The 143,759-nt window shown below is 43.1% G+C and overlaps 2 protein-coding genes across 2 annotated transcripts; one reads left to right on the top strand and one right to left on the bottom strand.

Annotated features, from left to right (window-relative positions):
• Positions 1 to 18,438: 18,438 nt before the first annotated feature.
• On the top strand, positions 18,439 to 30,045 carry LOC126236274 (39S ribosomal protein L12, mitochondrial). The gene is made up of 4 exons (XM_049945433.1): positions 18,439 to 18,620; positions 26,002 to 26,248; positions 26,340 to 26,471; positions 29,819 to 30,045. The coding sequence occupies exons 1-4, from the start codon at positions 18,559 to 18,561 to the stop codon at positions 29,933 to 29,935; spliced, it is 558 nt and encodes a 185-aa protein (XP_049801390.1). The 5' UTR covers positions 18,439 to 18,558; the 3' UTR covers positions 29,936 to 30,045.
• A 25,027-nt stretch (positions 30,046 to 55,072) lies between these two features.
• On the bottom strand, positions 55,073 to 142,567 carry LOC126236273 (26S proteasome non-ATPase regulatory subunit 10-like). Its single transcript, XM_049945432.1, has 5 exons — positions 142,461 to 142,567; positions 142,278 to 142,376; positions 95,180 to 95,326; positions 55,550 to 55,722; positions 55,073 to 55,465 (listed from the first exon to the last, which is right to left on the bottom strand). The coding sequence occupies exons 1-5, from the start codon at positions 142,560 to 142,562 to the stop codon at positions 55,312 to 55,314; spliced, it is 675 nt and encodes a 224-aa protein (XP_049801389.1). The 5' UTR covers positions 142,563 to 142,567; the 3' UTR covers positions 55,073 to 55,311.
• Positions 142,568 to 143,759: the final 1,192 nt, after the last annotated feature.

Below are 143,759 nucleotides of genomic sequence, written 5' to 3'. Positions count from 1 at the left end.
TGTCGGAAATGGGCTCCTTCCCTCTTCTGCCTCCATTCCGGGTCCGTGCACCTATGCCTCCCTGGTGTTTGCCCCGTCCGTCCGTCCGTCTGGACCCAAGGATTCGGTTCCGCCTGTGGCCCTCTGTCGCCGTTTTCTTGCGCTCCTCGCCTCATTTCCGGGCTGTGAGACTGTCTACACTGATGGTTCCCTGGTTGATGGTAACACTGCCTTCGCTTTTGCTCACGATGCCCATGTTGAACAGCGCTCCTTGCCGGCTGGCTGCAGTATTTTTACTGCAGAGCTGGTGGCCATATTGCGCGCTCTTGAGCATATGCGTTCCTGCTCAGGTACGTCCATCGTCATCTGTAGTGACTCCCTGAGCAGCCTCCAGGCCATCGACCGCTGCTATCCCTCTTCTCCTCTGGTGTCCTCTATTCGGGAGTCTGTTTCCACCATTACCCGCTCTGGAAGTTCAGTGGTCTTTGTTTGGACGCCAGGTCACGTTGGCATCCCGGGGAACGAACGTGTCGACAGGCTGGCCAAAGGGGCGATCGACGCCCCAGCTTTGGAGATCGGCCTCCCAGCTCGAGATCAGCACTTGGTGTTGCGCCGTAAGGTGCTTGGGATGTGGGCTGCTGAGTGGCGTGGCCTCACATCCCCGAATAAACTGCGGGCTGTTAAGGAGAGGACCGATGTGTGGCGCTCCTCCCTGCGGGCTTCTCGCAGGGACTCTGTAATCCTGTGTCGGCTCCGTATCGGCCATACCTACCTGATGCACGGCCATCTTTTGCGTCAGGAGGATCCCCCCCTGTGTCGGTGTGGGTCCCAGCTGACGGTCGCCCACATTTTATTGGAGTGTCCCCGACTGCGCACCCTCCAGCAGTCTTTTAATCTCCCGGGCACTTTGCCTTTGGTTTTATCCGACGATGCCTCCATGGCTGATGACGTTTTAAATTTTATCTGTGGTAGTCCTTTTTATGGTTCTATTTAGGGAGGTCCTGCACCTTTCCCTTTCTGTGTCTCTTGTCCTCGTGTCTCTCATATTTGGTTGCAGCTTTTAGTGTGTCGTCAGATGGTTGACTTTTTCCCTTTTTTGTTTGTTCTCGTGATCAGTCAACCAGTTTCCGGCCATCTTCTTTTCTTCTGTGTCTTTCTGTCTGGTGTTTGTCTGTACCCTTCTTGTCTGTAGTGTTCGTTGCTGCATTTGTGTTCTTTTAGTGCCTGGGGGGGAGTCTCCTTCCCCTTGGGGTTTTACCTGCTTCGTGACTATGTCTCGCCTGTTTTTTTTTTTGGAATGGGGGACTGATGACCTTAGCTGTTTAGTCCCCCTTAAACATCCCAACAACCACCACCACCATGTCCACAACACAGAAAAGAATAACGCCAAGAACAGGCTGTACAAGTGCAGCAAGCCAACTGGTCAGTGCTTGTTGCCGTTCACACTACTCGCGCATCTCCCCACACATCTCTTTGATGTACCAACAATAGCTGGAGCCAGACAAGCCAATGTTCGGGCGGCTCACAAGCCTGTTTGTCGGCGAGCCCTTAGAGCCTACCTTCATCCACATTACTTGTAAGACTCGCAAGTCTCACAAGTACACGAGTAGTGTGGACGCACCTTAAGTCTACAACTGCTAGAAACGTAGGTTTGCCTTTCCTTAATATGTCTTTTAAGATAAGTCATAGGGTCAGTATTGCCTTACGTGTTCCAACATTTCTATGGAATCCAAACTGATCTTCCCCGAGGTCTGCTTCTACCAGTTTTTCCATTCGTCTGCAAAGAATTCGAGTTAGTGTTTTGCAGCCATGACTTATTAAACTGATAGTTTGGTAAATTTCACATCTGTCAAAACCTGCTCTCTTTGGGATTGGAATTATTATATTCTTCTTGAAGTCTGAGGGTATTTCGCCTGTCTCATACATCTTGCTCACCAGATGGTAGAGTTTTGTCAGGGCTGGCTCTCCCAAGTCTATCAGTAGCTCTAATTGAATGTTGTCTACTCCAAGGGCCTTGTTTCGACTTAGGTCTTTCAGTGCTCTGTCAAACTCTTCATGCAGTATCGTATCTCCCATTTCATCTTAATCTAGATCCTCTTCCATTTCCATAATATTTTTCTCAAGTAAATCGCCCTTGTATAGACCCTCTGTCTACTCCTTCCACCTTTCTGCTTTCCCTTCTTTGCTTAGAACTGGGTTTCCATCTGAGCTTTTGATATTCATACAAATGGTTCTCTTTTCTTCAAATGTCTTTTTAATTTTCCTGCAGGCAACATCTATCTTCACTCTCATTTTTGAGACATCTGTATTCCTTTTTGCTTGCTTCATTTACTGTAGTTTTATATTTTCTCCCTTCATCAATTAAATTCAATATATCTTCTGTTTCCCAAGGTTTCCTACTAGCCCTTGTCTTTTTACCTACTTGATCCTCTGCTGCCTTCACTATTTCATCTCTCAAAGCTACCCATTCTTCTTCTACTGTATTTCTTTTCCCCATTCTTGTCAATCGTTCCCTAATGCTCTCCCAGAAACTCTCTACAATCTCTGGTTCTGTCACTTTATGCAGGTCCCACCACCTTAAATTTCTACCTTTTTGTTTCTTCCGTTTTAATCTACAGTTCATAACCAATAGATTGTGGTCAGAGTCCACATATGCCCCTGGAAATGTCTTACAATTTAAACGTTCTTTCTAAATCTCTGTCTTACCATTATATAATCTTTCTGAAACCTGTCAGTATCTCCAGGGTTCTTCCATGTATACAACCTTCTTTCATGATTCTTGAACCAAGTCTTAGCTATGATTAAGTTATACTGTGTGCAAAATTCTACCAGGCAGCTTCTTCTTTCATTTCTTACCCTCATTCCATATTCACCTACAACGTTACCTTTTCTTCCTTTTCCTACTATGGAAATAGTCACCCATGGCTATTAAATTTTCGTCTCCCTTCACTATCTGAATAATTTCTTTTATCTTATCACACATTTCATCAATCTATTAATTATCTGCGGAGCTAGTTGGCATATAAACGTGTACTGCTGTGGTACATGTGGGCTTCGTGTCTATCTTGGCCACAATAATGCATTCACAATGCTGTTTATAGTAGCTTACCCACACTCCTATTGTCCGCAACTCGTGGTCGTGCAGTAGCGTTCTCGCTTCCCGCGCCGGGCTTCCCGGGTTCGATTCCCGGCGGGGTCAGGGATTTTCTCCGCCTCGTGATGACTGGGTGTTGTGTGATGTCCTTAGGTTAGTTAGGTTTAACTAGTTCTAAGTTCTAGGGGACTGATGACCATAGATGTTAAGTCCCATAGTGCTCTGAGCCATTTGACCCATGTGAAGACTCCTATTTTTTTATTCATTATTAAACCTACTCCTGCATTACCCCTATTTGATTTTGTATTTATAACCCTGTATTCACCTGACCAGAAGTCTTGTTCCTCCTACCACCAAACTTCTCTAATTCCCACTATATCTACCTTTGACCTATCCATTTCCCTTTTTAAATTTTCTAGCCTACCCGCCCGATTAAGGGTTCTGACATTTCAGGCTCCGATCTGTAGAATGCCATCATACTGAATAATGTCATGGTTTACAAAAGTGTATGGATATAGGCTGGCAACCCACAACATGCTATTTTTTTTTCATTTTAGCATTAACACAGTCTGAGACATTGTTATTAATGTAATACAACTGTGTTCTGATTTGACTTTTCTGTCTGATTAGACGACGAAGGATGAAATAAATATTTTAGTACGTAATGATTTGTAAGTGTGTGCTGAGGCAGGAACGTTAGAGGACAGCCTTATACACTGCTGCAAGTGAAACAAACAGCAATAACATTCGTATTCTTCCTTGTCATAAAGACTTCTCTGTTTCTTTCCAAAGATGTGGCGATACACGGGTGTGTGGTCAGACACGAACATAAAGGACAACTTAAATTGCTGCAAGTGAAACAATGAGTAATAACATTAATATTCTTCCTTATCACAAATACTGCGCACTTGTGCAACCACAAACACATTCCCGTTAAGAGTTCTCGCTACAGCTGTGAGATTCTCCTCTCACTAACAGGGCTATAGGTTGGTTGTACAATCTCGGGATAAATCCAGGGCTAGCTAACCAAGGAATAGGCTAACCATAGGTCAACTTGGAGTGCACATTGTATGTCACCATTTTATACCTCGGTTAGTTAAGGGGAGTTCGAATGCCCTATCCCAACAATATTAAATTTAGTGAGTTGGCTTCCCTGTATTTCAGGAACCACTGTAGCCATTGACATTAAACTTTCACAGGACGTTAAATTGTATGTTCAGAGTCTACTGAACTACAATAATTGCATTTCAGCTACTTTTTTCGAAAATACAATTCTTTAATTACATGGTTAAAATTTTGTGTACTTTTTTATACGTTATCCTAAATAATTTTAATTATACATAACATTGTGCTCTTCTTTTAGTTCAGTAAACTCAGGATATGTATGTAAATACTCCCTGAAAATTGGAATGCTCTACTCGAAGTGATTTCTGAGATTTAGGGAAAAATGCAGCAGAAACTGCAAATTTTCAGGAACGGCTTCTACAGTTTCAAAGACTGTAACTCAATATATGCTTAATTTTTTATTTTTATTCACTCAGAAGCACCCTGCACCATACTGCATATCATCCTCTCCATCTTTTTCCAAGTTTTTTCTTTCGGACACCTTAGTGACCAACTGTGCTGCATCCTCTACTTTATCAATGCGAACCTTGTCCATCTGTGCAAGTTCTGTAATGCTGTTTGCTCCAGGAGTAATTCCCACATGCTGTAGCACTTTCACCCTACCAATGTTGCCATCAAATGGTTCAAATGGCTCTGAACACTGTGGGACTTAACACCTGAGGTCATCAGTCCCCTAGAACTACTTAAACCTAACTAACCTATGGACATCACACACATCCATGCCCGAGGCAGGATTCGAACCTACGACCGTAGCCGTCACATGGTACCAGACTGAAGTGCCAAGAACTGCTCGGCCACATCAGCCAGCCAATGTTGCCATCATTAAAAGAAATAACAGCATCACTGACACCCCAATTTAGTGTCTTAATTCCAACAAAAAAATTTTTAGTGAGTCCATATAAGATTATTGAACTCTTCTTCAGTAATTCAGGATTTGCCAGGTCCCTGTAAATATGTTTTGTGATGTCCATGGCTGCTGCTGGGATGGAATGTTTATGGCTGTCTGAGTACTGGACATTGAGTAATTGCACCAAGAATTAGGTCCATTAGGGCCAACATGGTATACTGGTTTTTCATAATTGACAGTCTGTGGAAGAAGGTAGGCCATACTGCCTGCTTTATTTTCAACAAATCCTCAGTATTATTTCTAATGGCTATCGCATAATACTGCTGTAGTTCATCAATCATTGTGTCTGTCAGCCTGCCTCTTATGGTTTTACCATGAGAAAGTTTCTTGTCTCTCAAACTTTGTTTCAACTTCCTCAACCTGGTGCCCATCCTCTTCTGGACTCGACCAACACATTCCAGTTTTGTGATAATCTTCTCACCGTACGTCTGAGTGGCTACTACACTTTTACATGCTTTCGAGGCTCCATCACCTAAAAACTTAGTGTAACACACTCTCTTTTCGTTCAAAGATCGACTAAAAATTTCAGTAGTTGCAGAGGCTTCCATACCACCACTTGTTCCTTCATAATTTCTGTCACGGTATTCCTGTTTTACACATATAACAATGTTTGGTTAAAGTCTGGAAATCTTATATTTCCAGTATTCACACTGATCACCATAGCAGCAGAATTCTTAGAACTGTAGCTACACTTCTGCGAAGTGCCATCAAAAGCTGCTGGTATGTCAGTCATCCTTCATTGACTCGCATGCAACAGATTCCACAGCAGCTCCAATAAATCCTGATAGTTGTTGATTTTACAAGATGGGCGTGGCATATTCATCATGGCACACATTGTTTCTGCTGCAGTGTGTCCTTTGCCAACAGCTCTCAATCCATAGAAGGACCTAACATGTAATTCTAAATAATTATATTTACACTTATTAGAATTCCAAAATGAATGAGTATATTTACAACTGGCACAAGTAATGAGAAGTTTCCTGGCTAGTCCATTTGATACCTCACTGTCTTCATACACTCCTGGAAATTGAAATAAGAACACCGTGAATTCATTGTCCCAGGAAGGGGAAACTTTATTGACACATTCCTGGGGTCAGATACATCACATGATCACACTGACAGAACCACAGGCACATAGACACAGGCAACAGAGCATGCACAATGTCGGCACTAGTACAGTGTATATCCACCTTTCGCAGCAACGCAGGCTGCTATTCTCCCATGGAGACGATCGTAGAGATTCTGGATGTAGTCCTGTGGAACGGCTTGCCATGCCATTTCCACCTGGCGCCTCAGTTGGACCAGCGTTCATGCTGGACGTGCAGACCGCGTGAGACGACGCTTCATCCAGTCCCAAACATGCTCAATGGGGGACAGATCTGGAGATCTTGCTGGCCAGGGTAGTTGACTTACACCTTCTAGAGCACGTTGGGTGGCACGGGATACATGCGGACGTGCATTGTCCTGTTGGAACAGCAAGTTCCCTTGCCGGTCTAGGAATGGTAGAACAATGGATTCGATGACGGTTTGGATGTACCGTGCACTATTCAGTGTCCCCTCGACGATCACCAGTGGTGTACGGCCAGTGTAGGAGATCGCTCCCCACACCATGATGCCGGGTGTTGGCCCTGTGTGCCTCGGTCGTATGCAGTCCTGATTGTGGCGCTCACCTGCACGGCGCCAAACACGCATACGACCATCATTGGCACCAAGGCAGAAGCGACTCTCATCGCTGAAGACGACACGTCTCCATTCGTCCCTCCATTCACACCTGTCGCGACACCACTGGAGGCGGGCTGTACGATGTTGGGGCGTGAGCGGAAGACGGCCTAACGGTGTGCGGGACCGTAGCCCAGCTTCATGGAGACGGTTGCGAATGGTCCTCGCCGATACCTCAGAAGCAACAGTGTCCCTAATTTGCTGGGAAGTGGCGGTGCGGTCCCCTACGGCACTGCGTAGGATCCTACGGTCTTGGCGTGCATCCGTGCATCGCTGCGTTCCGGTCCCAGGTCGACGGGCACGTGCACCTTCCGCCGACCACTGGCGACAACATCGATGTACTGTGGAGACCTCACGCCCCACGTGTTGAGCAATTCGGCGGTACATCCACCCGGCCTCCCGCATGCCCACTATACGCCCTCGCTCAAAGTCCGTCAACTGCACATACGGTTCACGTCCACGCTGTCGCGGCATGCTACCAGTGTTAAAGACTGCGATGGAGCTCCGTATGCCACGGCAAACTGGCTGACACTGACGGCGGCGGTGCACAAATGCTGCGCAGCTAGCGCCATTCGACGGCCAACACCGCGGTTCCTGGTGTGTCCGCTGTGCCGTGCGTGTGATCATTGCTTGTACAGCCCTCTCGCAGTGTCCGGAGCAAGTATGGTGGGTCTGACACACCAGTGTCAATGTGTTCTTTTTTCCATTTCCAGGAGTGTATAAACTAACTGACCATCCACATATTTTACAACACACACATTCACCTAACACCCTTGTGTTTTGAGAAAACCGTGTATCACAACGTTTTATTTTAATCTTCTAAGCACTAATGGGTGTTTCTCTCTACATACTGATGAATTGGGTCAATTCTAGCATCCGATTCCACACATCGGCTTTGACCAATGACGTAATGTGTGATGTTATTTTGTTTATGCTGGATATTGTAGTTATGAATGTTAAATGATTTCTCTGGGTATCTTCATTACGTGTATGTATGAAAAATCTGATATAGTGATATCATAATTTGTTTTCGTTATCTTTTGTTGATGAAAGTATTCGTGATTTATAAGATTCTGATTTCTTACACAATTGCTTTTCATTATGGATAAGTCACTTGTCTGAATCGGTAACTGGAACTGACCTCCTATATAGGTCAATTCTGGTTACTGATTCCAACTATTCGATGGTTCATTAATTAGATCGTTTTTGCAGGACGTGTGTTAGGTATAATGCCATTTCTGCACCCGTAGTCTGCAGTTCGTGGTCTAGTGGCTAGCATTGCTACCTCTTGATCATGGCATCCGGGGTTCGATTCCCGTCTGGGCTGGGGATTTTCTCTGCCCGGGGACTGGGTGTTTATGTTGTCCACATCATAACATAATCATCGTCATCATTCGTGACAGTGGCTAGACTGGACTGTGAAAAACATTGGACTGAAAAATTGGGGCTTTGTATGAGCGCTGATGACTGAGAAATTGAGCGCACCACAAACCAAACATCATTATCGATTCCAATATTTGTTACCTTTTTTGGATTTTCGTTACTACTATTTCTTAGGATTTGTGGTGTTGGTTTCCCCATATATCTTTTTAGTTATTCGTATTTGTTACCATTCGCTTTATTTTTCCATTGTTCTGCCGTAATTTAGTTTCTCCCAGCCAAAATCTCACCCTTCCTGCGCTTCTCCCCTTTAAATGAATAATTATTATTGAAATTAACGCAATTCTATAATAGTAAGATTTCAGAATTCTTGTTCTTATTTATATCGGTTATCTTCTAATTGTTAAGATGTAATTCGTGCGTAAATAATAATCGCGTTGAATGCGACTGTAATTTTTTCGCATGCTGCATTCATTTGTTTACGAGTACGATCCATTTATTTCCTCAATTGCCTCTATGGAGCATCTTTGCCTTAGATATGACATCATTGGTCAAAGCCAACGTGTGGAATCGGACACTAGGATTTATCCGACGAGTTTTCCTGTATTTCATTGTTCGTAACTTCAGACGCCACACGTTGAACACAATGGTCCCTGTATCGGAAAACCCATTACCATGAAACCCACTTTTCTTTTGAGAGATTTACCAATACAAACAAGTAATTTAACCTTTAGAACACAGCAGTCCACAGAGTTCTATATAAAAAAAATACCGATTTTATTAGATCTTAGAGTAATGCACGTAAAAATTTTAACATTTTTAACCAGTTTAGATTATATTACAAAAAAATAAAATGCTTCCCATGTGAGTTTATACGTGATATATATGTCGTTTTATTCGGAAAAGTGCAAATTTTATAATGAGATAAAAATTCAAAAATGTGAAAAAAAATTCCGTTCTAACTCCCCTTAATCCAGGTTCACACAGGCAACAAAAGAGTTGACAAAAGCCAGTGGTATACTGCAGCTGCATTGCAGCTGCGTGTGTGAACTCCCAGTTTTTAGTGGCGCAACTTAACAGGAACAACTTCTGTCACGCCACGAAAAGTTCAGCTTGGACGTCCTTTGTTGCACCACTTTCGTGTCACCACTGTGTGGCGTTCGCTGGGTTATTCAGTGGTTTGGTATTTAACTAATTTGTAAATGGAAATGATAATCTTATTTTATTACATTGAGTAATTACTAAATAATTTTTCTCCCAGCTAAAGATTTGATCAAGTTGCTAAAGAACCCCAAGTAAACGTCGTGTTAAAGTGTTGTCTGTAAGTTGTGTAAGTGTCACTAAATCACAGTTCATACAACAGATTCTATACAACTATGGATTATGATGGAAACAGTTATCTTCAGCAAAATGATCATTAAAACCACAGAATATCAGCCGCGCACAACACTGACGTATGTCACCTGAAACAATATTCTTCGCAACTTGTGCGTAATTAATTTCGGCTCCATACATCAGCTAGAAAAGTTTGTTATAACGATCGTGCTACGAGCACTGTTTTTACAGAACCAATCTGATTCGAATTATTTTCATTAAAATGAGTTCGGGACCACCGGTGCACATTTATTTTTACACATTTGTATTACGTTCAGCATTTATGTCTGCAGAGTTGCGTAATTAGAATTTGCCACTGTGATAATTATTAAGATGGCGGCAGACAATTGATAGAGACTGTCTATTGTTGGAGCAAATAAGTATTTTAAATGCTTATTGAACTTTACAGAAACTCTACTTTCGTATTGTGCACTATTTGTGCACTATTTGATTTGTTTCTAAGGAAAACACAGACAAACACACAATCCAAATCGCTATTATCAATGGCTGCGCTCATTGCAGCGGAAAGAAATAATTAACACAGATAATGCTTACTGAGAGAGGAATTAGAGTTACAAATAATTAATCACTCATATTTATAACAATAATGAACTCTATTTTCAAGTAATAATTAACAAATAATTACAATTTCTTAACAGGCCTCAGTTTGATATGCGTCTTGCGTGCTGAACCTACAAAAGCCAACCAACAAAGGAAAAAACAAAGGAAGACAAACGCAGATCATAAAAGGAATTTACAATTATCATTGTCTTTGTATGATACACATCGATATGTCTAATTACATCATAGAATATTATATTAATAACTAATATTTATAAGTTTTCACTGTTTTTTTCATACATTGAATACATAATGTTTATAACTGTTAGAGGCATAATTTCCTCCCGTCGCACTGTAGCCAAAAAATTATCACGTGGATGTTACAACTGCTCCCTTGCGGCAGTATAGCGAAGCATGAGCATTCCGTCGCAGTTATCCTGTGGTAATTGCTGCTGTACTCCATTCGATTTCGGTGTGATATAATTTTATTTCTAAAAAAAGTGAAAACAATGATCGGCAGGTACCTTCTGCAGCTTCTAGAACCACAAGAACAGCAATCTACGTTTGATTTTACGCAGCAGTGTGTGTCTGTCCCGTGTGCACAATACCATTACAAATTAGTTATTCGAAATGCCTGTATCAACGAACAGAATAAGATTCTAAGATCTTGGAAGAGTATAGTATCTGTAGATGATATTTACATGCCAGCTGTTGGTTAGTTTTTCATTGCAGTGTTCATGCGACAGTTGAACCAACAAATTCTCTCAGTATAGCAAAGGTGGAGGCGATGACGGAAGAATACGAAGCGGCGGCGATTAATAAGCAGTGGCGCGCTGTTACTAGTACACAACTTCTAAAACTCAAGGAGCAGCTAGACGGGCTGCAAAGGCAGATGGAGGCGTTGAGAGCTACCGGTTTGGAGGGCCTGCCGACACGTAAGGACAGTGGAGATGCCGGGAAGGAGCAGTTGTGTTGGTATCATTGACGACTCGGGGAGCGAGGCTCAAAATGCATTCTACCATGCAGTCACGTTCGCCGTGTAAATAACATGGAGACTGTACGTACAGATGTTTCTTTATTAGCAGTATCTCGGCGACTTTATGTTCGGGATGTGACGGCTTCATGTTATTATTTGATAGACACGGGGTCTGATGTCAGTACGTGGCCAAAGGGGAAATGTACTTCCCTCAGTGACAAGACATCGTTTTACCTCAAGGCTGCAAATAAACAGCGCATAATGGCGTATGGCAGTTGTGTCAAAGAAATGAATTTAGGACCTAGTACTATTTGTCATTGGACTTTTGTCATTGCAGATGTGGCAGAGTGCATATTAGGAGCAGATTTTCTATATGCATTCAATATTGTGGTGGACATTCGGCTATCGCATCTTAGAAGGGGCAAAGAGGTGGTGCATGGTCATGTAGGATTAATCACAGAGAAGCTACATGGTTCTGTTGGAGTGACAGAAATATGCCGACTTAGAGAACCGTCAGCGCAGCCGATAGCCATGGTGGCCCATAATGCAGTTCACCACATAAACATCGTGCACGGGCCTCTGGTCTCCCACAGACTGAGAAGGTTGGCCCCAGACAGATTTGCAGACACAAAAGCTGAGTTAAAAGAGATATTAGAAATGGGAGTGATACGAATATCTGATAGTGCATGGGCCTCGTCTTTACATTTAGTGCGGAAGAAAGACGGAAGTCTGAGACCTTGTGGTGATTATAGGTTGTTGAATGCCCGTACGATACCTGATCCGTATCCGGTTCCCAACATTCGCGACTTTACAAATAAATTGGCTGGGTCTGAATGTTTCAGTGTAGTCTACTGTAAAAAAGCATACCACCAAATACCGGTGGCTGACAGTGACATACTGAAGATAGCAGTTACTACAACTTTCGGTCTTTTCCAGTTTTTTCGCATGCCATTTGGTTTAAAAAACGCTGCACAGACATGGAAACATTTCATCGATTAGGTGCTGCGAGGGCTAGATTTCACTTTCGCCTATTTAGATGATATACTGGTGTTCTCAGCGACAGCAGCCCTCCACGAAGAGCACCACCGGACAGTTTTCGAGAGGCTATGTACTTATGGTGTAGTAGTGAATGACACCAAATGCAGTTTGCGTAAAGATCGGGTGACTTACCTGGGTCACACAGTTTCATCAGCTAGTATCCATCCTTTGGAGGACAAGGTCGAGTTTATACAGCAGATGCCTCGCCCGTTAGATTTGCAACAGTTGCGAAGGTTCCTAGGTGTTTTAATTTTTACCGCAGACATCTGCCAGGAGCTGCGGCTTTACAAGCGCCACTCACGGAGGCATTGGCGGGCACGAACACCGGAAAAAATCAGACATCAAGCATGCAGCGCGCGTTCGAGCGGATCAAGGGAAGCCTAAAGCAAGCAGTTTTACTAGCTCACCCAGAGAAGGATGCGAAGCTAGCTTTTGTTGTTGACGCAAGTCAGGGGCGATTGGGACAGCATTGCATCAGTGGACTGCTGGTCACTGCCAGCCTTTAGGATTCTTCTCGAAGAAACTCCCAGACCCACAGCGGAATTGGAGTGCGTATGACAGAGAGCTGCTGGCTGCTTACGAAGCCATAAGGTATTTCCGGCCTTATGTGGAAGCCAGACCATTTACACTGTTTACAGATTACAAACCGCTCATTTACGCATTCTGTAAGCGAATGGATACTTTGTCACCTAAACAATTCAGGCAACTGGAATATATAAGCCAGTTCACTACTGATTTACAACATATTAACGGGGCAGAGAATATGGTGGCAGATTACTTCTCATGGGTTGCGGCAATAAAGTATTCAGTGAACTATGCTACAATGGCGAGAGAGCAGAAGGATGATGCACAACTGCAAGTTTTTCGGCTGAGCATGCCCACCGGGTTGAAGTTAAGAAAACTGTATCCGGAAGGTGAGACAATACAGTTATGGTGTGATATCTCACAGGGACAGCCTAGACCTTTTGTGCCGGAGAGTTTGCGCCAGGAAGTATTCGAGGGGATACATGGTTTGGCTCATCTGGGACCCTGAGTGAGTGTAAAATTAATGATGGAGCGTTTCGTGTGGCCAGAAATTAAGAGAGACTGTCGGAAGTCGGCGCAGACGTGTCTGGATTGTCAGCGATGTAAAGTGGGATGCCAAGTGAAGAAGCCAATGGGTAAAGTTGATGGGCCAATTGGTCGTTTCGAACATGTGCATCTGGATATTGTTGGACCGTTGCCAATGTCCAAAGGCTATCTGTATCTGTTGACGGCAATTGACAGATTTACGAGATGGGCAGAAGAAATTCCAATTTCAGACATATCAGCAGAGACAGTCAGTAGGGCGTTCTTGACGACGTGGATAACACGGTTCGGATGTCTGTTACATGTCAAAACGGACCGAGGACGTCTGTTCTAATTCTCCTTGTTCCTGAAGCTGGCAAACATGTGCGGGTTCTGCCGTCACCGTACCACAAGTTATCATCCGGAAAGTAACGGCGTGGTAGAGCAGTGGCACCGAACACTTAAGGCCGCGTTAATATGCCATGGCGAGAATTGGTCAGCAGCATTGCCACTAGTGTTACTAGGCTTAAGCAATGTTTTCAAACCTGACCTCGGATCATCTACAGCGGAATTAGTATACAAGGAAACCTTAAGCCTAACCGGAGAGTTTTTTCAGAAGAGTACAGGCGAGACAGATCTACTGTACTTGTTAATGAGAGTAAGGGCTCAACTGGCCGCGCTTAGGTCACAACCAGTGACACGGCAAGGCGTTAGGCCGTCGCACGTACATCGATAATTGAGCAAATGCTCACATGCAACGTTGCGAACCGACGCAGTCAGAACTCCATTGCAGCCGCAATATACAGGGCCTTATAAAGTACTATACCGTACGGACCAGGCCATGACTATCATAGTTCGTGATAAGAGTGTTACTGTGTCAATAGACCGGATGAAGCCGGCTCACTTACTGCTAGAAGATGTAAGACAAAAAGAGGGGGCGGGCCTGCAGCAACATGAGGGGCCCCTGCAGGGTGCAACGGATGGTAGGACAGCGAGCCGGATGAAGCCGCAAGAAGATACGACGATGGATGAAGTACAGCCGGAAATTCGCACAAGAGCCGGGCGAAGGGTCCGGTACAAGTTTCCGCACATTCCTGGAGCGCCGCTCTTCAGGGAGGGGACTGTGTGGCAGCACACAGACGAATAGTTGCGTGTGCACAGTACAGGGGCAGCGGCAAAGATTCTTGTGTGCACATAATCATTTACTCTTTGCTTTGAGTTTGTTTTTGTCTTAGATGTTCCATGTTGATGTCTGGCTCGTTGCTTCACAATAAAGTTGAACATTAAGAATACGAACGAGTCTATCATTAATAGAATGGAGCTGCATAGTGGCTACAGAAGTTTAATGGTTCTCTGTGACCCTCTGAACACAAAAATTATAGTAATAATTCAATTCAGACAAGTTTTTTTGTTCATTCTTGTTCTTATTTATATGGGTTATCTTCTAATTGTTAAGATGTAATTCGTGCGTAAATAATAATCGCGTTAATTGCGACTGTAATTTTATCGCATGCTGCATTCCTTTGTTTACGAGTACGATCCGTTGCTTTCATCGATTGCCTCTACGGAGCATCTTTGCCTTAGATATGACATCATTGGTCAAAGCCGACGAGTGGAATTGGACACTAAGATTTATCCGACGAGTTTTCCTGTATTTCATTGTTTGTAACTTCACACGCCACACGTTCAACACAATGGTCCCTTTATCCGAAAATCCATTACCATGAAACCCACGTTTCTTTTGAGAGATTTACCAATCTATTCGTCACTTTTCCTCGGAAAAACGTTGGCACTTTGACATGCAATGCGTGTTTATACTATGAAAGGATACGATACTGTTTTTGACGTTGCTGCCAATACAAACAAGTAATTCAACCTTTAGAACACAGCAGTCCACAGGGTTCTATATTTAAAAAATACCGATTTTATTAGATCTTGAAGTAATGCACGTAAAAATTTTAACATTTTTAACCAGTGTAGATTATATTTCAAAAAAATAAAATAAAATGCTTCCCATGTGAGTTTAGGTGATATATATATCGTTTTGTTCAGAAAAGTGCAAATTTTATAATGAGATAAAAGTCCGAAAATGTGAAAAAAAATTCCGTTCTAACTTCCCTTAAGCCAGGTTCACACAGGCAACAAAAGTGTTGCCAACAGCTAGTGGTATACTGCTACTGCATTGCAGCTACGTGCGTGAACTCCCAGTTTTTAGTGGCGCAACTTCTGTCACGCCACAAAAAGTTCAGCTTGGTCGTCCTTTGTTGCACCACTTTCGTGTCACCACTGCTCCCTTGCGGCAGTATAGCGAAGCACGAGCATTCCGTCGCAGTTCTCCTGTAGTAATTGCTGCTGTACTCCATTCGATTTCGGTGTGTTTTATTTTATTTCTAAAAAAATTGAAAACAATGGTCGGCAGGTACCTCCTGCAGCTCTTAGAACCACAAGAACAGCAATCTACGTTTGATTTTACGCAGCAATGTGTGTGTGTCGCGCGCGCGAAATACCACTAGAAATTAGTTATTCGAAATGCCTGTATCAACGAATAGAATAAGATTCTAAGATCTTGGAAGAGTAGAGTATCTGTAGATGATGTTTACATGCCAGATGTTGGTTAGTTTTCCATTGTAGACAGCACTGTCGCACTGTTCTTTTATAAATGTGTTTGTTTCCCTTGATTTATCCCAGTGCGAAATCTATTTTGAGATCCAGCATTTGGGTTTCGTCTTCCTTGTGTTTAACCCCCTCTCACAGCTCTAAGCCCATAACTTGCACCCATATGTTTCAATTGACGCTATATTGAAAGCTGTGCAACAGAATTTGTGATGCCCTGCTATGCTACTACAGCAAGCCCAAACTGTGGCGCCACATTAGATGCGTGTGTGATCCCGGCTTTAGGCGTCTGGTGCACAAGCGAGAATGAAGGGTATTACGAATTGATTCCCTGAGGTATAACCATCACTACTGAAACTAATGTCATCAACTGAGACGTCTTGCAGACTCATTCCAAGAACAGCGACCAGGAAGGCTGCGGGAAGTGATGCTACTCCACGATAAAGCCCCTCCGCACTCTGCTAGACTAACAAAACACACAATACAGGAGTTTGGTTGGGAAGAAATTCTGTGTCCACCTTATTCACCTCATCGTGCGCTCTCAGCTTTTCACCTTTTCCGCTGTCTGTCGAACAACCTTCAAGCTACTTCCTTTCTTGATAAAAATGCGCTCCGAACATGGCTCGACGAGTTCTTCGCCTCAAAACCACGAGATTTCTACAGCCACAGAATCGAGAAGTTACTCCAGCTCTGGCAAACTTTTGTAAACAGCGAAGGAGAGTACATTATTGATGACTCTAGTCTCTGTTGACGGCATCTGTTGTGTTTATTAAACTTACGGAAAAACACCTCGAACTTATGCACCAATTTCTCAGTTACTGGAGTAAACACAGAAATACTTTATTTTGAAATGCGAAATAATTAATTCAAACTGGTAAATAAGTCGCCGGTTACCAGCTAGCTAAATGTTGTTGTCAGTCTTATGACTGCAGTTTTGTAACCAAAAAATCTAAATCTCCCCTGTCATATTCCGGAATTTGCAAACAAAACGTCACCGAAATTTTGTATTTCTCGTACCTCTGTTGTTTTAGACACTTTTTTACCCACAGTCGCCTTGTGTTTTCTTTTTCTGTTGCCTTTTTATCACAATAAACTCAACATAAACTCCTGAGCTTTCCAGTAATTTTTGTACATACGCCTCTATACTTGCCCGCCAGCGATTATTGATTAAGGCCCGTCCACACGCAACGATCTGTCTGTGCAAATGTCTGCGCACATCACATCTGCGCACACAGATCGTTGCGTGTGGACAGAAGATTTGCACCAATATGAGGTGTGTGCAAACCTGGAAGTTGGAGTTGGAGGTTTGAGCGAAACCTCTCAAATCTGTGGGTTCAAACCACATCTGCGCAGACAAGTTGGAGCGTGTGGACAGGAGATCGCCGCAAATCTGGCGCGAAACAGCTGTTTGCTCCGTCTAGTGTTTGTATTTGTGCGCACAGGGCATTAAAATGGCTGATACTCGTCAGTGTTCTCGAGAGTTTGTAAGTGAATTCATTGAAATATATAGAAACCACCCATGTTCGTGGAAGATTAAAAGTAAAGAATATAGTGACCGAGACAAAAAGACAGCAGCATACAATGCTGTAATTGAAAAATTGCGGGGAGTTGACGCCTCGGTAAACAGAGAAACGGTAAAAAAAAAAAAAAAAAAAAAAAAATCGTTGCGAACTGGGGAAATTATTTGCGGATGGATGTCGAAACTTATAATTATCTCTTAAAGCTTGTAACCCCTCATATTATGAGAAAAAATACTTGTATGGGAAGGGCGATTTCTCCTCATGAACGGCTGGCGGTAACATTAAGATTCCTAGCTATACGAAGGAGCTACAAGGATTTGGAATTTTCAATTGCAATATCGAAACAAGCGTTGAGTAAAATAATACCCAACACATGTGAAGGTATTTACGCTGTCCTGAAGGATGAGTTCATGAAGGCAAGTCAAGTAAATTAAGTCTGTCAGTGAACTGTTTACCGAAAAGAGTTATCCAAAGTTCAGAAATCTAGAAGATCTGGTGTAAGAGTAGATCAAGTGTACCAGCCAACGTTATGGTATTTTGATCTGCTTGGCTTTCTTAGTGATCAAGAAACGCCAAGACCAAGCAGGAGTACAATTGAAGATGAAACTGGAGTGTCAATGTGCCAGGAAATGGAACACGAGATAATGTAAAACAAAACAGGTTCGCCCTGCAACTCTCGCAGTAAATGTACGTGAGAAAACTGCTTTCGCTTTAGCAGCCACAGTCGACACCATTTTGACCGCTTTCTCTGTTTCCTGCGGTTGGTCTGAATATTTTTTGCAACACAAGTTGCGAACACAGACCACGACAGAACTTCCTCTATTTCTATATTTCAAAATAACTAAATTAAATTTTTGACGTTTACGGGGAGCGTAGTCGCTTGCCACTGATATTTCTTTTCTATACCGACAGATGGCGGGCGAGTAGTAGATTGGGGTTTGTGCCGTGTGAACACACCACATTTGCAGCGATCTTTTGCATGTACAGACATCTGCGCCGATGTCTGCGCAGGCAGATCGTTGCGTGTGGACCGGGCTTTAGGAAAGAGGGATCTTGTCGACGTACTTCCGTTTAATCAGTTAGGGAACTTTGCAATCAGCATCGATACTCGATAGTCTTCAGTCGATACTACATATGGCTGTCGGATGTTAGTTTGTTTTCGTTGAAAGTGCCGGTGCACAGAAAAGAATAACTTTATACTAATTTTACTGTTAATTTTGAAGGGATGCAGAGTGGAAAAATATTTTTTCGAGGCACAATCAGGCATTGGCGATGCTTTTCAAGACGGTAGGTACTGAGAAACATGATTTCGCATGTCTCACTTAATGCATCATACCGCAGTTCAAGTAATTGGATATAGAACGACATCTGTTACTGCACTCACGAAAGGCAACGTAATCATGCTAAACAATAATTAATAAGATGTGCAGATGTTTTTACTGTACTGCATTATCACTAAGCTCTGACCACAACGCAAAGTAAACAATTTACACATCTCGGCACTTTCTGCGTCAGCCGCTTTTCTTTTCTATCAGGGCCATTATGTTGCAACTTCGGATATTTGTACGTGACAATTCACTGTTCGTGACTTTTTCGTTGGATAAGTCTGTACAGCATCAAACAACATTATTAATGTCACAATATTACAGTCTGACTGTCTTAAGACCTTTGATTGTCTGTGAATATATTCTTCATGGTATTCAAACTTACAAATCCATTTCCTTGTGAACAAATTTTGTTCTAGTTCTACGAGATATAGTGGCAAAGAACAGGCAGAGTGGGGTAAGAAGGTTCCTAGTCTGAAATGTAAACGTTTGAGTTATGGTTCAGGTTCCTATTGGTCTCTCCCCTTAAATGAAATGCCCCCTTTGCACAGTGGTATACAGTGTCCACTCATCTCCACTTGTCCAGTTACAGTGTGTCAGAAAAAAAAAAATGTTTTGGGAAGAGAGCACTAAACAGAGACGAATGTGAAAACTGTTGAGACATCGTACCGTATGTTTGGTTTCATGAGCATTGTTTATATTATTCACAAAGTACAGATTTATAGAATGGTAGGAGATACTAAAATTGACCAGACATTATGTGGCTGATAAAACAAGTATTCAGTGCAGCAGTCATCAGCAGGGGGTCTGCAACACTGATGCAGTGTCAACAGGCAGTAGGGGGCGTATATGAAAATATAATTCACTTTACATACCTTGAATTTGTACACATCACTGTAGGAGATTATTCCAAAATTTTCCTTAGAAGTGGATGAGAGAAAAAGTAGTGCCAGCTTCATCACTGGCACTGAATATCTGTGCCCTGCAAACATAGTGGTGTCATGACTTTCTGAATGTCACTGCATATTAAATGTAGAAACCTGGGATTTCTTGAAAAGTCAGAACAGTTAATGACATGAAATTAGGTTGTGTATCACATCTCCAAATTATCATCTCTAATTATTATGGTCTCTTGTATTACCTTTAAGTTTGTTGCAAGATACTGATATCTGATTGTGCAAAAATTAGTCTTGATAAACACAGTTGCATATAACTGAAATGTACAACTGCTTGATCTAGTAGTCAGATTTTGGGTACACACAAACTACAATAAAAAAGAGAAACTTCTATAGTAGAGAGCTCCCTTTGTCTGGAGGTTTTTTACTCTCATTGGTAAAGGCAAAATAGAAATTTATTGATGTATTTATCTCCAACAAAAAAAATTGAAACCATGAAATCATTGCTAATTTCTGTGAAACAGCTTCTCCATTCCTAGTATGTACTCAATTTTTTCTGACACTCATCTATGCTAGAATGGAAATGGTTGATACAACCCTTTAACGTTATGTATTTTACTTGTTTTTGCCTTCAGCCCCTTTGTGTTTCTAATGGTAGCTTTGCACGACACATTGTTACCAACATTACTGAGAGTGGTATGCACTCCTTTCTGTTATGAAGTTTCTGTTGAGTGTAGTAATTGAGTCACCTAATCTGACAAGACAACTGGAGATGGCAGTGTGCTGCAGGGATATGTTGTGTCAAACAATTATTGGAAATAAAAACTTACTGGAGGCAACAACATGTAAAGTAAATGTCATAAGAATGTCATGGATCCCAACAATTTTTGTTCTATGGTTCACATATGAAGTATTTGGACATCATGTTGCAAATTTCGAGTCTGCTGCTTGTTGCAATGTATTCACCTGAGGCACGCAGAAATATTTCACCAAAAATGAAACTGTTGCAATAAGCAGACAACATCTGCATACAATTAGCACAAATTAGACTATTTAAAGCCATTTAAATTGTAGTAACTTATCTGTCTTACAGATATCACCAAGGAAATCTAGCCATTATCCCATTCACAAGCCAGCAATTTTCACAAAACTTCAATGAACTGTATATTCTTTGGTATTTGGGAGTCTTATTGATTCTCATCTAAGTTGGAGTCACCACATGTGTAGTGTCTTTGTCATATGAACAAGCTTTAAATATTATTAAGTTAGTTTCCAGAGTTTGATGGGGCACTTACAATAGCATATAAGTCTGATTGTACCAAGTGATACTTTGATTTTGCATAGATTATGGATACCTGGAACACACCAGTGCCATTTAGCAGTACTTGTTTTTAGTAGATAAACTTTAACACAAAATTGTCTATGACTGGGTGTAATGTCTTCAGCTCCAGCTAACACTTTGACAGAAGGTGGAAAAATGCCGGTATCAATATAATCGAAAATCTTTGTGAAAAATACCTTGTGCAAAGAATGACGCTGTAGTCATCGACTTTTTGATTGCCAGGCACTGCTCAGTATTGAATTATTGAAATGAATCAACTTTCATTTACAACATTATAGGGATCTGTGTAAGAAGACGCATAGGCATACAGTGTGTTACATAACATTTTCCTCATGGGCTATGTACTTGGAGAACACAAGGGCAGACTTTTGTCTGTGTGTGTACTACTGGTTGCATAAGAACCATGGAAAATACTAAAATTCGTCCCTTCTAGTTCCCTCTTGACATCAGCTCATACAAGATCGAAATGACCTGGAACTTTAGTATACTTGTCTGAGACTAGTTATCATATAAGTTACTTAATGCATTAGGACTGCTCAAGCCCTCAATGCATTAATAATTAGTCAGTCAGAGAATTTCAAAAGCTGCAGTTTACATGAACAATAACATAGGCCTACGAACTACTTAAATGTTCAGTGGGAGTAGTGTCGTAAATGCTGTCTGCTTCACATCTCCTGTGCAGCAAGCTACGTAAATTTAAGTATTAACTGTGTTTTTCTTACTTGTCACTTCTTTTTCCATGTGTTTTTGCTTTTAGGAAGCTTTAATTTTCGAGTACTAGTAATAGTGTTCCATAGATTTCGTGTTTGTTTTGAATACAGTCCAGAGACAGGTAGTACTTATTTTCATTGTTTCCAACAAGAAGTGTCTAGTAACCACAGTTTAGTCAGCTATCAGCCGTCAGGCTGCTGCCTCGGAGTGTATTGGCAGTGGGGAGTCTGGTGCGTCGTGTGGTACACCCCAGGTGTTACATGCTTCACCCATGGTCCCAGCTGTCGAGACATCTGCGGCTACCGAGCGCAGTTGAGCCACCCTCTCCCCGAGGGGAGTAGCGGGTTCAGCGGCATTCGCGTCGCATGAGGCGGAGGGTCAATGTGGAGGCTGGCCATGTGGCATCACCCACTCTGCCTGTGAGAGGACGTGTGGCCGCTCCTTCAGCAAGGTCCAAGCAGGCACACGGGGAAAGGGGTTTATTAGTGATAGGGAGCTCCAATGTTAGGCAGGTGATGGAGCCCTTTAGGGAAATAGCAGAAAGGTTGGGGAAGAAGGCCAGCACTTGCTCTGTCTGCTTGCCGGGGAGTCTCATCCGAGATGTGGAGGAGGCCCTGCGGGTGGCGTTAGAAATCACTGAGTGCACCCGACTGCAAATTGTTGCTCATGTCGACACCAATGACTCCTGCCGTCTGGGTTCAGAGGTCATCCTCAGTTCATACAGGCGGTTGGCGGAGTTGGTGACGGCAGAAAGCCTCGCTCGCAGGGTGGAATCTGAGCTAACTATTTGTAGTATCATTCCCAGAACCAATCGCGGTCCTCTGGTTTGGAGCTGAGTGGAAGGCTTAAGACATAGGCTCAGACGATTCTGCGGAGATCTGGGGTGCAAATTTCTCGACCTCCACTATCAGGTGAAGAAATGTAGGGTCCCCCTGAATAGGCCAGGTGTGCACTACACTCAGGAAGCGGCTACAAGGGTAGCGGAGTACGAGTGGAGTGCACATGTGGGTTTTTTAGGTTAGAGAATTCCCTCCCTAGGCCCGACAAGAAGCCTCCTGAGACACGACAAGGTAGCAGTAGGCAAAACGCAACAGGGAATAACAATATTAATGTGGTAATAGTAAACTGCAGGAGTGTCTATAGAAAGGTCCCAGAACTGCTCTCATTAATAAATGGTCACAATGCCCACATAGTTCTAGGGACGGAAAGTTGGCTGAAACCAGATGTCAACAGTAATGAAATTCTAAACTCAGATTGGAATGTATACCACAGAGATAGGCTGGACAGTGAAGGGCGAGGCGTGTTTATAGCGATAAAAAGTGCAATAGTATCGAAGGAAATAGACGGAGATCCGAAATGTGAAATAATGTGGGTGAAGGTCATGGTTAAAGCAGGCTCAGACATGGTGATTGGGCGTCTCTATAGGCCCCCTGAATCAGCAGCTGATGTGGCAGAGCACCTGAAGGAAAATTTGGAAAATATTTCGAGTAGATTTCCCGACCATGTTGTAGTTCCGGTGGTGACTTTAATTTACCAGATATAGACTTGGAGACTCAAACGTTTATAACGGGTGGCAGGGACAAAGAATCCAGTGAAATTTTTTTAAGTGCATTATCTGAAAACTACCTTGAGCAGTTAGACAGAGAACCGACTCATGGTGATAACATATTAGACCTACTAGTCACAAACAGACCTGAACTATTTGAAACAGTTAACACAGAACAGGGAATCAGCAATCATAAAGCGGTTACTGCATCGATTATTTCAGCTGTAAATAGAAATATTAAAAAAGGTAGGAAGATTTTTCTGTTTGGCAAAAGCGACAAAAAGCAGGGTTCAGAGTACTTGATGGCTCAACACAAAAGTTTTGTCTCAAGTACTGATAGTATTGAGGATCAGTGAACAAAGTTCAAAAGATCATACAATATGCATTAGATGAGTATGTGCCAAGCAAGATCGTAAGAGATGGAAAAGAGCCACCGTGGTACAACAACTGAGTTAGAAAACTGCTACTGAAGGAAAGGGAACTTCACAGCAAACATAAACACAGCCAAAGTCTTGCAGGCAAACAAAAATTACACTAAGCGAAATGTAGTGTGAGGAGGGCTATGCGAGAGGCGTTCAATGAATTCGAAAGTAAAGTTCTGTGTACTGACTTAGCACAAAATCGTAAGAAATTTTGGTCTTATGTCAAAGTGGTAGGTGGATCAAAACAAAATGTCCAGACACACTGTGACCAAAATGGTACTGAAACAGAGGATGACAGACTAAAGGCCAAAATACTAAATGTTTCTTCCAAAGCTGTTTCACAGAGGAAGACTGCACTGTAGTTCCTTCTCTAGATTGTCGCACAGATGCCAAAATGGTAGATATCGAAATAGATGACAGAGGGGTGGAAAAACAATTAAAAATGCTCAAAAGAGGAAAGGCTGCTGGACCTGATGGGATACCAGTTCAATTTTACACAGAGTACGCGAAGGGACTTGCCCCCTTTCTTGCAGCAGTGTACCGTCGGTCTCTAGAAGAGTGTAGCATTCCAAAAGATTGGATAAGGGCACAGGTCATCCCCGTTTTCAAGAAGGTATGTCGAACAGATGTGCAGAACTATAGACCTATATCTCTAACGTCGATCAGTTGTAGAATTTTGGAACACGTATTATGTTCGAGTATAATGACTTTTCTGGTGACTAGAAATCTACTCTGTAGGAATCAGCAAGGGTTTCGAAAAAGACGGTCGTGTGAAACCCAGCTCGCGCTATTCGTCCACGAGACTCAGGGGGCCATAGACATGGGTTCACAGGTAGATGCCGTGTTTCTTGACTTCCGCAAGGCGTTCGATACAGTTCCCCACAGTCGTTTAATGAACAAAGTAAGAGCATATGGACTATCAGACCAATTGTGTGATTGGATTGAAGAGTTCCTAGATAACAGAACGCAGTATGTCATTCTCAATGGAGAGAAGTCTTCCGAAGTAAGAGTGATTTCAGGTGTGCCGCAGGGGAGTGTCATAGGACCGTTGCTATTCATGACCTTGTGGATAACATCGGAAATTCACTGAGGCTTTTTGCGGATGATGGTGTAGTGTATTGAGAGGTTGCAACAATGGAAAATTGTACTGAATGCAGGAGGATCTGCAACAAATTGACACATGGTGCAGGGAATGGCAATTGGATCTCATTGTAGACAAGTGTAATGTGCTACAAATACATAGGAAGAAAGATCCTTTATCATTTAGCTACAGTATAGCAGGTCAGCAACTGGAAGCAGTTAATTCCATAAATTATCTGGAAGTAGGCATTAGGAGTGATTTAAAATGGAATGACCACTTAAACTATTGTCGGTAAAGCAGATGCCAGACTGAGATTCATTGGAAGAATCCTAAGGAAATGCAGTCCGAAAACAAAGGAAGTAGGTTACAGTACACTTGTTCGCCCACTGCTTGAATATTGCTCACCGGTGTGGGATCTGTACCAGATAGGATTGATAGAAGAGATAGAGAAGATTCAACGGAGAGCAGCGCACTTCATTACAGGATCATTTAGTAATCGCAAAAGCGTTACAGAGATGATAGATAAACTCCAGTGGAAGACTCTGCAAGAGAGACGCTCAGTAGCTCGGTACGGGCTTTTGTTGAAGTTTCGAGAACATACCTTCATGAGGAGTCAAGCAGTATATTGCTCCTTCCTACGTATATCTCACAAAGAGACCATGAGGATAAAATCAGAGAGATTAGAGCCCACACAGAGGCATACTGACAATCTTTCTTGCCACGAACAATAGGAGATTGGAATAGAAGGGAGAACCGATAGAGGTACTCAAGATACCCTCCGCCACACACCCACCCTCAGGTGGCTTGCGGAATATGGATGTAGGTGTAGATGCAAAAGAAATAGTAAAAGTTGTCAGTTTCTTATAAATGAATTCACTTGCAAGCATCATGCGTAATGAAAAAGTAGACAAGTTAGAAAAGGGGCAACATGGGTTGGCAAATAAGTACTTCTGAAAATTACCTATATGGCCTTCAGTGAAGAATTTCATGATTCAACAGTTCGTCGGAGCCCAGAGCAGTGGTATTTTTATTAAGTACAGAGGGATGTCCTCAAGCATGCTGTTGCTATGTGATTAGCTCTGAAAATCAGCATTGCGATATATTGTGTTAAACTTGATTCGAAATTTGAGGCAGCTTCTTCTTATTTCCTGGGGGGGATAAAAAGTCACAAACCTTGCTGGCCTCCATAACTGCAGGTAAACTGAAATTTGATGTTGATGTGTATTCCCTATAGTAACGCGATTCGTTTAAATATACATTCACCATGGTTATTAAAAGAATCTTTGTATGACATATCAAAAATTCACTTTTTTAGGTGATATAGAAGTGTGTGTTGTGTTTGTAGGAGTGTTATCTATCAGGCTTCACAACCTGAAGTACATGTTGAGGGGAAGATAGTTCCTCCACATTCAGAAGGTGCTGTAAAACCACTTTCACCAAAAATTGAGGAACTTGTTACATCAATATCAAGACTTAATTTACTAGAAGTTGCTGAATTGAGTGAAGCTCTAAAAAAGCGACTAAATTTACCTGATGCACCACTTATGCCTGTTGGGGCAGTTGGTGCATTTCCTGGAGCTTCACAAGCAGAGGTATGGGTGCATGCATGCCTATAGTTTATTTCCATTACTGTAATAATGCTGTTTTGGAGACAAAAAAAGTCTGTTGATTTTAACTTTACAGGATGATGAATCTATGGCAGCAAAAACAGTAAAGACAAGTTTTACTGTCAAACTTTTACAGTTTGATGAAAAACAGAAAGTTGCTCTCATCAAAGAAGTTAAGAACTTACTTGAAGGAATGAACTTAGTTCAGGTAATAATTCAAAAGTTTTGTTTTACATCATAAGCTCTTCATTAACTAGTATAAAGATTTGATTTAGGTACTTTTGTTGTGATTCATTGTGCTGATGAGGATATTCTCATAATGGAAATGAAAAGCATTAGAGCACAAGCTTGGATTGAACAAAATTGTTAACAGCAAGTTTTTAACTTCACAGTTGTACATAGTATTCAGTATATTAAAAACTGTGTCCTGGGTAACATGATGATCAGAGGTTCTGTGATGATCTGCCAGTCCACCTGCGAGGGACGAAATCACTCACGGGTGACACTGGCAAAAAGCAGTGTTGCACTGGCAAAAAGCAGTGTTGCATCTTGTTGAAACTTGATTGTTTCCAAAATGTGTCATTCTACACCTGTTCAAGAAGTTCTAGTGTATTATAGTTGTGTGTGTCTGTTGCTACACACATGAATTGTGTTGGTGGTCTTAACATTCTTGGGGGTAATGTTCACTGTGTGTGTGGCATTTGTTAAGACACATGCCTCCTTACATTGTGCAAAGGAGCTAGTTTGTTCAGACAGCCCTCTACAATCGTAAACTCTGGATATACTTCTCAAATGGATTGTTCTGTTGTGAATTTTGCAGCTCCTTACCTGCTCTTTTTCAGTACAATCCCCATCCATAATGACCTGATATTGATAGCATGTCACAATTCTCCCTCCCCCCTTCCCCCCCTCTCATCTGCATTGATTGTTTTGGCAGCAGCTTTTGTTCTTGTTTAGTTTCCTATGATGGCAACATTAAGTGAACAATATGCAGCTGTGAAACTTTGTTTTCTACTCAGTAAAAATGCTGCTGAAACAGTTTTAATGCTGCAAACAGCTTACCAAGATGACACAATTGAAAAACTCAAGTGTATGAGTGGTTTGCTCATTTTAGAAATAGTGTCCTATCATTTGATGACAAACCTCATTCTGGACATCCATCAACAGCCTAAATCGTTGAAAGTATTGAAAAAATTCAAGAGCTTGTGCTCACAGACTGTTTTAAGGAGGTCGCACAACAGTGTTCGTCCAAAAAGACATGATTTGTGGCAGGTGGGATACTGGTTCTTCCACGACGACAATCCACCTGCACACACAGCCATCTCTGTTAGACAGTTTTTGGCTAAAAATGCCGTGGTTCTGCTGCCTCGTGCATCTTACTCACCTGACCTGGCTCCGTGTGACTTTTCCTTATTTCCAAGCATGAAAAGGGGCATGAAAGGACACCAATTTGACAAAATTGAAGAAGTTAAGGAGCTGTCAGTCTTTCTAAAGATGACTACAAAAAATATTTCGAACAGTTGAAGTACCGGTGGGACAAATGTATTCGTTGTATTGGAGAACATTTTGAAGGGGATAAGGTTGTTTTGTAAACAATTTGGAAATATATAGCTCTTGACAAATAATTCCAGTTTTTTTTTTCATTGGTTACCCCTCTCATATGGTCTGCAGCATGAACTTTGTTAAAAACCTAGGCAAGTAATCTCTTAGGCATAGAATTGTGATTACATAACATTTACCCTTCAGACTATCACTGTAAAGTACTTGCCATTATCTTTTAAATTCTGTTAGCTCTTTTTTTCATTGACAACATAGAAGGAGTAGGTGAAATTATGGCCATGTTGCAAAACATTTATGTAATATCTCTTGCATGGGGAAGTTATGTTTCCAGCCCTAAGTATTAGGTTGGTACATAAGTTTATTAAACACAACAGATGCACATAAGAGACTTAATCAATAATACATTCTGCTTCACTATTTAAAACAGTCTGCAATGCTGGGATAACTTTTCGATTGTGTGACTGTAGAAATCACATTGTTTTGAGGCAAAGAACTCGTTGAGCCATGTTTGGAGTGCATTTTCATCCAGGAAAGAAGTTACTTGACAGTCGCTCAATAAAGGTGGAAAAGGTGAAAATGTAAGGGTGCTAGGTCAGATGAATAAGATGGCTACAGAATGACTTCCCAGTGCAACTCCTGCATATTGTCAGTCTAGCAGAACACAGGCTGGCATTATTGTTCATGGATTGCATCTGGAAGACATCTTAGTTTTTTACTGTCAATATCTGCAGTGATGGTTACAGAGCAGGGAAGCAATTTGTCGTACACCACACCATCACTGTTCCACCAGCTGCATAACATTATCTTTTGTGAACGTGCACAGGTCTTTGTATGGGGAGTTGCCGCTTTGTTTGGGCTCAGTCGTTCCTTTCTTTTTCTTATGTCAGCATAAAGATACCATTTCTCATCACCAGTAATGATACGGGGTAGGAATGGCCACTGTTGTTCATTAGCCAATTGATATGACGAGCAAGCAGAGATGGACATATGGCCACCTGTGGTTTTTTGTGATTTTGGCTTAGATCATACAGTACCTATACACCCTACATTTGAATCTTCCCTGTCGCACACAAATGTCACACCATGATGGAATAATCACAGTTAATCGCATTTGCTAGTTCTCAGGTGCACTGGTATGGATCATTGTCGATTAATGTGTTTAAATGATCTTCATCACACCCCAAAGGTCTTCCTGAACGGAGGGTCACTACCATCAAAATGATCCTCCTTAAAATGAGAAAACCATTCTTGTCATGCCCTGCCCAGTGGCATTATCCCCGTACACAGTGCAAATGTTTTTGGCTACCTCTGCTGCTGTCACTCCTCAGTTGAAGTCTTAACAGAAGAATATGTCAGTAATTTTCTGATTTCTCCACTTGGCACTCCATTTTCTGGCATCCACAGCTCCACTCACTATTTCCTGATGACATCTCGTGGTCGTGCGGTAGCGTTCTCGCTTCCCACGCCCGGGTTCCCGGGTTCGATTCCCGGCGGGGTCAGGGATTTTCTCTGCCTCGTGATGGCTGGGTGTTGTGTGCTGTCCTTAGGTTAGTTAGGTTTAAGTAGTTCTAAGTTCTAGGGGACTTATGACCACAGCAGTTGAGTCCCATAGTGCTCAGAGCCATTTGAACCATTTTTTTTATGACAGTATATATTTGCATGGTAGGCTTACATTCTAAGAGTGATGAGCATAAAAATACAAAATAATAACCTAAACATAATTTAAGAAGTTACTTTGTTCTTGAGGTTTGTATAATGAAATTGAGTTGGAGATTTCGCATATTGATTGCCAAAAAGATGATATTTGCATATTAAGGATTTATCTTGTAAGGTACTATATGAATTGGATGGTAAAGAAACACATTGATGAATGTAATAGTAATCAGAACAGTTTATACAGACTCATTATATTACCAGGGTTTTTAATTTAAGGAAGACCATATTGCAATAAATAATTAAAAATACAAACATGTTCTTTTACTTTTTGTTTCACAGGCTAAAAAGTTTGTTGAGAGTGCTCCAGTTGTTGTAAAAGCAGACATTGGGAAGGATGAAGCAGACAAATTGAAAGAAGCTTTATCAAAAGTTGGGGCTACATGTGAAATAAGTTAGGTGTGAAGAACTCTTCCGGAAATTATAACTCTCTGTGAAGAGTTTCCTTTTGTGAAATTTGTGTAGTTTGTGTAATTGTTAATAAAGTATTTTTCTTTTGTACTGTTGAAGCTACATTTCTTGTTTGGGGAGAAATGCTCCAGATATCCCACCATGAAGGAGAGTCTTCAGGAACATGAAGCAAGTAGTGTTATCTATATGCACAAACATTCTAATTTTTTTTTAAATGTAATACATCATGCAAAGCATTTCTGTAACTCTACAGTGAACACTATCAATTGTGGGTGGGAATTTGTCTTGCTCAATAGACTCTAGACATATTGAACTGTCCTGTTGTCATGGCAAGAGTAAGCAAATGAACAAAGTAGTAGTGCAAGAACTACTCTTAAGGACTGCAGCTACCACGCACAGAAATTGTGGCTTTGTGTATGCATTTTCGAACAGCAGCGTTTTTGGTTGATCTGCAAACAGCAGCGATTTTGGTTGATCTGCTGGAACATTTGTGTAGGTTAGTTGTGTCAGTACTGTTTATTTACAAAAATAATTGAGATAGAAGCAAACCCAGTTTGAATCATGTTAAGAAACAATTGCATTTTATTATTTTTCATTAAATAAAGTTTAATCTACTCAGAATCATAGATATTAGTCTATGATTTGACTTGTCTTTAAAACTATAAATGAATAATCGAAAAGAAGAAAAAGAGGTGCGTAAAGATGAAGTAAGTACAGTTGGATCAGCTCTGATAGATAAAAAGTACATTGTTTCCATAAAAAAAATTAATTTATTGATTTCCCTTATATTTTTATCATGTACAGTAATTACATCCATAAGCTTATTTGGGGATGCATAATAAATTGGGCTGGAATCAGACATGTGCATTTAATTGGATGTACAGATATACTGAAAGCTTTAATGTGGCCTTGTAGGGTATAGATGTCAATTAAAATGTTATTTTTTAACAGGGAATTAATTGACAAATCAAAAGAGTAGTTACATTGGGGGAAAAAAAAAGATATATATGGTTACAATGGCTCTCAGTATAACACACTGCATGCTTTATTTCTCTGCCTATTTTTGCGACTTGATCACAATTTAGTATTATAAGGCTGCTGTGAGTGTCAGTTTGATACCACAGTTATTCATCCACACACAGTCTTCAATGTCAAATTGTTTACATGCGAGAACTTTTTTCAACTTCTTCAATGTTAATACAATAATTTGAGGACAGGAACTGTTAAGATACAAAGTTTGTTTCAGTTGGACTACTACTTAGTGTTATTTTAACTGTTGCAATGTTTCATATTTAATTTGTAAAATAACTATAATCTGTGGTGCAAGTTCTTGTTAATAAAGCAATTCGTCATGTAAAAAAGAGCCAAAATATCTACATGTATTCCACCTTCCAGAAAATGAGTAACATATTGCAGTTATTATTAATAACTGCACAAGTGAGCTACTCGATGCCTGACAGCTTGGAGATATTTCACGGTTCTTCAAATCACGAATTATGCCTATTGTCTTTAGGCTTTCAAAACTAATACATTGGGAACAAGTACAACAATGCACATAATTCGCTGCAATACAAGTGCTGGATTTAGTGCAGTTCTTATGAGAAATCTTTGTACGGTGTTTGCCATTATAGGCCTACCAAATGGCACATACACTGTGAGTAGAAAGCTATGGCTCAGCTGACAGCCCAATTCCAAGAGAGTCTGAGCCAGTTGTTATCAGACTCTTGAACGTGATGAAATCAGAAGCATGTTTTCATTTCCAAGTCTCAAGAGACACAGTTTACAAGACATGAATAGAGAAGTTCAAGGCATGGGCTCTCCTTTCCGAGCCCTAGTATCAACTGTCTATGCACCAAAACGGACTTGCTGTGTTGGTGCTGCGAATGGCTGAAAGCAAGGGGAAAAAACAGCCGTAATTTTTCTCGAGGGCATGCAGCTTTACTGTATGGTTAAATGATGATGGTGTCCTCTTGGGTAAAATATTCCAGAGGTAAAATAGTCCCCCATTCAGATCTCTGGGCAGGGACTACTCAGGAGGATGTCGTTATCAGGAGAAAGAAAGCTGGCATTCTACAGATCGGAGCGTGGAATGTCGTATCCCATAATCGGGCGGTTAGGTTAGAAAATTTAAAAAGGGAAATGGATAGGTCAAAGTTAGATATAGTGGGAATTTGTGAAGTTTGGTGGTAGGAGGAACAAGACTTCTGGTCACGTGAATACAGGGTTACAAATACAAAATCAAATAGGGCTAATGCAAGAGTAGGTTTAACAATGAATAAAAAATGAGTGTGGGTAAGCTAGACAAACAGCATAGTGAACGCATTATTGTGGCAAAGATAGACACGAAGCCCACGCCTACCACAGTAGTACAAGTTTATATGCCAACCAGCTCCACAGATGAAGAAGCGATTGATGAAATGTATGATGAGATAAAAGAAATTATTCAGATAGTGAAGGGAGATGGGGGACAGGAATTCGATAGTAGGGAAAGGAAGAAAAGATAATATAGTAGGTGAAAATGGAATGGGGGTAAGAAATGAAAGATGAAGCCGCCTGGTAGAATTTTGCACAGAGCATAACTTAATCATAGCTAACACTTGGTTCAAGAAACATAAAAGAAGGTTGTATCCATGGAAGAAGCCTGGAGATACTGGAAGTTGTCAGATTATATAATGGTAAGACAGAGATTTAGGAACAACATTTAAATTATAAGACATTTCCAGGGGCAGATGTGGACTCTGACCACAGTCTATTGGTTATGAACAGTAAATTAAAACTGAAGAAACTGCAAAAAGGTGGGAATTTAAGGAGATGGGACCTGGATAAACTGACTAAACCAGCGGTTGTCGAGAGTTGCAGGAAGAGCATTAGGGAATGATTGACAGGAATGGGGGAAAGAAATACAGTAGAAGAAGAATGGGTAGCTTTGAGGGATGAAGTAGTGAAGGCAGCAGAGGATCAAGTAAGTAAAAAGACGAGGTCTGGTAGAAATCCTTGGGAAACAGAAGATATATTGAATTTAATTGATGAAAGGAGAAAATATAAAACTACAGTAAATGAAGCAGGCAAAAAGGAATACAGATGTCTCAAAAATGAGAGTGAAGATAGATGTTGCCTGCAGGAAAATTAGAGACATTTGAAGAAAAGAGAACCATTTGTATGAATATCAAAAGCTCAGATGGAAACTCAGTTCTAAGCAAAGAAGGGAAAGCAGAAAGGTGGAAGGAGTATACAGAGGGTCTATACAAGGGCGATTTACTTGAGAAAAATATTATGGAAATGGAAGAGGATGTAGATGAAGATGAAATGGAAGAAGGCCCTGGGAGTAGACAACATTCCATTAGAACTACTGACAGCCTTGGTGAGAAAGATGTATGAGACAGGCAAAATACCCTAAGACTTCAAAAAGAATATAATTCCAATCCCAAGGAAAGCAGGTGTTGACAGATGTGAAAATTGGTGAACTACCAGTTTAATAAATCATGGCTGCAAAATACTAACTTGAATTCTTTACAGACGAACAGAAAAACTGGTAGAAGCCAACCCTGGGGTAGATCAGTTTGGATTACATAGAAATGTTGAAACATGAGGCAATACTGACCCTACTACTTATCTCAGAAGATAGATTAAGGAAAGGCAAACCCATGTTTCTAGCATTTGTAGACTTAGAGAAAGCTTTTGACAATGTTGACTGGAATACTCTTTCAAATTCTGAAGGTGGCAGGGGTAAAATACAGGGAGTGAAAGGCTATTTACAATTTGTACAGAAACCAAATGGCAGGTATGAGAGTCGAGGGGCATGAAAGGTAAGCAGTGGTTGAGAAGGGAGTGAGACAGGGTTGTAGCCTATCCCCAAAGTTATTCAGTCTGTATATTGAGCAAACAGTAGAAAAAACAAAAGAAAAATCGGAATAGGAATTAAAATCCATGGAGAAGAAATAAAATCTGGGGTTCGCTGATGACATTGTACTTCCATCAGAGAAAGCAAAGGACCTGGAAGAGCAGTTGAACGGAATGGATGGTGTCTTGAAGGGAGGATATAAGATGAACATCAACAAAAGCAAAACGAGGATAATGGAATGTATTCGAATTAAGTCAGGTGATGCTGAGGGAATTAGATTAGGAAATGAGACACTTAAAGTAGTAAATGAGTTTTGCTATTTGGGGAGCAAAATAACTAATGATGGTCAAAGTAGAGAGGATATAAAATGTAGACTGGCAATGGCAAGGAAAGCGTTTCTGAAGAGAAATTTGTTAACATCGAGTATAGATTTAAATGTCAGGAAGTCGTTTCTGAAAGAGGGTCTGATAAAGTGCTCTTTTACTTAGTATTGAAATATCTAGAGATTTCCAATTTTTTGCATGTTGTCTCTGGATAATTAGTTTTATTTCTTCTTCAGAATACATAATTTCATTCCAAGCCCTAGAAAGGGTGATAGAGGTGTCAGTAACTACTGACCTGTTTCACTCCTAACATCATTCTTCAAAATTTTTGAAGTTGGTATATTCTAGAACAGTATCTCGCTTCAGCAAATCAGTCTGGTTTTCAGAAGGACTGCTCTACTGAGAATGCCAGTTACATGTTCAATCACCAGATTTTACAAGCATTAAATAATAAAATAGTGCTAGTTGGTATTTTCTGTGACCTCTCCAAGGCATTTGACTGTGTGAATGACAGTATTCTCCTAGTTAAATTGACGTTTTATGGGAATTACAGTGTAGCCAACCAGTGGATAATGTCATATCTAACCAAAAGAATGCACAAAGTTGTACTTAACAATTCAAGCCATATAGTTCAGAGAAATAATTCTGACAGTGGGGTAACCCAAGGTTCAATCTTAGGTCCACAACTGCTTGTGTCTGTATATGTGTGGATGGATGTGTGTGTGTGTGTGTGTGTGTGTGCGCGCGCGCGCGAGTGTATACCCGTCCTTTTTTCCCCCTAAGGTAAGTCTTTCCGCTCCCGGGATTGGAATGACTCCTTACCCTCTCCCTTAAAACCCACATCCTTTCGTCTTTCCCTCTCCTTCCCTCTTTCCTGATGAGGCAACAGTTTGTTGCGAAAGCTGAATTCTGTGTGTATGTTTGTGTTTGTTTGTATGTCTGTCGACCTGCCAGCACTTTCATTTGATATATACACTCCTGGAAATTGAAATAAGAACACCGTGAATTCATTGTCCCAGGAAGGGGAAACTTTATTGACACATTCCTGGGGTCAGATAAATCACATGATCACACTGACAGAACCACAGGCACATAGACACAGGCAACAGAGCATGCACAATGTCGGCACTAGTACAGTGTATATCCACCTTTCGCAGCAATGCAGGCTGCTATTCTCCCATGGAGACGATCGTAGAGATGCTGGATGTAGTCCTGTGGAACGGCTTGCCATGCCATTTCCACCTGGCGCCTCAGTTGGACCAGCGTTCGTGCTGGACGTGCAGACCGCGTGAGACGACGCTTCATCCAGTCCCAAACATGCTCAATGGGGGACAGATCCGGAGATCTTGCTGGCCAGGGTAGTTGACTTACACCTTCTAGAGCACGTTGGGTGGCACTGGATACATGCGGACGTGCATTGTCCTGTTGGAACAGCAAGTTCCCTTGCCGGTCTAGGAATGGTAGAACGATGGGTTCGATGACGGTTTGGATGTACCGTGCACTATTCAGTGTCCCCTCGACGATCACCAGTGGTGTACGGCCAGTGTAGGAGATCGCTCCCCACACCATGATGCCGGGTGTTGGCCCTGTGTGCCTCGGTCGTATGCAGTCCTGATTGTGGCGCTCACCTGCACGGCGCCAAACACGCATACGACCATCATTGGCACCAAGGCAGAAGCGACTCTCATCGCTGAAGACGACACGTCTCCATTCGTCCCTCCATTCACGCCTGTCGCGACACCACTGGAGGCGGGCTGCACGATGTTGGGGCGTGAGCGGAAGACGGCCTAACGGTGTGCGGGACCGTAGCCCAGCTTCATGGAGACGGTTGCGAATGGTCCTCGCCGATACCCCAGGAGCAACAGTGTCCCCAATTTGCTGGGAAGTGGCGGTGCGGTCCCCTACGGCACTCCGTAGGATCCTACGGTCTTGGCGTGCATCCGTGCGTCGCTGCGGTCCGGTCCCAGGTCGACGGGCACGTGCACCTTCCGCCGACCACTGGCGACAACATCGATGTACTGTGGAGACCTCACGCCCCACGTGTTGAGCAATTCGGCGGTACGTCCACCCGGCCTCCCGCATGCCCACTATACGCCCTCGCTCAAAGTCCGTCAACTGCACATACGGTTCACGTCCACGCTGTCGCGGCATGCTACCAGTGTTAAAGACTGCGATGGAGCTCCGTATGCCACGGCAAACTGGCTGACACTGACGGCGGCGGTGCACAAATGCTGCGCAGCTAGCGCCATTCGACGGCCAACACCGCGGTTCCTGGTGTGTCCGCTGTGCCGTGCGTGTGATCATTGCTTGTACAGCCCTCTCGCAGTGTCCGGAGCAAGTATGGTGGGTCTGACACACTGGTGTCGATGTGTTCTTTTTTCCATTTCCAGGAGAGTATATATATATATATATATATATATATATATATATATATATATATAATACGATCATCCATCTAGTATACAACAGGCTGAATTAGTTCTTTTTGCAGATGACACTAGTATTATAATCAATCAAACCATACACACAGAAGCAGACGATATAGTAAACACAGTTCTTAAAAGCATCATTGACTGGTTTTCTGCAAATGGTCACCCTTAATTTTAAAAAGTAACAACATATTCAGTTCTACACATCTAGATGTACTACACCAATGATAAGTGTAACACATGGTGAGGAAATAATAAACAGGCCTGAAACTTCAAAATTCTTAGTGGTCCATGTTGAGGGAAATTTAAATTGGAAAAAACACATTTTGGAACTCCTAAAACAATTTAGTTCAGCCACAATTGTGCTTAGAATCAGGGCAAATCGTGGAGAGAGACAAGTCAATAGGTTGACATATTTTCATTCAGGAATGTCTTACGTAATAATGTTTCGGGGGGTGGGGGGTGTAACTCGTGTCTAAGAAAGAAAGTCAGTCAGTCTTCATTGAGCAAAACTGTGTTGTAAGACTATGTGGTGCTGACCCAAGGTCATCTTGTAGACATCTGTTTAAGGAGTTGGGCATTTCAACTACTTCTTCACAGTTATTTATTCCCTTGTGTTTGTTGTAAATAATCCACTACAGTTCAAAAGGAACAATGAGGTACATAATCACAACACCAGGAAGAAAAATTACATTCATTGCTCCACATTAAGGTTGTCTTTAGCACAAGACGTGGTGCACAATGTTACAACAAAATTTTTTGATCACTTATTCAGTGATACAAAATATCTGACAGACAGCAAAGTAAAATTTGAAAACGGAGAAAGTTTCTCCTTGACAACTCCTCCTATTCCGTAGAAGAATTTCCATCAGTGTAATGTGATAGGTAGGAATACTAATTCATGTCTGTGTGTCTCTTTCTTCTTTTTGTAAAAGAAAAGAAGAAAAAGCTCAGAAATGTTCAGAATGTACAAATTAATTTGTGGTGTGAATGTAAAATGACTTGTTCCACATCACTATGATCTGTCGTGTGAAATGATCCATGGAACATGTAACTAGTTCTGCACAGTCTATATGAAAATTTCGTGAAGTTTTTGTGAACTTTTACTTCAAAGTTAAGTAAAGTTGTGAACTGGCTAAAGATGTAAACACTCCAAATGATCCAATTTGTAGTCACTCTTTTGGAAAAAAAACGACATTTTGTCTATGGAGTGCATAATTTTGTAAATTTTTTTTATTTATAGATGCAATCACATGTTTGACACGGTCATAACTGGTTTTGTCCATACAATGACCATCTTCAGATTCTACAAGCGGCATACACTGAACAGAGGTTCATGCATTGTCAGACTAGCTATAAAATGTCACTCTGTTTCGCTGACCTTTCTACCAGTGCCCCTAATAATGAAACTATGCAGATTGTAAAGTGTTAGCTGATGTACCAAGGATTTAACCCAGCTGAAACCGTTGGGCTCGTTGAATTGCTTGAAATTGATGTTCACCTATAAATACTCTTAACAATAAAATACGTTGCCAAAAGGCAAGCCCTGCAATGGGAAACAGCTTACCTGTTACACTGGCTGATATTTTTATTAATGACTTCAGAAACATATTTTAAAGAAATCCCAATACTTTAAAGATTAGATCATTTACTGTACTCGTAATGTTTAGAAAATCTTGGTGATGCTAAAAGGTACTGCATATGATATCGAGGCCTTTGTGCGTTGGCTCTGTTTTACGAATCCCAAAATTAACTTTACCACCAAAAGAGGGTAATTCTATTAACAATTTGGACCTGACACTCACTAAAACTGACAATAAACATGTTGTTGTTGTTGTTTTTGTTGTGGTCTTCAGTCCTGAGACTGGTTTGATGCAGCTCTCCATGCTACCCTATCCTGTGCAACTTTCTTCATCTCCCAGTACCTACTGCAACCTACATCCTTCTGAATCTGCTTAGTGTATTCATCTCTTGGTCTCCCTCTACGATTTTTACCCTCCACACTGCCATCCAATGCTAAATTTGTGATCCCTTGATGCCTCAGAACATGTCCTACCAACCGGTCCCTTCTTCTCGTCAAGTTGTGCCACAAAATCCTCTTCTCCCCAATCTTATTCAATACCTCCTCATTAGTTATGTGATCGACCCATCTAATCTTCAGCATTCTTCTGTAGCACCACATTTCAAAAGCTTCTATTCTCTTCCTGTCCAAACTATTTATCATCCTTGTTTCACTTCCATACATGGCTACACTCCATACAAATACTTTCAGAAACTACTTCCTGACACTGAACCTTATACTCGACATTAACAAATTCCTCTTCTTCAGAAATGCTTTCCTTCCCATTGCCAGTCTACATTTTATATCCTTTCTACTTCGACCATCATCAGTTATTTTGCTCCCCAAATAGCAAAACTCCTTTAAGTGTCTCATTTCCTAATCTAATTCCCTCAGCATCACCTGACTTAATTCGACTACATTCCATTATCCTCGTTTGGCTTTTGTTGATGTTAATCTTATATCCTCCTTTCAAGACAGTGTCCATTCCGTTCAACTGCTCTTCCAAGTCCTTTGCTGTCTCTGACAGAATTACAATGTCATCGGCGAACCTCAAAGTTTTTATTTCTTCTCCATGGATTTTAATGCCTACTCTGAATTTTTCTTTTGTTTCCTTTACTGCTTGCTCAGTATACAGATTGAATAACATTGGGGAGAGGCTACAACCCTGTCTCACTCCCTTCCCAACCACTGCTTCCCTTTCATGCCCCTCGACTCTTATAACTGTCAACTGGTTTCTGTACAAATTGTAAATAGCCTTTCGCTCCCTGTATTTTACCACTGCCACCTTCAGAATTTTAAAGAGAGTATTCCAGTCAACATTGTCGAAAGCTTTCTCTAAGTCTACAAATGCTAGAAACGTAGGTTTGCCTTTCCTTAATCTTTCTTCTAAGATAAGTCGTAGGGTCAGTATTGCCTCACGTGTTCCAACATTTCTGCGGAATCCAAACTGATCTTCCCCCGAGATCGGCTTCTACCAGTCTTTCCATACGTCTGTAAAGAATTCGCGTTAGTATTTTGCAGCAGTGACTTATTAAGCTGATAGTTCGGTAATTTTGACATCTGTCAACACCTGCTTTCTTTGGGATTGGAATTATTATATTCTTCTTGAAGTCTGAAGGTATTTCACCTGTCTCATACATCTTGCTCACCAGATGGTAGAGTTTTGTCAGGACTGGCTCTCCCAAGGCCGTCAGTAGTTCCAATGGAATGTTGCCTACTCCCGGGGCCTTGTTTCGACTCGGGGTCTTTCATGCTCTTTCAAACTCTTTACGCCGTATCGTGTCTCCCATTTCATCTACATCCTCTTCAATTTCCATAATATTGTCCTCAAGTACATCGCCCTTGTATAGACCCTCTATATACTCCTTCCACCTTTCTGCTTTCCCTTCTTTGCTTAGAATTGGGTTTCCATCTGAGCTCTTGATATTCATACGAGTGGCTCTCTTTTATCCAAAGGTCTCTTTAATTTTCCTGTAGGCAGTATATATCTTACCCCTAGTGAGATAAGCCTCTACATCCTTACATTTGTCCTCTAGCCATCCCTGCTTAGCCATTTTGCACTTCCTGCCGATCTCATTTTTGAGAGGTTTGTATTCCTTTTTGCCTGTTTCATTTACTGCATTTTTATATTTTCTCCTTTCATCAATTAAATCCAATATTTCTTCTGTTACCCAAGGATTTCTACTAGTCCTTGTCTTTTTACGTACTTGATCCTTTCCTGTCAATTATTCCCTTATGCTCTCCCTGAAACTCTCTACAACAGCTGGTTTAGTCAGTTTATCCAGGTCCCATCTCCTTAAATTCCCACCTTTTTGCAGTTTCTTCAGTTTTAATCTACAATTCATAACCAATAGATTGTGGTCAGAGTCCACATCTGCCACTGGAAATGTCTTACAATTTAAAACCTGGTTCCTAAATCTGTCTTACCATTATGTAATTTATCTGATACCTTCTAGTATCTCCAGGATTCTTCCATGTATACAACCTTCTTTTATGATTCTTGAACCAAGTGTTAGCTATGATTAAGTTTTGCTCTGTGCAAAATTCTACGTGACGGCTTCCTCTTTCATTTCTTAGCCCCAATCCATATTCACCTACTATGTTTCCTTCTCTCCTTTTTCTTACACTCGAATTCCAGTCACCCATAACTATTAAATTTTCGTCTCCCTTCACTACCTGAATAATTTCTTTTATCTCATCATACATTTCATCAATTTCTGTGTCATCTGCAGAGCTAGTTGGCATATAAACTTGTACTACTGTAGTAGGCATGGGCTTCGTGTCTATCTTGGCCACAATAATGCGTTCACTAAGCTGTTTGTAGTAGCTTACCCGCACTCCTATTTTTTTATTCATTATTAAACCTACTCCTGCATTACCCCTATTTGATTTTGTATTTATAGCCCTGTATTCACCTGACCAAAAGTCTTGTTCCTCCTGCCACCGAACTTCACTAATTCCCACTAGATCTAACTTTAACCTATCCATTTCCCTTTTTAAATTTTCTAACCTACCTGCCCGATTAAGGGATCTGACATTCCACGCTCCGATCTGTAGCACGCCAGTTTTCTTTATCCTGATAACAACGTCCTCTTGAGTAGTCCCCGCCCGGAGATCCGAAAGGGGGACTATTTTACCTCCGGAATATTTTACCCAAGAGGACGCCATCATCATTTAACTATACAGTAAAGCTGCATGCCCCCAGGAAAAATTATGGCTGTAGTTCCCCCTTGCTTTCAGCCGTTCGCAGTACCAGCACAGCAAGGCTGTTTTGGTTGGTGTTACAAGGCCAGATCAGTCAATCATCCAGACTGTTGCCCCTGCAACTACTGAAAAGGCTGCTGCCCCTCTTCAGGAACCTCACGTTTGTCTGGCCTCTCAACAGATACCCCTCCGTTGTGGTTGCACCTACGGTACGGCCATCTGTATCGCTGAGGCACGCAAGCCTCCCCACCAACGGCAAGGTCCATGGTTCATGGGGGTAGGGATTGGAGCATGAAGTGTTAGATTTCTTAGTCGGGTAAGTAGGTTAGTGAACTGAAACTGAAAAATTGATAAGTTTAAGTTAAAGTAGTGGGAATTAGTAAAGTGTAGTGACAGGAAGAATAAAAGTACATCTGGGCAGGTGGGTATGGGATTATCAAAACAGAATCACTTAAGTTGCATGAGCAGGCTTACTAATTAATAAGAAAATGTGAGAACAAGTGAGCTACTATGAACAGCATAATGAATGCGTTACCATAGCCAAAACAGACACAAAGCAGTCACCCACCACAGTAGCTTAAGTTTATATGTCAACTAGCTTTGCAGATGAAGAGACTGAAGGAAAGTATGATAAAGAAATTATTTGAGTGGTTAAGAGAAATGAAAATTCAATGGATGGGGGACTGGCATTCAATTGTAGGAATGACTAGAGGAGAAGTGCAAAGCCATAGAGGCATAGATGACACACAGGATAATCAAAGAAGCATTTGGAGAAAAGAGAAGCAACTATATAAGCCTCAGAGTGCTGATATCATGACAGTACTAAGCAAAGATGGGAAGGTCGAAAAGTGGAAGGAATGTAATGTAGAGAAGAGGAATTGGACGAGGATGAGGCGGAAGTTGTGATACTGGGAGAAAAAAATAATGGAGCACTGAAATGCCTAAGCCAAAACAAGCCACCTGGACTAGGTGACAGTCCCTCACAATTATTATCCTTAGGAGAACCAACCATGACATATCTAACTAGTAAGCAGGATATATGAGATGGGAAATACCCTTAGACTTACAACTATGGGGAGGGGGGGGGGGGCAGGGCAGTCCAGTCCAGTCAGTTTGGGTTCCAGAGAAAATAGGAACACATGAGGTAATGCTGACCCTACAATTTATCTTGGAAGACAATTTCAAGAAAGGCAAACCCACATTTGATAATATTGACTGGAATAAACTGTTTGGAATTCTGAAGTAACCATGTATAATATAAGGAGAGAAAATGATCATCTTCGTCTATAACTTGTGTAGAAACTAGATTGTAGTCATAAGCCAAAGGTTAAGAAAGGGAGGCGGCTGCAGTTGAGAAGGGAGAGTGACAGGGTAGCAGCCAATTACCCCATGTTATTTCATCTGTGCACTGGGAGAGCAGTATAGGAAACAAAGTAGAAATTTGGACAGGAAATTATGCTTCAGGGAGAAGAAATAAAAATAATAAGGTTTGCTAATGTCATTGTAACTCTGTAAGCCAGCAAAGGTAATGGAAGATCAGGTCAGTTGAACAGAATGGATAGCACTTTGAAAAGAGTTTATAAGATGAAAATGAAAAGTGTCAGAAGGAGGAATTGAATCAGGTGATGCTGATGGAATTAGCGTAAGAAATGAGACACAAAGAGTTTTAGATTAGTTATGCAATTTGAGTATCAAAATAAATCACAGTTCAGATTGCTGAACTTGTTGAAATTTTAAGAGCAACTTACAAAGTCTTTATAGCCGCTACGTATTAGAAAATGAAATGTCAGACACCAAAATATGTCGCAGACCACGGTCTGATGTCCATACCACTAAGATAACCAAGATTGTAAATACTTGCCATGTAAGCCTAGTGAGTATGGTGAGAAGTAAAGCTGATATAAAGTGCAGTGGCCAGATTGCAACAGTCCAGAGTGGGGTGGGGAAGAGGAATTGGTACTGCCTGGCAGGCCATGCCGGGAGGTCGTGAAGGAGGGAGAGGGGGGGGGGGATGGGGAGCAGAAAAGGGCAAAAGACTGGTAGGTGCACTAGTTTAGAGCAGTGCACAATGAGTGGAGGCAACTTTTGAGGTGGTTACAGGACAGAGGGGGAGGGTGCGGAGACAGTAGCTAATCATAGGTTGAGACCGGGATGATTTCGGGAGTGGAGAATGCGTGGCAAGGCTAAGTCCCAGCTCCGCAGTTCAGAAAAGATGGTTGGGGAGGGAGAGAAACCAGATCTCTCATTTTGTGAAGAAGCCATTAAAATCAAACATATTGTGTACAGCTGTATGTTGGGCCACAGGATGTTTGTGCCGGTCTGCAATTCAACATATAATCTTTATGTGAGTTGCAATTTATCCTTTTAATAATATTGTTGATGGAGCAAGAAAAGCTCTTTTAAAATAGGGAAATATAAATTTAAGTGTTAGGAGTCTTTTTAGAATGTTGGAGTGTACCTTTATGTAGAAGTGAAATGTGGTCTATAAGCTGTATAGTGAAGAGAATATAAGCTTTGAAATGTAGAACAACAGATTAGATGTGTAAATCAGATACCAATGAGACGATACTGAATCTAATTGGGGAAAAATGAAACAGACTGGTTGATAGGACACATCCTGAGACATCAATTTGGTTATGAAGGTTAAAAATTGTAGAGGGAGACTATGGCTTGCATGCAGTAAGCAGGTTCAAATGGATGTGGGTTGAATTGGTTATGTAGATACGGAGAGGCTAGTATGGAGAGCTGGATCAAACCACTCTTGAGACAAAAGACCACAACCAGTTTTGTAATGTTACTAGTTAAGCTATTTGTTATGAATCAGTTGTCCCACTATTCTCCTGACACTGTCTGGTCTCACCAGCAAACATCACAATTTTTGAAGAGTTCTACAATGTCTTTGGTAGATAATCCCTGTAGCTCAAGAGCAGGAGATGGCCAAGTACTAAATCTTATGGGATACCATATTTTATCTTTCTCTGACCTGAATTTAGTTTTAATCCTGTGGTATCATTTGTTAATGTAATTCTTTGTTTTCTGCTGTTAACGTAAAACTCTGTCCATGCATGGGAGGATAGCCTTTAATGCCTTAAAATTTTTATTTCCATAGTAGAATTTTCTGATCTACACAACTGAAGGCCTTACCAAGATCACAGTAAATGTGAACAGGGTAGTTTTTCTTGTTTACCTCTATGAAAGCTGAATTTGTAAAAACACGTATTTCCTGTACAGTGGAACCTCGCATAGTGAGCACAATTTGTTCCAGAATCTTACTTAAAGTGTGAAACACTTGTTAAGCAAAACAATTTATCCTGTGTAAATTAATGTAAAATTCAATCATGTGTTCCATGCAGAAAAAGTACTAAAAGTTTATTATACTTTTTAAATTTATTTATATGTCAAGTTCCATAGGACAAAATTGAGGAGCAAATCTCCAAGGTCATGGAACGTGTCAGTACATGAAATTACAACAAAAAAGTAATAACAGATATAAATAAAATGTTTATGGACTCAAAAAAGTCAAGCTGTAAGTTTAAGTAAACACAGTGAACAATACAACAAGAATCAGCTTAATTTTTCAAGGAACTCCCTGACAGAATAGGAGGAATGACCCATGAGGAAACTTCAGTTTCTGCTAATATTTTTTAATTCTTGTGGTAGCTTATTGAAAATAGATGCAGCAGTATACTGCACACCTTTCTGCACAAAGCTAAGGAAGTCCAATCCAACTGCAGGTTTGATTTCTGACTTGTTCTTCGGAATAAACTGATATAGTTGACAAGAAATGACAGTAAAGAAAATTTGTCACAATACCCAGACTTGTGAACAGGGGTCGACAAGAGGTTCATGAACTTACACCACTTATTGCCCGAACTGCCTGTTTCTGAGCCAAAAATACCGTTTTAGAGTGGGAAGAGTTAACCCAAAATATACCACCATATGACATAAGCAAATGAAAATAAGCAAAACGGACTAATTTTCGTGTCGAACGATCACTCAGTCCAGATAACTGTTCGAATAATAAAAATGGCAGTATTAAGTCTTTGAACAAGATCCTGAATGTGGGCTTTCCACAACAGTTTACTATCTATCTGAACACCTAGAAATTTGAACGTCGTCTTTTGTTGAATTTTGTGTTAGACACTGTGAAAACTGTCTCTTACCGTGCTTTAGCGTTAGTTTATTTCCTACAAGCCATGAACTTAGGTTATGAACTGCACTATTTGAAACCGAGCCAATGTAGCACACATTGTAGTTTACTACCAAGCTAGTGCCATCATCAAATATAAATGTTTTAGAGTCACCTGTCTGTAATACTAGAGGGCATATCATTTGTATAAATAAGGAACAGGAGTGACCCCAACACTGATCCTGGGGCACCCCCCCCCCCCCCCCCCATTTGACTGTACCCCACTTAGACCCCACATTTGGAGGAACAACTAATAGTATTCTTAAAGGATCTATTTGGCTCTGTTCAAAAACATGTTAGCAAAGCCTGCCCTTCAGTTTTGTCGAAAGTATTGTTTTCATAACGATATTTGTTAGTTTCAGGATTTAAACAAATAATTCGGCCTAACTCTTGTAGTAGAAGAAACTGTTAAAAAGAACCAATTTATTGGTGTATTCAGTTAATTTAATGAGTTAAGTTTTAATTGTAATTCTGTAAATTTAACTTCAAACAATTGTAGTTTCAGTACCTATTATTGTGAGGATATATAAGAACCACCCGATTTTTGGTCCCGAGACAGTCAGTCCACTGCTGAGTTTCAGACTAGAAATCTGTATTGGTTAGATCAACAACAATGCCAGTGTCTGTTCCATATGTACCTTTTTATTCTTCAAGAACTGTGGACTATGTGGTTAGGTTTTCACTGCTTGTAGATGTTCAATAGTAAGCAATGGTAGCAGTATGTCTGTGTTCACTGCAAACTATCAATGAGGCTTGTCAAAAGTTAAGCAATAGTGCACTGTCCATATTAAATGTGTAAATGAGGGTTTTGAAGGTTTTTCAACACTAGAACGTCTTCTCTTGCTTGGTGGCTATGAAGATAGCACTACCTCAATTATTTGGAAATAGATTATCCACTGTTGCAGGTAAAATTTCATCCGAAAACAAAATCGAAATGTAATTTACATGGCAGATTTCTCAACCAGAACAAGGAAATGGTACAATTGAAATAATTTTTCATACCCACTGTATTCACTTTTTAAAACATTCCCTCTGGACTCAGAATCTGAAAGTGGTTCATTCAAAAGCTTCTCAATTTCAGTATTGGGCAAAAACAACATAGTTATTGGAAAACCCACTGCTAGCATAACAAGAAACCCACAAAAACTACAGTGACATGAGTCAGTGCAATGGCTTTGAACAAATGAGGGTTGTTTTTGAGAATTCTGAAAATGTTTCAGAAACATCTACATGATGGCAGCACCATGGAGATGTCAGTTCACACATGCCCGACCCAACTAGAAGCTGGAATACTATGAAAACAATGCAAATGGAGGAATGCAATTGGAACTCAGGCTTGGAACTAACTGCTAACATGTCTTATGTTTCTGAAGTTGGGTAACATTCTATGCTGAATCACTTTAGAAATAAGGTAAAAATGCATTGATAGCATTGGTCCAAATGTACCTTTGTGAGGAATTGTGTAGTAAAATAGTTCTATGCATGCTCACAGAACAAGAGCCAGTTTGGAATGACATTTTCCAAGAAAAAGCTTAAAACCATTTTCTATCAGGGATTAAAGATTTTTTGTAGAACTCACAGTACGAGTTAGTAAAGTGATCACTAGTGCAAGCACTGGTTCACCATTTCACTCATGAGGGGATGCTGACTTGAGTTTTTCAGAAAGGTAGAGGGGAAGACAGAATGCAATAGAGGCATGGCTGCATGGGTGTCATCCTAAAGTACCTTGCATGAGTGTGGGGTTGTGTGCAGTGAAAAGTATGAAAAAACTGAAGGAACAATGCATAATTACTTTTTATGTTATTTAGCTAACATGTTCCAAGTGTGTCAAATATAAAGCCACGTCCACACTGCCACTAGAAACATGTTTCGGTTGGAAACATTGTTTCTTGTGTTTCTGACTTCCTTTCCTGTCCACACTGGCAGCAAACGTTTCTCGTAGTGTATTCACATTGTCTGCAATGCTATAGTTTTCTTAAAGTCTGCTGCTATGTTGGGTGATGAGGAAATTTTAGCGATATGTTGTGCTGCACTATTAATACTGGAAGCTAAACGCAAACAAAATGAAAGAGGGCAGCAGGGGGTGAAAACATATTATAGAAGAAGTGGTGGGAATAGCTATGGGAGCTGAATATGGAAAACAGCTCTGGTTTCTATAACTTCATTTGGATGTCATGCACTGATTTTGAATTTCTGGTAAATATGATAGCACCACTTGTTTTTAAAAAAAAGACACTAATTTCAGGTAAGTAATTACAGTGAACCAAAGACTTGCAGTTACTCTTCTTTTTTAGCAATGGGAGATTATTTCAGAACCTTGCATACTTATTTCACATTTCGAAGGAAGCTATATTTCAAATAGTACCTGAAGTTTGTGTAGTACTGGTGCAATTACTGAAGGATTATGTAAAGGTGAGTAAATGAAAAATATTGTTAAGTGTGCATATTATCTAATTTTTATTTCTTCCATTTGACGTTACAAAAACAATCAAAAATTATTTATCTCACCACCTTAGTCATCAGTGTTACTTATGAATGAATGTGACAGGGGAATCAACACAACTTGCTGATGACCATGACGTATACACATCCACTAACGACTCCACATTTTCATAATAGTCTATTTGCCCACTTTATTTAGTTTGTCCACTGTTTTGGTTTTTCTTACCCGAGGCAGTTTTCACAACGACGATGCCACATACTGTCCGTAGGTATTACATTAATCATTTAATTGCTCTTCCTGTCACTCAGTAATGTGGAAACCACGTTATATGCCCTGTTTGGCTTCGCACGACCCACTCGCGCCTTAATAATGTCCTCTTCCTCACCAGTTGAATCTTCCACTTTCTGAAATCAAATTTCTTTCTTTCAGATGCCAATGACTTATAGTCTGGGAGACGAGTCTTTGGTATTGACAGCTCGGTAGCGTCTTTCCATTGCCTAGCGACCGCAGGCAGGCAGCCAATGACGGCTTGACTTTGAGCGGGTAGCAAGGGCCACGTTGCCGCTCTGAAACCCGGTCGCGTGCGCTTATGAAACTTACATTCGCAGTTTATTTTGTTTTTGTTGTTTTTAGTGTTTCTTTGTTCATGTTTCATTGTAAACAATGTCTAGTGCGGCGGGTAGTACCAGCCCAACACAAGAAGTGAAACGGAGGAAGAAAAGTGTGCTACACACCCAGGCCCGTGAATTCGTGTGCTCTGTGAGGGATTACTTTGAGAAAGAAAAGGACAAAGGTGGGCCCTTAATTCCTGTTGTTCAGGTTGTGAAGAGAACTGCAGCAGCATTGAAAATAAGTAAGAACACTGTTGTAAAGATAGGGAAAGAACAGTATAGTGTAGATTGTGACGAGAGTGGCACAACAAAGCTGCACACACCAGGAAAGAAGCGACCGAGAAATAAGCAGGTGACAGCTTTGGACGATTTTCAGAAAGACGCTATTCGTCGTCATATATACAGCTATTATAAGAGAAGGGAACATCCCACTCTTATCTAAATTACTGGTGTCGCTTCAGAAAGACGATCTTTTTAAAGGGAGCAAATTGCGTACAGTGTTAAAAGACATAGGCTTCAGCTATTCACTGTTTAACGGACGCAAAATATTAATGGAAAGGACAGATGTAGTTGCATGGCGGTGCAGATTTCTGCTCAGGATCATGGGTGTGGAATTCGAAAGTATAGTGTGGTTAGATGAAACTTGGGTCAATGCCAGCCATTCTTTACGTAGAGGCTGGAATGATGGAATGCCCGAGGGGACAATGGCAGTGCCTGTTGGCAAAGGAGGGCGTATTATTGTCTTACATGCAGGAACATCAAAAGGTTTTGTGCCAAACTGCTTGAAAATGTTTCGGTCAAAAAAGACGGGAGATTACCATGAAGAAATGAACAGTGTAGTATTTCAAGAATGGTTCGAGACATCGCTTATGACGAATCTGACAAGTCCATCAGTGATTGTTATGGACAATGTGCCTTATCATTCCGTTGTTCACGATAAGGCACCAACCTTGGCAACAAAAAAAGACGATATCATTCAGTGGTTGAAACGGCGAAAAGTAGATTTCAGAAAAGATTTAAGGAAGGCGGAACTGCTCGAAATTGTGGCACAAAAGAAACCCCAATTTCCAACATATGTAATTGACGAGATTGCTAAAAGGCACGGGCATGAAATCGTTCGGCTTCCTCAATGCAATTGAAGGAGTGTGGGCGCAGATAAATTACATTGCTGCAAACAATAAAAAATTCACGATCACTGAAGTGGAAACTCTCCTTCCAGCAGCTATCAGTAAAGTGACAAGCGAGACGTGGGCTACAATTGTAAACAGCACTGCAAGTGCCATCAGAGAGGCGGCCAAAACCAAAGGGGTTGTGGAAGAACGCATCGAAAATTTAATTATACATCTGGGAGAGAGCAGTGATAGTTCGAGTAGTGCTGAGGAAGACAATGTCAAATCAGATTCTGCCCACCAGAACTGTCAGTACCAATCACTCGTCTCACGGACTATAAAATACACTCCTGGAAATGGAAAAAAGAACACAGCTAGCTGCGCAGCATTTGTGCACCGCCGCCGTCAGTGTCAGCCAGTTTGCCGTGGCATACGGAGCTCCATCGCAGTCTTTAACACTGGTAGCATGCCGCGACAGCGTGGACGTGAACCGTATGTGCAGTTGACGGACTTTGAGCGAGGGCGTATAGTGGGCATGCGGGAGGCCGGGTGGACGTACCGCCGAATTGCTCAACACATGGGGCGTGAGGTCTCCACAGTACATCGATGTTGTCGCCAGTGGTCGGCGGAAGGTGCACGTGCCCGTCGACCTGGGACCGGACCGCAGCGACGCACGGATGCACGCCAAGACCGTAGGATCCTACGCAGTGCCGTAGGGGACCGCACCGCCACTTCCCAGCAAATTAGGGACACTGTTGCTCCTGGGGTATCGGCAAGGACCATTCGCAACCGTCTCCATGAAGCTGGGCTACGGTCCCGCACACCGTTAGGCCGTCTTCCGCTCACGCCCCAACATCGTACAGCCCGCCTCCAGTGGTGTCGCGACAGGTGTGAATGGAGGGACGAATGGAGACGTGTCGTCTTCAGCGATGAGAGTCGCTTCTGCCTTGGTGCCAATGATGGTCGTATGCGTGTTTGGCGCCGTGCAGGTGAGCGCCACAATCAGGACTGCATACGACCAAGGCATACAGGGCCAACACCCGGCATCATGGTGTGGGGAGCGATCTCCTACACTGGCCGTACACCACTGGTGATCGTCGAGGGGACACTGAATAGTGCACGGTACATCCAAACCGTCATCGAACCCATCGTTCTACCATTCCTAGACCGGCAAGGGAACTTGCTGTTCCAACAGGACAATGCACGTCCGCATGTATCCCGTGCCACCCAACGTGCTCTAGAAGGTGTAAGTCAACTACCCTGGCCAGCAAGGTCTCCGGATCTGTCCCCCATTGAGCATGTTTGGGACTGGATGAAGTGTCGTCTCACGCGGTCTGCACGTCCAGCACGAACGCTGGTCCAACTGAGGCGCCAGGTGGAAATGGCATGGCAAGCCATTCCACAGGACTATATCCAGAATCTCTACGATCGTCTCCATGGGAGAATAGCAGCCTGCATTGCTGCGAAAGGTGGATATACACTGTACTAGTGCCGACATTGTGCATGCTCTGTTGCCTGTGTCTATGTGCCTGTGGTTCTGTCAGTGTGATCATGTGATGTATCTGACCCCAAGAATGTGTCAATAAAGTTTCCCCTTCCTGGGACAATGAATTCACGGTGTTCTTATTTCAATTTCCAGGAGTGTAACTGTTGGGCACTGTTCACACAAATACTTCACTCCCCACCGTGTGGGAGCAATTGATGGCAAGTACATAGTCCTACAGTGCTCTGTTGCTATTGGTAGTGAATTTTGTAACTACAAAGGGTCATTTAACATTGTCCTGCTTGCTCTCGTTGACACTAGATGCAACGTTTTGTACACAAATATTGGCTGCCAAGGAAGTATTTTAGATGTAAGTGTCTTCAAAAATCTGGGCGTAAGTGAACTTATTAACAAGAATAAACTGAGCTTAGCACAAGCTGGATATGCCTGCTTGGGGATGAGGTGGACGGGCAGGGGGAGACAAAGGCCCTACCTTAAGTTTCCGTTGCAGACAACGCCTTTCCATTGCAGGAAAACATTATGAAACCTTATCCAGGAAGGCATATCCAAGTTCCAAAGAAAGAATTTTTAATTACGGATTGTCTCGGGCAAGAATGGTTGTCGAGAACACATTGAGGATTATGGCTTCGGTTTTTCGTGTCTTTAGAAGACCAATGTTGCTGCAACCTGAAAAGGCACAAACTGTCACACTTACAGCTGTATATCTCCAAAAAAATTTAAGGTGAGGGGCTGAAGCACAGAATCAATATAGCCATCAAGGAAGCTATGATTCATATGACACAGACGGGTGTTATAATCCTGGTAATATGGAGATGAGATGACACTGCATTGATTTTTATTGTGCCCCAGAATGTACCATAAAACCTTTTAACACAAACAAATTTAAGCATTTCCAAATTTCTTTGTAAGTGCACATGGAAGTGTACCATGGGAAGAGAACTATGGATGAATGTTACTGTACAGTATGAAATACAAATAAAGACAGGCAAGAATAATTTTTTACCTCTTTATCCATATTGTCTGTTGTTTCTTATTAATCATAAACTCATCCAAAAACTTGGATAGTTCGTAACCAAAACAGGTTGGTGTATACATCGTGTCTGCACGACTTTTCTTGGCAATAGGTGACCACAAGTGAACATTTTCATAAACAGTTCTCTGCCTGGTAAAATCCCAGAAACTCCACTGTTTGTTGCCTGGTCCACTACATTTTTAAAAAAAATCGATCAAAATACTAAAGACAACATGACACCATACAACTTGAAACAACTGACAAACACTACATGACACACAAACAAATGTTAGTGCCTTGGTAGCTGTGACATATGGTAATGGAGCTGAAACATTGTTTCCTTTGATCCATACTGATACTGCTACAGATGTATGTTTCCACATTTCCAAACTGTGTCCACATCAAATAGGCAGAAACATGTTCCGAAAACGTGTCTCAGGCTCAGTGTGTACGAGGCTTAGCCCTTTGTGACGACATGGTTTCATTTGAAGCCACCCATGATATTTTGATTCTGTGGCAAGAGCACAGTGGCTAAATTCGTAACCACGCTTCTGGACGTAGATGGTGCTGCCATCTAGCAACGAAAATTTGAACTACGTCAATATTTCTCACATGGTTGCAGTTAGCGATTCATGTATAAGTGCCATTATTGTTTGTGGTGTGCTGGTTCTCTTTTTCTTGGTTTGTGATTGAAACTTAAGTTTCACACATGGAACAAATTCAAAATACTTTCTTATATAAGTACATGCTATATTGCAACAATAATGAAAATCATGTACTTTTTCCGTATTTACTCTGGTGGTTTCGTTTGAAACCACTGCGGCTGCAGGGGTAGTATTAGAAGCTTATCTTTTTTTTAAAAAAAAATTTCAGTTTCGTGAAATGTTTTCTCCCAAATTAAAGGATGAGGAAGTTCTGGTGTGTCGTTTAGAAGAAATTCCTTCTTATGTGGACTCTTGAGATTGACAGTACCAGTGATAATGAAAGTGATATTTTGGCTGAAGACAGTGATCTTGATTCACAAATGCCAAGACCAGTGATATCTAATGTTTCTGAAAGTGAAAATGATAAGCGCTCTTAAAAAAACAGTGATCACAATTTCAGTTCTGAAAATAACGTGCCGCTAATAAGGTCTGTGAATTTTACATGGGCAAGGGATGACAGTACGATGCATTCGTCAATTTTAGAGGAAGTTGGTGTCAAAGGAAAACTGGAGGTGAAGGTATGCTGCCAGTTGATTTCTTTTTATATCTATTTGGGGACAATATGATGGGACACATAGTATTCCAGACTAATCTTTATGCGACTCAGAAAGGTAAGAATTACAGACCTCTTGAGAAAGATGAACTCAAGGTGTTTTTGGCTATAAATATTCTAATGGGTATCAAACAACCTTGCGCATATCTTGATTGCTGGTCATCACACAACGAACTCGGAGATCAGTACATTTCTTCACTTATATCATTGAAAAGATTCATCTGGATTTTATCTCATATACATGTAAATGACAATGCCCTTATGCCACAAAAAGGGAATAAATGTTACGACAACTTGTATAAAATTCAACCACTAATAAATCAATTACTGACAAGGTTCAAAGAATGTTGTGCTCCAACTAAGGAGCAATCTATTGACGAATGCACGGTGAAATTCAAAGGGCAAATATCTTTCAAATAGTATATGCCTCAAAAGCCCATCAAGAGTGGGTTCAAAATGTGTGTCAGAGCAGACAAAATGGGATATATCTGCGATTTTGAGGTATATACTGGGAAATCAAATGGTGCAGTGGAGAAATGTTTGGGAGAGAGGATTGTAATGGTTTAGAAGGCAAAGGACATAACTTTTTTTTTAAACTAGTGTTCCACTTTTGCAGACACAAAAACTTGATGGTATCCTAGCCTGTGGTACCATTAGAGCCCACAGAAAAGGACTTCCTCCTCTGAAACCGGACGAAGAGTTGCGAAGAGGAGAAAGTGACTGGTCAGTTCGTTCTGATGGGATTGCATGTATGAAATGGAAAGATAAACTTGTTGTCTTGTTACTATCAATAACTGACTCACCTGTAACCTTGAAAGAAGTCGGTAGGAAAGAAAAGGATGGCACAATTACAAAAATACCTTGCCCACAGACATCTTATAATTCGAACATGGGATGTGTAGATAAAGCGGACATGATGAATAGTTTCTATGCAATTGACAGAAAATATAGACGCTGGTGGCTCAGACTGTTTTTGTATATGATTGCTATTTCTATTGGAAATGCATTTATATTGTTTCGACTAACCAAGCCAAATGAAAAGAAAAAGCTAAAGGAATTTCGGCGGTGTGTCGCAGCTGGCCTTGTAGGACCCAGTGTTTTCAAAGACAGTCCTGGTTGCTCAAGTGCATCATCTGAACCATGTGCCAAAAAGTGTAAAACTGTTGTTCCAGTGGAAAAACGCACATCTGAATCAAAACATCTGCCAGTACATGGCACATCGAGGCAATGTGTACACTGCAGCACAAAAAGTAATCCACATCGAAGCAGATGGACATGTTTTTCCTGCCAAGTTGCTACGTGTTTATCAGCAGAAAGGAACTGTTTTGTGCCCTATCACGGAAAGTGATGTAGTTTATGGTGGTGGTCTCATTTGAAGCCACCGCACTTAAGTGTGCAGTGGTTTCATTTGAAACCACCCTGTACCTGCTGAAATACAGCACAAATTTGTTTTTTCACATTTTTCCATAATATTGTATCAGTTATATGCTAATAAAACAAAAAGTTTAAAAAATGATTTTATTTATTTTGCGCCTGAAAGGGTTAAGAGAACTGTGTTTTAATTTGCATGCTTGAAATAATATGTGGGACAGTCATTACTGAAAATTAGCATATTAATTGCTAAACATTTTCCAATCAGGCATTATACAAGAACACATTTATTATGGGTTTATTAAAAATACACTAAGACGGTACATAAATTGTGAATCCCAATCTAGAAACAAGAAATCACTATCCACATTATAGATAAAGCAGTGAAGGTCATGTCATCTGCGGTTTCTATTGTTCTTTCCATCAGTTTAACAACTGTCTTTTCTTCACAAATGGCCATGCAATCATGTCTCCTTAACATTCATTTCCCTTATATGGTGGCAAAATGTATCACTGTTCAGATGCTTTACGTAACTGGCGAGCTAGTGACGGCTGTGCAAGATCCAATGGCGTTTTCTTCTCCTTGTTTTGTATGTCCAGTCTTGCACCATGTGCAACAAGCAATCTGGCTTCAGTCTCACGATTCTCTTCACATGCTAAGTGCCTGCGGGTATGAAATGAGAAAAATTAATGCTGGAGTACAAATTCTACTCACAGCTAGGAAATAAGCAGTTACACAGAATCTTACAATGGTGTGTTTCCACATGAATCAATTGGATTGATATTCAGTTCAGATCCCTGATCAATCAAGAGTTGTACTACTGCAGTATTTCCTCTTGAAGCAGCTCTGTGGAGAGGTGTAGCACCGCGTTTGTCAGCAATGTTTATATCTGCATGGTTGGCTATCAGAATCTGAGCAATCTAGAACAAGAAAGTTAAAACAATTAAAACAACTAAAATGTGAAGATTCTATAAAAATTGCTGGTTAATAAAACTAAAGGAATCACTGGTTGCAAGTGGAACAGCTCTCTTGGCTTCTCCCAAAAAGCATGGACTTTGCCATGTTGGTGGAGTGACTTGTGAGCCTCAATGATACAGACAGCTGTACCATAGGTGCAACGACATCAAAGGGGTATCAGCAGAGAGACCAGATTAATATGTGATTCCTGACGAGGGCCAACAAGGCTGGTGACTGATCTGACCTTGTAGTGTTAAGCTGTTGGCAGACGGACCATGCCGTCAGATGTGAACGTTGAGTGTACCGAGTTCAACGTACTGCTGAATGTGAGAAACTATATGACTTGTGCACACGGTAAGCAAGCTCCAACGTAGTATATGCAATCACAACGTGCTCCAGCAGCAGTTGTCAGCTGTATCTGGCTCACAAATCACACTATTTACGAAAGGGGCATGCGTAAAATTCCTGTATTAGTTCTACTAAAACAAACTTGCCTGCCTTGTCCGTATGCTAGTCAACTTGCTCTGACTGTACAGACAGAAATAAAAACTTCGATATCCATGAAAATGTTATAAGGCAAAAAGCATTACAAAACTATTTTACTGCAAGTAGTGCAAGGTATCCTGCTCATTAGCCAATCGAACAAACTCACCTCTCAAAGACAGTGCCCTTATATTTACATAATATCGAAGATCATAGTAAATACTTATATTAAACTAATCAGGAAGTATCAGAACCTATAAAAACGAAGTTTTGGAGAAAAAAATTTTTGGGTCACCTCTCAAAGACAGTGCCCTTATATTTACATAATATCGAAGATCATAGTATATACTTATATTAAACTAATAAGGAAGTATCAGAACCTATAAAAAATGAAGTTTTGAAGAAGAAAATTTTTGGGTGCAGTGGGACCTGAAACACCAACATTCCTCCTTGTCGCTACAAAACTATGATGCTACTCATTACACTACCACTACAACGAGAACTGCAAGACCATATGTAATATCTTACCATGTCCTGCAAGCTTTAATTGTAGCTATATTACTAATTGAAATTTAATTATAAAAAATTGAACCAAGAGCAATGCATTTTTAATGGATCCTCAACATGCTGTTTATTTCAAATGGCTGACTCTCATAGTACACAAGTTACAATAAAATTTCTCTTACCACAAACATGACGCTTCTTGTCATTTTATTACAACAAATCATGCACTTAATGGAGTGTTTTCGAGACCTCCCCAGTTTTCTGGAACTCAGAAACGGGATTTATACATATGGGCTTCAACTGGAAGCCAATATGGTGCCTTACAACTCTTCACCAAAGGGAGATGGCGTGTTTGTGACGTAGGTGGCATTGTGCCATCTCATTGGTCAACACTCAGACGCACGTTCAGAATGTCTGACATGCTAGATACTGCTCTGCATGTTTGGAAAGACTCCTGAACGTGCTATTCCACGCTATGACATCAGAAACTTGGCACGCTCAATGTTCGGATGGACGGTCCATGTGCTAAAGTCTTTAGCCAATGTAGCTTTGCTATGTCGGTACAGTGAATAGCTGAAAGCAAGGAGACACTATAGCCTTCATACTTCCCAAGAAAATCTGGCTGTTAAAATGCAAAAAAAAACTTATCCTTACACATAAGTAGTTTAAGTGGCATGCACGAAACTTCAGTTATTGTATATTTGGCCTTCACACTGACATATTTTAGTCTTGCAACTAACAAAGCATTAAAACACACATAAACATAATAATAGACAAAAAAAGGATAACGAAAATTAAGTATTCATGAAACGGCTTTACACAATAAGAGTAATGTCAGGAGGCCACTCTAAAAAATTCACTCTCTTCCACTAATTATATCTGAGAGAAGTAATGTCACGTCAAAATTACTTGAAATTAAGCATATTTCTGTACATACGGTGGCTTGTTGCCCATGAGCTGCCAGGTTGTATGATGACAAATTAATCCAATTTACTATCAGTCTTAGTGGGCAGGACTCTCTGGGTATTCCAGAACCTCATATATTCTAGGTGCAGTACAACTTGAGAAATTGTTCTAGTTGCTGTGTCTATACCTGACAATTTCCTTAAGCGAATCTGATAGTGGTAGTTATGTAATCTCCCATATGTTTCTTACATACCCAGTCCCTATGTATATCTTGTATTTTCTTGCCATAGTCCATGGGTCCATAATCACTCAGACAGTGCCCCTGTCTGTTTGGACAAATACGTTATCGTGTAGTTTCTCGGTTATGTATTGGCCTGTCATTTCTTCCTTGGAGACACGTGATTTTCTTGGTTTAATGTGTGACAGAACTCCCAGGTTTTTGCTAGCTTTTTTGGTATCAGCTGGGGGCTTTATAAAGACTTTTAGATGCAACCACAAACTTAAGCACCTTATCCAGAATATCTGTAACAACACCACTAAGATTGTGGCTCCAAAGCTGTCAGCTAAGGTCTGTTCCTTCAGTACTCTCAAGAAGAACAATGAATATCTTATGATCACAATCCAGTCCCAAAGAATTTATGTTCACCAAAGACTATACCCACAACAATTTCCCAGAATTTTTTGCCAATGCCGCCTCTTTTGTATGAGCACATGACTGCAATGCCATACTGTGGAACAGTTCTGTGGTGTTTGTTAGAGTCTCACCATGTGACATCTATCTGACCTTCACATGTGAAAGTTTCCAGGAACGATGTCCTTAACAAAACAAAACCTTCCTAACATACATTGTTCATTAGAGGGTAAGGAACGCAAAAATATAAATCAATGTCATTGGGACTGTCAGTTTGAGCACTATGAAATGCTCTGTGATCTCATATCTTACCCAGCCTTTTTCATACAGCCAGCACATGACCAAAAGATGTCACAGTCATTTGACATAGTGAAGTACAGCAGAGTCCCATTATTCTGAAGCCCACTATTCCGAAAATCCACCAATTCCAAAAGAATTCAGATTAATATACTGATTTTTTAAAATTAAAAACAAGATAAATTAAAAAATGTTAGTGAAAAAAATGTACATTTAATATTAAATAATGAAGTTAAATACAGACATACACAGAGACCAGGCTTTATTATTATTACTGTTGCAAATCTCATGAGTGGCAACGAATGTTGTTCCCACATGCAAACCAGTTTGTAATGTATTAAAGTCTCCTGCCCTTCCCCACCAATTTTCGGATGGGGCTTGACAGTTCACAAAATTTCACCACCCTTGTAACACTGGAGTTGACATCTGCGAGGATGGTGGGCAGATCTCCAGCGAGACTGAGGGCTACCCTAATATCAGTGTATAGGACACACGTAGCCACAATATGGTTAACTGCAGTGGCGCACCACATATTTCACAGAGTAGTGGATCCTCCCGCCGGAAGAGGAAGCCATGTGTTAAAGGGCTATGCCTGATGCGCTGCCTGGTAAGCAGAACCTCCAAGCGGTGAGGCTGACATGAAGTCTGCCAAGCCTTTGTGATCGATTTGAGCGACTGTAGTTTGTTGTCTGTCACCTGCAACCATTCAGTCTCCCACTGGGACATTGATGGACAGCACTATCCCAACATGCTTCCTTGGAGGCTTTGTTGGCCATGTCTGGCCAGATACCCAGCACAAGGTCACCTCCTTGCGACAGTGTTGGAGCCGCTGTAAGGAGTCACAGATGAGCTGAATCAGTGAGTCTACTGGATACATTTGATGAAGTGCTTGCAGTGCACTAACAGAGTCGGAACAGACAAGAAACCTTGTACAGTGGTGTGTGTGAACCCTCCCCAGTGCCACACATAAATTTTAATGCTGTATAATTCTGCATCATAAATTGTAAATTGCTCTGGAAGACACATTTTAAAAACTGTATAAGGGAAAATAGCAGAGCAACTGAGAGCATTCTCTTTTTGGGTTCCATTTGCATAAACAACGATAAAACTGCGGTACGTACTTAAAATGGATGAAAACAAAGTCGTAAAAACAAACTCTGGAGTACAAGTTTTCTTGTACTGTGTCAAGCCTCTGAAGATGCCAAGGCAGCAATGTGTTCCATCACTGGCTGTGTATTTTGATGCCCGAGAGATCCAGATCCTTGAGACAGTCTGTGGCACGCATACCAAGTGGTTTGGACGCATGGGACCAATTCCTAAACAGCTGTTCAAAGGTGTGTTGGAACACTGTACTAAATGTCAACGACTGAGGTGACGCTGAGATTTTCAGCGCCTGTCGAGCCAAAAAGATACGTCGCTGAATCCAGAGTGGTGGTTCACCAGCTTCTGCACACAGACTCGGAAACAGGCTGGTCAAAAAAGGCTGCAGTCTCTAAATGTGATGAAAATGCCTGAAACCATCTTGAAGTGAAAGCTAGTTACTTACAGTACAGTACATACAGTATGTGACGCTCCACTTGTACAGTTCTGTAGAATCATTTGTAATCACAAAAAATTACCAATTTACACACACTTAAGAAGTAAAGTCAGTCTTTTTTTTCTGATGAAGAGCACTAAATCGACTTGAGCATGCAGGATCACTCAAAGTCAAAACACGCAATAATTCAAGGATTTGTTATCCTCTATCTCAGATTTTCACAAAATTTTGCACATTTGCTTATAGTTATAACATAGGAACTTCTGTAAAATATTTTTTTGTTTTACATTGAATTTTAAGTGCAGTGATATTCTGATAACTGGGCTCTGCAAGAATGTCAGTGCAATACGTACTTATCCACACATATGCCCATAACTCAGGTGTTTATGAAGCTTTTGATTTGGATTTTTTTCAGAAGTTAGGGCATATAATTAACAGATATCCAGTTATTGAAGTAGCAAAATCACAAAGAAATTTTTTTAAAAATATTAATGTACATCAGTTTTCGATTTAAGAAAAATTGCAAGGACATGTAAAAATGCTTGTATCACATTTCTCCAACCTGCTGGGGACCTGATTTTGGTCTTAAATAATCACCTAGATATAAAGCTTTCTAATAAAATAAAAATTTTAATGGGTCTTCTGCAAATTAACACGCACATTTTAAGTCAAAATAATTTTTGCTGTGATGGAAAAAGGTTATTTTACGTAAGTTCATCCACTCGCTGTCTCCTGCCTCAGATGCCAGGGTACCAAATTAGCATATTTAATAACAACTCATTCTAGACAGGCATGTTAACTTTCACTGTGAAAATTTATTTCCTTTCAATTTGACTAATTCAGTATTTTTTAAAGACTGTAATACATATGACTTACGTGTTCAGCCAGTCACCTGCTCACACTGATAAAAAAAGTGTTCTCAGACAGAAGTAGCATGTTTGAAACCTCGATAGGCATGAAAACAATGCAACAAATGCTGAAATTCATTGTTGAGAATAACTGGCATGCAACAATTAGTTTATTTGGCTTCAGTTGCTCTTTGCCCTCCTGTGAGACAGGTCAATGTTTGTGGTGCGGCCCTATCATTCAATTGTATAAAGTATGTTGTAAGTGAAGTAATGCTCAGTTAATTGCAATTGAAAATGTGAATACATGCACTGTTGGAAAATTACTAAAAACATCATGTCATTTGATAAACAGTACCTTAGTAAAAACTCTACAAAAAATACAAGAGTTGAGCGAAGACCACAAGATTAGATATTGCTATAATCCAATATAAGCTTTCCACTAGATCAAGGAAGTGCTAGTATATGTGGTCATCACAGACACTATTACCTAAAACTTTTTGAAAGTCACCCAAGAAATTACTGTGATCCTTTCAAAAAACACTAACAGGTAAAAATCTTTGAGATTAGGTTGTTAGTCTTTGTCTAAAACATTAAGTGCTAAAAGAATCTATATAAAACCAGGCCAAAAACCATGAACATGTCGTGAGATTTGTGAAAAGAAAACTAACATCAGTGATAGAAATGAAAGTGATGCAGATGTCCAAAGGTAACAATTTACGAATCAGTACTAAAAAATCAAAGTACTGAGGATGCAAATAATACTTTTCATGATTTGGGATGCTCTCCCTTAAAATTTCACTCCATTCCAAATCACAGCAAGACTTCATATGGCAAGAAGAAGCTAGAAAAAGTGAAGCATGTTTTGGAAAGAAAAGTGTGCCGGGCATTAGATTGCAGTATCTGACCATAGAGAAGAAAGATTTTACGATGAAATTGTAAAGAAAGCCAAGATTTTGATGCCGTGATATTGTTAAGGAAAGAAAAAGTGGCTAGTCTAAGAGTACCTGAAAAAATTCAAATTTTAACTTTAGCTCCACCTTCTTGGTCAAAAGAAAACAATATCAGAATTCAATGTTAGTATATGGTTCGACAAGCAAGGAAACTGAAAACAGAAATGAGTATTTTACCAATTCCTAAACTAAAAAGGGGAAGTTATCACTGATGAAGTGGTAAAGATTGTCACTGATTTATACCAAAATGATGAATATACTCGAATGTTACCACGAGCAATAGACAAAGTTAACATTCAGAAGAATGTGTAAATGCAAAGGGGAGGGGGGAACCACCCTCATACTTTCCAACTTAAGAGAACTATACTCTTGTTTTAAATGGGAGAATCCAAACATTAACATTGGTGTTTCTAAATTTTGTTCATTAACACGGAGAGGACGCCTACTCGTCATTGCCAAATTTGTTCACAATTATGGTGAGACAATGTGCCCCAAGTGGGAAGTCCAGATGGCTAAGTGTTTAGCAAATAAAAGGAGTTTTGATACAGATCTATCACCATCTGCACCTTATCAATTGTCCCTGTGACTGTGTTTAGGAAGCGGTGTTTGGCTCAGCAGTATGACATCAGACTCGCATTGAAAGGGTCACAGGATCGACTTCGTTTGGAGGCAAATATTTTTGAGCTCCTTGGCAATGCGTACACTACTGACATCAAAATTAACCGAAACACCATATAGGTTATTTTATTAATTTATATAAGCACAAAAGGCATAGGCATAGGATAAAATGAGGGACTGCAAACATTTAAAAAGGGATTGTAGTCAACGCATACACAGGAATCTCGTATATTGTAAATCAATACTTCCAATTCTTTTGCAATTGATCAATTACATGTACCAGGGTGATATTCATCTAAGAAACAGGGGAAGCAATAATTCTGGCCGCACCTTGCCAACATTAGAAATGCTGTCTTTTTGCAGTGACATGGGTTTTTAACGTCTTCATCTTGGAACAGTTTATCATATATTTTTGGATTTGTTTGTCCTCCCAATGAGTCAATCAACAGAAGACATTTATTCTCTTGCATGCAGGGGGCTTCATCACATCAGTTAAATATTTTTTGTATAAGTCTGTTATCAGTTTACCGGGTTTTGAAGAATCAATGATAACATTTGTATATTTTGCTGTGTATGCATCTACTGATTTTTTTAACCCTCAGTCCAAAAGTACCAGTACTCTCCTGTAGGCGTATGTAAACATGTGGCAATAGTTTTCCTGAAAGGCTCATAGCATATTGTGCTGTATAGGAGTGTGTTACTTTGATCATATCCTTTCATTTCACGCATACCACTTTTGACCCTTGGTGTTCTAGAGTTCAGTCATATGTCAACCGACACTGGCAGCCTGGAAAGAGAAGATACAAATGTAAACCTATTATAAGTGACACTGCAAAGAGTATGTCGACTGACGGAGACAAATAAAATGTCTGGCTTATCTGTCTGATCGGAGTTGATAACAAGAGCTTGAGTCTGGCGACGGAAATTCTGCCACAGCAAGGGTTTCCTCAATAGTAACAGTCTCTCTTTTCAATACAAATTTTGTAATCTTTCTTTGTTGGATTTTATCCATTTGTTTAAACCCCTTGACCCATGTTGCTGAAGCTTTGAATTCCAAATCTGAAAATTGTATCGCAGCAGCAAGTACCATTGTTGCAAGTTTCTCGTAATGTCTTGCTGATTAAGCTCCGTGCTTCTATGAAGCGATCATACATCCAGGAATCAATTGTGTGATATTTGTAGTTCCAAGTTCCACCCTGTTTAATAAGTTCTTCCCAAATTTTCAAATCCCGCATATGCTTCACAAGCGAGATGCACCTTTTGTTAGCAGACCTTTCAACTTCCACTTTGGATGTGTTTCTGCAAGGTTAACCGCCATTATTTTATAATCCACTGGAACAGATTCTGGATCTTCTGTCTTTTTTTTGTTGGCATCAGATTCACAGTAATCACCTGACGAAATGCATATTCACATTCTTCTGCGACACTGTCAAACTGAATCAACTTCTCGTCGCACACAAATGTTTATTCGGATAAAATGTCTAGTATTTTCTGGTGTATTTGGACGAATTTGGCGATGACGAGTAGGCATCCTCTCCTTGTAAGACTGAAGTGGTATTTTAGCTGGTGCCGCCAGCACTCATTCAGTGTGTGTGTGTGGGGGGGGGGGGGGGGGGGAGGGGGGGAGGGGGGGGGGGTATCCACCAAGCTGTAAAACTGCTTTTGGATGCAGAACACACTGAAGAAGCATACAAAGAACTTAAGGAGTTCAGCCAGATCATTGGGCAGAATCGGTAAAGCACTCTGCAACTGTTGGTGAATACATAGGCTTGTTGGTAACACAATTACAGGAACTTAAACCATAATAATTGAAAAAATTTAAAGAAAATCTAACCCCAGAAGAAGCAATTCTGTTAATGGACTTTGCTGAAAACTACAGTTTTGTAATTTGAAATGAAATTCAGAGTTACTGCTGTACAAGAAACAGCTGCACAATCTATCCAGTGTGTGCGTATGTGGTAAATGAAGTAAGTAAATTGGTAATAGTGAACCACTGCTTTATAAGTAATGATATGGAACATGATGGATTTCTAAATGCTGTCCAGAAAGAAGTGGTTAAGTGGCTGGCAGAGCATTACGACGAGTGAAGAAAGTACATATTTCACTGATGGATGTGCTGCTCAAAATAAGAATACAAAAAGCTTCAAAAATTTGTGTGAGCACAACAACAATTTTGCTACTGATGCTGAGCATTCCCTTTTTGCTATTAGCCACGGTAAATCTGTGTGCAACGGTTTGGGGAGGAACTACAGAATGTATATTGAGAAGAGCTAGTCTTCAACTAGTAGATGATGCACAAATAACAACTGCACCTGGCCTCTTAGAGAAAGTCAATGTAGATTTCATATGCAAGAACCTCGAGAAGAGATTTTCAGCAACTCTAACAATACCTGGTACCAGAAATTTTCACCGTTACAAACCACTTTCTTGTGATTGCCTTCGTCACAAATGTCTGTGGTGAAGGAGGAGACGCTGAAACACTTTTTCTATACCCATCTGGACCAGCAGTGTCATTTTTTTGGACTGAGTAGGAAGACCCTTGTTTTGTGCCTCTGGAAAACATTTTATGTACTATTGGTGTACCTACATCAACATCATGTATTATTATATATTTATTTTACTAAAAGAGACACGAAGTTAACAGAATATAATTTATCACTGTGGATCAAAACAAAGAGATGCTCTTAAGAAGTTTCATTGATAGTTTCAGGGATCTTCACTGCTGAACATGTACATTTTAAATTAACATTAATTAGTGTGGCTATAATAAGTGTTGTTTAGATATGCTAATTTGACACCCTAAATTAAGTTAATCTGTGTAATGAAAATGTTTCAATTAAATTTATAACTTTTGGCTCTGTACTTACATGAGGCAGCCTTACTATAGGTTGTTAGTTTACATAACTGATCTGAATGATCTTCTGAACAATGTGATGTATGTTAAATGAACATACAATATCTATTACAACTCAGGATGCTTCTTTTAAACAATATCAGAGTTTCGATATAAATAAATCTTGTATCACCTGCCAGAAAGTGTTTTACATATTTAAAAATCATTGTTTGGACCACAACAGCTTAAGTTGATTTTCTACAAATATTTCCCTAAGTCAAGAATAGTTATTAATTTTTTTCCAATAAAGATACATGATTTATGTGACATCTGGGGAAATAAGACAGTGATGTGTTGAAAATAAGATACCTTCTGTTATTATTGTTGTTGTTATTTCTGTCCAAAATAATGCAATCCAAATGACAAACTTTAGTCGTGGTGTTTACATTTGTAAAAAATTTCCATTTTTCCTCTCAAACTACATGAAGTATGTGGAGAAATTTTGCACTGACTATTGCCATACAGAAAGTAACAAGTAGAAAAAGTTTCGTCAAAATCTGAAGCAGTGGGTGTCCTACTTAGAATGTTCCTACATAGAATTTTTTTTTTTTTTTTTCATCACAACACAAAGTTCTGTGATTTCTGATTTAGTTGTATGTTCATTCATAGAAAACCCTTTAATAACTTTATTTTATTACAATGTGTACTGTCTTGGGAATTATTTAAGACCAATTGTAAGGTCCCACTAGGTTGAAGAAATGTGATATAAGCATTTTTCAATGTGTGTGTATTTTTTCCAGAAATTGGAAAGTGACACACATTTATTTATTTATTTTTTGCATTGTTCTCTGTAAATTTACTGCTTAAATAATTACATGTCTGTTAAGTATGTGCTTCTCTTAACTTATGAAAAAAAAAATTCCAAATCAAAAGGTTCATAACATGTGAGTTACGGGCATTTACATAGATAAGTACCATTTTGTGCTGACATTCTTGCAGAGCCCAGTTATCAGGATATCATTACATTTGAAATTCGATATAAAAAAAGAGCAAAAAGATTTTGCACAAGTTCTTATGTTATAAGTATAAGCAAATGTGCAAAGTCTAATGAAAATCTAAGATGATGGGTGACATGAATTGTGTGATCTGAGATGGAATGATCCTGCAATGTTCCACCAAGTCACATAAACATAACATCATTTGGTGTGATTAACTGTGCTGTTTGATGTAGTGTAAGACAAGGTCAAAAGCTTTTGCCACATCTGTAAATTAATCTTTTATTGTAATTTTCTTAAGTTGTTGTAGGAATGTGGTTTCATTTTCACCCCCTTCAAGTAAGGCAAGTGCCCTGCAACACACTCTGGTCCATAGGCTCACGAACTGAAGTTCATTCAGTGGCAGAAAAAGTGCTTTGATGTCTCCAGAAACGTTTTGTTTCTTTTGGATGGGACGGAGCATTGTCTATAAACAGTACAGCAAGATTAGGCAATCCATTTTCTCCACTGAACGCAGTCACTTTAGGGACAAATTTGTGCTTTGAACCGTTCCTTGAGCAAGTTGCACTCCATTCAAGCATTTTTTTTTATTAAGTGAGCTGATGATAATGTTTTTGAATGCTCGTGGTTTTGCCAATTTGCCTATTACCAGCAGTGGAAGTTAGTTTGTTGCCAAGGCATTTCTGCAGGTGAGACAGACATTGTTTGTCCATTTTAAACCCTGGGACATATCTCTTCTTGCAAAGGAAGACTTTTGGTAAGCAAAGCCTTAAAACTGAGTTCAGTTTCATCTGCTTTTTACACTTGCTGCAGTGAGCAGTTTTGAGAAGAAACAGGGTATTTAAATTCTTTTAGGTGATTGGCAGCTGCTCCACTGTCAGCTGACAGCATCTCCCCAGCAATTGTGAGGTGTAATTATGTGTCTTTTCTTCCAACGATCCAAAAACCAACGGCTAGCTGCCAAAGGACCAGAAATGGGAATTTCTTTCTGTCTTGAGTGAACCACAAGAATAGGGTCTCATCATGTTTTTCATATGAAGACATTTGTTATCTGCCGCTTTTCAAGAGTTGTTTCACTTGAAGCAGAACAAAGCTGCTCCATTTTAACATGACTTTTTCCAGTCACTAATCATTTTCCAACACGATATGTGAGTGACAATTTAGTAGCACTTTCTCCCTTGTCCAGTCTTTTTTAACACTTCAAATTTTTGTTTTAAAGTACATTAAGAAAAAATTTGTTTACTTGCCATGTTTAATGTTTAACAGTTGACATCAAGGATTATGAACGTAAATAAAAAAAGACACAATGACTTGATAAAGTAGCTCAACACTCACGGAACAAAGCTTACCAATAAATTTGCAATAATGGGTTTGAAATGCACAAGAGAGAGGGACAAGTAGGGCATCTGCTCTGCGCTATGAGTCGTCGAAGGTCACTAGCAGATGTCCCCGCACTTAATTTACACCGTAACAAGTCAATACGTTGATATTATTCATGAAATCCAACTATTCCAAATTCCCACTAGACTGAACAGTGTTTGGTTCCAATTAATTTGGAATAGCAAGACTCTTTTGTATTCCATTTGTCGAGATAGAAGTCACAATGACTCTACGTCAATTCTTGTCAGTATACTCAACAACTAACAAGTTCTTCATGAGATTTTTCCCTTTGATAAAAACTAAAGATACTGTACTTTCATATGATCTTCCTTCTCTCCTTATATATTTTATTGACAATATTGTAAATTCCAGTTTTGGCTTGTTTTTATGTGGCCCTGGATTGATTCTCCACCTGAAGGTGCTACAAATACACGTTCACCTTATAACAGTATATTTGGAACAAAATAAAGCATCACCAGTCTTGCACAGTAAGGCAGTGTTTACACTGATGTTGAAGGTCACACAAATGAGCAAGAATGAGTTTTTCTGTATGGAAATGCAAGGTTGCATTAGGCAACAACAGGTTTTCAGACAAAAAACTTTTATATTACAATCTTCTGGGGATGTTAAAGGATGAAGCTTGTCGATGAAGGCAAAATACACTGAAAGGTGGACAGGATAATATCAAAAGTGTTGTGTTCTGCTTTCACACCAATGACAACCACAGTTCACTCAGAAGTTGTGTTGTTTCTAATAGCATCTGCTCTCCCCCCTCCCGTCTTTCACTTTAAAGTGAGGGAGGGCAGTCATATTAAATTAAGCTATGGTGACTGAATTAAATTAAGAAATGAAGCATTAAAGTAGTAGATGGGTTTTGTTAATTGCGCAGCAAAGTAATTGACTCCTGGCTGAAGTAGGAATAATATAAAATGCAGACTTGCTATAGCAAGAAAAACACCTGAATATAAATTTAAACATTAGGAAGTCATTTCTGAGGGTATCTGTCTGGAGTGTATTAAAGGAAACAAATGTGCATAACATGATTGAAATTGTTGTCACATGTGAGGAGAAAACCTATAAAATAACATTCATTCACTCATTCCCACTTCACTCACGTTGGCCCACATAATCACTCTATCTCACAATCTCACATGCCTTAAGATGACAGAAGGGTGAAAGTTGCTATACCTGGGATTAAACAGAAGTAAAACCACAGATGACCTAAAAGAAAGGTACAGGAAAATGTGAATGGCTGACCACTTACAAAAAGCGTGGGTGAACCAGTCACCCTGTAGACACATTAAGAACATGTCCCTCAAATTTTAGGAAACAAATTGGACAAATCACAAAACTTCAAAACTCTCGCCACAGTTGTTTGAATGTTGCTTAAAATAGAGGGCAGATCTGCTGCTACCCTCTGGTCAGAAAATGAAACACAGTCTAATAAAATTTGGCGCACTGCGATCTGCACACCACAAGCACCACACATTGGAAGACCCTCTCACTGGAGCAAGAAGTCATGCGTCACAGGACTGTGGCGTACGGGGAGATGAATAAGGAGAACCTCGTCTCATTTGTGTGGCTGGAAGGACGTACACCTCTACCGCATTGTAGGCTGTGCTATACAGAGCTTATTGTCCGTCACTTCCAGCCACTCGTCTGCCCATTGACGTATCACTCTGTACCTCAACAGCGAGACAAGAGCATGCAGGGGGATGGCACACTGAACTAACTGAGGATCACAACACACCACCTTGGCTGCTACATCTGGTCTGTAGTTCCCAGTAATTTCTATGAGCCCTGGATCCCAGCTGGACACCACCATCCACAGCCGTTGTAGCCGGAGAAGGATGTCCGGGATATCCTGTACTACTTTATCAGGTGGATACAAGTGTTGCAGAGACTGAAGGGCAAAAAGGGAGTTGGAACAGATGGAGAATTTAGTATGCATGGCATGTATCATCTGCTATAGCACCCTCAAGATCGCAGACAGTTCAGTATCGAACACAGTGAACTCTGGAGCCAACCAAGTCTTGGGGGCACTATCTGGAAAAACAACAGAGCAACCAGTGGAATCTCACAGTTTAGACCTGTCCGTGAAGAAAGCTTCATAGTTGTGGCGTTCATTTAAAATGTCAGAAAATTTCGTATTACAAACAGAAGCAGAAGTGCAATTCTCCTGTAATGCACTAAACCAAAAATTACTCTGGACCTCTTTAGTAAATAGTGTGGTAGTCGGATAAAAACCCAGATTTGAGCTTGTATGTGCCTTACACCAAGGGAGTCCAGCACACACTTTACAGGGATCCCACATGGCCTCGTTGCTCATGGGCGATTCATAAAGAGGCGTTATATAGCTGGATAAGCAACGTCGTGGTATGCTTAAGAAGTGGGAGTAGCAAGGAGGTGACACACCTGATGCACCGTGAGAAATTACCACTGAATGGTAAGTGGTTGGTTGGTTTAAGGGGGGAAAGGGGGGCGGGGGAAACTAAACTGCAAGGTTATTGGTCCCTTGCTCCTGGTAAAATAATTACACAAGGGAAAGAAGAAAAGAAGAGAGACATACAGCACAATAACAGGAGAATGGAAGAACCAGAAGACTGGCAGAAGGACAACCAACACTACTATGGACAAAACAGGAAAAGAAAACCACAAAGAGAAGCAAGAAACAGGTAAAAGGGATAAAAACAAGAGAGCAGATGACCATGGCTGGCCGACCACGAGAATACAAAGGGAAAGCCAGACACTCTGCGACACATTAAAACATCTAGCCTAAAAGCTTCAGAGTGGAGAACACAAAGGGACAAAGGACATGCACGAAAACTTATATAAAACGATAAAACCCACCGTCACGTATAAAATGTAAAACTAAATTAGCCAATGAGGTGTTCTCAGCTAAAATTAACAGCAACAAGTCCGGCAACTGAAGAGTCCGTTTCAGGGCAGCAAAAGGAGGACAGCTCACAATATATGGGCCACTGTCAGCCGGGTGCTGCACCGACACTGAGGTGGGTCATCACGGCACAGGAGGTAGCCATGTGTCACCCAAGTGTGGCCAATGCAGAGCCGACAGAGAACCACAGAGTCCCTGCGAGAGGCCTGTGTGGAGGTATTCCAAACATTCGTGGTCTCCTTAATGGCACGCAGTTTGTTGTGCATACTGAGATTATGCCATTCGATCTCCCAAAGCTGCAAAACCTTGCGGTGTAGTACTGAACACAGGTCACTGGCAGAGAAGCCGATCTCCATAAGCGGTTTCCACATAGCTTGTTTGGCTAGCCAGTCGGCAAGTTCGTTGCCTGGGATTCCAACGTGACCTGGGGTCCAGACAAACACCACAGAATGACTGGACTGTTCCAGGGCAAAGATGGACTCCTGGATTGTTGCTACCAAAGGATGACGAGGGTAGCACTGGTTGATACGTTGTAGGCTGCTCAAGGAGTCAGTACACAGAAGAAACAACTTCCCAGGGCATGAACTGATGTGCTCAATTGCACGAGATATAGCCACCAGCTGCAGCCATCGGGCAAGGAATGCTGTTCAGTATGTCCTCGATGGACATATGTGGAGCCACTTCATGGCATCAGTAGATGTCAAGAATCGAGAGGAAGTGGCAGCGGAGAGCCGCAGGAATAACTGAGTCCTTAGGGCCATGTGAAAGGTCCAGGCGAAGCAATGGCCTAGGTGTACTCCATGGAGGTGTACCTGCAATGGAGGGACTCTGGCCTCCACAAGGACACTGACCACCGGGCTCATCCTAAAACCTCCTGTCGCTAGGCGAATGCCAGAGTGGTGCACTGGGTCAAGTAAACACAAGGCTGAGGATGCCGCCGAATGATAAACCAGACTCCCATAGTCAAGGCAGGATTGAACAAGGGCTCCGCAGAGATGCACCCCAGTTGGTGTCGCTCAGGCAGAGGAGGGCATTGAGGTGCTGCCAGCATTTCCGCTTAAGCTGATGAAGGTCAGGAGGCCAAGTCAATCGAGCATCAAAAACCAGTCTTAAGAACTGATATGTCTCCACTAAGGTGAGTGGATCGTCATTATGATAAAGTTCTGGTTCCAGATGAACGGTACGACGCTGACTAAAATGCATAACACATGACTTTGCCGCCGAAAACTGGAAACTGTAGGCTAGAGTCCATGACTGTGCCTTGTGGATGGCTCCCTGTAGGCGCCACTCAGCAACACCAGTACTGGTGAAGCTGTACGAAATGTAGAAGTCGTCTGCATACAGAGAAGGTGAAACGGACGGCCCTACAGCTGCTGCTAGACCATTAATGGCCACTAAAAATAGAGACACTCAATACAGAGCCCTGCGGGACCCCATTCTCCTGGATATGGGGGAAGTATGGGAGGCACCAACTTGGACAAGGAAAGCACGAAGCGGCAGGAAATTTTGATAAAAATCAGGAGGGGGCCTCGGAGATCCCACTCATATAATGTGGCAAGGATATCATGTTGACAGGTCGTGTCATACACTTTTCATAAATCAAAAAGACGACAACCAGGTGTTAACATCTGGAAAAGGCTGCTTGGATGGCAGACTTGAAGGACACAAGATTATCAGTGGCAGAGCAACACTGGCAGAAGCCGCTCTGACATGGAGCCAGTAGGCCACGTTACTCGAGGACCAAACCCAACCGTTGACACACCATACGTTCCAGCAGCTTACAAAGAACGTTGGTGAGGCTGATGGGCTGACAGCTATCCACATCAAGTGGGGTTTTACTGTGTTTGAGCACCGGAATGATGATGTTCTCCCACCATTGTGATGGAAAGATGCCATCGCACCAGATCTGGTTAAAGATGATGAGATGTTGCTTGCAGTCAAATGAGAGATGTTTAATCATTTGACTGTGGATCCAATTTGGCCCAGGAGCAGTGTCGGTGCAATGTGCAAGGGCAATGAGGAGCTCCCACTCTGTAAATGGGACGTTTTAGGATTTGCTGTGGCGTGTAGTGAACAAGAGGACTTTCCCTTCCAGCCGCCGTTTGAGAGTGCAAAAGGCTGGGGGGTAATTCTCCGCTGCAGAGGCTCAAGCATAGTGCTTAAAACCAGGAACACCTGTTGGAGTCTGGTGCTCGAAAACACATTTGATCCTCACCTAGACTTGGGAAGGTGACGTATGGTACCCAAGGGTCGAGATGTATCTCGACCAACACCCCTGCTTCTGTCGTTTGATAAGTTGGCGAACGTGGGCACGGAGCCATTTAAAGGCTATAAGGTGCCCATCTGGGCAGGCGTCCATGGGTCTGACGCAGGGGCTGTGACAGGAAGATGAGGAACTGGTCACTACCATACAGGTCATCATGTGCCCTCCAGTGGATAGATAAGAGAAGTCCAGGGATGCAAATTGATAAATCAATGGATGAGTAACTATCATGAGCCACACTGAAATGTGTGGCGGACACAGTATGTAAGAGGCAGAGGTCGAACTGAGACAGTAAAGTTTCGACATCTCTGCCTTTTTTTTTTTTTGTGGGGCTTAAGGGCGCTCAACTACTGAGGTCATTAGCGCCCAGTCACAGTTGTTAGAGCACATGGAATCTAGTAAAACTCAAGGGGAGGGGGGGACACACACACCAGAAAGTCATGACAAAGATGCAGATAAAATAAGTAAAAAAGTTAGATGTCTTTGGACAAGCCAGTCAAAGATATAAAACGCAGAACACGAGCAGCTGCTCGAGCGTCATCAGCTAAAATATCCGGTAAAGTAGATGGCAGGAACAGGACAACACGAGATTGACTAAAGCGGGGACACGACAATAAAACATGGCGCACTGTTAATGCATGACCACAAGGGCACTGCGGGGCTGGGTCACCGGAGAGCAGGTAGCGGTGGCTAAACCGGCAATGCCCAATCCGCAACCTGGTCAGAAGGACCTCTTCTCGCCGAGATGGTCGGGAGGAGGTTGTCCAAGCAGTTGGGAGCGGTTTTACTGCCCGGAGCTTGTTTCCTTGGAGGGATGACCAAGCATCCCACCACAACGACACAAGCCTCTTACAAACAACCCCACGAACGTCAGATGACGGGACACAATGGGAGGCTGGCCGAGGCTGGAGGACTGCAGCCTTGGCTGCAGCATCTGCAGCCTCATTCCCAGGCACTCCTACATGTCCGGGAACACACAGAAAGCTGACAGGAGAACCATTATCAGCAAAAGAATGGAGGGACTGCTGGATCCGTTGCACCAAGGGATGGACCGGATAGGGAGCTCCAAGGCTCTGAAGAGCACTGAGGGAATCAGAGCAGAGTACATACGATGAATGGCGGTGGCGGTGGGCATACTGAACGGCCTGATGGAGAGCAAAAAGCTCGGCCGTAAAGCTGGAACATTGGTCGAGCAGCCGGTATTTAAAGGTGGCGGACCCGACAACAAAGGCACAGCCGACACCATCGTCAGTTTTGGAGCCATCGGTGTAAATAAAGGTGTGACCGGCAAGTCGAGCACGAAGTTCGACAAACCGTGAGCAATACACTGCAGCCGGAGTACCCTCCTTCGGGAGTGAGCTGAGGTCGAGACAAATATGAACCGGAGCCTGGAGCCAAGGTGATGTGGGGCTCTCACCCTCTCTGAAGGTGGTAGGGAGGGCAAAATCCAATTGTCGAAGCAGGCGACGGAAGCGGACTCCAGAGGGCAGCAGGGCAGACACATACAACCCGTACTGACGGTCGAGAGAATCGGCGAAGAAGGACTGATAAGAGGGGTGGTCGGGCATTGATGAACAGTCGGCAGGCATACCGACACAGCAGTACGTCGCGCCAGTAGGTAAATGGTAATTCGGCAGCTTCAGCATAAAGACTCTCGACAGGACTAGTGTAGAAGGCTCCGGTCACAAGACATAACCCCCGATGGTGGATGGAGTTGAGACGGCATAAGAGGGATGGCCGAGCAGACGAGTAGACGAAGCTCCCATAATCCAGCTTCGATCGGACTATGGACCGATACAAGCGAAGCAGGACAGTGCGATCTGCTCCCCAAGATAAACCACTAAGAACTCTGAGGACATTAAGGGAACGTGTACAACGGGCCGCCAAATAAGAGACATGCGGAGACCAACAAAGTTTCCTGTCCAATGTGAGCCCTAGAAACTTAGTTGTTTCCATGAATGGGAGAACAACGGGACCGAGATATAAGGATGGCGGAAGGAACACTTTATATCGCCAAAAGTTGATACAAACCGTCTTCTCTTCAGAGAACCGGAAGCCATTTGCCACGTTCCTTGAGTATAGGCTGTCTAGACAACGCTGAAGGCAGCGCTCCAGGAGGCATGTTCTCTGGGCACTGCAGTAGATCGCGAAGTCATCGACAAACAGAGAGCCTGAGACATTAGGTGGAATGCAATCCATAATTGGATTGATCGCGATGGCAAAAAGGGCTACGCTCAAGATGGAGCCCTGAGGCACTCCGTTCTCCTGGAGGAAGACGTCGGACAATACGGAACCCACACGGACCATAAACTTTCGATCCGTTAAAAAGGAATCAATAAAAAGGGGCAAGCGACCGCGTAGGCCCCACCTGTGCATAGCGCGGAGGATACCTCCTCTCCAACAGGTATCATAAGCCTTCTCCAAATCCAAGAACACGGCTACCGTTTGGCGCCTTCGCAAAAAATTGTTCATGATGAATGTCGACAAGGTCACAAGGTGGTCAACAGCGGAGCGGCGGCGATGAAAGCCGCATTGGACATTGGTAAGTAGCCGTCGAGATTCAAGAATCCAGACTAACCGAGCATTAACCATGTGCTCCATCACCTTACAGACACAGCTTGTAAGAGAAATGGGGCGGTAACTAGAAGGAAGGTGTCTATCCTTCCCGGGTTTGGGTATAGGAACAACGACGGCGTCACGCCAACGCCGGAGAAAGGTGTGCCAGCATCTGAACGTGAATGGCATCTGGCCCCGGAGCAGAGGACCGGGACAGTGCAAGCGCACGTTCGAGTTCCCGCATAGTAAAGGGGGCATTATAAGTTTCCAGATTCAGCAAGTGGAAGGAAGGTCGCCGAGCCTCTTCTGCCTCTTTCCTGGGAAGGAAGGCAGGGTGGTAATGGGCGGAGCTGGAAACCTCCGCGAAAAACCGGCCGAAGGCGTTGGAGACAGCCACAGGATCAACAAGGACCTCATTACCTGAAGTCAGGCCAGGTACCGAGGAGTGGGCCTTAATGCCAGACAGCCGGCGCAGGCCACCCCAAATGACAGAAGCGGGAGTAAAACTGTTAAAGGAGCTGGTGAAAGACGCCCAACAAGCTTTTTTGCTGTCTTTGATGACTCTACGGCATTGCACACGGAGTCGTTTGTATCCAATACAATTCGCCAACGAAGGATGGCGGCGAAAGGTGCGTAAAGCACGTCGTCGAGCACGGATAGCGTCTCTACAAGCCTCATTCCACCAGGGGACGGAAACGCGACGTGAAGAGGTAGTATGAGGAATGGAACGCTCGGCAGCATTGACGATAACAGCCATGAGGTATTCGACCTGACTGTCACAACTGAGAAAATCGTGGTCCGGAAAGGTTGCCAGAGAGGAGTAAAGTCCCCAGTCAGCTTTCGGTATGTTCCAGCTCGAAGGACGTGAGGATGCGGTATGGTGCAGGAGACGAATGACACAGGGGAAGTGGTCGCTCGAATAGGTGTCAGAAAGGACATACCACTCGAACCGATGGGCAAGAGTGGTAGAACAGATCGAGAGGTCCAAGTGGGAATAGGTATGAGTAGAGTCCGAGAGGAAAGTCGGGGCGCCAGTATTGAGGCAGACGAAATTGAGATGGTTGAAGACATCCGCCAAGAGTGAGCCTCTTTGACAGGATGCAGGAGAGCCCCAAAGGGGTTGATGGGCATTGAAGTCGCCAAACAATAAAAACAGCGGAGGAAGCTGAACAATCAGGTGCATCATATCAGCCCGACTAACTGCGGATGACGATGGAGTGTAGATGGTACAAACTGAAAAAGTAAAAGCAGAAAGAGTAATACGGACAGCTATTGCCTGGAGTGGGGTGGTCAATGGGATGGGATGGTAATAGACATCGTCCCGAACGAGCAACATGACCCCACCATGAGCTGGAATACCGTCCGCAGGGGTGAGGTCAGACCGCTCCGAGGTATAATGGATAAAAGCAATACGGGCAGTTGGGCGCAACTTGGTTTCCCGGAGACCAAGGACGAGCGGTCAGTGCAGGCAGAGGAGCAGTTGTAATTCCTCCCGATTAGATCGAATACATCTTATGTTCCAATGTAACAAGGCCATCGCTAGTCAAAAAAGAGGGAGAACGAGACGGGGGAAGAGCTGGTCACCTCAACGGCCGCGGAGGGCCAGGTTTCGAGGGAACAACGCTACAACCGGAAGGAGGCGGATCCTGTTCCATCGAGTCGTCACCAGCTGCGGCCGCTTTCCCGGGTAGTGTAGGAGGGGCAGCATCATTTGCCGACGAGAGGCCAGCTGAGCGCCTGGCAGCAGAGCGTCCCGGCGAAACTGAGGACGGCCGGGAGCAGCGACTCACGGATGGAGCGTCAGACGAAACGCGCCGGCGTGGAGAGGGGGTTAGAGACTTCTTCTTGGAGGCCTTCTTGGAAGTCCGAGGAGGCACAGGGATGGTGGACTGGACCTGAAGAAGGTCCTCACGCGCGGGGTCCGTTTTGGAACGCCGGACCTCGGAAGCTGGGGTCCGGAACGTTTCCCCGATGGACGCCTGAGAAGAGGATAGCTTCTCAGGCGGGGGGAGGGGGGGGGGTGGCCCCTGGGGCAGAAGGGGCGGGGGCCGCGGGGGAGGAGGATTTGGAAGGGAGGGATTTGGGAGGCGGAGGCATAGACCCCGGATGGGGGGAGGAGGTGGAGGGGGGACAGGATAGGGGTGAGGATACCGTGGAAGGAGTGGACACGACTGAGGCAAATGAAGTGGTCAACGTCACGGGATGGAGGCGGTCATACTTCTTCCTGGCCTCAGAATAAGAGAGACGATCCAAAGTTTTGAGTTCTTGAATCTTCTTCTCCTTCTGATACGCGGGGCAGTCTAAGGATCTGGGCGAGTGGATGTCAGGACAATTAACGCACCGAGGTGGTGGGGTGCATGAATGTTCCTCACGAAGAGGACGTCCACAATCGCCACAAAGGGGCTCAGCCTCACACCATGACGACATGTGCCCAAAGCGCAAACACCGAAAACAGCGCATAGGAGGCGGGACGTAAGGTCGCACGTCGCACCGGTAGCACATCACCTTTACCTTCTCCGGGAGAACGTCCCCCTCGAAGGCGAGGATAAAGGCCCCAGTGTCGATGCGACGGTCTTTGGGGCCGCGCTGGACTCGCCGGACGAAATGCACGCCTCGGCGCTCCAGGTTGGCCCTGAGCTCCTCATTGGATTGCAGCAGGAGGTCCCGATGTAAAAATAACCCCCTGCGTCCTATTCAGTGCCAGATGTGGGACAATGGACACTGGGATGTCCCCTAGTCGGTCGCACGCCTGGAGCGCCGCTGACTGTGTGGCGGAGGTGGTCTTTATAAGAACGGACCCCGAACGCATTTTACTGAGAGCCTCGATTTCCCCGAAGATGTCCTCGATATGCTGAACAAAGAACAAGGGCTTGGAGGTGGCGAACGTCCCCCCATCGGTTCGGGAACAGACCAAATAGCGGGGGAAGTACTTCGCCCCAAGCCGGCGGGCCTGTCCTTCCTCCCAGGGAGTGGCCAAGGGGGAAAGGGCAGGAGAATCAGAACCAGAGACAGTACCTTTCTTTTTAAAAGACTCGGCCACAGAGCGACCCGATACATGTTGACATTTCATCTGCGAAACGTCCGCCCCGATACCACCCACTCCGACCAGGGACTCTCCCCACGGGCGCCACCCAGCCTCAGCAAGGGCCACCTGGCAGGATAACCGTTGCCGGGAGTCCTGATGCCCCAAGAAGACGGGCATCTACTCCTTGGCTGACGTGGGGAGGGTGCAGCTCACGTATCGGCAGTACGATCCCTGTGTTGTCAGGGGGCTACAACCTAGAGGGTACATGACGACCCCACCACAACGGGCTGGCTACCGTGCTGGATTTCGGGTGCCATGGAAAGTCCATCATGATCGTAGGTGCAGATGGGGACGCACTATGGGCGTAACTTGTACAACCCATCAGGCGTTTAGGCCCAATTTGAGGAATAGTGGGTATGGTTACAACGCCGTTACAATGCTGAGTGCCAAGGTCTTAGTGCACTGAGGACCAGTGGTACACCACGTAAGGCGTCCTTCCCCAAAAGGCTCGTACTTCTGTAGAATTTTGAAAAATGGAGGTCAAACCCCAAGGGGGACCATCACATGGAAGGCCGAAACGGTTGAAACTCCGTTTAGTCGCCTCTTACGACAGGCAGGAACACCTCGGGCCTATTCTTACCCCGGACCCGCAGGGGGATCTCTGCCTCGGCCAGTAAGCACAGTGCCACCTCACAAAGGGTTATGGGCATTAAAATCTCCCAAAAGTAGGAAAGGTTTAGGTAGGTGATCAATCAGTGCAATTAATACACTCACGAATACTGCACCATCTGGAGGAAGATACACATTGCAGACAGTTATTTCCTGCGTCGTCCTTATTCTGACAGCCACAGCTTCAAGAGGGGTTTGAAGAGGCACAGTTTCACTACAGACTGAGTTAAGGGTATAAACGCAAACTCCACCTGACACTCAATTATAGTCGCTACGGTTCCTGTAATATCCCTTATAGCCATGGAGGGCAGGGATCCGCATTGCTGGGAACCAGGTTTCCTGGAGTGCAATGCAGAAAGCACATGTAAAGCTTAACAGTTGTAGCTCAGCCAGGAGGCAGAAACAACCGTCGCAATTCCACTGGAGGATGATGACATCATGAAACTGGGAAGGCATGCAACATTCAATGAGGCAGTTTATGCCTCAGTGTCAACTTCTGCCACCGACTTGTTGCCTGAGCAGTCTATGTCCACCTCATCCACAGATGCAGAGCTTGTAGGTAGCCGTGGTGTGAGTGCCACCGCAATTCCCTTGGCTGGACTATGGGGATCTTCTCTTTGGATTTCTCTCACTGCTCCTTGGGTTTCCCTGGCTGGGAGGACTTCACTGGTTCAGTCTCTGGGACTGAGAATGAGCTGCTTTTGGGCTCTTCAGCCAGTGGCAGGGGTCATCTTTCCCACTAGCAGAAACCTGGGAAGGGAGTGACCCAAGGGATCCCTTCCTAGCGAGAGGAGCCGAAGAAGACTGATAACCCTGATGGTTGGCAGGGTGTTGCTCTCGAAGTAGGTGGTGCAAGAGCAACAGGGAGGGAAGTGCCCGCCACCATCAAGGGGGCTGGCGTAGGCTTCTGGCTATAAGAGGTGACTGGAGTTGGCGGAGTTGAGGGGGTTAGAACTGTTATAGCGGCAGCATAAGACGATCTCATACATAAAGGATGTAGGCATCCAAATTTTCTCTTAGCCTCGGTGTAGGTCAGTCGGTCTAGGGTTTTGTACTCCATGATTTTCCTTTCTTTCTGGAGAATCTTGCAGGCAGGCGAGCAAGGCGAATAGTGCTCTCCGCAGTTGACACAGATGGGAGGTGGGACACATGGAGTATAGGGATGTGACGGGCATCCGCAAGCTCGACATATGATGCTGGAAGTACAGCGGGAAGACATATGACCGAACTTCCAGCATTTAAAGCACCACATTGGGGGAGAGATTATAGGGCTTTACAACACAGCGGTGGACCATCACCTTGACCTTCTTGGGTAATGTATCACCCTCGAAGGCCAAGATGAAGGTATTAGTGGCAACCTGATTATCCCTCGGACCCTGGTGGACATGCCGAACGAAATGTACAGTTCGCCACTCTAAACTGGCGCACAGCTCATCATCAGACTGCAAAAGGAGGTCACTGTGAAGTATGGCACCCTGGACCATATTTAACCTCTCATGGGGCGTGATGGTTACAGAAACATCCCCCAGCTTGTCAGAAGCGAGTAACACCTGTGACTGGGCAGAGGATGCTCTTTTGATCAAGACTGACCCAGATCTCATTTTGGACAAGCCCTCCAACTCCCCAAACTTGTCCTCTACATGCTCAATAAAAAGCTGAGGCTTCATCGTCATGAAAGAGTCCCCATCAGCTCTAGAACATACAAGGTAACGGGGCGAATAAGAGCCGCTGCCATCCTTAGCCTGACATTCCTCCCATGATGCGGCCAGGGAGGGGAACGATTTGGGGTCATACTTCTGTGCGTTGAATTGAGCCCGTGAACGCTTAGAGACTGCTGGTGTTTGACCACCAGCAAGAGATGATGTACTACGCCTCATCGTTTGTCATCCGCCCTGATGCCACCCCCTCTGACTAGGGGACCTCCCCACAGGAGCCACCCAGCCACAGCAAAGGTCACTGGCAGGATGGCCATTGCCGGATCCTGATGCCCCAGGCTGACGGGCATCTACTCCTCGGCATATGTGGGGAGGTAACAGTGCAGGCATCAGCAGAGCGATCCCTGTGTGGTCAGGGGGCTACAACCAACAGGGTACATGGCAGCCCCCATCACAATGGACTGGCTACCGTGCTGGATATCAGGTGCAACCAAGCAAACAAGTCCATTATCATCATCAATGTAGAAAACGATACTGCACAGTTGATGGAAAAATATGCACCCAGGAGGGTGATCTCACCCAACAGCTGGAAAATGAGTAGAAGTGCAGATCCACGTCGATGAAGGATGCGAGAGGTCTCAGCGCATGATGGACACTGTGCTCCATGTAGGGCACCCTTCCCCATTTGGCTCACTCTTCGGGAAAATTTTGAAAAATGGAGGTCAAACCCTACAGGGGACCATCACAAAGGCCAAAATGTGAGAGACTCCTTTTAGTCACCTCTTACGACAGGCAGGAATACCTTGGGCCTATTCGAACCCCTGGGCCCGCAGGGGGGGATGGTAAGTGGCAGTTAACCAGTCTAAGCACGAACACTGAGTATGGGACCAGTCCTGTTAAATGCCTGTGGCCAGCCTGATTCCCTCATGATGTAGAGTGTCAATGATCTTCAGCTACTAAGGCCTCACTGACCTCTACACTGTTCACCCATAGTCCAGCCGTGGTTGAATGAAAGCCCTATAAAACTGGAGCAGATGTGATCTGTCCACTTCCCAAAATCTGTGGCTAAGATACTTCAAAATGTTCAGTGCCTTCTGGGCTCTTGCCTTCAGGTCCTTCAAGTGTCGTAACCACAAGAGTTTGGAATCAAACATAAGGCTCAAAAACTACAGTCTTTAAAAGGGAGAATGGTGTTCCATATACATGATTCAGGTGAATTAAAAACACAATGAGAAACAATTAAAATGAACACACACACACACACACACACACACACACACCACACACACACTTCTGCAGAAAACATAACACCAGTCTCAGCCCATTCCTCCAGCCTCTTCACTGTAAGTTGCAATTGACGAGTTGCTGATGCAGCACAGAAACAGAAAAGAGCAAAATTATCCACAAGTAAGGAGCATTGTATGGGACTTATTAATACAGATGTGACACTGTTTACGGCTATGGCAAAAAGGGCAACACTCAAAACACTGCCCTGAGGAACATCATTCTCCTGCTCAAAACTATTCGACAGCATGTCACCAACTTGGTACTGGGGGAAAAAGAGAGAGAGAGAGAGAGAGAGAGAGAGAGAGAGAGAGAGAGAGAGAGAGAAAGGCTTTGATAAGAAGGATCAGGTAAAGACTGGTAGATGGCTATGGAAGCCCCATTGATGAAGCTGCCCTACTTGTCTCTTACACCTTACTTATATCACAAAATATACCTACATATGCTGTTCATGTAGGAAAGCCTACTGAATAGCTGCCTCTAGCAAGGTCAGGTTGTCAACAGTGCATCAAAATCTCTTGAATCCACACAGAGAGTGACTTAGGAACTGCCTGGTCTCCTACATCTAGACTGGATGACAGTTAACCATTCACTCCCAGATCTTTCCTACACAGCTCGTTAAGGCAAGCTCGATCACTACTGGGGCATGTTTGGTCCTTTCCCGGTTTGAGAAGAGATATCAAACTTGCCTCCCTTCACAAACTGAGAAAGTTTCCTGTCTGCCATATTGAATTACAACATTGTAAATGGACTTCCTTTGATGCTGCTTTCAAGTTCCACAGCAAACTATCAGATTTGGTCGTAACCGCGCACAGTATCTTGGCTGCAGACAGTGCTGAGTCCAGCTACCACAAGGAGAATGGGCAGTTGTAGAACTCCAAATTGTTAGACCTTGTAATCTCCCCACTGGAAAATTACCCTCTATCACGCAATAATTAATAATGGTCAATCAAATCATCCACATTTATTTACGTTTGAAAAGTATCTGATCAGATTTCCTAGTAATATATGCGCCGACAGCTCGTCGACGCCAAGGTATTTTTCTAGTACGTTTATTCCTTGGAACAACAGAGGTACGAAAATGTATGCTCCATGGTTATTATAGAGAGAGAGAGGAACAGCTTCGGAAGTATTCGTTTGAAGATTATCGGAGTGCTAAAAGAGTTTTATTTATTCTTCTTCGCGCTAAAGCGGGATAGGAAAGAGGATAGTTTGTGCCGTTAGCGCGATAGTAAAGAGAAAGATAAACTTGTACAAGTAAATTGCAAGAGACTTGGAACCAACACCAAACGGAACATGTATGGAAATGAATCAATATAATTTTGCCTCTGAAATAAGGTTTGTGACCATTTTATTCTAGAGTGAATGACGAATGAGTTCTCTGTCTGAATCATTGATGATTGTCTGGGCCCTGTAATTAATTGGGAAGTTTCAGCTGTGACGAAGAGAGCCTGCAATCTCTGAGTTTAGAAATCGTCCAAAAAGGCTTCGTCCACATCTGAAATTTTAGATCTGTCGTAAACTGAACGAATGGTTCAAACGATCGATTTTCCCAACTGAATGCAGCGCTTAATAATAATAACCAATGCAAAGATCTTTTCTAGCAAGCCAGCCGCTGAATATTAAGACGAAGGGCTCCACCAGAGATTCTACTAGGCTGATTTCAAGTAACTAATATAGTTTAATCTGTATACAGATAAAGAACATTTCTGTGTGAGAGTGAAAGAGCGATAAAGGCGACAGATACACTTCTGTACAGACAAAACATTACACCGAGTTAGCGGCAAGCTGCATTCACCACATATAGACTTTCATCATTTACGAAAGTAATCAGAATTACATTATAATGGCCAATCCGTGACAGGACACGTTTTTGGACGTTGTTAAAATAATTTTGTTCTCTGTTTCATGTGAACTACGACGAGACAACTTAACTTGGAAAAGAGAAGAGATACTCGCAGGCGAATTAGTTGGATCTTCAAAGAAAAGCAGCACGCTGGGCGCAGAAAAAAGGCCAGATCTATAATTTTGTATTAAAGCTTGCTAGTATTGAGGAAGTAGATGTAGATTTGAACATTTACGAATTGTGTTCATGCTACATGTAGATTGGTTGAACTGCCCTAGTTGCATTTACCTGAATAAGTACTATAAGAAAGTAGCCACAGAAGTATTATTGTGTGAAAGGAGATATATATACATATTGACTGTAGAATATTTATATGGTTTTAACTAGGGCAATGTTTAAGATGAGTCAAGCAGAGCAGAGCAACACGCAACAGCCTTCAGCTGTGAGCACGGATGATAGTGATGTAGTAAGAAGTGTGGTAGAACCGATCGCTACAGATAGCGTAATAGAACGCCCTGTAGACACGGCTGGAGATGTAACAGCAGGTATGCAACATGGATTAGATCCATTAGTAATTATCATGAGACAGATGCAGATGATAACCGAGAGCATGAATAATATGAAAATCGATAGTAACGCGAAATTAGCCTCAGTTACTGAAGGGCAAAACCATTTGAATACAAAATTAGCCTCAGTTACTGAAGGGCAGGAAAATTTGAAAACCGACATTAACGCGAAATTAGCCTCAGTTACTGAAGGGCAAAACCATTTGAATACAAAATTAGCCTCAGTTACTGAAGGGCAGGAAAATTTGAAAACCGACATTAACGCGAAGTTCGCCTCAGTTAATGAGGGGCAGGAAAATCTGAAAGCTGAGATTAAGCAGCAGTTACACGACAGTTTTTCCGAATTAGAGCAGCGGATAGAGGCGAAGACAAAGGAACTTAAAGATCAGGCCGAAGAGACGGAACGAAAATTAACTGCACAAATAGAATTGGTTAAGGCTCAATGTGAGGAATCCACTCACCGCGTACGTGTAGAAATGAAGGAGTATGTGGCTATTAAGATAGACACCGTACGGGAACAGGTGGAAATGGTTCCGCAATTAGTACAGAAGCAAGATGCCATGTCATGTGCAATTGCGCAACTTCCTGAATTGGCACGTACGCAGACGAACTTAAAGGAAAGTGTGGAACATCTGACAGAACGTCAGGACGTTATAGACCACCAAATTAATGTATTAACGGGTAAACTATCTGAAATCACATTAGAAAACAAAAGGCTAATGTGTGAAAACGTTGAGCAAAATGTTAAAGCAGCATTCCAGAGTCTATGTGGCAAACAGGAAGAGAATTTGTTTGCGAAAGGACTTGAGGAAGTGCGACAGCAGTTAGGTGCAGATTTTGAGCAATGGAAACAAACGATAACAGAGTCGATACGCGTTTCACAACAAGGCTCAGAACAAGTGAATACCGGCCAGCAGCAGAAGTTGCCAACGACTATAGAGCCAGTTACTGCACATTCGCACACGATACCGACTTGTGTGAATAACTCGAATATTAAATTGCCACGAGCTAGTTGTTCGCGCGAAGTTTTATCGGACGGAGATTACGAAAGCCTGTGCCATGCCGAAGAAAAAATGATAAAGCATCGGCAATTTCAGATTTTTAACACTGACAAAAGGGGGGTCCATCCGATTGTTTTTATCAGGAGTTTTAGAGGAGTGCTACCCAGAAATTGGTCGGAGGGGCAGAAGATCAGTTTCGTCACTGGGTATATACAAGGTTCGGGGGCGATCTGGGCCTCGGACATGACGTCTGTTTGCTCGACCTATGACGATTTTGAGAAAGCGTTTTTAGCAAAATTCTGGTCAGAAGGGGTACAGGAACGCCTAAGGCAGGAGGTGCTCTACCCAGAGCCTTTCTCTTTTTCGAAAGGAAGCCTTAGGAAGTATTTTGAGAAATATATAAATAAAACTAGATATTGGGACAGACCTATGCCTTTGCCAGATATAATAAACATACGTAAGGCAAGACTACCAACTAGTATACGGAATCAATTAATTTACGGCAATGATAAAGACTTGGAGTCGTTCCTCACGACGTTAGATCATATAGACATTATAGAAGAGAACAACCCGAAAGCCCGCAACAATAGATTCCAATATAGGGAGATAGAACCTCCGCCAAATGGTAGGCAAGGGAACGCACAGAGATCGATAAATAGTGGAGAAACCCCTCAAAATATCAACAATAATACCGGCAATAGTCTTGCGAGGGGCTATCCAAGGAACAACAGGAATGGGAAACGATACAATCCCGTATGGGGGAACGAAAGGAATTTCAGACCCCAAGCATGGAACAATAACGGTAATAGAAAGTGGAACCAACCGGGGGGAATAAACTCAAATAACCAACATCAGTGGGGACGGACATCTACGAATCAACCGGTGATTACCGAAGTGACGGATGATGTCAACCACCAGGCGAATCAAAATCCAACAAACTAGTAAGGACCCACTCGTGCCCCGGAGGAGCGGTCAACAATAGGTTGAGGGGCAACAGGATATGTGGACCAATGCTAACGTACGATGGACGATTACTGGCAGATGAATTGACCGAGGACTTAGAACCCAAAGATGAGGATAAGGAACAGGTGGCAGTAGCCGAAGTGCAAGTCATTTTGGAGACTGTACCTATAACGGCGGTTTTAGACACAGCTGCAACCACGAATGTTATTTCGGAGGCTCTATTCAACAAGATCAGAAATATAAGACGAGTACCAATTTTTCCAGTTCAAAATTGTAGAATAATAGGCGCCGTTGGGGCCAGATCGGCTAATGTAAAAGTGCAGTCACTACTTAGTGTAGAAGTAGGAAATGTAGCAATATTAAGCACATTCCTTGTTGTGAAAAATTTGGTGGTAGACTGCATTATCGGAGTCGACAGCCTACGTCAATACGGATGCAGAATAGATTTTAAAACAGGAAAATTTTGGTTAAATGTAAATAAACAAGAAATTGAGTTGGACTTGTTGAAAAAGGTAAGCCTTACCAGAAAATATAATAGTGGGATCAGCGTGCAAGTAATCAGGACTGCGCAGAATTCTAAACAGCACGTAAATAATGAGGTCCAAGTCAAAGGGGATTTCGGTCAATTAGTGTATGAGAAATTAAATGAATCCGACTGCATTATTGAAGATCAGAAGCAGCAGCTCAAAGAATTATTATTAGCGTATGAAAACGTGTTTGACGAGACGCCAGGAGTTATTAAGGGATACATATGCCATCTCTACGTTAAGCCGCACGAAACATATAGTAGAACTTTCTATCCTGTTCCCTGGAGGGTAAAGGCTCAAGAACAAAAAGAAATAGATCGCATGTTGAAATGGGGTTTGATCGAACCCTCCACAAGCCCATACTTCTCCCCATTGTTGGTCGTGACATAGCATACCCGGGATCGAACAAAATAAAAGGATTATTTTCTCATAACGACTTAAAAAAGTATAATGAAGATTAGAAGATAGTGAGTAATGGTGTTCCGAGTGACAGAAATGAACGCTCGTAAAAAACATAACCATAAACTGTGTGTGTGTAGTGATAGAAACCTTTAAATTGAAAGAGTTAATCAGTAACATAGAGTATAGAAATAGTGACTAACTATTATTATCGAGTGTTGTAAAGAAGATAGTGGAGATAGGCTTCACCTGTGTTGGGGTGAATATAAGACTTTAGCATTGCTAATGTCATCAAGAATGATTAAGGATCTGACTGAACTTCAAGAAAATGAAATGTTTCACGCAAATGACGCTGAATAATCTAAAGAGGTTCCGAGTGAATATTCATATATAATCTCATGTGAACGCTTAGCTGTGTAAACGTGTGAAGGAATGTGTTGTGGTAGTGAATTGTGAGTGACGGTTAACGCCGCAAAGATAATTTCCCGCACAAAACAGTTGACGTCGGCGCGAGAACTAAAATCGATATAGACGATACAGAGATGCTTTGTAAGAGACTCGCACCACACGTGAGGATAAACTGATTCATGTTGCACTTTAAAAGGAATAGGTGTTATAATTAGAAGTTAAGAGTTTTTAATTTATTAATGAATGATTAAATAAAGTAAATATTCATAGATTCAGTAGTAATTTAATGGTTCGGGTTCGTTTGAGAATTTTTTGTGAAAGATCCATTTCCATATATGAGCATGGATGAACACCGTATGAATCAGAGAGTAAATGAAAGAGGTGAATCCGCATTTCTCAATGCTAATAACTTTTACATTTCAGCGCTCAAACGTAAAAATATATGTATTTAAAATAAAAGGTTTTGAGTATAGCTAAATTATACGACTTATCAAGGAAATATGGATGATGTCTTGGTATAAAATGAACTACACTTTCCATTATTCGATGATTTGAATCCAAAATCTATAGTAAGTTACATGAATCCTTTAAATTACGAAGAACAAATCAATGATAGAAAATCTGTGAAAACTTTTGGACTTATAAACACAAGTGGGGAGGCAAAGTAAAAAAGAGTATTCAAACGAAAAAATCGGATGATGCTTTTGGCAACATCATTAAGTAATCGTTGAATTCCGTGAAGTATGTCGTAACAAAAAGGATCCATGAAGCCATAAGGATTTTGCTTTCAAAAAGGAGAATCTTGGACGGTGCAACCTAATCAGTTCTCTTACAGGAAGAGTTTCCATTTTGGTCATTGCTAATTCTTTTGGAATGAATGTTGCATGTGAATTCGAGTATCCCTGTTCCTTCTACTCTTCCCATTGTGGGCCGCGTAGAAGATCAACTACAGATTGGGCCGCGTAGAAGACCGACTACAAATGTGGACGTCGGGGACATGCAAGACCCGGGGGAGTTTAGCACCACAAGATATTGTACTAGAAGCAAGATTGTAAAACGCGAATTCACGTTATTTATTGTAAAACGTTTTTTTTTGCTAGAGGCACAAGCCACTCTTCTCCAAATTGTGATACAAATTGATCACTGTCTTTCCTTTAGAGATGAATTTCAAAATTATTTTTGTTCTTCTATAGGCTTTCCTATCTTCTATGTACCGTAGGCTGGGGGGTCTAAGCTTAAGAGGTTTTCCAAGGTTTCCCTGCTTAAGAAAGTTCCCGAATGGGTAGACCCTGACATCAGTTCATAAAAGATCATCTTCCTTGGTTGTGCACAGCAAACATAACACCTAGATGCACGTAAAAGCAATACAGCCGCGGTACCTGTCTCTTCATTTCTTCTGTCTTCAACCTTTCTTTCCTTCATCTGTCTCAAACATAATATTCCTTTTCAGTCGGAGGACTGACAATCATCACTTCCGGGTTATCCACGCTAATAGATAGCTCGCGAAGTGTGTTCGGTAAATCAAAATTGAGCTCACAAACTTCGCTCGCTGCGAGGGGCATTGTAATCTCCCCACTGGAAAATTACCCTCTATCACGCAATAATTAATAATGGTCAATCAAATCATCCACATTTATTTACGTTTGAAAAGTATCTGATCAGATTTCCTAGTAATATATGCGCCGACAGCTCGTCGACGCCAAGGTATTTTTCTAGTACGTTTATTCCTTGGAACAACAGAGGTACGAAAATGTATGCTCCATGGTTATTATAGAGAGAGAGAGGAACAGCTTCGGAAGTATTCGTTTGAAGATTATCGGAGTGCTAAAAGAGTTTTATTTATTCTTCTTCGCGCTAAAGCGGGATAGGAAAGAGGATAGTTTGTGCCGTTAGCGCGATAGTAAAGAGAAAGATAAACTTGTACAAGTAAATTGCAAGAGACTTGGAACCAACACCAAACGGAACATGTATGGAAATGAATCAATATAATTTTGCCTCTGAAATAAGGTTTGTGACCATTTTATTCTAGAGTGAATGACGAATGAGTTCTCTGTCTGAATCATTGATGATTGTCTGGGCCCTGTAATTAATTGGGAAGTTTCAGCTGTGACGAAGAGAGCCTGCAATGAGTTTAGAAATCGTCCAAAAAGGCTTCGTCCACATCTGAAATTTTAGATCTGTCGTAAACTGAACGAATGGTTCAAACGATCGATTTTCCCAACTGAATGCAGCGCTTAATAATAATAACCAATGCAAAGATCTTTTCTAGCAAGCCAGCCGCTGAATATTAAGACGAAGGGCTCCACCAGAGATTCTACTAGGCTGATTTCAAGTAACTAATATAGTTTAATCTGTATACAAATAAAGAACATTTCTGTGTGAGAGTGAAAGAGCGATAAAGGCGACAGATACACTTATGTACAGACAAAACATTACACCGAGTTAGCGGCAAGCTGCATTCACCACATATAGACTTTCATCATTTACGAAAGTAATCAGAATTACATTATAACCTGAAGCCCCATTCACCGCTTTCCATGGTGGCACTGCAACAACAGAATGCCGGATTCTGGCTGGCAGTGGCAATAGCCAGCGCAAAATGCTCTGCCATTCCCTGCACGGTATCTCCATGTGTTGTTTGAAGACACCCATGATTCAATAATGCTGCTATAAGCAACTAACTACCTTTACTGGAAATCCTCCTTGATAGCTTCCCATATTGTAGTGGAACATGTGGAATGGTTGACAGAGTCCAGGAACACTTGCTATGCCTTTTCTTGCTCTCCTTTATGATATGTCGAGCCTTTTTCCTCGCCAATCGAAAAGCTGCAAGGTTTTCTGCCATTGAGCACTTCTTAAATAGAGCTGCATGCCTGACCCAAATGACTGAATGACGTTCATCATTTCACCAAGGGACAGGTGGCCTCCTAATGTAAGGACTTTGGGATGGAGAAGTTAGTGGTATGGTGGATTACAAGTGTGACATGGATCGCAAACTCCTGGATGCTGTCACGGCATTCAAACACAGCAAGCTGGCTGAACAGCACCGTGGCTACATCCTTTCAGAAAGAGCTCCATCCAGTAGGTGAGTGCAGAGCGGGAAGTGGTCACTGGAATGAAGATCGCCAGTGACTTCCCATTGAACAGAGTTTGCAAGGGCTGTAGAGCAGAAAGAGAAGTCGATGGCTAAGAATGACCCAGTAGCAGCACAGAAATGAATGGGAATGCCTTTGCTCAGGATGTACAGCTCATCATGAGGCTCACCAGACCCCAATCCCGAGGTTGAACAGGGGCCAGCCCCACAATACATGATGGCCATTTAAATCTCCCAGTAGGAGATATGGTCAGGGAAATTTGTTCTATAAGATCTGTTAGAGCCTCAGAATCAATCGCATCATTAGAGGGGGTGGGGGGTGGGGGGGGGGGGGGAATGCTGCGAGCAAACATTGATCCTCTGACACACGAACTTCAACTACAACTGCTTGCAGGTCAGTAGTCGGGGGAGAGCAGAGGAGTACTGCACACTGTTGGCAAATGCCCCCAGTCAGGGCATACTTGACAGAGCATATAGCTCCATAGTACAGAAGCATCAGACACTAATATACTTCTCATGCAAACAGAAGCACGGGAGGCATTCCTGTGCTACAAGTTTCAGTTCTTGAACCAATTAACGTTCCACTGTAGGATGGGAGCCATCTATAGCGGGGATAGCATTTTTTTCCTGACTCAGTCCGACATTAAGGCCTGTCAACACTGAAAAAGATCAAGAGAGATGTCAGAGGGGACGGTGTCGACATTGTCGGACTGTGTACTTCCTATCTCCATCAGTGGGCGATTTTTCGCTTTCAACTTTGATTTTTCAGTCTAAGGAGGCTTCAGAGCCACAACCGCTGACGTGGTAGTTGCAGCACTGGACAGTGAACCACACTGAATCTTCTGAAGAACAGTGAGTTCGCAACATTGGCAACCAGGAGCTTTTCTGAAGTTCTGAGAGGAGGGACAGGCTTCAAAACAACTGTAACAGCAGAAGTGCACTGATAAAACGCAAGTTCTAGTGCTGACACTACCAACCTCTGTTTGCGTAGCAGCACTGGTTTCTTGGACTGGATGCTTCAGAACAGAAGGGAAGTAGGCAGTGAAAATGAGTGGTTATATGGCCTCGAATATCTTTGTGGCTTCACCATACAGAATGTGCTTTGTTGTTTTAATTTCCTGTATTTTCCTTTATTCACAGAAGACACTGCAATCCCTATTCCAGACAGGGTGATCCTCAGAGCAATTTACACACTTCAAAGGAGATGAACAACTGACTCAGTCATGGGTGGCTTTACCGCATTTGCTAGTAGTGACTTCGGCCTTACAACCAAGTGTAATGTGTCCAAAGTGCTGGCATTTAAAATAGCACATTGGGTTGGGGAAATAAGGCCACCTGCCTCGACATGCTCTGGAAGTTTGGTGCTGTTAAATGTAAGTATAAAGCCCCTATTACACGATGCACATAGACTGTACACGTATGCACCAACGCCCCAAGCATGCATATCTGTAACCAACTATCCAAGTGAGATGATACGCCTGGCACACATGCATGATAGACAGTGATAACGGGCGAAACACAAACAGAACTGACTGATATCTTGTAAAGTTGTTCGTTCTACCGCGCGAAACACAAGGGGGACCGTGTAACATAGTGGAACATCAGTCATTCAAATTATTTATGTGACTCAAGGTTCCTATTTAATGAGAAATTGTTTTTATCGTTATTTAGTCAGTAATTGTTATTGTCTTACATATGTTGCTAATGTTACAAATTACAGACTCAACAGTTAGTTTTGTATTGCAACACTCGGTTACACAGGTACATGTATTTATACAGCATTTTGCACATGGAGGACCCACTTCTTTTTGGATTATTTCCTTGGCAGTGACAGTAAATCTTCAGATTAGGGCAGAATGATGACAAAAACAAAAAGCCAGACAATGTTGAGTTCGATCCTGGCTGAAAAGAAAGGACAAAGGCAGGGGATTATATTCACTGCTTATGAAAAAACTGAGGCTCAAAGATCCACATGAATTTTGGAGCTTTGTGAGGGTGGACATGGCTTGTTTCGAGAAGCTGCTGTCTATGAGAGAAGATGGAATTAGCAAGTGACACAGACATGAGGGAGGCTGTCTCACATTCTCAAAAGTAAGAATTAAATCATATGTTTATACTTTTGTGATCATACTAGCCTATATCATGAATAAAATACTGGTAAATGCCCTATTACGTTGCAGGTTGGTTGTAATATTAAGTTTCCTGGCTACTGGGGAATCTCTTAAAAGTATGGCTTCTAGTAACAGAATAGCACAGCCCACCATTTCAGAAGTTGTGGATATATGCAATGCAATCTGCAACACTTTTAAGGCCCAATACTTAAAGGTGCACTTGTGTTATTTTCCCAAGTTTGGAATATATATATGTGCCACTCAGAGTTTTGCAGTCCTCATCTGTCACATATGGTCAAACTGCAAGGATTTCCTCCACTATCACTGGCAGTTTCTCTTTTCTGACATGCTGGAATAAAGCAAGAGACGCAATCAAATCAAACATGAACTTTTGTAAACTAACGCATTATGATACAAATTGAAAAACCATATAATGTTATATGCATAATCAGAAAGAAATGATTGCCAATGTACCTTCTTATTGTGATACAGCAGGTTATTCATACACCTTTCCTCGTTGTATGCCTGAATTAAGACGCTTAACGCCTCTTTGTTCTATTTCATTTCTAGCATACAAAGCAATAAATAGAAAAAAAAGATGCTTTCACTAACAGCTGGTATAGAAGAGCCTACTGCAAAATGAATTTTTTCTGCATTTATGAAACCTACTTACTGAAAAAAATGCGGAAAATCCCCAACACGAAAATCTGAAATTAGCCACTAGCCGCCTAACAATATGCAAACAACAAGCAGAAAGCACTGTGGTACTACTCCTACACATGCACGAGTTATCGGTACCTACTGCGCATGTGCGGATTGACGGCAGTTTAGAACTGCTCTCTATTTTGGCGCACAGATAATGCATCCGCTGATTTTCGTAGTTCCACCAGTTCTACCGCTAGATGGCTGTCGCACTAGATCAGTACCATTCAAGGTAGACTGTCGTGTAATACCCGCTTAAGAGTCTGATTTGATAACATTGCCATACACTCTTCATGATGTTTTGCACGTCGACAATGCCTTCTTTGGTTCAGTAAGTTTTCAGTTCCTCTTTGGGACTACCGACCAGATCTCTAAAAGTCCCAATAACTTTGCTGTAGTTCAAGGTGTTATGCAGTTTAGTTTCAATTGCAAACTCCCCAAGGCACCGAGCTTACTGGAGGTTCTTTACTTGTTCGGAAGTAGATGTTTCTACCAACATGGCTTCCAGCAATATCCTACAAACTTTTTTGGGTGTAGAATGGCGAAACTGCATCAAAGTTGCCCTTTTTCCATTTAACTATTAGAAACACATTCTGACAACCAGCATGCATTCTATTACTGTTAACTGAGTCAAGAGGAATGGCTACCCAAGCTCTTGTTAGACAGTGTGTTGGTACCTACCAGTGTGGTCCATCCATTCTGCAAGGAGAAGGGAGAGAGAGTTTGAAGGGTTGAATCTGTCTCACGAATAGCAGGGGAACAAGGTTTCACCCAGACAGAGCCTCACGAGCCTAGGTAAGCCTTATAAAAGATTTTTACAATCCTCAAGATCCAAGCATTCAAGCCAAGATCCACATTCCCTGTGACACACAATGTTCCAGTGCAACACCACATGGAGCTCACTGAAGCATGCACAGAGCATACAGTGATAGAGGGTTGGTGGCACTCATCAGTCCCCAGCTCAGGAAGCCTAGGGTTGCCAAGCCAGTACTCAGCAAACAAATGCTGAGCAGCTGAGGGTGAACTGAAATGTTAATGACAAGCAGATCACAAAAGAAGAGAATAGAAGCTTTTAAAATGTGGTGTTATAAAACAGAATTTATGGCAGAACTCCAATAAAAGAATGTATCATTTGATATGACCTCCCGAGGCATCATCAAAGAACTGTTATTTTGGCAATGGAGGAAGTTTGTGGGGCAAAAACAGTAGAGGGAGACCAACACTTCATTACAGTAAATTGGTTCAAATGGATGCAAGTTTTAGAGATGGTTAGTCCTGTGTAGGGCAAATTAGCAAGGTAAACTGCCTCAAGCTACTCTTTAGACTGAAGACCGCAACAAAATATATCAGCTTTGTTGCCAAGCTTATCTGTCTCCAGCACCAGACTTCACACAATTATTTCACCATAGTATTAACAATTATGAATAATTAAATGTAAAAGTACAGAAGAAGATGTGAGAATTCTTTCCTTACGTCTTTCCAATTCTTAGAGCAGGCATATTGCAGGGACGAGTGCCCACCATCACTTGTGGCATTTACATCAGCACCATTTGCTATTAATGTTCTAACAATTGTTTCTTTTCCAGCAGATGCTGCTAGTATCAAAGGCGTCATTCCAGTCTAAAACAAAACAAAAAGATATTCTAATGCCTTAAACTGACAAAAAACATTTAGCATAAACTACAAACAAGGAATAAAATATAATTATTGGTGATTAATTATGGCTACAAACAATTTAAATTTGTGACAAATACAGTCAAAACTGCCCATGCACACACCAAAATTTCAACTACATCTTTTTTTTTAAATAGTAGTATTAGTAGTAGTAATAATAATAATTTTTTTACATGATGTGTGCACTAAAATGCTGTTATTTTTCTGTCTGTTTCATGTCCCACTGATGAGATCCTGGCCAGTCATTCATCAATGTTCCAAAGATGCAGCAAATCAACAGTGTGGGCCACTGATCACAAGAATGGCGAGAGTCCACAATGGCGAGAACATTGGGTCGTCACTTAACATCTCTCTGGGTATTATTGTAAAACTGGTGTTTAAAATGAATTTATGAAAATGAATCAGTTCGAGCTTGTATGACAATTGTAAGTGATGCCAATAAACAAAATGAATGTCATTTAAATGTATATAACTATGTCTATTGAGTAGCGTAGTAAATGTACCAACGAACTATACAGAAGTTACTGAAATTTGAGACTTCAAGTTAACATTTAAGACTTAATGACTGATGCGCTCTTGGAAAGATAGGTCTTCTATTTTAACCTTTTGCTGGGCAATGAACACTGCTCTCAAATTATCTGTGAGCCAGAAAATTTCCAAATATCCGCAGCATAATCCGTAGTGGAAGTGTTATCGATTTCAGAAGAAGCATCAGAATGTAGGTTTTGGAAAATTACAAAAAGGAAAAACGTAACTTCTTTTAAAGTGATTAACTTTGAGCAATACAGCGAAACAGTTTAAATTTACTGTAAATTTAGTGTAAATTTGAGCCTGGTTGTCATTCACAATCACAGAACAAAATGGCAACAAAAACTCTACTTCAGGTATATAATCTGAGAAGCTTACTTATTAACAGTTTTGGATTAGAGGTGTCTGACAGGAAAGGGCACATAGGAATTTTATAGAGTAACAAATCTCACATTTTCACCACAGATATGAACAGACACTTAAGAAGAAAACAGTTTAAAGTGTACCATTTCAATGTTACACAGCAGAGTTGTTTAAGAGCAACTGTGGCCAATCAAATTTTATCAGTGCAATGTGTCACTGTTTGAGTGGAATGGAAAAGCAATTCTTTCGTTGAAATCCATTTTCCATTAAGAAATTAACAATGAAGAAATTTCCTTATGCGGTATGGTCTCGCCAATTAACACGGTCACTGATATTAACTAAACAGGCCTTTGTACTCTTTCTTCAGCTGTATTAAAATTGTTCAATGTCTTGTCTTATCCAGAATACACTGGCTAGACTCTGTGAGTTATTGAAGACAGAGAGGCATACAGTTATCCTTGTTATATCAAGCAAGAGGGTATACAACTGATTGAGGATGGCTTTGCAGCTAGTATCAGGACGGGACATCTCACCCTGGCAATTCATTGATGTTAGTTGTAGCCAATCTGGTGATGGTATATAGCTGCAAACGAAAACTGTTTAATCTCATATGAATTCATTACATTTGTTTTTGATGAAATGTGACTGTATGGTCATGAACGTAAATAGAATAAAACTAAATAGGCTGACAGACTGACCTGCTGTGTAGTCCGAGGCCTAGGATAGGTTGGAATGCTTGTGAACTGGTGATGCCAGTAAATCTCAAAATGAAAATATGATTGCAGTAACAGATTGATTTGTAGTGTAGTGGTCACCATTACGTAACCTACTTGTACGTATTATTTTCGATTTTTCTGAATGTTGCAGTGATGTAATTAAATATTAACATAATAGAACAAAATATCAGCTAACTTTATTTGCAAACAATAGTAAATTACGAACAAGCATTCTGATTTGCTACCAACAACCGACACACTATTCCTCGCATTCAGTTCTCTTCATTCATCACATGAGTTGTTACCAACATCAACACACAACACAATGGCTGCCAACGCTGTTAACTTCAATTGTACTGGCAGCTCACTATTTTTGGTGCTGGAAACACAATGTGGAAATTTGCTGTAGCCCTTACCATGAATACCTGTATGTCTTAGTTAACAGCAGAATGACCTTTCATTGTTGGCCATAAATGTGAAAAATTAGACATGTTTATTTTCTGTGTAGAATAATCTGAATAATCAAACTCAGATTCAACGTGTGTATGTTGCACAATTACACCAGATACTATGTCCTCTGAAAACTATGATGCAACTAAGCAATTGTATACTTTGATTCTATCAATGTACTGCATCCACATCTCACATGTGTTAAAATGTAACATACCATTAAAGTAAACACATCCAATATTACAAGAAAAAATAAAATCTACACTGTGTGTCCATTCCTTTGATTACCATCAGCTGCAACTGTAAAATCACAGTTGCGAGGTGAAAGACACTACTTAATTGAAATAGTTGGGTGGTTGCTCTGAAAACTCTGAAGAAAAGTCTCGACTGATTGGTTTCTCTGGAACTTGTGTTTATAACATTTTGTTTATTATTATTATTATTATTATTACTACTACTACCACTTTCATTCATCATTACACAGACAGTTTTTGCAAATATATGAAGCCCAACTTGAAAAGTTAAAAGAAATGAAACTGTGATAACTATAAATTAATAAGAACCTATTAGCTACAAAAAGATAACATAATTATTGCTGTTTTACAATCCAAGACAAAAAATGAAATTGTTATCACCAGTACTAGTGAGAACCACTGTTCGTGACACCACTTTACTGTGCCAGCTCTTGCACCATAACATATATCAGAGTATTTACTGTTTCTGATTCACATGGTGCAAATGCATTTGAAATTGAGGCCATATGGACATAATCCTAGGCACCCATGTACGAGAAATACAGGCCACACTGAGTATACAGAGTCATCCAATGTTTTCAGAAAAACTGAAAAAAATGCTGATTGTGCAAGGAATACAACAAGGAATAACACTGGAAATGTATCACAGCTGAAAATTAAGTAGTACACTCGATCAGTTACGGTGTCAGAAAAAAAGGGCAAGTAAACTTACAAGAAGCTTGATAAATTCCATACCATCATCCAGAACAGGAGACGTACCATAGACTGCCATCTCATCAGCAAACTTTCTAAATATGACATATTGGTGTGTGTACACCACAAGCATCTAATGCTAGCTGCTTCGCCTTCCAATGAGAAAAATACACCTTGAGGGACAGAGTACTATTCTGAAGAAGCTTAACAATCTTCATCTTGCCTGAGTTTCCAGCCACACATCCTTATGCTGAAAAGTGACTCGATGACATTGTTACTGTATGTAAGGGGATGACACCATATGAATCATATACGCTTTCTTGACAACTGGTAATAGCTCCACACATTGTCCTCACACAAACCTTCAACTGAAGACAGTTGACTGTGTAGCCAGTGCAGATTTGCCCTGTGTCCCCAATTAACATGTGAGTGAATCTTACTGAGCAAGTTAACTCGCAGTTCCTTAGTATTATGATTAATTGCTTCCTTGTGGATTTTCAGCTGTATTGTCTCACTGTGGTGTAGGAGTAGCATCTGACTAGTCATTAAAATGTCCTGGTTCCCAGCTTCTAACCCAGCCATTGGTTAAATTTTGAACAAAAATCGTTAGCAATGGTGGGCAAAGTATAGTAAGTATAAGGATTGTCAAGGAGAAAGGAGTAGTGGATGGAGGTTTGAGGTATCCTCTTGCCCATGAGATAGGAAACTGCCTGGGAAAGTTGAAAAAACCACCAATCATCAACCAGCATAAGGATTCAGAATGCAAAGAAAACTACTGCATTAAAGAAAATCAAGAGAGGCACATCACAAACAGCACAGTCCAATCAAGGGGAAGGCATAACATGCAAACAAAGAGGAAAATGCCATCAGGGCACCAGGAAGAGGAAACAACAGGAGGGTGGTGGATGCAGAAAGGGAGAGCAGGGATGCACCAGAAACACTAAGTGCGGTGGGGTACGAGCCCCACCACCAACCCATCCCGACACCCACACCGTACCATCATCGTGATACAACAGAGACACCACCAGGGGAAGAACACAAGAAACGGGGAAACAAAACAGCATGACACACTAGACAAAATTTAGAGAAAGGGGGGGGGGGGGGGGGGGGGAACCTGGCCAGCAATAAGGAAAGGTCAAGGCCTCCATAACCAACACCTATGCAAACTGCAGGCTCAAATCCCAGAGGAAAAATCAAGGACTTCTAGCTGAGAGGACAAACCACTTTTGCGAAGAAAACCAAGAACAGATATAACCATGCAAGGGTCACCTGCTAACATCTGAGACAAGGAAGGGCATATTTCGCACAAAGAGCCTACAGATGGGGGCAGTCCCGTAAAATATGGATCACCGCGAGGGGAGCTCCTCAACTACTGTGAAGATGGCAGAGGAGGGTAGATTCCCGCCAAGAGAGGCAGAGGAAAGAATGCCTTATGACGGGAGTCTCCTCAATGGTGCAAAGTTTATTAGACATACAGGTGGCATCCCAAGAGTCAGCCCATGACTGAGCACAAAGGGATTTGATTTAAAGCCATAAATCTGCCCTGGAAGAGTCATGAAGAATGGGAGGTAGATGGCCACCCTCTCACCCAGATGATTAGCAAGTTCATTACCCGGGATACCTACGTGGCAAGGAACCCAAAGGAAATCAACCGAACAAGCAGCACCACCAAAATCAGTGAGAAGGTCGTGGTTTTTTGTTGTTGTTTTGGTTTTAGGGCGCAAAACTGCTATGGTCATTAGCGCCCGGTCCGTGACTTAGGAAACAGTAAAAACCGAAAATGGAAACCAGCAGCAATGGGAACGAAACTCAAAAAATTGGAGAAACTCAAAGCAGAAGGAAGGCTTAAAAATCCACTACAGAAAGGGGTTGGTGGTCCCAAAAAAAAAGCTTCAAATGACTGACGTCATTTCACCGGCACTAATAAACTCGAGAACGCGATCGGCTGAGCGCGTGTCATCTGCTAAAATAGACGATATATCAGGCGACAGCTGTAGACGGGTGCGTAACGGAGTAAAATAGGGGCACTCAATTAAAAGGTGTCTTACAGTCCACAGCTGAGAGTAGTGGGGACAGAGTGGGGGAGGATCGCCACTTAAAAGATGTCGATGGCTAAAAAGACAGTGCCCTATCCGAAGTCTAGTTAAAATTACCTCCTCCCGCCGACGCGTTTGGGAGGAAGAGGTCCAAGCACAGGGAAGAGCTTTCACGTCCCGCAATTTATTATGGGGAAGTGTCGACCAATGTGCGTACCATAAAAGAACAACACGACGACATAAAACGCTCCGTAGATCGGCGAAGGGAATCGATCGAATAGCTGGCCGAAGAAGAGAGACTGCAGCCTTGGCCGCTATATCGGCCGCCTCATTTCCACAGATACCAACGTGTCCTGGGAGCCAGAGGAACGCCACCGAGACGCCCCCCGGGTGGAACAAGCGCAGACAGTCCTGAATCCGGTGGACCAGAGGGTGGACAGGGTAGAGAGCTTAGAGACTGAGTAGAGAGCTGAGAGAATCTGAACAGATAACATACTGTATCCGCTGATGGTGGAGGATGTATTGGACAGCCTGGAGAACAGTGTAAAGCTCCGCAGTATACACCGAACACTGGTCGGGAAGCCGAAATCGATTTGGGGTGTCGCCAACAATATAGGCACTCCCTACACCTAACGATGTTTTCGAGCCATCAGTGTAAATAAATGTGGCTTCCTTCATTTGTGCACATAGAGCTGCAAATGCCCGACGATAAACAAGTGAAGGGGTACCATCCTTGGGAAATTGACAAAGGTCACGGAGCAGGGAGATCCGGGGACGGAGCCAAGGCAGTGCTGTACCTCAAGTTGTCAAGAAGGTTTTAGGAAAGCGGAAGGAAAGAGAATGGAGCAGTTGACGGAAGCGGACTCCCGGTGGTAGTAGGGAGGAAGGGCGGCCTGCATACCCTACATCCAAGGAGGCATCGAAAAAAATGTCATGGGCTGGATTAGCAGGCATGGAAGACAGATGGCTAGCATAACGACTCAGAAGGACTGCTTGCCGATTGGACAGTGGAGGTTCAGCAGTCTCACCGTAATCCACGGTGGTGGATAGAGTCGAGACGCCGAAGAATAGACGGCCGAGCAGAGGAGTAGACTACACTTCCATAGTCCAATTTCGAGCGCACTAAGGCGTGATAGAGGCGGAGAAGGACCACTCGGTCCGCTCCCCAGGAGGTACCATTCAGGACACGGAGAGTGTTAAGGGATCGCAGACAGCGAGCCGAAGGATAGGAAACGTGGGAGGACCAGCGCAGTTTTCTATCAAACATAAGACCCGAGAATTTAGCCACGTCTGAAAAAGGAAGGTTGACAGGTCCTAGATGTAAGGAGGGTGGAAGAAACGCCTTACGTCGCCAAAAATTAACACAAACGGTCTTACTGGAAGAAAAACGGAAGCCGGTTTCGATGCTCCAAGAGTGGAGGCGATCGAGACATCCTTGACGTCGTCGTTCAAGAAGGCTGGTCCGTTGAGAGCTGTAGTAGATCGCAAAATCGTCCACAAAGAGGGAGCCCGAGACATCAAGAAGGAGACAATCCATAATTGGATTTATGGCAATGGCAAACAGTACAACACTTAGCACGGAGCCCTGGGGTACCCCGTTTTCTTGGGAGAAAGTACGGGAGATAGTAGTGTTCACCCGCACTCTAAATATGCGCTCCGCCACAAATTCGCAAAGAAACAGGGGCAGCCGACCTCGAAAGCCCCAAGAGAACAGTGTGCGGAGGATGCCTGTCCTCCAACAGGTATCGTATGCTCTCTCCATATCAAAAAATATTGCTACTGTTTGGCGTTTCCGGGGAAAATTGTTCATGATATAAGTGGAGAGAGCAACAAGATGGTCAACTGCAGAACGATGCTTTCGGAAACCGCATTGGGCAGGTGTTAAGAGACTGTGGGACTCCAGCCACCAAGCTAAACGGCAATTCACCATACGCTCCAAAACCTTACATAGACTACTCGTGAGAGAAATGGGGCGATAGCTAGAGGGGAGATGTTTGTCCTTTCCAGGTTTCGGAACAGGAACGACGATAGCTTCCCGCCATCGTCTGGGAAAAGTACTGTCGGTCCAAATTCGATTATAAAGGCGAAGGAGGTAACGCAGACTATGGGTTGATAAATGCAGCAACATTTGGATGTGGATACCATCCGGTCATGGGGCGGAGAAGCGAGAAGAAGAGAGTGCATATTGGAGTTCCCGCATGGAGAAAACAGTATTATAGCTTTCCCGATTTTGAGAGGAGAAAGCAAGAGGTTGCACTTCCGCTGCAAGTTTCTTCGGGAGAAACGCTGGTGGGTAATTTGAAGAGCTCGAAATCTCAGCAAAGTGTTGACCCAATGAGTTAGAAATTGCAACGGGGTCCACTAGCGTATCATGCGCGACAGTGAGCCCAGAGACCGGTGAGAAACTAGGCGCGCCAGATAACCGTCGAATCCGACTCCAAACTTCCGAGGAGGGAGTGAAGTTGTTAAATGAGCTAGTAAAGAATTTCCAGCTTGCCTTCTTGCTATCGCAGATGACGTGACGGCATCGCACCAGGAACTGCTTATAGTGGATACAGTTGGCCAAAGTAGGATGGTGGCGGAAAACGCGAAGAGCATGTCGACGCTCACGTATTGCGTCACGGCATGCCTCGTTCCACCAAGGAACTGGGGGGCGCTGGGGCAATGCGGAGGTGCGTGGTATTGAATGTTCCGCAGCTGTAAGAATAACGTCTGTAATATGTGTGACCTCATCGTCGACGCTAGGAAAGTGACGGACATTGAATGTCGCTAGAGACGAAAAAAGTGTCCAATCGGCTTGGGCAAACTTCCAGCGTCGCGGGCGCACATATGGCAGTTGAGGCTGCAGTCTAAAGACACATGGAAAGTGGTCACGCGAGTGTGTATCATCAAGGGCGAACCATTCGAAGGGCTGAGCTAGCGGAACAGTACCGACCGAAAGGTCCAAATGAGAGAAATTTGCCGTGGAGGCAGACAAAAATGTAAGGACCCCAGTGTTGAGGCAAACTAGATCCGCTTGGTGGAAGACGTCTAGCAATAGTGAGCCACGTGGACAGGGATGTGGAGATCCCCAAAGCGGGTGGTGGGCATTGAAGTCCCCAACCAGCAAATAGGGGGATGGAAGCTGACCAAGAAGATGAAGGAGATCAGCTCATGCCATTGGTGTGGACGATGGAATGTATACAGTACAAAGAGAAAAGTTATATCCAGAAAGGGAAAGACGGACAGTGACAGCTTGGAAGGAAGTGTTCAAGGGGAATGGGTGATAATGGAGAATATCATGGAGAAGAATCACGAGTCCTCCATGTGCTGGAGTGCCTTCAACAGAGGGGAGATCAAATCGGACAGACTGAAAATGGGGGAGAACAAAGCGGTCATGGGGACGCAGCTTTGTTTCCTGAAGACAGAAGATGATCGGCGAGTAGGATTGTAAGAGGATCGACAATTCATCCCGATTGACTCGAATGCCGCAGATATTCCAGTGGATAATGGACATAGGGTGAAAAGAAAATGAAGGACTGTGACCAAGGTTGCCGTCAACTCAGCGACTGCTCAGAGCTTGCGACCGACAGCATGGAATGGAAGTCAGCCGAAGGCAGAAGATCCTGATCCATAGGTTGTTCAGGAGCAGCTCCTGCCACCAGTGATCGGCCGGTTGATCGGCCACCAGCAGTGCGCCTCGGTGACACAGAAGACGGCCTAGGGCAATTATCGCCAGGTGGTGCTGTAGATGAGACACGCGTTGGCGGAGAAGGAGATGAACTGGGTTTCTTACTAGCCTTCTTTGAAACATGATGTTTAGATGAAGGAGGAACCGATGGTTGTGAAGTTGGGGTACGTAAAAAATCTTCACGAGTATGCTCTTTTTTCGAAGTCTTGGTGTCTGACTTTTGGGCTCGAGATTTAGCAGAACCCGATGAAGGGTGAGCCAGAGAGTGGGCAGGCGAAAGTGGGGAGGTTAAACGGGCGATCTTTGCGGTGGCCGATCTGACGACCGTGGCACTAAAGGTACGGTCACAAGTCTGCGTGGCCGTTGTTGGTCGAGGAGAGGCAAGGACAGTGCTGTATTTTCCTGTCTGAGGCACGGTGGGCTGTCAACTGGCGAATAATTTTCGAGCAGCAAAGGTCGACACCTTTTCCTTCACTCTGATTTCCTGAATGAGCTTTTCGTCTTTAAAAATGGGGCAATCTCGAGAGGAAGCAGCGTGGTCACCCATACAGTTGATGCAACGAGGGGATGGAGGTGGACAAGCACCCTCATGGGCATCCTTGCCACACGTAACACATTTGGCCGGATTGGAACAGGACTGGCTGGTGTGATTGAACCGCTGACACCGATAGCAACGCGTAGGGTTTGGGACGTAAGGGCGAACGGAAATTATCTCATAGCCTGCTTTGATTTTCGATGGGAGTTGAACTCTGTTAAATGTCAAGAAGACAGTGCGGGTTGGAATGATGTTTGTGTCAACCCTTTTCATAACCCTATGAACAGCCGTTACGTCCTGGTCAGACAGGTAGTGCTGAATTTCTTCGTCAGACAGTCCATCGAGGGAGCGTGTATAAACGACTCCACGCGAGGAATTTAAGGTACGGTGCGGTTCCACCCGGACAGGGAAAGTGTGTAGCAGTGAGGTACGCAGCAATTTTTGGGCCTGGAGGGCACTGACTGTTTCTAACAACAGGGTGCCATTCCGTAATCTGGAACAAGACTTTACTGGACCTGCAATTGCGTCGACACCTTTCTGAATAATGAAAGGGTTGACCGTGGAGAAGTCGTGACCTTCGTCGGACCGAGAAACAACAAGGAACTGTAGCAACGATGGAAGGACTGTCTGTGGCTGAGACTCATTGAACTTACGCTTGTGAGCTGACATAGTGGAAGATGAAGAAACCATTGCGAAAGTATCCCCCATGATTACCGGCATCTCCGATGGCGCGCTCCTTCCCTGTGGGGGCCCTCACTGAGGGCACTCCCGCCTTAGGTGATTGTTCAAACCTCAGGTCACACCTCCCGACAAACGAACGGAGGGACCAATCGGCACTTTCAGAAGGTATCAGCTCGGGTAATCACCCCTCTCTGGGCCTGGCCGTTACCAGGGGGTACGTACGTGTCCTACCTGTCTACCCGGGGCGGGGAATTACGCGTTACCCCGTCACCGGCTATGCATGAAAATGCGTGGGTTGGCCTTCAGACACGCACAGGGAGGAAAAAAGAGAAAGGGAAAGGAAACAAGAGAGGTCTCAAACGCCGTAGCGGAGAAAAGGGCAAAGAGAAGAGGTAAGGAAAAGAGAAGGACAGAGGAAGGACGAAGACTTGCAAGCGGAGAAAGCAAAGAATTTGATACAGTTTCGAGTGTCCGTCTCCGGACGTAGGCACAAACCATACTCCCAGAGGGGGAGAAAGGGAAGGAAAGAGCCAGAGGTGAGGAGGGGGGGGGGGCAAAGATGGGGAATGGGAAAGGATGCGGGAAGGGAAGGTATGCAGCCCAGAAAGGAAGCCACATTAGCTCGGGGTCCCGTGCTCGCTACGCACGTATCCACAAAAGAGTTGTGGACCCCCTGGGGGGGAAGGTCGTGGATGGCAAAGACAAAGGGGTGGCAGGAAATATTCCGAGCGAAAGCCTGAAGGCCGCTCCTTGAGTCCATACATAAAAAACTTGGGTGACTGAGGACTTTTTAATGAAGCAAAGGGCCTGATAGATGGCCATCAATTCCACAGTAAACACCCCATACATACAAGGCAAAAGATGGTGTACCGTGCCAACAGCAAACACAAAGGCATATCCCACAAGATCAGAGGATTTAGAGCCATTGGTGTAAACAGCAATTGCATCCTGAAACCCCTGTAAGAGCATTCAGAACAAATAATGGAACACTATTGGAGCGATGGGGGCTTTCAGATTCCGGATGAGATCAATCCAAATCAGGGGCCAAGAAACTAACCAAGGGGTGTGGGGAGTGGTCAGGAGAGAATGTGAGGAAGAGGACAAGCAGGGGAGATGGAATTCACAGTGGAGAGAAGCGATGTGGAGCCCAATCGGTAAACCCACCCGAGGGCGGGCAGAGGGCAGGCAACGGCCTGAAACCGCACAAAGAACAGAATAGCAGGGTTGAGCAGAGAGCGATGGCACAGGAAACTAGGAGTTGGGACTGCAGAATCAAAAGGAGAGGGATCCCAGTGTCAACCAGACGACTATCAACAGGGCCAGTGGAAAAGGCATTGGTGGCTAAATGGATACCACAACGATGAACCATGCCCAAGAGAGAAAGAGTGGAAGGGACAACTGATCCATGAACTTTGACACCCATAACCCAGACAAGACAGAACTAATGCCAAGTAACAGCAGAGAAGGGTTGAATGATCCGTGCTCCAAGAGCCATGGGCAAGGAAGTGAAGAACATTGAATTTATAAAAACCACCAACCTGCAGATAACAGGTACAGGGCAACCAAGTAAGCTTGTTGTCAAAAAGAAGACACAAGAAACTGAACTGAAGGACAATGATCAGTTGTTGGGTGTTGAGGTACAGCTCCGGTTCAGGATGACAAAAAGTGCAGCAACAGAAATGCAACATACTCAACATAATTGAAAACTGTGCAACAGTGTCCCCATGGAAGTGCGTCGGATGGCACCCTGGAGTAGTAGTTCTGTGGAGGCCACCGAGTGAGAGCTAGCCCAAATACAGAAATCATCCACATACAGAGCAGGGGTGACCAATTGTATGGCTGAGGCCACAAGTTCATTAACAGCGATGAGAAAAAGGACACTAATATGGAGCCCTGTGGAACGCCATTCTCCTGTGTCGACGGAGAGCTGCCAACAGTGCCAACCCAAACTCTGAACGACATGGACAAGAACCGGTTACTAAAAATCAGCAGGGGGCCCTACAGATCCAACCAATGGAGTGTAAGGAGGATGTGAGCTGTGTCATAGGCCTTACGAAGATCTAAGAAAACTGAAAAAGAAGGCAGTGCTGAGAAAGGCCTGCCAACCTGCTGTTTCCAATCAACGATGATGATCGATCACACTGTCCCTCCTAAAAGGGGATAGAGGTCCCAAGCTTCAACGACACAACTGAGCCGATGAGCCACCATCCATTTTAATAACTTGCTAGGGATCCTTGCCAGGCTTAAGGACAAGAACCACAATACTGTTTCTACATTGAGAGGATAAAATGCCTTGGAGCCAAATATGGTAAAACACCTGGAGGAGATATTGTCCTTGTGGAGGACTGAAGTGTTGGAGCAATTGATTATGGATGCAATCAGGGCCTGGAACTGAATCTTGGGAAGAAGTTAGGGCCAGAAAGAGCTCCCATTCAGTAAAAGGTTCACTGTAGGATTCCACCTAACAAGGGATAAAACATAAGCAGGGAGCTTCAAGCCCGTTGTTTCTGGAGGAGGAAGGCAGCTGGATAGCAGACTGATGGCAATACCATTGCAAAATGGGTCTTGATGTGCTCTGTGAGAACTGATGGATCTTTATGAAGGCCAACTATAAGGGGAAGGTCCAGAATGGAAGAATGTTGCTGACAACCTTGGAGGGTGCAAAGTGTAACCCACACCTGTGATGAAGCAACAGAATAACCCAGAGACTGGCAGAGTACGCGTACCGCTTAAGATGTTGCAAGACACGATGACGATTGTATACAGAGGTGGCAATGGCTGTGCTCCACAGTGGAACTGGCCTGAATGGGGCCTGCAAAGCAGGCAACAGAAATGCTGGCAAAACAGATTACCTTATCAGACATATCACAGACGATTTCATCAATACAACATGACAAAGCGAAAACATGACCTGGGAGGTATACAGAGGCCAATCAGCATGATGGAAAGCCCAGCTGGGTAACATGGTCACCAGGATGCAGGAAGGGAACGACAGAATTACGACACTTTTGAGTAGGGGAAGTGTCATTAAGGAGGCACAGGTCATGGTCCGCACCAAATTGGTCAATGAGGAATTCATGACTAGATGAAAAAGCCCTGCCCCACAAAAAGTGATGGGCATTAAAATCCCCAAGGAGGAGGAAGGGAGGGGGAAGTTGCTGAATGAGGGCAGTTAGGACAGCAGGTGTAGGTGGCCTTCCAGGAGGGAGATAGAGACTACAAACCGTGACTGCAGAGTCCACCTTGACTCTGACAATAACTGCTTCCAATGGTGTACAAAATGGGATCCATGTACTAACAATATCCATTCGTACCAATGTGCAGACACTACTGGATGTCCTTAAAGGGCCAACCTGGTTCTGACAGAAAGCACAGAACCCACAATGGCTCGTTGACTGAGCATAAAAAAAATGTGATTCCTGGAGAACGACACTCTGGCCAAAATAATCACAAGCATGAAGAGCAGCAGATTGGGCAGCAGAGGAAGTTTTGATCAACAGTGAACATGACTGCATCTTACCGAGAGACTCCACTCTGCCAAACTCATCTTCGTTTTTTCCACAAAATGTAATGGCTTGGTGATGATGGTGAATGTCTCCCTGTCCGTCCTAGTACTGACCACTTAGCAAGGAAAGTGTTTCACCCCAAGCTGATGAGCTTGGCCCCTCTCTCAACGTGTAGCCAGGGAAAGAAAGGCTGCAGGGTTATAAGAAGCAGCAGTCAATGATCCGTTACCACCAGAAGAGTCAGCCATAGAAGAATGGCCAGATTTTAGGAGCTTGATACACTTCATACGCAACGTATCTGCCCTGATTCCACCTGCTCCGATAAGGGGCTCTCCCCTCGGCCACCAGCCAGCCACAAAAATGGCCGTCTGGCACAGCAGACATTGCCAGGAGTTCCGATGCTCTGGAATGAGAAGCAACTACTCCTAGGCATACATTGGGAGCTAACATCTCAAGTATCAGAAGTATGATACCTGTGTTGTCAGAGGACACAGCCAGATGGTTAAATAACAATCGCAAGCACGAAAAGCAGCAGATTGGGCAGCAGAGGAGATTCCAACTAGATTGCATCCTCGTAAGACAGAGATTCCAAAGTCAGATATTAAACTGTTAGGTGAATTCAAGAACAGATATACCTCAGATCACAGTTTACTAATGACAAAGAATAGACTGCAGTTTAAGAGAAATGTCCAGAAAAATCTATGTGGAAAGAAGTGGACTACTGTAATACTGAAGGATGATTGGTTGGTAGGTACATTGACTGGAGGTTAAGGGACTAAATAGTATGGTCATCAGTCACTCAACCCAGGGGTAGTTCATCCACTACTGGTGACATCTGTAAAGTATGACCAAGGCATTGGAGGCAATACTGATGCCAGAGCTGAGAAAGAATTGATGGAGAAGTGTATGGATCAGGCCAATACGGAGGTCAGAGCAGACGAGGGTTCTCTTGAGGTTATCTGATCGTGAGAAAAACACCAGCTCACATCTGCCTCCCACCACTCCAATCAAGGGCAAAGAAACAAGTCGGCAGGTTCAAAACAGTAAACATGAGAAAGGCTAAAAACGTAATCGATATCAATAATGAATACAACAGAATGGAAATAGGTAAAGCAGTAGGTGACTGACCTTGGAGTTCTGCATGCGACAGAAGTGGCCCTACTTCTGCATCAATTTAGTCAAGATGTTAAAGAGCACTAACAATTCAACATAGTGACACTTCTAAAATAGAAAATAGGGTACAGCAGAAAAGGAGACAAACTGAACCTAAAGGTTATTAAAACATAGTGAGAGAGGGATGCAAGAGTGAGCCAGTTGAGGAGATAAGGTCAGGAGTTCACTAGAACCAGCATACAGCAGATGCTCCAACCACAACCACCCTGCCCCTGCCCTGAAGGTAGCTTAAAACCTTGAATCTGAAAATAAAACACACTTTCACAGAGAATCAGTTCAACCACCCGTAAATCATCTGCCAGTATTTAATGCAAAGTATTTGGAAGGTCATGCTTAGCACGGAGGGTCAGAAGAAGAGGGCGGCCCACCAGGATATGAACTACTGTCTGTACAGCTCCACAACTACAATGTGTGGTGGCTTGTTATGTAAAATAAAATGATGGGTTAACCCGGTACGATCAATGTGGAGGGGACATAAGAGTGTATTCCTTCCAGGAGGGACAGAGGAAAGAACTCCGTGCAGCAGCAGTCTCCTTGATTGTGTGTAATTTATTAAAGAGAGCGGTAGCTACCCAAATATCATTCCATCTCGAGTGAGCACAGGTCTCATCTGCACCTACAAGTCAACACCTGGGATCAGCAAAGTGAATGGGGTGAGCAATCACTCATCTAGCCATATAGTTGACCCATTCATTCCATGGGATATGCACAACTTGGAACCCAGAGAATGACAACTGAGCAGTCAGTATAACGTAAGTTCAGTGAGAAGATAATCAAATACAGAGACAACGGCACGCCAAGAGTAACAATGGTCAATGGCTTGAAGACAGCTCACTGAGTCACTACATATTAAAAAGTGGTCAGGGGAGGGCTGCCTGATAAAGTGGAGGACTCTGTTAGTAGCTATTAGCTCCACTGTAAAAACTCTGTGTTCCTGGCAATGAACGGTGTTCCTTATTGGCAAGGTATACAAAAGCATACACTGTCATAACCGCGGTTTAAGTGTCGTCTGTCTAAAGAATGGTAGCACCCTGAAACTCCTGAAGACCTGAATCACATGCTGAAAGGTCATGAGGGTAATGGACTTAGAGTGATTGTAATGTGTGGCTTTGGCACCAATCAAGGGAAAGTGTATGAGAAAACGTAGGGAGCACATTCCAGGGAGAAGAGGCAAAGATCCTGACAGGACTGTGAGGCACATTCCAACTGGTACTCACACCCAAGGGTAGGAGGATGACACCCCTTGTACGCAAAAAGAACTGGGTATGCTGGATGATCAGAGAATTGTCAAATGGCAATTGTATAGTAGATCAAGAGTTAGTACAGTCAGTACTGAAGAGGCAGGATACCCACTTCAGGCAGGACACACTCAATGAGACTGAACCGGAAAGTGCCAGTGAACAGATGAACTCCATTATGGTGGTCTGGATCTAACAATTCAAAGACAAAGGTGCAGCTGAGTCTTAACTCCAGCAGCCATAGTCCAGTCGGGATGAGACCAGTGCCCAGTAAACACAGAGACGAGTAAAACGATCCACATACCACAATGCGTGGGCAAGGAAACGTGCGTTAAGTGTCTGCTTGCAACTAGTCTTTAGTTAATGAATATGGACAGCCAAGACAGCTTTTTTACCAAAATGGAGGTCCAAAAACGGGACTGTGCAAAAACTTCCTAGTGCTAGGTTCCTAAGTAGAGTTCTGGATCACGACAGACTGTGGTACGACAACAGAAATGCACGGCCCTCATTTTGGCAAGAGGGAAATCGAAACGATGGGAAAGAGTCCACCCTGAGGTCCCTCAGATGGTGCCTTGGAGCTGGTGTTCTGCTGAGGCTACTGAGTGAGAGATGTACCAAATGCAGAAGGTGTAAACATACAGTGCAGCCCATCAGAGGTCACTAGCCCACTGATAGCAAAGAGGGGAGAGTGACACTTACGAGAGAGCCCTGTGGCATACCGTTCTCTTGGACCCAAGGAATGCCAACTGAACTACCAACATGAACCCGGAACAACAATTAGGATAAAAGCTGACAAATAAAAATTGCTAGGGAGCAAGGAAAACCCCAATCATGAAGGGTAAGGAAAATGTGATAGTGCCAAGTGGTGTTGCAAGCCTTATGTAGGTCAAAAAAGACTGCAATGAGCTGTTGGCATTTAGAAAAATGCCTGTCAGAGAGTTGTTTCCAACTACCAGATGGTCAGTCACAGTGCGGGGTTGGGTCCGGGAGGTGGCATAGAGATGTACAAATGGGAGTTATCCGTACAACACGTTCTCTGGTCCCAAAATCATCCCAGCCTCAACCTACAGTAACCTACTATCCTCACACCCTCCACACAACTGTTTCTGCCCCTTCTGCCCTGTCACCACCTCATTATTCACCTCCCCTCACCCTCAATCTCCACTGCTCTCTGCATTATGCACCCTCTGGTCTCTTCTCCTTCTCTGCTCCTCTTTTTCACTCCCCATTTTTCCCCCTCCACTCCCTCCCACACAGCCTCCCGATGTTGTGCCTGTCAGCCCTGCCTTGCCACCTCTAGCTACTGCAGGCTCCATCTAGCAGTGCCAATTACTCTTTCCCCACCTGTACCCTGCTATCCCTGCCCCTTCCCCACCCTCCTCTGGACTGTTGCTGCTATTCAACATGTTTCTGCTGCAGTCTGGCTGGAGGTATGGTTGTATGTTTGTGAGCTATGCTTGCTTTCTGAAAAAGGCATTGGGTGGAAGCTTATTTGCAAGAGTCTTCTCACCGTGCCTGTCTACAACTCAACGTGTTATCTTTATGGTGAGTAGCAATCTATCTTTTTCATAACACTGTTGACATTCTAATGTTTGATTTTGCCTAACAGCTTTTCTTCCATCCCAAAAACATTACACTATACAGTGACTGCTCTTTCTTTCTGTCCTATGTTTTTTCATCACATCCCAAACCGTACACACTCCAAGCCACACTGTATCAAAGGTCTCGTCTGCGCACAACATACAGCTGCATAGCTGCCCAGATTGTTGGTGCAGCACCTGATGCCCCAAATTCTTCCCAGCAATAATGAAAGAGTTAAATTATCCCCATTGATCACATTTCCTGCCTCACTCACTTGTGTTTTCATATGTTATTTCCACACCTACTGACTTGCGAACGCAACCAATTCCCCCCCACTCCTCTTCCCTTATGCCAACATTCGCATTCTCCTATACCTCATCCATTCTGTGTGTCTGTCTCCCCCCCCCCCTCCACACACACACACACACACACACACACACACACACACACACACTTCTGTACATATTTTAGGTATTTGTCTACATGTTTTTGCGTAATTTATGCATTTGTGCATATTTTTATGCATTTGTACATGTTTTTGCATATCTATACATGATTTTATGCATCTTTTCCAGCTCGCCTCACAACCACGTAACAACTTCACTTGCTCATTTCCGACATCATTTCCCACATTTCGCATTTCCCAAACAAAACCAGCCCTGCCACAATGGTCGCCTGCTCCATCTTTCTGCACTATTTCAGTAAAGTATCCATTTCCATGGCTAAAATCCAGGCCCACATCCTGTTCCTTAAATGCTGCCTTAATCGTGGAATCTCCCCCCCCCCCCAATATTTGTTTAAATTTTTTGTTGATACACACTTTTTTTTAGATATATCGAGGGCCGAAATTACTTTTTTTAAATACTGATATACTGGATTCCCGATATTTTTAAAAATATCAACAGTCCTACTTCACACCACTGTGATCCTCCCTCCCTTCCACATAACCACCCCCTGGTCAACTTTCCTCCAACTTGGCCTCACCGTCATTCCCCAGATTCCTTCCCAACACCACCACCCTTCCAGCAGAAAAAAGAATACTCACACACAACCTCAAAATAGATCCTGACCATATCATCCTAACAGCAGAAAAGGTTCCACCACTGTCGTTGCGAATCCCAGTGATTACCTGGCGGATGGCCACTGACAATTGACTGACTACTGTTATATCCATGAGAAAAGCCAAGTCTGAAATACATTATTAACAACAAAATGGGCAACTGTTAAAAAGAAATTATGCAACAGTAAGGCTTTAAGGCATGGTGAGAGGACCCAAGACCTCGGAGCATGCTGGTCAACACCCAGCTGATGGGCAGCTATGCTTGGTAACAAGATGAAAGCTATAAATTATAAACACACAAAGAAAGCAGTAAGTACTTAAGACAATGGAGTCTTTGGTAAGCAGCGGAATTAAAACTAATAGGCATACAGCATGTCTGGTTAGAGAGAGATGCTGGGATGAGAAGGAGGAAGAGAGAGGGCCTTCTAGTGGGTACAGCACTACGTTGTGATGAGAAGTCTACGCAGGGCGTATGACACAGTGCATGACAATATTAAGACAGATGTCTCTAACCTTTCACCCAGTCTCTGAAGAACCACTGAACAATAGTGCACATATACAGCCAATATGAAGTGAGTAGCCCTAAACATTACCTCATGGCAATAGCTAGCAGGGTCGAAGGGGAAACGTGTACAAAACTCGGGAGCAGGACGCTCCAAGCATAGAGCATTATGAAGAAGTTTTAGAACAGTTTAAAGCATGGTGCAGCAAGCAGCATTTGTGAAAGCCGAAGTTCGTTGCAGAGTTAGCAAAAAGAGATGATGCACTTTTAAGTTTGTTTGTTTATTTCATTTTAGGGTGCAAAAACAAGGGTCATACACGTCCATGTTAGGACTGTAGAAAATGACGAAAGAGAAGACAGCTAAAATCAGGGACATGGAGAAAGGTCTATAAAATACACCATAGAGAAACGGAGGCCCTGAACTAAAAATTAAATGTCCTTTGCATATTGCTACAAAGATAAAATGTAAAATGTGGTTGACAACTGCGCGTCATTCACTGAAACGGATGATAAATGAGATGGCAAACACAAATGAGAACAGAAGTGGTTAAAAAAAGGACGTTCCATCAGGAAATGGCAGATCATCAAAGGTGAGTGCAATGAGCACAAAGTGATGGGGCAGCACCACTTAGCAAATGTTGATGGCTAAAAGACAGTGCCCAATATGCAACCTAGGTAAAATGATCTCGCGGCAAGAGGGCTGAGAGGTGGTCATCCAAGCTGCTGGGAGAGGCTTAATAACCCAGAGCTTTTACCAGTGAAGGAAGGAACAGTGGTGATTCCAAGTGACACCACCTAGTGACAGACAGCAACACAGAGATCATTGGAGGGAATGTAAGAACTAGCGGGCTGAGGTATGAGGATTGCAGCCTTAGCAACAGCATTAGCAGCCTCGTTTCCTGTCAGACCGACGTGGCCAGGAATCCAGATAAACATCACAGTGACTCCATCAAGAGTGAGCAAGCGACAGCTTTCCTAGACCCATTGCACTAAGGGTTGGACAGTGTACAACACGCAGAGGCTTTGAAGGCACTTTGAGAATCGGAGCAAATGAAGCAATTGAAAAGCCTGTGACATCGGATGTACTACATGGCCTGAAACAGAGCGAAGAGCTCTGCTGTAAACACTGAGAAGTGTTCCCGAAGCAGATACCGAAAAACGTTGGTGCCAATGATGAAGGCACACCCGACACCACTGTCAGTCCGAGAGCCATCAGTGTACACAAAGGTACTATCGCAACGTTCCGTGTGAAGGTAATGTAACTGAAGCAGATAAAGCGAGGCTGGAGTAGTATTCTTAGAAACTGAATGAAGGCCAAGGTGAACACAGGCCATCACATGAAGCCAAGATGGTGAAGGGTTCACACCCATCGGGAAAGTAGCAGGTAATGTGAAGGTAACCTGCCGAAGCAAGAGCCTAAAGTGAACTCCAGAGGTAACAGAGAAGAGGTATGCACACCATACCGGTGATCATAGGAGTTATCGAAGGAGGCGGCATAGGATAGGTGGCCACACATGGCAGGCAGACAGCATGCATATCTGCTGAGGAGAAAGTCACAGCAGTAGTTCGGCAGCTTCTGCATACAGACTCTCAACTGGAATAGTGTAAAAGGTGCCAGAGACCCAACGGATGCCACATGGATAGTATTAAGATGGTGTATGTGGGGCGGACATGCAGATGCATAAAGGAAACACCCCTAGTCTAGTTTCGAAAAGACAAAGGAACAGTACAAATGGAGGAGGGTGGTTCGATCTGCTCCTCAGGTCGTACCACTGAGGACACGGAGGACATTAAGGGACCACATAAAGCGGGCTGCCAGGTAAGACATATGGGAGGACCAAGAAAATTTCCTATCAAGTACGAGCCCCAGGAATTTTGTAGTTCCAATGAACAGAACAGCAACAGGCCCAAAATGTAAAGATGGTGGAAGAAACCAATTGCACTGACAGATAATTCATACAAATGGTTTTGTCAGTGGAAAAACAAAAGCCACTGTCGATGCTCCATGAGTGAAGAAGATTGAGACATAGCTGAAGATGCCGTTCAATGAGACAGGTCTGTGGAGAATTGCAACAGATGGCACAAACATCAAAGAAGAGGGAGCCAGAGATGCCCAGCAGGAGACAGGCCATTAAAGGGTTAATGGCGATAGAAAGGGGATAACGCCCAGGACAGAACTCTGAGGCACACCTTTTTCCTGGATACAGGTATCCGACAAGGCAGAACCAACATGGAGCTTGAAAACTCAAGTCTTCCAAAAATTCCTGAAGGAAATGGGGCATGCTGCCACAGAAGCCCCAGGTGCAGAAAGTACAGAGGAAACCAGTCCTCCAGCAGGTGTCATAGGCTTTCTCCAAATAGAAAAACACAGCCACAGTCTGGGATTTCCACAGAAAACCATTCATGGCATGGGTGGACAAAGTAATGAGATGGTCAACTACAGAACGGCACGTTCGAAATCCACACTGTGCAGTCGTTAGTAAATTGCGAGACTTGAGCCACAATGACGATTGGGCACAGATCATACGTTCCATCATCTTGCAAACACGGCTAGTGAGAGAAATGGGGCAGTAGCTAGAAGCAAGGTTTTTGTCCTTCACATCAGCGTCTGGGAAACGTGCCCTCTGCCCAGATACAGTTGTATGTATGAAACAGAAAGTGCTTGCTCACTAGGGAAAGGTGCTGCAACATCTGAATGTGAGCACTGTCTGGCAATGGGGTGGACAATCAGGACGAAGTGAGAGCATGATCTAGCTCCCTCATAGTAAAGGCAGTATTATAGCACTCGCAATGCTGTGAAGACAAGGGTGTATTGCCTGAGCCTCCTCTGCTCGTTTCCAATGGAGGACGGCTTGGTGATAGTCTGAGGAGCTCGAAATCTCCACAAAATGGTGACCCACGGTGTTGGAGATAGCAACTGGTGTGTGGAGTCTAAAAGGAACATGGGTGCTCCTGTGTTAAAGCAGAGGAGGTTAAGTTGACTGAGAAGGTCAGCCAAGAGGGCACCTCTTGGACAGGTTCTGAGCGAGCCATAAATGGGGTGGTGCACATTAAAGACACTGAGCAGAAGAAAGGGGTGAGGTGGCTGCCCAATAAGCTGAGGAAGTCTGCCCTGGTAACATCGAATGATGGAGGGATGTAAACGGTACAAAGGGAAAAGGTCCAAGTGAGGAAGGAAAATGCAAATTGCAACAGCTTGAAGGCGGGTAGTCAGGAGATGGGCTGACTATGAACATCGTGAGGAAGGAAAATGCAAATTGCAACAGCTTGAAGGCGGGTAGTCAGGAGATGGGCTGACTATGAACATCATCCTGTATGAGCAGCATGACTCCCCCATGAAATGGAATGCCACCCTCAGGGGGAAGGTCAAAACAGAAATGCAAGAACTCAAAACAGTGATGAGGACGCAACTTTGTTTCCTGGAGGCAGAGAGCAAGTGGACACTGCAATTCTAAGAGCAGCCATAAATCCTCTTTGTTTGATCGAAGGCCACAAACGTTCCACTAAAGGAGAGTCATAATGAAGAGGTGTCACTTTGGCAGCTGCCGAGTGCCAGCCTTCAAAGACTCACTGCTACAGGGCATGGAGGCTGGAGGACCCCACTCCATGAGATCTACAAAGGTGTCAGCATTCTCCCTCTGTCAATCTGCAGAATCCAGGGAAGAAAAATAGTTGGCGGTGCACACCGGTGACATGGAGGTCAGCCGGGTGATGGTATGACACGGCCACACCATTGAACTGGATCTCCGGGTTGGCGAAGGATAAGACTGTTTGCCTTTGACTTCTTGGAGCCTTTCTGGCTGGCGGAGGAAGACTCAGATATCTGTTGGCTGGAGGAATGTAGGAAGTCTTTGCGGGATAGTCCTCCTGTCCTTTAAGGCCTGCTAGATGTGTAGCAGATGACTTTGTCCTGTGAGGTGAAAGTTTTGTGGCTTGTTGCACAGCTGGATGAGGAGACGATGATGCTACCACAACACTGGGTGATTTCACAACTGCAGTGTTGAATTTGAGGTTGTATGTCTGCATGGCCATCCCGTTTGTCGAGTGAGATGTAGCAAGAACAGTACCGTAAGTGTCAGATGGCAGAACGCAGAGTTCGCGGCTAGCCAATAACTTGATGCGACCGAGTAAAGCAATTTTTCCTTTACCCAGATCTTCTGGACAGCACACTCATTGAGATACACGGAACAATCTCAAGAGGAGGCAGCATGGTCGCCTTGCAGTTGATACATAGAGGAGAAAGAGGTGGACAATCACCCTCGTGAGTATCCCTACCTCAGGTTACACATTTGGCCGAGTGTCAACAAGACATCCAAGTGTGGTTGAAACGATGACACTAGTAGCAGCGCACAGGGTTCGGAATGTACGGTTGGACTGTGACAACTTCATAGCCTGCTTTAATCTTGGATGGAAGCTTCACTCTATCAAAAGTGAGAAAGAGTGTGAGTGGCACTAAAGATGCATCTACCTTCTCATTACCCGACAGACTACAATGACACCCTGATAAGAGAGGTACATTTGAATTTCTGTCTCAGTCAGACCATTGTGCAATCTAATGTAAATAACACCATGGGAAAAATTCAGAGTTCTATGGGCCTCGACACCAACAGGATAGTCGCGGAGAAGCAGAACGGCAAGCAGCTGTTATGCTTGAGAATCAGAAGTAGTCTCCAAAAGCAAAATGCTACTGCAAAACGAGAGCAGGATTTCACGGGGCCAGCAATTGCATCAACAACTTTCTGAATAAGAAACGGATTTACCTTTGCAAAGGATTGTGTCTCCTCAGTAGGGTTTTTTTTTTTTTTTTGGGCGCTCAACTACTGAGGTCATTAGCACCCAGTCACAATTGTTAGAGCACATAGAATCTAGTAAAACTCAAGGGGGGGGGGGGGGGGCGAGACACCAGAAAGTTCTTACAAAGATGAAGATAAAATAAGTGAAAGAGTTAGATGTCTTTGGACAAGCCAGTCAAAGTAATGAAACAAAGAACACGAGCAGCTGCTCGAGCGTCATCAGCTAAAATATCCGGTAAAGTAGATGGCAGGAACAGGACAACACGAGATTGACTAAAACCGGGACACGACAATAAAACATGGCGCACTGTTAATGCATGACCACAAGGGCACTGCGGGGCTGGGTCACCGGAGAGCAGGTAGCGGTGGCTAAACCGGCAATACCCAATCCGCAACCTGGTCAGAAGGACCTCTTCTCGCCGAGATGGTCGGGAGGAGGTTGTCCAAGCAGTTGGGAGTGGTTTTACTGCCCGGAGCTTGTTTCCTTGGAGGGATGACCAAGCATCCCACCACAACGACACAAGCCTCTTACAAACAACCCCACGAACGTCAGATGACGGGACACAATGGGAGGCTGGCCGAGGCTGGAGGACTGCAGCCTTGGCTGCAGCATCTGCAGCCTCATTCCCAGGCACTCCTACATGTCCGGGAACACACAGAAAGCTGACAGGAGAACCATTATCAGCAAAAGAATGGAGGGACTGCTGGATCCGTTGCACCAAGGGATGGACCGGATAGGGAGCTCCAAGGCTCTGAAGAGCACTGAGGGAATCAGAGCAGAGTACATACGATGAATGGCGGTGGCGGTGGGCATACTGAACGGCCTGATGGAGAGCAAAAAGCTCGGCCGTAAAGCTGGAACATTGGTCGAGCAGCCGGTATTTAAAGGTGGCGGACCCGACAACAAAGGCACAACTGACACCATCGTCAGTTTTGGAGCCATCGGTGTAAATAAAGGTGTGACCGGCAAGTCGAGCACGAAGTTCGACAAACCATGAGCAATACACTGCAGCCGGAGTACCCTCCTTCGGGAGTGAGCTGAGGTCGAGATAAATATGAACCGGAGCCTGGAGCCAAGGTGATGTGGGGCTCTCACCCTCTCTGAAGGTGGTAGGGAGGGAAAAATCCAATTGTCGAAGCAGGCGACGAAAGCGGACTCCAGGGGGCAGCAGGGCAGACACATACAACCCATGCCGACGGTCGAGAGAATCGGCGAAGAAGGGCTGATAAGAGGGGCGGCCGGGCATTGACAACAGCCGGCAGGCATACCGACAAAGCAGTATGTCGCGCCGGTAGGTCAATGGTAATTCGGCAGCTTCAGCATAAAGACTCTCGACGGGACTAGTGTAGAATGCTCCGGTCGCAAGACATAACCCCCTATGCTGGATGGAGTTGAGACGGCGTAAGAGGGATGGCAGAGCAGACGAATAGCCGAGACTCCCATAATCCAGCTTTGATCGGACTATGGACCGATACAAGCGAAGCAGGACGGTGTGATCCGCTCCCCAAGATGAACCACTAAGAACCCTGAGGACATTAAGGGAACGTGTACAACGGGCAGTCAATTAAGAGATGTGCGGAGACCAACAAAGTTTCCTGTCCAGTGTGAGCCCTAGAAACTTAGTTGTTTCCACGAAAGGGAGAACAACGGGACCGAGATGTAAGGATGGCAGAAGGAACGCTTTATATCGCTAAAAGTTGATACAAACAGTCTTCTCTTCAGAGAACCGGAAGCCATTTGCCACACTCCATGAGTATAGGCTGTCTAGACAACGCTGAAGGCAGCGCTCCAGGAGGCATGTTCTCTGGGCACTGCAGTAGATCGCGAAGTCATCGACAAAATGAGAGCCCGAGACATTAGGTGGAATGCAATCCATAATTGGATTGATCGCTATGGCAAAAAGGGCTACGCTCAAGACGGAGCCCTGAGGCACTCCGTTCTCCTGGAGGAAGACGTCGGACAATACGGAACCCACACGGACCCTAAACTTTCGATCTGTTAAAAAGGAATCAATAAAAAGGGGCAGGCGACCGCATAGACCCCACCTGTGCATAGTGCGGAGGATACCTCCTCTCCAACAGGTATCATAAGCCTTCTCCAAATCCAAGAACACGGCTACCGTTTGGCGCCTTCGCAAAAAGTTCATGATGAATGTCGACAAGGTCACAAGGTGGTCAACAGCGGAGCGGCGGCGATGAAAGCCGCATTGGACATTGGTAAGTAGCCGTCGAGATTCAAGAATCCAGACTAACCGAGCATTAACCATGCGCTCCATCACCTTACAGACACAGCTTGTAAGAGAAATGGGGCAGTAACTAGAAGGAAGGTTTCTATCCTTCCCGGGTTTGGGTATAGGAACAACGACGGCGTCACGCCAACGCATGGGGACTTCGGTCCAGACGCGATTGTAGGTACGAAGAAGGAAGCTTTTGCCTGCCGGAGAAAGGTGTGCCAGCATCTGAACGTGAATGACAACTGGCCCCGGAGCAGAGGACTGGGATAGTGCAAGTGCACGTTCGAGTTCCCGCATAGTAAAGGGGGCATTATAATTTTCCAGATTTTCCTGGGAAGGAAGGCAGGGTGGTAATGGGCGGAGCTGGAAACCTCCGCGAAAAACCAGCCGAAGGCGTTGGAGACAGCCACAGGATCAACAAGGACCTCATTACCTGAAGTCAGGCCAGGTACCGAGGAGTGGGCCTTAATGCCAGACAGCCGGCGCAGGCCACCCCAGACGACAGAAGCGGGAGTAAAACTGTTAAAGGAGCTGGTGAAAGACGCCCAACAAGCTTTTTTCCTGTCTTTGATGACTACGGCATTGCGCTCGGAATCGTTTGTATCCAACACAATTCGCCAACATAGGATGGCGGCGAAAGGTGCGTAAAGCACGTCGTCGAGCACGGATAGCGTCTCTACAAGCCTCATTCCACCAGGGAACGGAAACGCGACGTGAAGAAGAGGTAGTACGAGGAATGGAACATTCGGCAGCATTGATGATAACAGCCGTGAGGTATTCGACCTGACTGTCACAACTGAGAAAATCGTGGTCCAGAAAGGTTGCCAGGGAGGAGTAAAGTCCCCAGTCAGCTTTCGGTATGTTCCAGCTCGAAGGACGTGGGGATGGGGTGTGGTGCAGGAGACGAACGACACAGGGGAAGTGGTCGCTCGTATAGGTGTCAGAAAGGACATACCACTCGAACCGACGGGAAAGAGTGGTAGAACAGATCGAGAGGTCCAAGTGGGAGTAGGTATGAGTAGAGACCGAGAGGAAAGTCGGGGCGCCAGTATTGAGGCAGACAAGATTGAGATGGTTGAAGACATCCGCCAAGAGTGAGCCTCTTTGACAGGATGCAGGAGAGCCCCAAAGGGGATGATGGGCATTGAAGTCGCCAAACAATAAAAACGGCGGAGGAAGCTGAACAATCAGGTACATTATGTCAGCCCGACTAACTGCGGATGACGATGGAGTGTAGATGGTACAAACAGAAAAAGTAAAGGCAGAAAGAGTAATAGGGACAGCTATTGCTTGGAGTGGGGTGGTCAATGGGATGGGATGGTAATAGACATCGTCCCGAACGAGCAACGTGACCCCACCATGAGCTGGAATACCGTCCGCAGGGGTGAGGTCAGACCGCTCCGAGGTATAGTGGGTAAAAGCAATACGGTCAGTTGGGCGCAACTTGGTTTCCTGGAGACCAAGGACGAGCGGACAGTGCAGGCGGAGGAGCAGTTGTAATTCCTCCCGATTAGATCGAATACCTCCTATGTTCCAATGTAACAAAGCCATCGCTAGTCAGAAAAAAAGGGGGAACGAAACGGGTGAAGAGCGGGTCACCTCGACGGCCGCGGAGGGCCAAGTTTCGAGGGAACAACGCTACAACCGGCGGGAGGCGGATCCTGTTCCATCAAGTCGTTGCCAGCTGCGGCCGCTTTCCCGGGTTGCGTAGGAGGGGCAGCACCATTTGCTGACGAGAGGCCAGCTGAGCGCCTGGCAGCAGAGCGTCCCGGCGAAACTGAGGACGGCCGGGAGCAGCGACTCACGGGTGGAGCGTCAGACGAAACGCGCTGGGGTGGAGAGGGAGATAAAGACTTCTTCTTGGAGGCCTTCTTGGAAGTCCGAGGAGGCACGGGGATGGTGGGCTGGACCCGAAGAAGGTCCTCACGCGCGGGCCTCGGAAGCCGGGGTCCGGATCGTTTCCCCGATGGACGCCTGAGAAGAGGATCGCTTCTCAGGCGGCGGAGGGGGAGGAGGAGGAGGAAGGGTGGCCCCTGGTGCAGAGGGGGCAGTGGCCGCGAGGGAGGAGGATTTGGAAGGGAGGGATTTGGGATGTGGAGGCATAGACCTCAGATGGGGTGAGGAGGTGGAGGGGGGACAGGATAGGGGTGAGGATACTGTGGAAGGAGTGGACACGACTGAGGCAAACAAAGTTGTCAACGTCACGGGATGGAGGCGGTCATATTTCTTCCTGGCCTCAGAATAAGAGAGACGATCCAAAGATTTTAATTCTTGAATCTTCTTCTCCTTCTGATACGCGGGGCAGTCTAAAGATCTAGGCGAGTGGATGCCAGGACAATTGACGCACCGAGGTGGTGGGGTGCATGTATGTTCCTCACGAAGAGGACGTCCACAATCACCACAAAGGGGCTCAGCCTCACACCGTGACGACATGTGCCCAAAGCGCAAACAACGAAAGCAGCGCATAGGAGGCGGGATGTAAGGTCGCACGTCGCACCGGTAGCACATCACCTTTACCTTCTCCGGGAGAACGTCCCCCTCGAAGGCGAGGATAATGGCCCCGTTGTCGACGCGACGGTCTTTGGGGCCGCGCTGGACTCGCCGGACGAAATACACGCCTCGGCACTCCAGGTTGGCCTTGAGCTCCTCATCAGATTGCAGCGGGATGTAAAAATAACCCCCTGCGTCCTATTCAGTGCCAGATGTGGGACAATGGACACTGGGATGTCCCCTAGTCGGTCGCATGCCTGGAGCGCCGCCGACTGTGTGGCGGAGGTGGTCTTTATAAGAAAGGACCCCGAACGCATTTTACTGAGAGCCTCGATTTCCCCAAAGATGTCCTCGATGTGCTGGACAAGTAACATGGGCTTGGAGGTGGCGAATGTCCCCCCATCGGTCCGAGAACAGACTAAATAGCGGGGGAAGTACTTCGCCCCAAGCCGGCGGGCCCTTCCTTCCTCCCAGGGAGTGGCCAAGGGGGAAAGGGCAGGAGAACCAGAGCCAGAGACAGTACCTTTCTTTTTAAAAGACTCGGCCGCAGAGCGGCCTGATACATGTTGACGTTTCATCTGCGAAACGTCCGCCCCGATACCACCCACTCCGACCAGGGGCTCTCCCCACAGGCGCCACCCAGCCTCAGCAAGGGCCACCTGGCAGGATGACCATTGCCGGGAGTCCTGATACCCCAAGGAGACAGGCATCTACTCCTTGGCTGACGTGGGGAGGGTACAGCTCAGGTATCGGGAGTACGATCCCTGTGTTGTCAGGGGGCTACAACCTAGAGGGTACATGACGACCCCACCACAACGGGCTGGCTACCGTGCTGGATTTCGGGTGCCATGGAAAGTCCATCAGGATCTTAGGTGCAGATGGGAACGCACTATGGGCGTAACTTATGCAACCCATCAGGCGTTTAGGCCCAATTTGAGGAATTGTGGGTGTGGTTACAACGCCGTTACAATGCTGAGTGCCAAGGTCTTAGTGCACTGAGGACCAGTGGTACACCACGTAAGGCGTCCTTCCCCAAAAGGCTCGTACTTCTGTAGAATTTTGAAAAATGGAGGTCAAACCCCAAGGGGGACCATCACATGGAAGGCCGAAACGGTTGAAACTCCTTTTAGTCGCCTCTTACGACAGGCAGGAATACCTAGGGCCTATTCTAACCCCCAGACCCGCAGGGGGGGGGGGGGGGGGTTTACTTTTTGTAGATGTGGACTGCGAAGATGATAATTGGCTCATTGCGAGAAAATCCCCCATGACTGCCAGCATCTCTGATGGTGCGCTCCTTCCAACTGGAGACGTGGGACCTCCCCCCCCCCCACCACCACCACCGCCGAGGAGGCCTCACCCATCTTAGGTGATTGTTCATACCTCACGAACACCTGACAGAGGGACCAATCAGCAATCTGAGAAGGTAGCAGCTCAGGCAGTCATCCCTCCCTGGGGCTGGCCTGTACCAGGGAGTGCTTGCCAACCCCACCTGTCGACCCATGGTTGGGAATTACACTTTACCCAGTCACCTATTACGCGTCAGCCAAGCAGGTAGCAGCCGATGCATTGCAGATCACAGGCACAAGGGCAGCACATGCGCAGCAGGCAACACAGAGCAGCACAATTATGCACCACAATAAAAATGCTACATAACTGGTCCATTTGATTTAGAACATAAGAGTGCATTGTATTTCTATTCTTAAATTGTAATTTTAAAGTGTTACAATAGTTAAGTTCAGTATGATGGCTCCAGGTAGTGAAGCATATTCCTCTACCAGTGCTGGTGGGACGTCAGTTAAAGAGGCTCTATGCGTTATTTCTAAGTATTCGAGGTGAATAAACAAGATCTTAGCAAATTCACAGAAAATGTAGACACTGTTTTTGAGTTGGTCAAGCCAGGGGAACATGAAATCCTACTGAATTTCGATAAAGCAAAAATAACTGATGAGGAAAGGTTGAGACTGCAAGTGTTTGAAAGAATGGGCACATGGGAGGAAGTAAAGCATGTTCTGGAAGGAAATTACTCAAGTAAAAAGGATGATAAATTACTATGCTTCTAAGATATTTCACGCAAGGCAAGGGCAAGGCGAGCAGATTTCTTTGTGGAAAAGTAGAATCGACAAAATGTAAAGAGATTTCAGGGAAGCTGTAAGTCGGGTTTCAAGTCAAGACAATGTAAAAGGGAACCATAGAGTTTGTGTACTCGTTGGGAAGAGCTTGCTCTCTTCAGGGTCTAACTAAAAATAGGATTCAACCAATAGTAAGAAACCAAGGAGACAAGACCGGACTAGCAACAGCAGTAGAGTTAGCCCTGCAGGCAGAAAGTGCAATATATCAATAAGAGCTGGGAATAGCCCCAAGGATAAAATTTAATTACAGAATGGACATGATGAAAAGACCAAAGGAAATTCAAAATTTGAAATGCTTCATGTGTGGCTTGAGAGGACACATTGCAAGTAAGCGCAGAAAGAGTAAACAAGAGGGCAGGGTCCAAGTCATGATGGGCAAAGAGTTTACAAATTTTTGTTATGTATGTGACATGCCGGGTCACACCAATGCCGACAGTAAATGAGGGACAAGATTGTAGAAAATGACGTTAACAGATGTCAGGGAATTCTGGGGTAATCACAGAGCAACTGATGGAGGACTAAGGGAATGGAGATGCCCGCAATGTAATCTACCGGGTAATTGTGGCGTAACGTGCCTGAGTGTAAAAGACATAGCGTGTTTGAACTGTAAGCGCAAGGCCATTACACTAAGGATTGTCAAAAAAGACCCTGGCATGCCTGGAGAAAAGGCCGGGTGCCAATATTGAGTACAATAGGCAAATTGGTACAAGGAAACTAAAGGGCAGCAAGGCCGCACAGTCAGGTGTTTTCACACTAAATACACTTATAATCAGGGTGATAGCATGTCCTATGGAAAACAATGTTTTAACATTATATTGTGTAGAATTATGAAAAGAATTAAAATTGTTAACAGACATGGGAGCACAGTTCTCTCTCCTGATAAAAAATAGTATACCTGCGAACACTCCAATTAAATGAAGCAGAAAGGCTTCTGCTGAAGGGTGTTGCCAGTGAAGGTGTGAGCACAATAGGTGTGGTGAAAATACACCTAAGTGTAGCAGGTGCCAGGAAAGTTGGATGTAAGTTTCACATATACGTATCAAGTTTAGATATTCCATATGACGGACTAATAGGTCGAGACTTCGTAACAGAGCATAAAGTTACGTTAGACAATGCGGACGGAGGTCTTAAGAGTACAAAGGTTACACATACTCTTGATAGTAGAGGAGGAACCGAAACATAATGGGTTTGAAGCAGATCAAGAATCCAACAGGGAAATGGCTTCCCTGAAAAGAAAATGTAATGTATCAGAGAGTGGAAGGCAAGGTACCATGAGAAAACGAAAGGGAATTGGTTATTCCAAGACAGGAGATTGAACACGTAGGGTGCACCTATCTGAATTGTTAGTGAGTGTTTGAAATGGCAGACGCATTGAATTTATCCAAAGACAAATGTTCAGCTGAAGACTGTCAGGCTGCTGACAGAGGAATCATATCCACCAGTAAGAGCAAAAGAAATAAAAAGCAGTAAGGAAGTCACAGACAAAACGAAAAGTTGCACTAGTGTTTTGTGGAAACAGTTGGGAAATGATCATTTAAATGCAGAAGAAAGGAGTGCATTAGTGGAGGTGTGTACCGAGTATGGAGATGTATTCCACCTACCAGGTGACTCAACCGCAATACAGCACAGAATACTGATAGATACGAAACATGCAAGTATGGTATAAATGCTAAACTGTGCCATATCCCTAAAGTGCAAAAAGAAGTTTTAAAAAGAGCAAATTGATCATATGCTGAAAGATCACACAACTGTTGAAAGCAAGAGAACCTGGAACACACTATTACTCCTCATTCATGCCAGTGGCTAATAGAAGCAGAGAATCATATCGAACAGCGGGCTTAAATGATATTACAGTCGGCGATGCATTTCTGCTACCAAATATCACAGACAGCTTGGATCTACTAGAGGGAGAAAAGTACTTCTCGATGCTTGATCTTGCAAGTGGATACCATCAAATATTGATGGATGAAAAGGACAGACAGGAAACTGTATTCAGTTCAAATTATCAGAATTTACGGATATAAGAGAATGCCACTGGGACTGAAAGGAGCCCCAGTGCGTTTCCAGTGACTGATGCACACAGTTTTGGCAGGGCTGCAAGGAGTAAAATGTTTTGTCTATTTAAACGGTATAGTGTGCTACAGAAGAAACCTACAGGAGCATAATGAGAAGAGCCGCGAAATCTTTGATAGATTACAAGAATATTACTTGAAGTTGCAGCTGGAGAAGTAAGAGTTCCTAAGGAAAGAAGTGATCTTTCTAGGTCATTGTACTGTGGACAAGCGAATCTCACTGGGCATGGCAAAGGTGGAGAAGGTAAAGTTCTTCCTACAGCCAAGAACAATGAAAGAACTGAAAGGGTTCTTAGGATTAGCTGGATACTACCATCATCAGTTCATAGAACACTTCCACAAAATTGCAAAGCCTCCACATGAGTTATTAAAGAAAGGAGTTGAGTATAACTGGAGTGAAAGGTAAAATACTGTTTTTGAAGAACTGAAAGAACAAAGACAGAAATTTGGTGAAGACTTGCCCTTAACATTCGATTCCAGAGCATTAAACAAACCAGAACTAAATTATAGCACCACTGAAAAAGAATTGTTGGCTATTCTACATGCTGTGAAACAGTTCCGACTGTACATATATGGACGAAGGTTTACAGTAGTAACCAGACCATAAGCCAATGACATGGATCTTCAGTGAAAAGGATCTGACTTCACGACTCCTGAAATGGAGACTGAAGCTCGAACAATATGATTACGAAGTAATATACAAACCAGGAAGGCTAAACAGTACTGCAGATGCTCCAACCAAAACAAAGCCTTTAGAGTATGAAAACGTAGATGTGAAACGGAAGGTAGAGACAGAGAAAAACGTGCTACAGAAGCAAATGGAAACAGTGAGCCTATGAATGTCCCCAAAGTGTAAGTAGCGCCAGAATAGAAAGTGAAAGCGATGGTGAAGAAGAAATTTGTATCCAAACGAAGGAGAATATATTAAGAGAGATGTACGATATTCCTTTGGAAAGGCATCATCAAGGAATGCATAGGACATTAGAAAGAATTAAGGTTTACAAGCAGAGGCGCAGAAAGAAGCACAACAGTAAGGATTACATACGGAAGTGTCTGTCCTGTCAAATAAATAAGCACATGCAAACCTACCCTTACAAATTACATACACAGCTGAGACTGTGTTTGAAAAATGTTCAGTGGGCATTGTATATCCAGGAGACACATCAAGTACAGGTAAAAGGCGCATGTTAATATTTCAGGATGATTTAAGTAAGTTTACGCTCAGTTCCGATTGAAAGGCATGAAATATTACCTACGATAAGGAATCCCATCGGTGCTGCTAACAGACCATGGTTTGAATTTCTTACATGATTTTTCAGACAAGTGTGTAATTTGTTAAAGGTTAAATCATGTACAAACTACTACAGCTTATCACCCAGATCTAATGGTGTCTTGGAAGAAGCCATCAAACACTTGCTGAATACCTAAGACACTTTGTAACAATGATCAAAGTTCATGGCACAAGTGGGTACCATATGTAATATTTGTGTTCATAACTACACCACACAGCAGCACAGGGTACACACCATTCTAACTGCTGCTTGGACGAAAAGCAAATATATCAAGAGTACTGCAATAAGAGTCAGTGCAGGTAAATTACGATTATGAATCATATGTCAATAGGCTACAAGTAAAAATGCAGGACGCCCACCAAACAGCAAGGGAGTCAGCAGTAACACATACGAAAACCGGTAAGGAACAGTACGATAAGAACCAAAACACAACAGTTCAAAGCAGGAGACAGGGTGTTGCCATATGATGAATCAGTAACATGTGGCAGATCCAAAAAATTATATTTACAATGGATAGGTCCATTCGAAGTATTGAACATTGACAACCCTAACATAATAAGAATTAAAAGAAATAAGGAAACAAAGGGACTTGCCAATAGGCTGAAACATTTCTTTTAACTTTCAGGTATGGCACTCAGGTGGAAAATATTTCAACTCCTCATAATAGTAGTAACAACTACACAAACTACATCAGCATATTCGCCGAATGACTTTCAAGCTATGCAGTTTCCAACATCTTCAGGTTTATATTATGACAATGTAGGACAAATTAAGATATACATTATCACATGGAGAACAGTGACATATATAAACCTGTACTCTGTTATAGTGTGTTTTCGAAAGGCTGAATGACACAGTAAGGCAGCAGTATAAAGGTGCAGAGGTACGTTACAGCAACTGAATGTAAGAGTAATGGAGTGTCGGGTATTAGACCAACAGGTCCATGCCGAAAAAATTACAGACCTGCAGTAACTAGTACAGCAGCTGACGATGCATGACACACAAAGAAAAAGGGGAGTCGTTAACTTTATAGGCCAAGTAAGTAAAATAGTTTTTGGCACACTGGATGAAACAGATGCTACATACCGCAAAAAGAACGTATAGATGCCATAGACAGAAACTCAGAAGCATTACTAAGGTTAACAAAATAACAAGTGACAGTGGCGCGTGCCACATTATCAAGAGTACATAGAACAGTTTATAATTAGGAACCAAATAAACATGCCCTAAAGACTGGGATGGAGAGAGTAGAGCATTTTATTAAATCATATGTGAAAGAGGATAGCCTCATTTGTAACAACAGCATAACAGGTATTGCAATCGTCAGCAGTATTTTGGCCAGTTAGAGAAATGAGCAAATGATAAACATAATTGTAAATGCGTAGAAGGGTATCAAACTAATAGACATCGCCGAGACAAGGAGAATAACCATTAGAAGCACATACTTTCCCCGCAAAGTAGTACATAAGGTTACCTGGATATCCCCAGACGGATGTATGGTGAATCAGATTGACCATGTCCTTGTTGACCGAGGACACCATGCGGCTTTTCGCGGATGATGCTGTAGTATACAGAGAAGTTGCATCATTAGAAAATTGTAGCGAAATGCAGGAAGATCTGCAGCGGATAGGCACTTGGTGTAGGGAGTGGCAACTGACCCTTAACACAGACAAATGTAATGTATTGCGAATACATAGAAAGAAGGATCCTTTATTGTATGATTATATGATAGCAGAACAAACACTGGTAGCAGTTACTTCTGTAAAATATCTGGGAGTATGCGTGCGGAACGATTTGAAGTGGAATGATCATATAAGATTAATTGTTGGTAAGGCGGGTACCAGGTTGAGATTCATTAAAGTCCTTAGAAAATGTAGTCCATCAACAAAGGAGGTGGCTTACAAAACACTCGTTCGACCTATACTTGAGTATTGCTCATCAGTGTGGGACCCGTACCAGATCGGGTTGACGGAGGAGATAGAGAAGATCCAAAGAAGAGCAGCGCGTTTCGTCACAGGGTTATTTGGTAACCGTGATAGCGTTACGGAGATGTTCAGCAAACTCAAGTGGCAGACTCTGCAAGAGAGGCGCTGTGCATCGCGGTGTAGGTTGCTCGCCAGGTTTCGAGAGGGTGCGTTTCTGGATGAGGTATCGAATATATTGCTTCCCCCTACTTATACCTTCCGAGGAGATCACGAATGTAAAATCAGAGAGATTCGAGCACGCACGGAGGCTTTCAGACAGTCGTTCTTCCCGCAAACCATATGCGACTGGAACAGAAAAGGGAGGTAATGACAGTGGCACGTAAAATGCCCTCCGCCACACACCTTTGGGTGGCTTTCGGAGTATAAATGTAGATTTAGTGTGATCCTTCTGTGGGGCAGATATGAATTCCGATCATTTCCTGGTGGTAGTCAAACTATACCTGAAAGTATCTATCAAGTGGCAAAGAAATCGTGAAAAGATGGCCCACTTTGACAAGGATAAGTTGGAAGATGTAGAAGTGAGACAACGCTATCAAGATAAAATTGCAGAAAACCTCGCAATATCGGAGAACGCTACCAACGTGGAAGACACAGGTGGGTGTTGAGAAATGCAGTGTTACAGAGTGCAGGAAGAGACTTGCTTGCCATCCATTCGATGGAGAATCTCTTGGGATGAGAACAGTGAAGAGGATTCAGTAGTTAGAAAAACTATCAGAAGAAGCAAGGGTAGCCTACTGTGAAGCGTGTCATAACACGGACATATTCATGAGAAAGAAGAAACGAGAACACCATAAAAGACTGTTTGAAGTAGTACAAGAAGCAAAGTCATCATGCTCATTTTTCCTGGCCTCAAGATTTGCCAGATGTGTCTACCGACAACATACATTGATTCTAACAGATAAGACTGGTGAAGTGGTACTGCCAGAAGAGCAAGAAAACCTATTTAAACAACATTTTGAGAACCTATTGAATCGGGACGTTCCACTGACTGTGACAACCCAGACGGGAGCCCATTTTGATAGAGTAGAAGTCCCTGAACCATCAGAGGAAGAAATCAGTGTTGCCCTAAAACTACTCAACAACAAGGCCCCAGGAGGTAGTTGTACCACAGCTGACATGCTTCACTTGGGAGGACAACCACTGACGGATGCATTGAAACAATTAATATCCACCGTCTGGACAACAGAAATAATTCCTGAAGAATGGAAGGGAACAATTATAGGTCCCATCTACAAGACAGGTGATGCTACCGAAGTATCCAACTACCGATGAATTTCACTTCTTGAAATTGGATACAAAGTCTTTACAACTCTGCTGCTAAACCGAATGAAACCACTGGCTGAAGGAATTGCAGGCACATATCAATGTGGGTTCATCCCCGGACGGTCTACCACTGACCACATATTTACTTTGAGGCAGCTGATAGAAAAATTCTATGAGTTCAATCAGGAACTACACCTCATCTTCATCGATTTTCGACAAGCTTATGGCAGCACTGACCGTGTCACATTATGGGAAACATTAGAGGAACTTGGCATCCCATCAAAATACATTCATCTAATTGCAGCTTGCTACTCCCAGTCAACTTCTAAAGTACATTTTGGCAACCAACTGTCACCACCTTTCACTATACAAAACGGACTGAGACAAGGAGATCCATTGGCGCCAATATTATCAACTTGGCCTTGGAAAAAAGTAAGCTGTTACAATTTCTGAACCAGGGAAATGGAGATGGGGGGAGCAGACACAATTCTGGAATTTGCAGATGTTGTGATCCTTGGCGACACTCTAGAGCAAATGTGTGCTGATACTTCCCGATTCCTCCAAAATGGAAAGGAAATTGAGTTGGAATTGAACGAGGACAAAACTAAATATCTTTGAGTATCACATTGTTGAGTTCTCCCTCCTTCCTTTGTTGTAGACGGGCATACTTTGAACGAGTTGAAGAGGTCAACAAGTACCTGGGTTCAATATTAACCAACAAAAGAGACGTGACGAAAGAAGTACATCAACGCATAACATGTGCTAATCGCATGTTCTTTAGTCTGAACAATCCTTTTAAATCTCGTCTGATATCTCAGAAGATCAAAGTCCGTCTGTACGCGACACTGGTGAGGCCAGTACTTTTAGAGTTGTGAAACTTGGGCGACATCAGCAACAACAGAAGATTCAACATGTGCATTAGAAAGAAAGGTACTTTGGAAAATCTATGAACCCTTCTACAATAACATGGAAGGTAAATGGAAAATAAGAAAGAAAGAAAAAACCTGTACCAGAGGTCTGGCCAACACCAGGCTGACAGGCAGCTGTGCTTGATAAACTTAAAAGCTATAAGCTATAAACACACAGAGGGCTATATGAAACTTCCTGGAAGATTAAAACTGTGTACCGAACCACGCAAGTGCTCTACCATCTGAGATACCCAAGCACGACTCATGACCCGTCCTCACAGCTTTAATTCTGCCAGTGTACCTTGTCTCCTACCTTCCAAACTTCCAAGAAGCTCTTCCGGAAGAAAGGATGTTGCAGACACATGGGGGATGCTTCCAGAATGAAATTTTCAATCTGCAGCAGAGTGTGCACTGATATGAAACTTCTGGCTTTGGGATCATGTGAAAATTTATTGCGATAACTTACAGAATCAGAGGATGTGTCATTTTGTAGCATACAACATCATGGTTGACAACATATTGAAGTTTGGGTTTGGCCGTGAGTCATGCACGGATAGCCAAATGGTAAGGTGACCGCTCACGATAAGCAGGAAATCCGGGTTCAATTCCCGGACCGGCACAAATTTTCATTGTCATTCCATTCTACAGCTGATGGTAGCCATTATCTGCAATTGTGAATTCACCTGAGGATACTGAAATAAGTGACCACAGTATAGAAAAAACAACTGAAATCACTAAACAAAGGAAAAAGTACTCTAGTTCATGGGATACCAATAACATTCTATAAACAGTATTTGAAAGAAAATTGCTCCCCTTCTAGAAGCAGCGTACTGTACGTCATTGGATGTGTGAAGTGTTCCTAGTGATTGGAAAAAAGAGTGCAGGTCATTCCTGTTTTCAAGACGGTTAGTTGAACACATGCACAAAACTATAGGTATAAGTTTCTGAGTTTGGTCATTTGTAGAATTCTGGAGCATGTTTTATGTTTCCACGTGGCAATTCTGGAGACAAAAAATCTCCTCTGTAGCAATCAACATGGGTTCCAATTGCGTGTAAGCCATCCCGCTCTGTTCATCCACGAGATCCCAAAGCAGTAAGTACTGGCACCCACACTGATGCTGTGTTGCTTGACATCCAGAACACATTTGATAGTTCCCCACTGCCACGTTGTGAACAAAATATGAGAATATGTACTATCAGACAAGCTGTGCAATAGAAGAGAAGAGCTCCTAGCAAACACAGTGTGTAATATTCAATAGAGATAAATCAACAGACGCAAAGTAATTTCAGATACACCCCAAGGGAGTGTTATTGGTTCATTAATTTTCACTATATAAAATGCAATCAAGGAAAATGAGTATGGAGAGATTTAATGTGAAACGACCAAACAAACTACTTGCAAGTAAGGCGGATACCAGACAAATTTGTTGAAACAATCCACATTAGCCACTCACATACGAAGTAGCTTTAAAAAGTCTTGTCTGACCAATACTTCAATATTGCTCATTAGTCTGGGATCAGTACCAGATAAGATTGATAGAGGAAACAGGGAAGATCCAAAGAACACAAGAGTGTTTCATTACAAGTTCATTTAGAAAATGTGAAAGCATCACACAGATGCTCAGCCAAATCCAATGGCAGGTGCTGCATGAGAGGCATCATGGTGTTGTTTACTGTCAAAGTTCCAAGAGTCAACCAATATACAGCTTTATCCTAAGTACAGGTTGAGTCGAAAAGGACTTTACTGCTTTGGAATGATGTGAAAACTTATTGTGATAACTTACAGAATCAGAGGATATGTCATTTTGTAGCATACAACATCAACTTTGATTCATGTAGCGCGTCAGTAGCCCGTTCTGCCACCTGGAGCATGAGTGTGGTGCACAGTTAAATTGTGCTACTTTCACTGGGGCAGAGTGTGCTAGATGTGTGGTTAGGTTTCATGAAACAAATTCTACAACAACTGTTCAGCGTAAAGGTCAGTGTATTGGCTGTGAAGGGCCAATTGCATGGCCATCTCGCTCCCCAAACATGACACAAGCGGATTTCCTCTCTGGGGTTTCATTAAAGACTGTGTGTATGTTCACAGGACACCAAACAACTTTGTTGTTGTTGTTGTCTTCAGTCCTGAGACTGGTTTGATGCAGCTCTCCATTCTACTCTATCCTGTGCAAGCTTCTTCATCTCCCAGTACCTACTGCAACCTACATCCTTCTGAATCTGCTTAGTGTATTCATCTCTTGGTCTCCCTGTACGATTTTTACCCTCCACGCTGCCCTCCAATACCGAACTGGTGATCCCTTGATGCCTCAGAACATGTCCTACCAACCGATCCCTTCTTCTTGTCAACTTATGCCACAAACTCCTCTTCTCCCCAATTCTATTCAATACCTCCTCATTAGTTATGTGATCTACCCATCTAATCTTCAGCATTCTTCTGTAGCACCACATTTCGAAAGCTTCTATTCTCTTCTTGTCCAAACTATTTATCGTCCATGTTTCACTTCCATACATGGCTACACTCAGAAATGCTTTCCTTGTCATTGCCAGTCTACATTCTATATCCTCTCTACTTCGACCATCATCAGTTATTTTGCTCCCTAAATAGCAAAACTCCTTTACTACTTTAAGTGTCTCATTTCCTAATCTAATTCCCTCAGCATCACCCAACTTAATAAGACTACATTCCATTATCCTCGTTTGGCTTTTGTTGATGTTCATCTTATACCCTCTTTTCAAGACAACTGTCCATTCCGTTCAACTGCTCTTCCAAGTCCTTTGCTGTCTCTGACAGAATTAAAATGTCATCCGCAAACCTCAAAGTTTTTATTTCTTCTCCGTGGATTTTAATACCTACTCCGAATTTTTCTTTCGTTTCCTTTACTGCTTGCTCAATATACAGATTGAACAACATCGGGAAGAGGCTACAACCCTGTCTCACTACCTTCCCAACCACTGCTTCCCTTTGATATCCCTCGACTCTTATGACTGCCATCTGGTTTCTGTACAAATTGTAAATAGCTTTTAGCTCCCTGTATTTTACCCCTGCCACTTTCAGAATTTGAAAGAGAGTATTCCAGTCAACATTGTCAAAAGCTTTCTCTAAGTCTACAAATGCTAGGAATGTAGGTTTGCCTTTCCTTAATCTAGCTTCTAAGATAAGTCGTAGGGTCAGTATTCCCTCGAGTGTTCCAGTATTTCTACGGAACCCAAACTGATCTTACCCGAAGTCGGCTTCTACTAGTTTTTCCATTCGTCTGTAAAGAATTCGTGTTAGTATTTTGCAGCTGTGGTTTATTAAACTGATAGTTCGGTAATTTTCACATCTGTCAACACCTGCTTTCTTTGGGATTGGAATTATTATATTCTTCTTGAAGTCTGAGGGTATTTCGCCTGTCTCATACATCTTGCTCATCAGATGGTAGAGTTTTGTCAGGACTGGCTCTCCCAAGGCTGTCAGTAGTTCTAATGGAATGTTGTCTACTCCTGGAGCTTTGTTGCGACCCAGGTCTTTCAGTGCTCTGTCAAACTCTTCACGCTGTATCATATCTCCCATTTCATTTTCATCTACATCCGCTTCCATAATATTGTCCTCAAGAACATTGCCCTTGTATAGACCCTCTATATACTCCTTCCACCTCTCTGCTTTCCCTTCTTTGCTTAGAACTGGGTTTCCATCTGAGCTCTTGATATTCATACAAGTGGCTCTCTTTTCTCCAAAGGTCTCTTTAATTTTCCTGTAGGCAGTATCTATCTTAACCCTAGTGAGATAAGCCTCTACATCCTTACATTTGTCCTCTAGCCATCCCTGCTTAGCCATTTTGCACTTCCTGTCGATCTCATTTTTGAGACGTTTGTATTCCTTTTTGCCTGCTTCATTTACTGCATTTTTATATTTTCCCCTTTCATCAATTAAATTCAATATTTCTTCTGTTACCCAAGGATTTCTACTAGCCCTCGTCTTTTTACCTACTTGCTCCTCTGCTGCCTTCACCACTTCATCCCTCAAAGCTACCCATTCTTCTTCTACTGTTTTTCTTTCCCCCATTCCTGTCAATTGTTCCCTTATGCTCTCCCTGAAACTCTGTGCAACCTCTGGTTCTTTCAGTTTATCCAGGTCCCATCTCCTTAAATTCCCGCCTTTTTGCAGCTTCTTCAGTTTCAATCTACAACTCACAACCAATACATTGTGGTCAGAGTCCCCATCTGCCCACGGAAATGTCTTACAATTTAAAACCTGGTTCCTGAATCTCTGTCTTACCATTATATAATCTATCTGAAACCTGTCAGTATCTCCAGGCATCTTCCATGTATACAATCTTGTTTTATGATTCTTGAACCAAGTGTTAGCTATGATTAGGTTGTGCTCTGTGCAAAATTCTACCAGGCGGCTTCCTCTTTCATTTCTCACCCCCAATCCATATTCAGCTACTACGTTTCCTTCTCTCCCTTTTCCTACTGACGAATTCCAGTCACCCATGACTATTAAATTTTCATCTCCCTTCACTATCTGAATAATTTCTTTTATTTCATCATACATTTCTTCAATTTCTTCATCATCTGCAGAGCTAGTTGGCATATAAACCTTTACTACTGTGGTAGGTGTGGGCTTCGTATCTATCTTGGCCACAATAATGCGTTCACTATGCTGTTTGTAGTAGCTTACCCGCACTCCTATTTTTTATTCATTATTAAACCTACTCCTGCATTACCCCTATTTGATTTTGTATTTATAACCCTATATTCACCTGACCAAAAGTCTTGTTCCTCCTGCCACCGAACTTCACTAATTCCCACTAGATCTAACTTTAACCTATCCATTTCCCTTTTTAATTTTTCTAATCTACCTGCCCGATTAAGGAATCTGACATTCCACACTCCGATCCGTAGAACACCAGTTTTCTTTCTCCTGATAACGACATCCTCTCGAGTAGTCCCCGCCCGGAGATCCGAATGGGGGACTATTTTACCTCCGGAATGTTTTACCCAAGAGGACGCCATCATCATTTATCCATACAGTAAAGCTGCATGCCCTCGGGAAAAATTACGGCCGTAGTTTCCCCTTGCTTTCAGCCGTTCGCAGTACCAGCACAGCAAGGCCGTTTTGGTTAGTGTTACAAGGCCAGATCAGTCAATCATCCAGACTGTTGCCCCTGCAACTACTGAAAAGGCTGCTGCCCCTCTTCAGAAACCAAATGTTTGTCTGGCCTCTCAACAGATACCCCTCCGTTGTGGTTGCACCTACGGTACGACTATCTGTATCGCTGAGGCATGCAAGCCTCCCCACCAACGGCAAGGTCCATGGTTCATGGGGGTAGGACCAAACAATTTAGCCAACCTGAAAAATCGAATCTACGCTGCCACTGCACAAGTGAAACCCAATTTACTGCAAGGAGTGTGGGAAGAAATTGTTTACTAGAGGGATGTTTGTCGCATCTCAAATAGTTACTTATGTGAAACTTGAGGTGGTTTGCTACAGAATAACACGTCTACCCGTTCTGTAAGCTATCTCAATAAATTTCTAAAACATTCCAAAGCTGTGGTCTTTTTTGACTCTCACAGTATATCTCATGAAAAGAAGGTAAAATTGGAGACACTTGACCTCATGTGGAAGCTTACTGACAATCATTCTTACTGTGAACCATTCATAATTGGAACAGAAAAGAGGAGTGGGGTAGAGCTCATTATCAGGATGTATACATGGACAAGGAAAAAAAATTCCTGGATTTTTCCCGGATTTCTCGGTTGAAAATACACTTTCTCCCGGGTGAAAATACATTTTTCCCCATCTTATGTGAGAGTATACTTTTCCTTGGCACTGTTAAACTTATCAGTCTTTTGAATGTTTATGGTTTATTACAGGGTGTCTACATGGACAAGGAAAAAAATTCCCAGATTTCTCAGTTGAAAATACACTTTCTCCCAGGTGAAAATACATTTTCCCTGTGTTATGCGTGAGTATACTTTTCCTCGGCACCGTAAAACTTATGTTTATGGTTTTATACGCCGACGTAGAATTTCCCAGCACTTAAGAAAACGAAACTCAGAGGGTGGAAAAACACGCTTTGGAAAAATCTTTGATGAGCAGCAGCAACATGTACACTGCATATTTTCCCTGGTCAGAGATGCCGGACCCATGTAACACTTCACAACAGGCCGAATAGCTGATGCTATTTTACTAGAGACAACACACTGTCCCCATCATTGCTGACAACCAAAACTGTTGACCCTGTCAGTCATATCCATACCTACCGAAGACATAAACAAAGCAATTTACCAAAATTCACACATGATGAACAGAAAAAAACTACAATAACGTCGACATAACAAAACCAAAATCGTTAACTCATTGAAAAATATTCTGCTGAAAGCACAGTCACTGCTGATACCATACACGCACAATGCTACCACGCAAGTGAACCCCATACGCCACATACTACCCATAAACATACCACCAAAGAGAACCACCGACCACAACAATATGCCATCTATAAAGAGGCCACACTCGCAAACTAAACCCATAACATCACCTAACACACTACACACAAACACACCACCAGAGAGCACCACTGATTAGATCAAAACGACACCTACAGACACGCCACTCTCACAAACTAAACTCTGCTCTGTCATGATGTCACACGCCACAACAGCCTTACGTCACGGGGAAAGCCAACGGGTGAGATTGGACACTTTGGTCGAACACACACACACACACACACACACACACACACACACACACACACACACACTGTCTCTTGCCGCTGAAGTCAGTCCTGCATACAGCAAATGAGACTGATGGGAGAAGCAATCTATGCATGTTGGGTGCAAGAAGAAGGCCAGAGTGGGAAGGGGGATTGATAGCAGGGTATGGTTGGTGGAAGGTGTAGTGCTGCTTGTGAGAATGTGGTAGGAACACGGTAGGGCTGCTAGGTGCAGTTGGGTGGTTTACTGGGGGGAGGGGGAGGAGAGAAGTACAAGAGAAGAAAACGAAGGTGTCTTCGATAAAGCAATGCCCCATGTGAAGTTCCATAAAACATGCCACAAAAATTTATCCTACTCCTACGAAATAACATTTGTCGGCTTTGGCAATTCACAACCAAACTATCACCTTGCAACTAACCTAGAAATTAGGTTTGTTCTGTTACCACATCCTACCATAATAATAATAATAATTATTATAATACAGAAGCAAAATAAGTATTTTTAATGTTCTGTTTTATTTCTGATTGCATCGTTCAACAACGCATCATTGTGTGTAAATAAAAACCAGACATCCAGTAGGTTCAACCCATCCCATTAAAGAATGTTGTATTGGCTTACATGCCGTAGTTAATTTCTACACTGTGCTGTTTGCATCAACTGGTGACCAATGGTTATATTTATAGTGTTTTTTTTTGTTGTAAATTTGGACTAGACTATTTTTCAAATATCACTTTAGAGAAAAAACATGTCTCAAAGACGAATTAAACATGCATTTCAATCATGATTTCTACGCAGTGAAAAACAATACATTTGAATTCTGAAGGGGGTGGGGGAGGAATCACAGGGGAAACTTTTGTTGCCTATACTGTCAGCAGAAACTTGTGTCCCTTTAAAGGCATCCCCTGCAAATAAATGTGTACAGCAGTTAAAATGTGACAAAAATTCGGAAAATGGCACAATAGGAAAATATTTAATGAGAGATTCTACAACACTGTAATGTCAACAAGCACCTTAATATGTACCAAATCAACACCACCAACAGTTTTCAGTAGTGTCCAGTAGGTCTTCTTGAAATGTTTCATTTTAACCAACTTTAAACATTTGCAAAACTCTTAAGTCTGGGTATTCATTCCCAGAAGTGCCTGGTATGTTAGAAACAAAGAACCAAAATCCAGAAACTATTGGTGATTCTAATGACAAGATGGCAAAATTTTCTTTAAGAGGCCTGATTGTCACATAAAAATTTTCCAACTTTTTTGGGTTTAATGCAATTGATGATTTCAATAATGTGAAACTAGTCAACTGTAATTTAGATGAGAACAATGGCATGTAATACCATAAATAGGATGGCCCAGAATAAAACATATATCATCATTTTCTCATTTTTACTTTACAAATTTTCTGCCTTTACACTGAAATTCAAGCAGATATATTATTTTTCACATAATACCCAGGAAACTAGTACAGAACTGTATTCATATTTCTGTCTACATCATCATGTTATTGCTAATACCATTTTCTATCGCGTCATAAATTACATTCTTTGATGGCATTTTCTACAAACAGATTATGTGAGAATCTTCTAAACCTCTCATGCATATAATATTCCTGCCTTTTAAAACAATGCTCACACAATTGATTGCCACCAGTGATCAATACTGTTATTGGCGAGTAAGTCATTCAAGAGGTACGTCTTAACTAGGAAGCTTCCGCCCCCACCCCCACCCCCCGAGTGTAAGTGTGCCACCTTACCTCCTCCAGAAATGTTGCACTAGTTGACAGACTCGTAAGTAACGTTGCCCGGTACAATGGCAGAGTACAACAGAAAACTTACAAATGTCCTTAATATGTAAGTTGTTCTACACGTTGAAGTTCCGATATTTCTAAGGAAAACCACACAAAAGTAACAACAGACTTGCCGCGGTGCAATAACGTTAATTTTAAAACATCATGTAGCATACCGAAATTAATAACAAATAACTATAGAACTTCGAGATATCCCATCAACAAATAATGTAACTAAATACAACTGATGCTTACCTCATCTGCTGGATCAACAGGGGATTTGTTTTCCAATAGATAATTAACGATCAACTCATGTCCACCTAACGCTGCCCAGTGAATCAGCAATCTTCCATCCTGTCAAGGAAAACAAGTACCAACTACACTTCAATTACGTATCACATAATACGGAAGTTTATGCTACCGTAAGCGGAAACTCACCCCATCTTTTTGGGAGATTATTTTACTATCTTTCGATATTTTTTCTTTCAGAGTCAGTATGTTCCCTACGTACGCAGATTCAAACACCGTACCCGACGCCATTTTGCTCAAAGATAAATTGTTAATAACACAAAACAACTCACTGACAACTCAAAGTAAAATTTAGTTCAATTCTTAAGGCATTCAACACTGGCGCCAAAAAAGTCCAACGCCAATCGCTCGATGGCTGCAAAATGCACGTGAAATTGATACTACCCATTTGTGCCAGCATTTCGCAACGCTAGGCTTCGTCTTCAAACACTGTGGCCAGATTTCTAGTGGTTATATTTTACAGCATGATCAAAATTACTTTGAGTATGATATACAGTGAGATAAATCATGAAGCTTGACACAAGTTGATAGAAATCTAAATAGAGGAGGGAGGAGGTATAAGTTACGTACGATTATATAGGCTAATAATTTTTGCATAGAATTTTTGATACCTAACCGAGGCAAAACTCATCAGGAATGGCGAGGATATTCAACAAAGAAACGAACATTGGTTGGTTGGTTGGAGAAGGAGACCAGACAGCGTGGTCATCGGTCTCATCGGATTAGGGAAGGATGGGGAAGGAAGTCGGCCGTGCCTTTTCAGAGGAATCATCCCGGCATTTGCCTGGAGTGATTTAGGGAAATCACGGTAAACCTAAATCAGGATGGCCGGACGCGGGATTGAACCGTCGTCCTCCCGAATGCGAGTCCAGTGTCTAACCACTGCGCCACCTCGCTCGGTGAAACGAACATTAAAAACTCATAGTTCAGCATAGTAAATCCATCATTAACTTATCGATACATTCCACATGTGAATTGCAATCACTTTCCATTTATTTGTACCAGCTATATACAGAACTCCATTATATAAAAAGGGCATTATCCTGTAGTGTTAGAATCAGTACACAAAACATCTGAAAGAATAACTTGTGATAATGTTGTCATATCTATTACAAGTAGTAAAAATAGATCAGTGTGGAACACTCTTGAAACTCTTTCAGTTTCATATCTCTTGTTGGCTTCACATCATGAGTACAGAGCACTGCGAAATTCACACAGACCACATATTTTTAGTTAACATCGTATATAATGTAAAAGTCAATTCATACTGGTCTTCATGGTACCGTCATGTCACGGCACAATCACGTCAAGGTGTATTCACACTGTCTGTCACGTCATCGCTCATCACATCAATTCAATTCAAGTGATCTCAATTCGAATGGCATTCCTGAACAGTTTTTTTCGCGGCAACTGTGATCACTGGAAGAT

This window comes from Schistocerca nitens, chromosome 2 (genome assembly GCF_023898315.1).
Source record: "Schistocerca nitens isolate TAMUIC-IGC-003100 chromosome 2, iqSchNite1.1, whole genome shotgun sequence".
Classification (NCBI taxonomy): Eukaryota; Metazoa; Arthropoda; class Insecta; order Orthoptera; family Acrididae; genus Schistocerca; species Schistocerca nitens.
This window is presented reverse-complemented; position numbering and strand designations above follow the sequence as displayed.

Excerpts from the sequence above, each read along its gene's own strand:
- LOC126236274 (XM_049945433.1), top strand. The coding sequence starts at position 18,559 with ATGCAGAGTGGAAAAATATTTTTTCGAGGCACAATCAGGCATTGGCGA. Across the intron at positions 18,621-26,001 it reads TGGCGATGCTTTTCAAGACG|GAGTGTTATCTATCAGGCTT; the intron begins GTAGGTACTGAG and ends TTGTGTTTGTAG. Across the intron at positions 26,249-26,339 it reads CTGGAGCTTCACAAGCAGAG|GATGATGAATCTATGGCAGC; the intron begins GTATGGGTGCAT and ends TTAACTTTACAG.
- LOC126236273 (XM_049945432.1), bottom strand. The coding sequence starts at position 142,562 with ATGGCGTCGGGTACGGTGTTTGAATCTGCGTACGTAGGGAACATACTG. Across the intron at positions 95,327-142,277 it reads CTGTTGATCCAGCAGATGAG|ACTGGAATGACGCCTTTGAT; the intron begins GTAAGCATCAGT and ends GTTTTGTTTTAG. Across the intron at positions 55,723-95,179 it reads GCTCTAAGAATTGGAAAGAC|ATTGCTCAGATTCTGATAGC; the intron begins GTAAGGAAAGAA and ends TTCTTGTTCTAG.